Consider the following 144179-nt stretch of genomic DNA (forward strand, 5'->3'; position numbering starts at 1 on the left):
GTTAAATCCGTTATAGGTTTGATCTAGTTAGGGCGATACCATTGCCTAAGAAATTCTATATGGTTTACATGAACCCAACTTTATTATCTTGAATACATTTCTATTTGATGCGTAATTACACTTTTTACATGTAACCTATGTCTTGTTTTTTAATTGTTGTTTTTATCTATATGTCTGCTTTTATGATTTTAATTCCTAAAATCGAATAAAGCTTGGTTTTGATTTGATTTTGATTTGATAGACAGTTCACTTTTCATGGGGCCCCTTGTAAAGTGGTGCCCTGGGCAATTGCCTACTTTGTCCATACCTTAATCGTCTCTATCAGAAAGCTTTCCAAAGAAAACGTTAAAATAAAAAATTAAGGCAGCATATAGGACGAAAGAAGACAAAAAAAATCAAATGGAAAAACAAACATGCAGTAAACTGATCGACATAATATTTAGTGATACAAGTCCATATGCACAGAAAACAAAAGCCATACTTGGTGTGTCTTCATCCCTGGCAACAGACAGATGTTGTCTGGTACCTGAATTGATATCATGTTGCATATTAATCTACAGAGCTTAGTTTGAATCAACAGAAAACTAGTTTGAGGGCAGCAACCATCACTCAATGATTTTGAGTAGTACATAGTTCATGTAAACAAAGAGAGAAGGAGTATTACAATGTATACAGCAATTCAGTCGATGTAGGAAATGTCTAGTAAATTGAGTCCTTTGAAAAAAGAGTAATATACACATGATGGGTGACATGTTCTAAGAATAAATAGGTATCTGGAATGCAGAAGACATTTGCGAAAACATCTTAGTTCTGTTATGATAACAGGCAGGCAGGAGCTGGTGAAAATAGGAGGGTGGACTGACCTACAGACATTTGGAGCATGGCCAGTGAAAGATTGGTTGGAGGTATGTTTTTTTTAGAAGGATCAATTCCATTAGCAATGAATCAGGACCACTATGAGTACCAGCCAAAATCTTAATTTTCTGGGCCAGACAATGTAAATGATCACGGTACATGTGTTTGTGAACTATGCATTTAATTTTATAGGTGGATCTACCTTTGATAGGAAGACAATTTCACAGACAAAGGACTGTGATAATGTTGTCAGAAGGACCAACATAGTGGTGGAAATCTCCGCACCTGTAAGTATGCTACTTTGGGCCCGATTACAATGTAGGGTGGAAAGCCCCCGACCAGCTATTGGAGGCTTTTCACCAGACAATGTATGTTTCAGTCTGACCTCCGTACTAGGAAGGCGGCGGTCAGAATGAAACCTGCAGGAGTATCATGATGTGCTCCTTGAACCCGTCGGACAGTCGGAAGCCATCATAATCCCCTAATGACAGCGGAGTCAGGCTCGGCTCTGCCATCAGGATTATGATGGCACTTTACAATAGCCTTTTCATTTTGGCATTTCTGATTTGGAAAGGCTGTCGGAAAGTGTCTTTGGAGGCCCCTAGCAGGGCGCCCGTCCCACCTGGCTCTCAGATATGGGGCCTGGGGGACACCTATGATGCGCCCCTAAACATCCCTGCACCATGTGGCAGGCACTGCATGGTGTGTAATAACATCAATTTCCCAATGGCAGCTTGTGCTGCGGACCTTTTTTGCCTGCCACACAAGCTGCCATTGGGATTTGGATGTTTCCAACTGCCCTTAGGACAGTCGCATCCAAATCCGGCAGTCAGAACCATCTACCTATGACGAATGCAAGTCTGCCCAACATCATAATTAGGCCCAAAGTGGTAAATGTGGATAGGAGCTGGGGAGTGGTGGGAAAATAGAGAGTAATTATTTAAAAACAAGCATTTGCAATGCAATTGGTCTCGCCTTTGGGCCCCTATATGTATTTAGCTATGCAGCACATTAGCCTTGGTGCTGAAACAGCTACTGTTCTTTAACATGGAGGGAAAGTAAGCACCAAACAGCATGACATGCCAGGTATGGGAACACATGAAGAGAAAAATTGCCCTTTAGCGGGAAATGGTATAGTCCAAAGCTCTGTTTTTAACATAAAAGCAGGGCCTTCGGTGATCATATCACTGAAAATACAAGATTTGAAAAAAATATTATTGTCTAAGGGAGCTCGTGGGAGGCAATTTTTTTATGGACTGGAATCTAGAGAATGCTAAAGTGATTCTGGTATTTTACTGACCTCTGTTGGTCATTGAAAGTTAAATATAGGGAGTTGCCAGAAATAGAAAAACAAGAAAGTCGCTCAGCAGAAAGCAATTCTGGTATTTTACTGGCCTCTGCTGGTCGTTTTCTATCAAGACAGTTAAATAAAGGCAGTTGAACAGAAAATAAACTCCCTAAGCAGAAGCAGACAAGTCCTAGGGCTGATTTCCTGAGCCCACAAAGTACATATAAGTATATACTAAAGTATATATAATAAAGTATATTCTAGAGCAGGATCCCAGTTACCACCATCCAAAGAAAGGCACAACACCAGGAAACAGACTCCAAAGGCAAAGTTGAGAGTGAAATGATGATTTATTCAAGCATCAAGTGTCCAAATGACGCGTTTCGGCCGCCAGATATGCGGCCTTGATCACATAGCGCTGTACTGGTGACTGAGTGGTATTTACATATATATGTGTGAGTGGCAGTGTTTTTACTATGTTCATTGCAATGACTGAGTAGTTTTGTAGCGTGTGACTGTGGACAAGACGCAGTAAAGAACATGTGTGACATCATGTTTTACTACAGTTAGTAACTAAAGTATATACTAACGTATATACAAGAGGTCTCGAATGCTCAACCTAATTACTGGGTTTCAGGAAAATTAATGGATGGGTTTGGAAGGGATAGGCTAAAACAAAACAGACTCCCACAATAGAGCAAGACAATTACAGTACACAAACTAGCCTTCTAAAGTATTACAATATTAAAAGTGACAAAACAGGATCAAATATGCTCCTGGCCAGCCTTGGAGTAGGTCAAACATCACACATGGCCAAACCACTCGTACTTCAATGAACTTCTATAGTAGAAAAACACAGATCAGGGAATTAAAATTAATTCAATCTGTTTTATATATATATATGTGTGTGTGTGTACTTTTTAGTCATAAAACAAATATTTATAACTGTTGATTTGTTTATGCTTTTAGATGTTGTAAACTTAATTTAAACAATTTAAAAAATTACTTTTATAATTAAGTTGTAGTTCAATAATAAAATACATAACTTTTAGCCAAGTTTGCTAAAAATTAAATTAAAAGGTTAGTGAGGGGGAGTATTTTTGGGCTAAATTAATGTTTACAAATTGATATTTACAAATGTAATTCATATATATGCACATTATTCAATTATTTAGTACACATTTAATTTGATGAGGCAATGTGATTTTACATTCTACTGGTTTCAAATGAAGAATAAATATTTTGAATTCTTTTACGTTTATATTATACATTAAAATATCTGATTTTTTTGAATAAACAAACTTAACAAAATGTTCATATACTATTAACATAGGAAGATCACCATTGAGATAGAGAGCTTCACCAACAGGTGAAAAGCAATTAGTTGTAACTTTCAACTGATGGAGCGCAAAAACCCTGGTAACGGGGAAAGCAAACCCGCACCGATATCCTCCCTTTGTCACAGACCCGATGTCACACTAACTCATTCACACATGCATTCATTGGTGGGGCCCATAACACCAACACTCACACTATCCATTCACCGGTCTGCACACAGTTGGAGGGATGAGCGGTTCAAGTGCTCGAAATGTGGGGGGAAATACCTTATATCTTATGGTGAAAGAAAGGTTATTTTACAGAATATACATCAATATCCCTTCCACCTACAGATCTCAATCCTAAACATCAAGGCACTCCTCCCACGTGGCCAATGGACCAAATAGTTGGATTGGTTGATGGTGATCTAGAACCAGCTAAAACACATTTAAGATTTAGATCTTACCCTTCTAATAAATCACAAACTCATTCTTTGTTAATCAATATCTGTTTATCTAAAATTTCTTAGGAAAGTTAAAGTTGCATTTGGAGAGTTTATATCAAATTTCAATTAAATCGCAGAACATCATATTTACCTATTCTGACTATCTTTAATCCTCTAAGTCTGTCATCATTCGTCAAAGCATATTAAAGTTCAAGTTCTGTGCTCAGCACGCCACAGTCTCAAAGATCGGCCAAGACCAGAGACGTGCAAGCATCTGGCAATGCCCATAGAATTAGGAAAAGTTCGTAGTCATCAGACATTTGGGCAGCATCCGGACCATTTAGGCTTCAGGAACGCAGCAGTCACCCTAAGTAGTAGAGTTCGCGTAGCGTCACCGTCGTCGTCGTGGTCATCGATTAATAGGGTAGGAAGATTGGAAGGAAGGAAAAAGAAGGTTCCCTCTCTATTCCACCATGTACTTTTATAACAAAATCACAGTAAAAGTTACATTTTGATAATTTCGTACATTCGTGATTGGTTGGTTGAGATCGTCCGACGGGGTTTAGCACAGTTTGAGGGGTGAGGTCACAGTTCAGTCCATTTCGATTTCTTTTGTAAACGTCCTTTGTTTTGTCACTTGGCTGTTGTCCCACCGTGGCCTTGCCTTAGTACAGTGGGTTAGAGGTCATGCAGAGGCTACAGTCATCTTTGTTGCACATGTGCTGTTCGCTCCGCGCCTATTGGGACAGTGGCCCCATCGTCATGTCGCGTCGGCGGCCATTTTTATTTAGACCTAAACGCCAACTTAAGCGAGACAAACACAAAAGAGTAATTAATGCATAGAAATAATAAATCTAATGTTAACCCCTTACTAATCCCTCTATGTGCTTGTATTTATCTAGTGTATAGCAACATTTAAAGTGTTTATAATCACCCTTTACGTTGTCTTCTCGGGCAACATTACAGAGACATCACAAAAGCAACATATACCATGAAATATTCTATTTGTAACATATACTACTGTTAGTATGCGTACGGATTTCAGTCATAAAGGTTATTTAGCCATGCAAAATGCAAATCCCACGTATCTTTTGTGTATTAATAATTTTGATTAATAGAACAATCAAACTCATTTACAATATTATAGTTAAGAGATTATTCAATTAGTGATCTCATGCAGAATAGGGGGTATACAAAATGTTGTACTACCCGCTCCATCACAACAATTACAAATATTATGGCAGTAATGACTATACCCCACCACATAAGTACACTCTAGAAAGTTCAATCAACTTGGGTGCTTAGAAACCTGGACTTCCCCAAAACCTCCTTAGTTAACATAAACACAAACGTGTAACAAGGGGAATCACAGCGTGACCTTTAATTTAATTCTCACACATGATTATAGTAGAGTCCCAAAATTCCGTAGTGGTGTGGTAGCATCGTGTTGATATTCTGTCCATCAAAAAGACCCGAACGAAGTTGACTGCAAAGATATAATCAGTATTTATATACCTCATATAGGGGTGACTGCTTTGATTAGTGAATGCTGCACATAAATAGTTATGTAGGTGGGCAGGAGGGGACACAGTTGCAGTTGTGAGGGTGGTAGTTTGTTTAGTTGGCTGTAAGTGTTAATCACGAGAAATCATTCTTGAGTTGACTCACACTACTCAGTGGTAAGGTAGGGGTGATTATTGGTAGTTAGGGATAATTATATTTATTGATAAGGTGATACAGAATTGCTTAAATGTTCCAAAAGTAATAAGGTGCAAATGAAGACAACAGAGTAATTGGGAAAAGCATACATAGCATAGAGTCATTAAAGCACCATCGTTTGAGATGTTGTACCAACATACGACTCATGGGAATTTGTGATATGGGTGGATGAAAACCGGTAACTGGATGTGAGAAAGAAAGAAAAGCAATACAGGTGACGAAATTGAAGAAAGTATATTATGAAGAAATCAGTGAAACTAAAATATGTAAAACAATGTCGGGGAGAAAGGATTAAGAACCTCATTTAGAGAATGGTGGGCAGCCAGGTGGCGAAGGTTATTAAATGTGAGCACCCTTGGTGAATGGGTGCTTAGAATGTTGCATCCAGCTGTCTAATCTAAAATACTTATTTTAGATTAAAGGTAATTAAATAAGCATCTCTATATATTCCAAATAATTCTGTAAATGTATCATAAAATTGAATGCAAAATAATTAGAACCTCAACTGAGATTAAAAAGGTTTCCCATGAAACAAATTTCTTGTCACCCCAGTTCCTCTGTCATGAGTCATCTAATTTTTCGATTGGCCGTAGCAAATGATAACAGTAATTTCCTTTTGCTATTACACATTTCATGACTGTTTGTTGCTTGTGTATGTTTTTTTCTGTTAGGGGCCATCACTTTCATCTGCATGTGACAATTAATTCTATTATGTGACAGGATGTTCTTATTAGATACAATTATTTAAAAGTGGCTGTTCTGGATTGATAAGTGACAGCAAAGCAAGTGTATAAACTGTTCAATATTAGTGATCCTGCCACTTAACTCAGATATGAATTTGTTCGTGATAGAGATTATTTTTAAAATTGCAAACATGGTGTATTTCTGCAATACTGCAACACTCCAACCTTTGGCTGTCCTTATAGGTTTTAAAGCAGTGTGTAAATTGTTCGGTTTCCTAGAGTATATGGTGGTTGTGAATTGTTGCTGGCTTGCGGAAATTAGAAACAGAAGTTCTCCAATCACCCACAGAATTGGCAGTGATCATGGGCAGTGACACTGCAATCCTGCCCACACCAATGACGAACACCCAGCCTGCTGTTTAGATTTTGTAGAAAACACTTGCGCTTTCGTGGTTATTTTGGTAAGTTAAAATATTTTAGTTCTAGATTTGAAAAATAGCCATTTGATTAAATTACCTTAGTAAAGACATTAAAGGTCGACGATTTTGCCATGAATAGTTTAATCACCAAACGTGCTTCGGTTAGCAACATCTTTTTTTCAAAATTATATTTACTGAAGAATTTTGGCTGAGATTTCAATTTTTTTAGAGGAATGGGTAATTATTTTATAGATATTTTAGGTTTTTATTGGTATGAAAGTTTGAGGTCACCTCATTTAGAAACTGGCCAGGCAATCACTAAGTAGGAAATCCTATTGGTCTGCACATTGCCACACAGGCAGGCTGTGCGCATGTGCACCCCTGACCAACTTTCAGAAGTGGGCTATGGCCTTTCCACCGGAGGTGGGTTGGAAGGTCACACATGGTCGCCCACAAGTCACTCCAGAGGCACATTAAGGCCCAGGCTTGCTATCTTTTGTGGCTCGCTCTTGCTCAACGCAGAGAGTCACAAGCAGCAGAATCCATCATCTTTTTGGTGCAGACTTTCTTTGTGCTTAACAGTTAACATGAGAGCACTATAACATTGCTTTCCATTGTATCGAGACATACCTCTGTTACAGTATGCATAGAAATCGTAATCAGTAAAGAACAGCACAAAGAGGCATGGATTTTACACTATCCAGATCTCCCAATTTAGGGGCTGATTACAATGTCGGTCGTAAAGCCTCCGACCTTAGGTCAGAGGCTTTACGACCAACATCGTCGGTTTTACTTCCTACCGACTGATTACGATACAGCTGGGTAGAATTGAAACAGGCCGGTCATTCCGGCTGGCTTCCGATGCGCTCAAGGAGCCCGTCGGCCAGTCGGAACTGGCCCATAATCCATATGGGCGGTGGTTTACAGCATCCGGATTACAATGCATGGTTTACGGCAAGGTTTCCATGCCGGCCTTTCCAACATGGAAACCCTGTTGGAAAGCATGTTTGTGGACCCCTAGTGTTGGACCCGGCCTCGCAGAACGGCCCTCCGTGCACCCGCACCACCGAAACCTGGTACCTGCAGCCCCAACCACCCGGCCCAGCGGTCCTTCCTACCAGAACACCCGCACCCGGCCCGGACATCCTCGTCCATGGCCTCTCTCCTTTCGGCCACCCCGGGCCCGCATGCCCACTTCATGCGTCAAGATGGCCGCCCGGCCCCAGCGCGACCCTGGCCTAGAGGCGCCACTCCGGCTGGAGGACATCACACTTCCAGGGGATGAGAGAGGGAGGAGCAGTTTCTATCGCACCTCTGGACTCCCCTGGGACGATGGGTTTCGATCGGCCCTCCGGCCTCCCTGAGAGCTGGCTCCACGCCTGCTGGGTGTCTGGGACTCCTCCCGCCCCGGCCCTGAACGAGATCAAAAGACAATAGCAGGAAACCCCGACAAGCGACCCCCAGGTGACAAGACCCCTGCCTCCACCGACCCCGGACATCAAAGAGGGGTCGACCTATAACAAGGGGTGCTCTGGGTCGGTCCGGCAGATTCGACGCTGGAACAACGTAAGCCTGCTGAGTGACTCGCGGCTCCTGGAAGATCGTAACACCTCTGAACTTGTGCCCAAGCCTGCTGAGTGACTCGCGGCTCCTGGAAGATCGTAACACCTCTGAACTTGTGCCTAAGCCTGCTGAGTGACTCGCGGCTCCTGGAAGATCGTAACACCTCCGACTTTGCGCCTAAGCCTGCTGAGTGACTCGCGGCTCCTGGAAGATCGTAACATCTCCGAACTTGTGCCTAAGCCTGCTGAGAGACTCGCGGCTCCTTGAAGATCGTACACCTCTGAACCTGTACCTGAGCCCGCTGAGTGACTCGCGGCTCCCCCAGACTCTCACGGTCCCGCCGGACCCCGACTACGACCCCGTATCCCCCGGCTCGAGGATTGTGAGCTGTGCGCCGGATACGTCCTTGCTTGAACTTTTGCCAAAGACTGTCCCGCTACCCCCTCCCTTTCCGAGACTCTTGAGCCCGTGCACACCTTGTACATATTTGCCGTGATAACCTACTTGATAAAGATTGTTTCTGAGAATAACCGGTGTGGTTACTCTGTGTCGTGTGGTGCCAGAAGTACGATCCTAGCTGCGAGATTCCTCCCCCTGGGGAGTCTCCCGCCAGTGCCCGGCTACGATACTTCGAGGGTGGGTCTCAGGGTAGTCAGGACCCCCTTCCGGGCTCCTCTGAGGTCACCGTCTAACATTGGTGGCAAGCGACGGGATTCGGGCCCATCACCTAGAGATCGTACCGTGAACAACGGACGCACTACCGACAAGGATGGCAGAAGGAAGCGCCATGAGCCCCGCAGAAACCAACGCCAACAGGGTGTTCCAGGTGGAGCATCTAGAAGAATATACACACAAGGAGCTGAAGCAATTTTGCAAAGAACTTAAAATCGCTACCACTGGTCTCAACACGAAGGAAGATTTGCAGAAAGCACTGAAAACTTGGGTGGAGACCGGGGCCTCCCGCCCGGAAGGCACGGGGGAGCGCCCCGACGAAACCGAACCTCCCCAAAGTGAAAGCGGCAGCAATCAGGTGCGAGGAGGCGTACCAGACGGGGGCTTATCCCCAGAAGAACTCGCGGACAGAGAGAGAAGCCGCAATCATGAACTAGAGCTGGCCAAACTCAAAATTGAGGGCGAATTGAAGTTAGCGGAAAAAAAGCTAGCGGTAGAACAAATGCGTGTACAAGGCGAACTGGAGGAGAAAAAGCTCCAACGGGAGCACGAAGGAAGGAAGCTCCAGCTGGAGCACGAACGCAGCTTAAAGGAACTCGAGCTCAAGGCCCGAAACGAGGAAGGGAGGCCCCCAAGTAACCGAGAGACGGCCTCCCCAGCGGAACAGAAGGTCCACATCCCGAAGGATGTGGTCAAGGAATATTATAAAAACGATGACATTCAGCAATGGTTTCGGGCCTACGAGGTCGCCATGACCTCCCATCGGATCCCGCAGAAGGACTGGGGGGCGGGGTTGTGGGGGCGGTTTCTGAGCGAAGGAAGGGACACCCTGCTCGACCTACCCCTCTCCCTGCAGACCTCCTACAGCCACATGAAAGAGGCTCTACTCACAAGATACGGCCTCACCCCAGAAATGTACCGTCAACGGTTCCGGGACTGCAGGAAGATCCCGGGCACCACCTGGGTGGAATATGTAAACTTTTTCAGTCGGGCCTTCGATGGGTGGATCAAGGGCAGCAAGGTCACCACCCTGGCCGAACTCACTGATCTCATGTTGTGGGAACATCTAGCTGCGAACTGCTTCGTAGAACTACGTCAGCATCTGCTGGACAGTAAGCTCACAGATCCCCGGAAGCTGGCTGTGGAGGCCGACCGCTGGACCAACACCCGGGTCTCCTGGGGCATGGTAGGAGAGTACCCCCGAACCAGTCAGGGACCACCCCGCCAGAGAGGAGGAGGGAACCAGGGAGGGTCGAGAGAGTCCCAGCCTAGCCCCCCGAAGACACCACCTCCACCTTTCCCGGCGCCCCCTCCACCAGTGACCGGGCCCCCTGGGAAACGGGGACACCGGGTGACCGTCACATGTTTTCGCTGCCAGAAACCCGGGCACTACGCCAATGACCCAGAGTGCCCCATGGCCACCCAAGTCCCCCCGACGAGACAGATAGCCAACGTAGCCCTGGGGGAGGGGGTGGAGGAAGCCGAAGAGTGGGAACCCGCAGCAATGGCCCTAGTATCCCTGGGAGATAGGGAGATGATCCCTGGTAGCCTCCTCCCCTCCAACACCCAGAAGTATGGGCAGCTTGTCAAAATCAATGGCCACCAGGTAGAGGCCCTGCGAGACACCGGGGCCAGTATCACCGGTGTCCTCAGGCACCTAGTCCCCGAAGAGCAGATCCTCCCCAACGTCTTTTGCCCTGTAATATCCGCAGACAATAGAGAGAGCATGTGCCAGGTAGCCCTGGTGCCATTTGAGTGGGGAGGGGTGATAGGCAAACTCAAGGTGGCCGTAAGAACCTCCCAGCCGGTCGACTGCCTTTTAGGGAACGACCTAGAGAGTTCCCCATGGAAGCACGTAGAGCGAAAGGCCCACCTGGGAATGATGGGACTCCCCGAGTGGGTGTGCGCCACCACCCGATCTATGTCCGCCCGACTCACTCCCCAGAGGGAAGTCGAGAGCACCCCGATCGAAGAGATCAGGACAGTCCCCGCCGAGGGTCCTTCCGTCCCCCCATCAGAAGGGTCCGTCGCTAGCGATGAACCCACACCATCCGACCCTGACCCGGTCCCTGAGTTAGGCGATCTACCCGAGTTGGTCCAATGGCGCCACGAGGGCGGACCCACCCGGGAGGAGTTTTGCAGGGAGCAAGCCACTTGTCCTTCCCTGGTCGGGCTGCGGCGCCAAGCCGAGGGCCAAGCCGCAGGTGACCAGACCGGGACGCACCGAATCTATTGGGAGAATAGCATCCTGTACAGTGAGCAGAAGTCGGTGGAGCTGGGATCTGGACGGGTACTGGTGGTACCCCTCCGCTTCCGAGATTTCCTCCTGGGTTTAGCCCACGACGTCCCCCTCGCCGGTCACCTGGGACAGGACAAGACTTACAACCGTCTTGTGACCCATTTTTACTGGCCTAAGATGAGAGCAGCGGTAGAGGCCCATTGCAAGTCCTGCCCCACGTGCCAGGCTAGTGGAAAGAGTGGAGGGAAACTCAAGGCTCCCCTCCAACCCTTCCCGGTCGTCAGTACCCCCTTCGAACGAGTCGGGATCGACATCGTGGGACCACTGGACCCCCCCACCTCCCAAGGCCACCGTTTTATTTTGGTCCTAGTGGACCACGCCACCCGCTATCCGGAGGCTATCCCCCTGCGCACCATTACGGCCCCTGTGGTGGGCCGGGCCCTGATGGGGATCTTTTCCAGGGTGGGGTTTCCCCGCGAGGTCGTGAGCGATCGCGGCACTAATTTTATCTCAAGGTATATGACGTCCCTGTGGCAACAATGTGGGGTGTCCTATAAGTTCACCACCCCGTACCATCCCCAAGGAAACGGCCTAGTAGAAAGGTTTAATAGGACTTTGAAAGGGATGATCGCTGGCCTAGAAGAACCCCTCCGGCGTAAGTGGGACGTCCTGCTCCCTTGCCTATTGTTCGCGTATAGAGAGGTCCCCCAGAAGTCCCTAGGATTTAGCCCGTTTGAGTTACTCTATGGGCACCCCGTCCGAGGTCCCCTCAGTTTGGTTAAGGAAGAGTGGGAGGCGGCACCCCAGACCACCCCCCGAGATGTGTTCCAATACGTCCTGGCCCTCCGGAACCAGACCAGGAAGTTCCGAGAACTGGCCGAGGCCAACCTGGAGGCGAGTCAAGAAGAGATGAAACGCTGGTACGACCAGAATGCCACTCTGGTTGAGTTCCAGCCGGGCCAGCAGGTGTGGGTCATGGCCCCCGTGAAGCCTGGCGCCCTCCAGGACCGATGGACTGGGCCTTACAAGGTGGTTGAGCGAAAGAGTCCAGTTACGTACTTGGTGGACGTCCAGTCGCCCCGGGACCCCCTCCGGGTCCTGCATGTGAACCGACTCAAGCCTCACTTCGTGCGGACAGAACTGAGCCTCCTGCTGGCCACCGATGACGGGGCCGAAGATGAGTCGGATCCCCTCCCGGACCTCCTGTGTGTCAAGGAGCAGGATGGCTCCGTGGAGGGAGTGAACCTTTCCCCAGCCCTCACTGCCCAGCAACAAGCGGACTGCCGCCAGCTCCTAAGACAATTTGCCGACCTCTTCTCTCTGACCCCCCGGGTCACCAACTGGTGTGTTCATGACGTGGACACCGGGGACAGCCCGCCGGTGAGACACCGAGCCTACCGGGTCCCTGACCGGGTCCGGTCCTGCATTCAAGATGAAGTCTCGAAGATGCTGACCCTGGGGGTGATTGAGCCCTCTGACAGTCCCTGGGCCAGCCCCGTGGTCCTGGTCCCGAAGGCAGCGGCCCCCGGTGTCGCCCCCGAGCTCCGGTTCTGCGTGGATTACCGGGGGCTCAATGACGTTACCCGAGCCGATGCCCACCCCATTCCACGAGCCGACGAACTCATTGACCGACTAGGGGCAGCTCGGTTTCTCAGCACATTCGACCTCACCTGCGGATACTGGCAGATTGCGCTCACCGAAGGGGCCAAGGAGCGGTCCGCTTTCTCCACCCCCGACGGGCACTACCGCTTCCGCGTGATGCCCTTCGGGATGAAAAATGCCCCGGCCACTTTCCAGCGACTGGTGAATAAGGTCCTGGCCGGGTTGGAACAGTTCAGCGCGGCATATCTAGACGATATCGCCGTCTTCAGTTCAGAGTGGAGTGAGCACCTCCAGCACCTCCGGAGGGTGCTAGCCGCCCTGCGCCAGGCCGGCCTCACAGTGAAAGCCAGCAAGTGCCAGATCGGGCAAGGCTCCGTAGTCTACCTGGGGCACCGGGTCGGGAGCGGCCAGGTAGCCCCTCTACAGCCAAAGATCGACGCCATCCTGGCCTGGGAACCACCCATCACCCAGACGGAGGTCCGAGCCTTCCTGGGACTCACAGGCTACTACCGACGCTTCATTCGGGGATATGGCAGCCTGGTCGGCCCTCTCACCAAACTCACATCTAAAAAACAGCCAAAGAAGGTGCAGTGGACGGCTGCCTGCCAGGAGGCTTTCGATGCTCTAAAAAAGGCCATGTGCACTGCCCCCGTCCTCCAGGCTCCCGACTATGCCAAGGAGTTCCTAGTCCAGACCGATGCCTCCGAACATGGCATTGGGGCCGTCCTGTCCCAAGTGAATGACCAAGGCCTAGACCAGCCCGTCGCCTTCCTCAGTCGGCGGCTGCTGCCCCGAGAGCAGAGGTGGAGCACCATAGAGCGCGAAGCCTTTGCCGTGGTCTGGGCACTCAAAAAGCTACGACCCTACCTGTTCGGCACGCATTTCAGAGTCCAAACTGACCATCGGCCCTTGCGGTGGCTCATGCAGATGCGAGGGGAAAACCCCAAGCTACTGCGGTGGTCAATCTCCCTCCAGGGGATGGATTTCACCGTAGAACACCGCCCTGGTACGGACCACGCCAACGCTGACGGCCTCTCCCGGTTCTTCCGCCTCAGCGAAGAGAACCCCCCAAGATGATGGGCAGTTCTCTCCGGCTTTCAGCTGGGGGGGACGCGTGTTGGACCCGGCCTCGCAGAACGGCCCTCCGTGCACCCGCACCACCGAAACCTGGTACCTGCAGCCCCAACCACCCGGCCCAGCGGTCCTTCCTACCAGAACACCCGCACCCGGCCCGGACATCCTCGTCCATGGCCTCTCTCCTTTCGGCCACCCCGGGCCCGCATGCCCACTTCATGCGTCAAGATGGCCGCCCGGCCCCAGCGCGACCCTGGCCTAGAGGCGCCACTCCGGCTGGAGGACATCACACTTCCAGGGGATGAGAGAGGGAGGAGCAGTTTCTATCGCACCTCTGGACTCCCCTGGGACGATGGGTTTCGATCGGCCCTCCGGCCTCCCTGAGAGCTGGCTCCACGCCTGCTGGGTGTCTGGGACTCCTCCCGCCCCGGCCCTGAACGAGATCAAAAGACAATAGCAGGAAACCCCGACAAGCGACCCCCAGGTGACAAGACCCCTGCCTCCACCGACCCCGGACATCAAAGAGGGGTCGACCTATAACAAGGGGTGCTCTGGGTCGGTCCGGCAGATTCGACGCTGGAACAACGTAAGCCTGCTGAGTGACTCGCGGCTCCTGGAAGATCGTAACACCTCTGAACTTGTGCCCAAGCCTGCTGAGTGACTCGCGGCTCCTGGAAGATCGTAACACCTCTGAACTTGTGCCTAAGCCTGCTGAGTGACTCGCGGCTCCTGGAAGATCGTAACACCTCCGACTTTGCGCCTAAGCCTGCTGAGTGACTCGCGGCTCCTGGAAGATCGTAACATCTCCGAACTTGTGCCTAAGCCTGCTGAGAGACTCGCGGCTCCTTGAAGATCGTACACCTCTGAACCTGTACCTGAGCCCGCTGAGTGACTCGCGGCTCCCCCAGACTCTCACGGTCCCGCCGGACCCCGACTACGACCCCGTATCCCCCGGCTCGAGGATTGTGAGCTGTGCGCCGGATACGTCCTTGCTTGAACTTTTGCCAAAGACTGTCCCGCTACCCCCTCCCTTTCCGAGACTCTTGAGCCCGTGCACACCTTGTACATATTTGCCGTGATAACCTACTTGATAAAGATTGTTTCTGAGAATAACCGGTGTGGTTACTCTGTGTCGTGTGGTGCCAGAAGTACGATCCTAGCTGCGAGATTCCTCCCCCTGGGGAGTCTCCCGCCAGTGCCCGGCTACGATACTTCGAGGGTGGGTCTCAGGGTAGTCAGGACCCCCTTCCGGGCTCCTCTGAGGTCACCGTCTAACACCTAGCAAGGCCCCCTTTCCCTGGTGGCCTCTGGTTGGGGGCCGAAGGGGGTACCTATGGTGCCCCCTGATAATCCCTGCACCCCGTGGCAGGCACCTTGAGGTGCCTGCCACGCGGTGCAGGGATTAACACAATCTCCCATTTCTCCATGGAAGCTTGTATTACAGCTGTTTTATGGCCATAATACAAGCTTCCATAGAGAAATGGAAGAATACGACCAGACCATGTGCATTTGCATCATAAATAGGCGGATGGGACCACTAACGGGAGGTCGGTTGGTCCCGTTTCCGCCACAGTGTTGGTCGGAGGAAACTCCAACCGGCATCGTAATAGGCTCCATAGTGCTAGGTAGGTTTGCGTGAAATGCTAGCACCACATGAAAACGGATGTAATTGATGGGCAAAAGAAAATTATTGTCATTTTCCTATGGATAGTTATTACTAGGAAAGGGGACCCCCTCTAGAGATAACTAAGGTCAGGGAGAAGAGGGGAAAACGACTGAAAATATATATAAAACAAGCTCCCTCACGACCTATGTTTCTTTAACTATTTGAAAAAATCTAGTATGGGCTTACTAGATTTTTTCAAATAGTTAAAGAAATATAGGTCGTGAAGGAGCTTGTTTTATATATACTTTCCTATGGCTAGTAAAATAATTTCTGCAAAATAACCCACATTGTGTGATTTATCCATGGGCAGTTGTCTGCGTGTTGCAGTTGTCCTGTGTTGGACGAAGCACTCTCTGCAGGGCCGTTCCCAAACATTTTGCCTTACTCCTCCTATTTTTGCTAAATTAATTTTTGTTGGCTTTAGGGCTCTGCACACTTTAACACTGCTAACCAGTGCCAGAGTACTTGTGCCCTATCCTTTAAGCATGGTAAAATTGGCTTACACCCAATGTGTACATTTAATTTATTTGTTAGTCCTTAAGTGGTACTATATGTACCCAGGGCCTGTAAATGAATTGCTTCAGACGTGCAGCGCTCATTGTGCCACCCACTTAAGTAGCCCTTGAAACATATCTCAGACCTGCCATTGCAGCCTTTGTGTGCAGTTTTACACTGTGATTTTTGGCCTTGTTACATAGAAGTTACCTGTAGAGTAGGCCACACAAAGCCCATAGGATAAGGTGCAGTGTATTTACAAAGTTGGGCATACACTTTTAAATTTTACACATCCTGGTAGTGAAAAACGCTTACATTTGTCTTTCTCTACCGCAAGGCCCACCTCTCCCACAGGGTAACATTGGGTTATCTTATTACATTTATTGAGGGATACATTTCATTTGAGAGCAGGTAGGAAAGTTGAGTTTGGGCCCTAAGAATTGTAATGGTAAACATGGATTGTAAGTCACAATTTTGAAAATGTCACTTTTAGAAAGTCAGCATTTTCTTGTCCTTGTCCTAACCATTTGGTGCCTGCAGCTTTTATCCTGGGTTGCACAAGTAGATGTAGCCGGCAGTTGGTCTTTGTGTATTCCTCCCAGACAGAGAGACAAAGGGGGAATAAGTGTTGGCAGGACGGGCCATCTCTGACTTTATAGGTGGGCAGAGCTGTCATCTACCACACTTACACATCACAAAGGCTCTGCCTCAGGACACTCACAAAGGGTTTCACATTACTCTTTTGTGCCCCCAGACAAGCTGGAGTTAGGGCAGGTAGACTGTGGCCAAGCTCATTGCAGCCCTTCCTTGACGCATCTCAGCACAAGTCCTCTCAAGCCCCTTTGGCTTCTTAGACGATGATGCAGATCAACGCTGACACCGTCCCAGCATGAAGCATCTTGTCCCCTGAGCTGATGCCTCGCAAGTCTCTGCAACCCCATCGGCTTCCTCGATGAAGACGCAGGAACTCGCATCACTGCTCCTCATCAACAGTCATTGACTCCGCCTCTGCAGATGCAGCTCAATGCCATCACCTCCTCGTCAATGGTTTCTTGATGCCTGTCCGAGCAGCTCGACCCAAGGATTTCGCATCTCGACCCCCATGCCACAAGACACTTTGTCAGCGGACTGTACTCAGTCCTTGATCTGTGCCACACTCCATCATGGTCAGCCTAAACTTGTGACTTGGACCCAGTCTACTGCGATAAAATAACCACAGCTGATGCTTTATGCTTTTTAGTGCATGAATTTCACAAAACCTTTAAAATTGCATATATCCAGTTCTATAAATTGGATTTTTGTTGTTTTGATGGCAAATAATGTATTCAATTGTACTATATGTTTCTAAATTGGTGTGGGATTTTTCTTGTGCTGAGTTTTTCCTTTATTACAGTTTGAAGTGCTGCATAAATGCTTTACATATTGCCTCTAAGTAAAGCCTGATGGCTTTTGTACCAAACTACCAGAGGGTTAAGCACAGGTTAATTTAGTGACTGTTGTGGTTCAGCTTAACCAACATTGTGATTATTTGAGATGGGTTCTCACCCCCATCAATTTATAATCTGATTTCTTATACAGTCAAAACCCCGAAAGACATTAACTTCAAAATACAGAACGTTGTGTGGGCAAAGAAAAAACAACTTTTTCAAAACTCCAGGCAACCATGACCTCAGGAGTCCTGCGATGCTAAATAAGCATATAGACCACATTTCATGTCAATTATCAAAAAGTCCCTTACTTCAGAAAGCACTGGAAAGTCACTCTGATGTAGATTAAGGAGCCCACTTTGGTTATATTCTCAATATTGACAGCATTTACTGCTGTAATAAAACGGTTGCTTTAACTCCATTGCTGCCAATTCCACAAGAACCGTTGAGTAGTTGGAATACAGAAGACAAATGACTTAAGATAAACAAATACTTGGATAAAGATGCCCCAATTTGGAACAATGCAGGTGTGATAACAGGGGTCAAACAGTCCAATGGTACATATGGGGTGCAGTGGGAATTAATACAGTAGGTGACCTACTACAAAATGGAAAGATCACATATTTTGTAAACTTCCTGGCAACACATGAAACACCTTCCTCAGAGGTCTGGCACAATAGACAACAAGTAAACTGTCTTCAACGTAAACTAGAACAGAAATCCACAGATATACAACCCTTATCAATACCGTCATATGTGGTGAAATGGAGTGACTGGAAATGAGTAGTTTCAGGGTGCTACAGCCTCCTAACCAGTCACCAACACTCAAAAACAGTAGACATTAAGCTAAAGACAGGTGGCAGAAACATTTTCATGTAGAGTACACAGAGTAAGAATGGTCCTCGTTCATTAAAAACACTTGTAAAAGAACTAAGAGAAGTGCACCTTAAATATACTTACTTTAAAATACTGTAGGAATAGTACTGGACACTGAAGAAGGGCTTCCCCATTCACTCCCAGGACTCTCCCAGACAGCCAAGCTCCAGTCACAGTAGAATGAAGAAACCCTCAGATGGGAGGAGAACTCAGCTACATAGAGGAGTTTCTTAGGAGCTGAATAACTTTGGTTTCAACATCTTAAAATGCGCTCAGGGGTAATTTTACAGTGAGGCAAAGTTGAAGTGCTCCAGAAGGAGGTGGGGGACTGTGAGAAAAGAGTTAGTATAGAATGGCATAATGTATTCAAACAATGGCCAGTGCACAGGATATATCTTGCAGCTTCAGCGCCACATTCCAAGAACATTCCTGGAGCTAGAAAAACTCTATCTGAACAAGAGGGCCTTGCTGGAAGAAGTGTCCCGACACCTGCTGGGAGAAAATGATTCACACAAGGACCAAAGGACTCTTAGCTCCTGCTGGCACACAGGGACTGGAACTGCTCTCCAAGGGTCAAATGGAGACTGATGGTGACTGAGTCCAAAGGTAAAACTTGGATGTCACTAGGATGTACTGCTACTAGTGTGATGAGAAGCTACACTTTCGTACACACATACTGTACTTGTATGTAGAACTGGCAGTGGCACGAATGGGGGAGGGGCGGGAGGGGTGTATTACGGAAAGTTAGATTAGAGTTTAATTTTGCTAATGACAGAAGTGAATGTTGTGAATAAGATGTCACTTGCGGGATTAATTTCCATGGCCTTCGAATATGCTTGAGTTAGAGAGTAGGTGGGAGACACGATGTTTAGCATTGTACGCTTTAAATAATTGTAACTAGTACGTTGGTTCCAGCACTCTCTCTCGTACTGTGCATCTTGCTATGGAAATTTACATGATGTGAGCCTGTGTCAATTGAAAATCACAATAAAAATTAGTTTAAAAAAAAATAAATAAAAGTAAAACTTTGGACTGGGTCGAGGCAGTAAATCTATCTGTCCTGGAAAGCGACCTTGTTGGCTATGAAGTCTAGGTTTTTCCCATTTGGGCAAAAAATGATGGGCTGGGATGAGGCCTTGAGTAGGCAGAAGCTGAGATTAATTCAAGCATTCCACCCAACACTTTGTTGAATTCTACACTGTGATGCCCTAAGTGCAACAGGTATGCCCAAACATGGGTCCTGTCCTCACTGTACCACTGGAATCAAACTACACTCAACTGAAGTGGCACAAATAGACCAAAACCAGTCTTAGGTTGCTTGTGTTCTGGTTCAGAGAGGACCTGGATTGGTTGTTGAAGCTGGACTGTTCCTATTGGAGCAGGATCAATGCTGATTCACCTATAACGGTGTCGAATTTGAGGTGGCATAGTGGGCAAAAAATTATGTACTGAGAAGCTCCCCAAGTAATTACCAGTGGCTGCGATCAATTTACAGATTCTATCCATCACTTCCTTGTACTCATCCTAGAAGGATTTCAGGCCCTGGTTGGCCAAATGTTAGTTCTCCTGATGAATTAGAGGTGAGTGCATGAATAACTTTATGGTGCCGATACTGTGTTCTGGAAAGGGGTACCTGTAGGAAATCTGCCTTTTTTTATGGTCAACCAAATTTATTGCCTATTTCTGAACATATATTTTTGCTGACTTTAGAACATTGTGCATGTTACCCCTGCTAATGACAGGTAAAGGGCCTGTGTTCCTCCTTTAGAAATGGCAATGCACACTGTCCAATGAAGAAAATCAAGTAACTGATGGATAATGTCCTAACAAATGTCCAAAAGTTCCAAAGCATCAAAAACCAAAGAAATATCTAAATTGGCCGATTGAAAATATGTCATCCCACCCAACCCAGACAGTGTGCTGTATTGAGTTGATAGCAAGAGCTCCTTGTCAGAGACCAAATCGAGAATTCAGCAGTACAAAATATGAGGAAACCATGTATAAAAGTAGATTTTCATACATCTCGACAGACCATGAAATTCAATGGGGAAAGAGACTGCGAAATTACCAAGAAGAATTAAGTGGTAGCCCGATCATAGATCTTAGGTCAGTATTTGTTATGGGGCACTTGAGCTAATCTAAAGTGGTCTCTACCAGATTGTGCCCTACAGGAGTGGTGAAGATATATGGACGATCTGCAAATGCATCTGTTGGAACAGGAGTACAAGTCCAATCTCCAACAGGCAGGCTGAAAACAGGTGATCCCTGATCATTACAGCAAAGCAATTGCCCATTCCAAAAGATCCCTTTGTCAAGCCCAGCATGCTTATGTTATGTTAAGGTGATTTTTAAAGCGCACGATTACCCGAAGGTGTCCTGGCGCTGAAATACTTCTCTTTAGACAAGGCCAGGGCAAGCGGGATTATTTATCAAAAAGCCAGGGGCCCGATTCACAGAATTAATTTAAGACAAAATCCTAAACTTACTACTTTTGGTATTCACAGAATGCACTTACTACTTTTGGTATTCACAGAATGGATTTACAACTACTAATTTTACGTCCGCACTCGGGCTGGAAATTCCGGCCTGGAGGCGGAGCTTCCGGCCCGGAGGCGGAGCTTCTGACCCGGAGGCGGGGCTTCCGGGCCAGAGGCAGAGCTTCCAGGCCAGATGTGGAGATTTTGGCCATGGCTAAATCTCCGCCACTGGCCGGAATCCCCACCTCCGGCCCGGAAGCCCCGCCTCCGGCACAGAAGCCCCGCCTCCGGGCAGGAATTTCCGGCCCGAGTGCGGACGTAAAGTTAGTAGTCGTAAATCCATTCTGTGAATACCAAAAGTAGTAAGTGCATTCTGTGAATACCAAAAGCAGTAAGTGCATTCTGTGAATACCAAAATGGTAGTAAGTTTAGGATTTTGTCTTAAGTTAGTTCTGTGACTCGGGCCCCATGTCTTCAAGTCCTTTCTAAAACTCAACAGATTCTTTGCATTTCTCAAATGGAATGGGAGCGCATTCCAGGCCTTTGCGGCACAGAAGGTAAAGCTTCGACCACCCCAGTGGGCTTTTTTTGTTGGCGGAACAAAGATCAGTTTTGCTTCTAATGATCGAAGCGTGCGCAATGGTTTATACCATTGGAATTGGCTTTTAAGGTGGTCAGATCCCTCTCCATGCAATGCCTTGAACACCATGCATAGTGATTTGAACTGTATCCGGTTTCTAACCAGGAGCCAGTGGAGTTTTTTTATCACATTGGAGATCGAGGCAAATTTTGGGGTACCTGTACGGAGTCTGGACGCGGCATTTTGGAGCATCTGGAGCTTATGCAACAGTTTTTGCTGGATGTTTAAGTATAAACAGTCAAGCGGTAGGAGATTTAATACCTTTCTCACTGTTCCTAAAACATACCCTGTTTTAGAAACTACTGCATTGACCTGAACTCCCATAGAGAGTTTCTCATCTAGCAGGATCCCCAAATTTTGGACCTTTTTAGCTGGGATGGGGAGAGATCCCAGTGAAGACGGCCACCATGAAGGGGTCCAAAAATTGGGGTTGTTTCCAAACAACATCACCTCGGTTTTATCCGAGTTCAGCCTCAGGCAGTTACCTGCCATCCATCGCCCAACTTCTTCCATACAAGACTGGAAGCGCCTATCCAACCCGGTTTCTTTGCCAGGTAGTAGCGCTACCACAATTTGCGTATCGTCTGCATACGAGGTTATCCCAAACCCGAACGCACTAATAACTGGTGCCAAAGTTGAGACATATACATTAAAGAGAGTCGGGCTCAGGGACGACCCCTGCGGGAAACCACATGGTAGTGAGAAAGGTTTTGATTGAAATTTCCCCAATGCTACTATCTGGCTTCTGTCGGCTAGAAAAGAATTCAGCAGCTCCCAAGCTTTGCCGACTACACCGCATTGTTTTAAACGTTCCATCAACCTCCCATGATGGACAGTATCAAATGCGGCTGAAAGATCTAACAAGATCAGGGCTGCCCTGCCTCCCTGATCTACAGCTGATCTGATCTCTTCTGTGGCTTTAATCAGGGCCGACTCAGTACTGTATCCTTCTCTAAAAACCGTGTTGGGAAGAGTCCAACACTTGAGCTTTCTTCAGGAAGGTACTGAGTTGTCTATTCATCGCCTTTTCCACCATCTTCGCGGGAAGAGGAAGGCGTGAGATTGACCGAAAGTTATTGGGATCGTGAGGGTCAAGGCTGGGCTTTTTTAAAAGAGGTAAAATGGAAGTCATCTTCCAAAGTTTAGGAAACTGTCCATATTCATACATATCGTTAAAAATAGAGGCAAGACACCATGCAATAGGGACAGGAGCCAGTTTAATAATTTTCAGAGGGCATGGATCCAAAGGTGAACCAGATTTTGCACCAATTAACAGATCCAGTGTGTCCTGCACCGTCAATGGGTTAAAATCCTTATCTGCTTAATCCATCAAATACTACAGCTGCGGCAGTAAAATTGGTCAGAATGTCACATAAAAAACACAGCTTGGGAACATCAGAAGGAAAGACAGGACATAGAATGGCCCACAGTCTTTCAGTTACTGAAAGATTCCAACCAGGCTCGCTTCTGGGCCCATATAAACAAACTACAATACAACCATACAATACAACCATGGAAAACAGAGTCTCTGAAGTAGCATGGGTCTGTCATATTGTTGAGCTGTACACTGATTAATCAGGCATCACAGAAAGTGATGGTTCAATTGAAACTACAATTTGAAAACCAGTTCTTGCTGCAAACCTGGGAGCCATTGAGTCTTTACCGTATCATCAAGATGAACTTATTTATGATCAGGGGCCTTTTTGTAGGAGAGCCAATTGGTTTCAGGTAGTCTAACAAGCTCCCGGAAGTTTGCAAAAGTACTGAACAAGCTGAAATCAGACAGAGCCTAAGGCCAGAATGGCCTTCCAGCCGGCATGTTTAAAAATGCTCATACAAGTTGGGCCAGGGTGCTGCCAGAGCTTTATAATTATTCCTTTCAAAATCCCTGAGGTCTGGAAAGGATCCATTTTATGCCCCATATTCAGAAATGAAGATCGAAATTTAATTACAAACTGCAGATTGGTTGCCTAACTAGATGTTAAGGCAAACATCTATGCCTGAATTCTATTAGAAAATCTAGAAGCCTGGGTAGCTGTGGAGAACATACTGCCTTTCTTCCAACAGGTTTCAGAGCTGGGGCAACTACTATAGACCATATTCGATCACTATAAGTGCTCATGTATCGTGCCCTTCAGAAAAACAGCTTCCCTCTCCTCTACTGCTTCATAGACAATAGTGCGGCCTTCAACAGGGTGGACAGGGCCACCCTTTGGAGGAAGCTCGATGCACGGGGCATACTGCCAACTCTCTTAAGAGCCATTATTTCCTTACACACAAAGACGTGGGTACAGGTGAAAAACAGCCCATCCACGGTCATATGGAGAGTTTACACCAACTTTGGGTTAAAACAGGGCTGTGTTTAGGCCCCCATGCTCTTCAATCTGTGCACGGCTGACCAAGGGAAGGTACTGGATTCCAGTAGTTTGGTTCCTCCAAAGCTAGGCACCATCACTTGCAAACAATCTAATATGCGGATGATATTGTGGTCATGGATCACACTAAATCGGGTTTGCAAACGGTTTTGGACGCCTTGAGTAAATTGAACATGGCTAACCACTTACTGGTTAACCAGGCCAAAACTAAAGTCTTTATATTTAGGAGTTATCAGCGCAAGGAGATGGTGACATGGCGACTGGCTATAAGACAATCACCACAGCCAGCCATTACAAGTATTTGGGTATATGGTTTAGTGAAAGGGGATCAGCCGCAGCCTATAAAAATATATTTTAAAAAAAGATGTCTGCTATCACATACGGTATTGGCTAACTAAACTGTTCATTAAGCAGCGCCTCAACAGCAGCCTTCTTAAAAGTAATGAAGTCAACTTTAACTCTAGCCCTACAGTATGATCATCATGCCTCTCCTGGCGCACTGGACACCACCCTGGACCTATGCCACTGTAAAGCATATAAGACACTATTTCAGCAACCGCAATATGCTTGATGCTCCAGATTAATATTAGAGTTGGGGCTAGTAATTCAATCTCTTGAGTGTAAAGCATCTTTGCTGAAATTGTACATCAAGTCCAGGATGGCGCATAAGAACTCTATAAAAAAGCCTACTAAAAACCATCTATGAAAGCCCCTGTAACCCATGGTCTATCCAATTAAGAAAAGCAATCCTGACACTCAAGATTTAAGAATCTGCCTATTCTGTATGGAAGATAGCAATTTACAAACAAATTAAAGTAGCCTTCTGGGAACAGGATCTAACTGCAGCTGACAGTTCTGCTTTGGCTCAGCCTTTGAAAGACTCCTATCAAGTGGAGAAACCACAGTCTTATTTCATGGATCCGATTAATGCAGAAACACAGGCTCAGATCTTTAATATGAGATTACCAGCACTACGAATAAGGGATTTTAATACAGTTTGGGCAGGCTTGTGTGTCTATAGTGCCTGCAGGCTGTCATAAAAATCAAGAATCATGGGTTCTCCTCCTGTTTAGCTGCCCTGTTTTAAACCAGCAAAGGAGACTCTTGCTCAAACCAGTTTTTTGGGCTGAGGGAGTAGGTACTTGCGCACAGGCATACTTTATTTGCTTTAGCAGCAGGTCCCCTGTGGTGATGGGGAGATGTGCTACATTTGTGAACATTTTAAAACAGCTCTCTCAATCAGAGGCAACAGTACCTCATTGGGAACAAAGGCTGACTTTAATTACTTATTTCGCTTGGCAGACTGGGCCATCCATGCATCAGCTAGGGCATTTTTCCAGGACTAGTATAGTAAGTCTCTCACCTCCTGAACAGCCTGAGTGCTTTTTATCAGTTTTAAAATGTTCATATAATGATTTTTGTAGCTCCTTGTATTATGCACTTTTAATTGTTCCTCTCCTTTCCTTTTTTTGTGGTATACTATTTGTAATTGGCCTTAATAGTTAAACAATAAAGAGCTATTATTATTAATATTATTAGTCAACACAATGCACAATGTATTTTACGTGCTAAGTAAATGCATGCACTTTAAGAACGTCCAAAACTAACAACGGATTTTGTGTTACCTTGCTCATTCTTGCACACTGAATCAACTCTTAGAAGGGCCACTTATCATGTTGCCATGTAAGAAAGAAACTTGTGTGACAGTTCCAGCTAGTACAATGCACTTTATACTCCCCGTGAACTAGGCCAGCTGTACTCTGCTCATTTTGCACACTGAACCAACTCCCCTATTTTTTGCACATTGAACACTAACTTCAGATGAAATGTTTATTTGCTCCATCTTAAGAATTAAGTCTGTGTTTTCTAGCTCAGGCAGCTAGCTTCACGCGTTTTGCATTATTAAATAATGTATCCTGTATGGTCTTTTAATTATAAAAGGTACTGTATCCTGTCTATTTTTTGATAGAATTGTTATGGTTTTAATTAACTAAACAATACAATTGACCTTATCTTACCTTACATACACCTCACACTTCCTCTATAGTCCCCCCTTGCCACTGCACCTTTTAACCCATAAACATAGGCCTTGCGGAGTGCTTTGCACTTGTGGTTAAGAACTCTGGGGCAGTTTTACAAGCCCCTTGCGACACATTTACGCCGCCGTTGCGTCACTTCTGTGACGCAGCGGCGACGTAAATCATGCGCCATGTTGTGCCGTATTTACAACGTGACGCATCTAGGGAGATGCGTCACGTTGTAAACCCCTGCGCCACATGAAAACTGCGTTAGGAATCATTTGGCCGTTCTAGCGCAGGGTGGGCGTTCCCTCGCAGGTATGCCTCATAAAAGTGACGCAGTGAAATCTACAAGATTTCACTGAGTCACTTTTACGGCCATGCTGCATCAAAACCCTGCGCCTGCTTGAAGCAGGCGTAAGGATTGATGCAGCATGTTAGCCATAGGGCACCCCCGAGCCTTGCTGGAGCCGCGCCGCGCTTGCGACGCGACTCCAGCAATGCGCCGCATTTCCGCTGGGGGATGCGACACGCATCTGCCCATGCATGCGCCACTGCGCACCGCATTGTAAATGCAGCGCATCAGTGGTGGCACACGGGTGGTTTTGCGGGTCGCAAGCGTTCTGGCGCATCCCTGCTGATTTGCAGAGATGCGCCAGACCTTGTAAATCTGCCTTTCTGTGTATAAGAGGCAGGAAAGGCGTAAGGGGAGATTTCGTATATCTGAGTACTTGGGCAGTTTTTCTTCACAAACGTTGGCGAGTGCCATTACATCCTTGCCGATGCTAGTTGGCACTGAAATTGATTGTGCTGTTTTCTCAAAAGTTAACCTTAACATTGTTTTCCTTGCAACTTTGAACTTGAATGAAAGGTGGCCGTCGATTGTTTGGTGACATGAACCTAAAAGAGCACGAATCTTCTAATTCTAACATGAAACCCCCCACATAGAAATTTCTTTGTAAAGCAATGGTAGTAACCGTAGTATTTGAGAGAATTATGAGATTGTTAGGGGCGAAACTTCTCACAAAAGTGCACATTGTTAGAAGTTATTAAAAGATTTGCAGTTCACCGCATGGAATGTTAGTGATTTTCGAGTAAAGACTGTGATGTGTTTGCAGTATGTCTTCAAGTGAACATGCATGATATAATACACTGTTGCATGATGCCTTTAAAAGCTTGTTAGCGTAGCAACAGTTTTTATTATTCATCAAGTTGCCAATTTAAAGGGACATCTGAAGTATTTGGGGGCCCGGCCAATAATAATATTGGGCCCCCTGCCCGGGACAACTCTGAATTTATTATCCATTTCAGCTCATTTATATGTTACTTGAGTACAAAACACTTTACAAAAACAAGAGACAAGAGTTGTTTGGTAAAACAAGAAGTTTGTTTAATTAAAAATAGTGGCCGGGAGAGCAGTTACAGGCAAAGGGTATGAAGATTGTCTCAATTTACATTAAATTGGTCTCCTTCTTAAATACTGTTTTCAGGTTGTAAAAATTCTCCTGGCAACCTTATATGGTGAGGAATGTTAGTTGCTGCCTTAGAGTCATAAATTACTGGTCAAATGGCACTCCTGGTGGGCCTCAACCTTGCGTGGACATGGTGTGGCCTGTGGCCTGTGGTGTATGTGTCCAGATGTCTAGCATGAGGAGCGCGTGATCACTACGTTGCTAGGTCCTGATTGGCTAAGTGTTCCTAACTCCGGTAACATCTGCCTTTATGGTGTTTTTCGAAGCACGCGTACCCCCTCAGGAAATGTGTGCTTTATTTGGGGCAATATTTGCTGACCATTGTGTTGTCGCTGCACCTATCTGTAGGATCAAGTTTGTCTGCCAGCTATGCACCCTCCCATCTGTGACCAATCAATCAGTGATCCCGGCCTGGGTCTCAGAGCTTGCCTGCCTATGTATTTGCGAGTCAGGTTTGATGTGGAGTTCAAAATGGGTGATTTTGTTGATTAGGATGCGATTTTGTTCTCATACATAAATGTATTATTTTCCATATTGGCATTAACCTTTTCCATATTGACCCCAGCCCTCAGCAACTATGGTTTGATTATTGATAACACTCTTTGTTGGACCCCAAATATCTAAGGGGACCCCAGTCCTTTAAGGGGCAAAGCCTATGAATTAGGGTGACCATCTGGCATGGGTGCAAATTCAGGGCGGTGAGTGTAGAAATTCAGGACAAAGGGTCAACATTCAGGACAGGAGGTCAAAATTCAGGTCAAAACTTTGGGACGAAAGGTAAATTTTACAGACACGTCAGAGGAGAACGCAATAGTATAAAAGTAAGTAAATAGACAACCGCTTAATTACAAGTCAAAATAAGTTTATATTAGGTTGAGACAATTGTGCACTTCACAATTTTTCAGCTTCCTACCTTAGACGATTTAAAGCTCACATCTAGCTCCAGAAAGTATTAGTCACCAGACAATGGTGAACCACACCTGAGTATAAGTGAGGCCACTTTCATTGTTGATTGAAAACTACTGGATATACAAGGAACTGTGCAGTGCCAGCCCCCAGTAACAAAACTTCCCCCTCCTTTCCAGCCTCCCAGGGAAACACCAGATGCCCGGTCCGACCAATACGGCCTTGCTACCACCCTCAAATGATGCCCCTCATCTTCACATAGACCGTCTCTCACGTGTATTTAATTTCTTTTATAGTGTTACTCATCCCATGTATGTAGGGTAGGGTGTCGGAGTGCGTTACATCACACACACATTATATAGAGACAATGACTCATATAAACGTCAAAGTCAATGTATGGGAAATGTTACTTAAGATAATGGGTGCTACAAGGTGTGATCATTCTTTTATCTATCATTCAGTCTTTCACCATTCATTCTGTCCTTCTATCTGTGTGCCCATCTATATCCAAACATGTTCAACCATTTGCAAACCTATCCACCATGTTTCCTTCCATCCATCATTTCACTCATCCATCCCTCAATCCACCCTTTCACACATCCATTCATTATTCATCCATTCACCCTTTTACCCCATCCATCCGCACACTCATCCAGCCATTCTTCTACCCATCCATATATTCACGCATCCATCCAACCATTTGCCCTTTCACCCATCCAGCCATCCTTTCTCTTACTCATCCATCCACCCATTCACTCGCCCATCATCTACCCTTTCACTCATCCATCCATTCTTTCACTCACCTATCCACCCTTTTACCCATCCATCTACCCTTCCACCCATACATCTATCTATTTACCTTTTCTCTCATCCATCCTTCCACTCACACACTCATCCATCCTTTCCGTCATTATCTATCCATTCACCCTTCCATTCATCCATTCATCCATTCACTGATCCATACAGTAATTCACACATTCCTTCACTTATTTACTCACCCACCTTTTCACATTATGAGCTGAGCCATCGTCTGCAGATTTGCACACAGGAGAGGCCCATCAAGAACTTCACCTCGCTGTAGTTCCTAAAGCAAGGGGTGGGGTGTGTGTTGGGGGAGGGTTCACTATGCCCCTGCACATAGGCTATCTAAAAACTTAGAAGTCATGAGTCATCCATGATGCACAGTGCAGAACGTGAGGTGACTGTGACATGGTGTTGTTTCCAGGGCTTTAAGTGGGGTAAAAATAACTGGGGTGTCTCTTCAAAGGGGGTGTTTGATGTAATTAAGGGCGTGGCTTAAAACACCTAGGCTAAAACTTTGTGCTTAGCATAGCGTTCCACCCAACTGGTATTATGTTGTGTCTGTCATTGCATCCAGATATACAATAAGGCAAGATTCATTACACCAACAACAAGCCAGGACTATTGGCTTTCTCAATGGTTGTTAGTTGCTTAAAATAAAAAGGCAGCAACCATGGTTTTGTTGAGTATAATATTGAAAATGCGTCAGTTCTAAAATGATGAGACAGTGAAAGAACTATAACCCGTTCTTTTTAACTTGTTTCACAGGCTTCTTTATATAAATTGTATTCTCACGTTGCAGCATGGGCGTTTGACCTTTTATCCATCTAACAGAATGCCCTGCTGTACATTGAGGCAGGAGGAGGCCACCACATGCTTTAACAGCCCAGACTGCTCCATTGTCATTCTGTATGTGGCAATTAGCCGGCATACAGAATGAGAATGGGCGGGGTGGGGCCGCTATTGAGCACAGAGGAGTGCAAGGCGGCCCCATCAGGGGGCTAAGGCTTCTCGTAGGGGAGCAGTGCTGTGCCCTGTAATGGCCATATTTACGGACAAAAGGCATCTGTAAAAGTGATCCTCATGAACAATGGCCGTGAGGTCCAAATTACGGACGGTCCGTGAAATTTACGGACGGTTGGTTCACCCTACTATGAATATTTATGAGATCTTGAGTCCTGAGAACAACTTTTCATATTACGCAGAGCTCCCCATCATTTTTGGGTTATACCACTTTGTGGGGCTGTCCTGGAAGCTCAATGAAGGGACCCCTAGAATGGTGGGGGCCCTGGGCCAGAGCCCACTTTGCCCATGCCTTAATACTACAGGCACTGCCAAAGTGGGTCACTTTCTTGAATGTTTCATGAATATAAAGGAAAACTAGCCTTGGTACATAATTTTCTTGATGTTCCAGGCAACTCTAGCACGTTTGATTGAAATTGTGATAATTGCACATGCTTTGAAGTATGCTACTATTTGTATATTGTTTTAATTTGGACACTAGGCATCTTCGTGTATAAATACAACCACGTTTGTTGAATTCAGAACAACTTGATCATGCTTCAGTTGCAATTTAAAATGACATATAGCCAATCGTTTTGGCTGCTAAGCACAGGGGGAAGCAGTACATCTACCCCTACCCAGTGGTTGGACAACTAATCCAGAGTAGCTGAAGACGGAGCCAGCTGAGGATGTCAGATAGGAAGCACCACTAGCCCACCACTTGTAAAGTGACTTATCCATCCTTATTTTTTTTCGACTGGCTCACCATTGTCTAGGATTTTGATATATTTTTGCCAACAGGTGCTGAAATAATTTCAGGGACAATTTTTAAAGGTTGGTTCTGAATAATGGTGACTTAGGGCCTAATTTAAATTTTGGCGGAGGATTACTTCATCACAAATGTAACAGATATTGCAACCTCTTTATTGCAAATCTCATAAGATTTGATGCACTTGTAATAAGGTGGTTGGGATATCCGTCATGTTTCTGAAAGGAGAAACACGTCCCCAAACTCCAAATCAGGCCCTCACTCTCGCAGTATTCACAGCTTAATGCTGAATTCAGTAAGCCATAAGCACTCCTGACTTACTCTCGAGATTCAAGAGTACTACAAGAGTTAAGTCACTGCAAAATCTTTGTTAAATGGGCCTATCCTTAGTAGTAAAGTGTAGGCAATTTTCTTACGGTGGTCCCTGCTGTTGTTAGGCCAATTGATCGCACACAGATAAGGTTAGTGCCACCAAAGGCCAGAGAGTAAATGTATTGTAACAGGAAGAAGAATTACCCATGACTCTAACTAACAGTTGACTTATTGAAATGCACAAACAAAGTAAGGCCCTTGTAGGTAATCAGTCCATTAGCCAGTAGTATAGATCATATAAGTAGGTTTATTCATTTACAAGTAAGATGGTAAGAAAGTTCCCCACCGTGAGCAGCATCCTGCTGCTCAGTCCCACTCATTCCAACTCACCACTCATACAAGCATGCACTCATGAACATTCTATTACATCACATCCACACAGGCTGAGCACCAAGGAACTAGGAGACAAGAGGATACAACACAAATGATACATATATTCTTGGCAGCAGCAACATCTACATACTGTGGGTACCCAATACTAAGAAAATGTTTGGTTACTAGGCATAAAGGGGGTGAACATTGATGGGGAGTCCCCCTCTTCCTGGCGGCCTGCACCTATTAGACACTACTCGGGGGGGGCGGGTACTTCCCACACATTTCTCAACAGGCGTGGATAGTTGGCATCTTTCGATAGACAGTGATTAGTCAACCAGTGTAGGGAAGGGCCGATGTGGTGTTAGAAGTGTTAAGTTTGTCTTGTTATTTATAATTTCTCCTATCTCCTGTCCCCTCCGGATCCTTGTGGAGTTACTGGGAGGAATGTTGTGTTGCCCTCATGCATAGGATATTCCTGGCACTTTGCCTCTGTCAGACTACCTCTCCTGGGCAATTAAAGGTATACCTCACCAATTGCAAACTCTTGCATGCTCCCGCACCCACAACTTACCCTGGCTCCTCCTCAAGATACTATGTTAGAGTGGTGCCTGGGTACCTACATGATTGCCTGTAAACTAATGATGGGAATTGTGAGTGGCGGCATGAATCTTCTCTACTGTTGCTGTGATTTATTATAACTTGTGATTGCAAGTGTGAAATTCTATAGGGGTGAACATAGTTCTTTGATGTTCGAGTTCCTCTTGCCTGGTTAACATAACATATGAATCTGCTCCCACTGTCATTTGTGATTTTGCATGATGTCTCACCGCTCTACTAATATATAATTAGTGTCATCAAGTTGATGTCAAGACCATTTTGCAGATAGGTGCTTACCAGACAGTAGTCTTTTCCTGGCACTAGGTCCTAGTACTCGTCATATCAAATGGGTCATTGAGGTCTACTTACTGTGACTGATTTGTAATATAGGAGTAGCATGTCATTCATAGCTCTCTACCTGCGTTATATGTCCTTGCCATCCCAATTGTCTGCTGCAATACCTGCCATTTGCCTTACTAATGTGGTATATGAATGAAAATTATAAACTTTAATAAACAGATTTAAACAAAAAAATGATGGGTGTGAACATATGGAAGTTACCAGCAGTTTTCTTTCACGTTTAAAAAAAAGTAAACATATAGGGCCCGATTCACAGAACTAACTTAAGACAAAATCCTAAACTTACTACCATTTTGGTATTCACAGAAGGCACTTACTCATTTTGGTATTCACAGAAGGCACTTACTCATTTCGGTATTCACAGAAGTTAGGAGTCCTAACTTTAGGACTCCTAAATGCCTTCTGTGAATACCGAAAGTCTTAAAATTAGGATTTTTCTCAGTTTAGTAGTTGTAAAGTTAGGAGTCCTAACCTTAGGACTCCTAAACTGAGAAAAATCCTAATTTTAAGACTTTCGGTATTCACAGAAGGCATTTAGGAGTCCTAAAGTTAGGACTCCTAACTTCTGTGAATACCGAAATGAGTAAGTGCCTTCTGTGAATACCAAAATGAGTAAGTGCCTTCTGTGAATACCAAAATGGTAGTAAGTTTAGGATTTTGTCTTAAGTTAGTTCTGTGAATCGGGCCCATAGTCATTTTTATCAATTGAGCACCAGTACCCCAGTAAAGCATTGACTTGTTACGATATGTCTATGTATGGTATCCAATATACTCTTGTTCTCCATATTCCAGTGAAGCCATGGCTTTGAAAATGCGCCCTGCTGCCACAAACCCCTTCAAAAGTGACTTACAGCTCTAAACACATTTGTTCCTGCAATACATCTACCCACACTTCTGGACCTCTTCAAAGCCTCTCTAAATACTTAAATATTTACATAGTGGGTTTAATACAGAGGGTATTCAGACAAAATATCGAAAAGATAATATTGTGGAGCAGAAATAGCAAGTTTGAAATATTGGGGATGCACAAATATCATGTGCAAAAATATCGTTGACAAGAATATTGATTTAAAAGTAAGTTACATCGATGTTAGAAATCTCTATGATGTAAAAATCCATGTCAAAATATCTATGTTGTTAATATTGTTTGTAAAAATATTATTGTTGATAATATAAGTTTTTTAATATGTATATGTATTGGTGTATATAATTTAATTGTATATGTTATCAATTGTTTGTATAGTTATTGTTAATGTTTTTTAATATAGTTTGTACACTTTTAGTTGTTTTTTAATTTAATGTAATAGTTTATTTATATTTTTAGTGCCATAGTGGGTTGTGGGGTTTATAGGGGTACAGGGTGGGAAGTAAATAAATTATAAAAATTAAGTTAATTTTGTATTCATTTTAAATATTTCATTTTAGGTGTGGGTTGTGGGGTTTGTAGGGGCATACAGTTGGAAGTAAATTAATTATATAATTATTTAATACATTATTTGTTATGATTATTAATTATCTATTTGAATATTTATGTAAATTATGTAATTAATTAAACATGTTCTAAATATTTTTGGTGTGGTTTTTGGTTTCTGTAGGGAATTAAAATAATTAATAATCCATGGTAATTATTAATAAAATGATTTAATTGATAATGCAATACGTAAATTGTGTAATTAAGACATAATAATAATTGTTAAATTAATAATTGATTATCTAAATTGTGTAATTAAGATATTTTGTAAATTATATATTAGGTATGCACTAATACGTTTGCAGGGATAAAGATTTGGAAGTTAATTACATATAATTATTTAATTATTATTTAATTACTATTAATTGTGTAAATAATAAATAATTATGTACATTTTGTAATTATTATGCTTGTAAGAAATATTTTAGGTTTGTGTAGTCTACTTTGTAGAGGTATAGGGTAGGAAGTCATTTAAGTAATAATACACATATAAATAGTTCTTTATTGTTCATAAAATATGTTATTCATTAATTTGTGTGTTAATTGTGTTATTTTTATTAGTTGTCAATTAAATTATATTTGTTGGTTGTTATGATTGTGAAAATTTAGAGGTCCATTAGGATGGCGGGCGGAAAAGCACCCTGACCGCCATGGAAGCGGAAACAACCGCCCGCCGGCACCGTGGGAAATCCGGCAGCCAAATTAGGATCAACCGCCCCAAAAGAACGACCGCCGCGGAACGAGGCCAAGAAAAATCGCCTGTAGCGGGCGGAGATGGCCAAAAACACCAACCCGCCGCAAGTATAGCAGAGACACCGCACCGGAAATTAGGATATTGCCACCGCGGCAGATGATCCGTAAAAAATATGGCAGACGAAGCAAAAAACCCACAAGAAGGACAAAAAGTGCACACAGAAAACTAGTCATGCCCCCAAATACACAAAACACACCCCAATGACACAACCACATGGCAAAATGAAAAATGCAAATCCCAGGACAACACACCTGTCAGCAACACCCCAATTGGACACACCCACATAGCTGAGTATAAAGCCAGCCCCTTCCCTGACCACAATCCTTTTCAGTACTCCAGGAGAGAAGGGACACATACCCCAGCTGACAGGAGAGGCAAAGGACACAACATCACTAGCCACACCACACACAGAACCACCACCACCTCCACACCTGCACAACTAACCCCCGTGCACAACACACACCATACACAGCACAACCACCACTCACACTCCTGCACCCACAACCACTTTGCACACCACACACCATGGCCACACAGAAAATGCCCAAATTCACTGAGAGTGAGTTGAAGGTTATGGTAGATAAGATAGTCAGAGTGGAACCACAGCTTTTTGGTACCCTGGTCCAACAGACACCATTAGTCACAAGGACACAAATGTGGGCAAGGACTGTCCAAAGGGTCAATGCAGTAGGGACCACCCCACAATCAAAAAAGGAGATCATGAAGCGTTGGCATGATCTGAAGAGGGTGGTCAAGGAGAGGAGGAGCAAGAACCGTGAGCTGGCTGAGAGGACTGGCGGTGGCCCTCCAATTGCACCAAAACCATTCACACAATGGGAGGAGACGGTGCTTGCCATACTGCATCCAGAGAGTCTCACAGGAGTAGCTGCGGGAGTGGAGGCTGGTAAGTACAAACAAATGACTACCGCCACTCAGCTATGAACTGTCTTGCACAACTACAAAGCTACACCACCTAGGACACATACCATCCATCTGCACCACACTCTCACAAAAAATGACTCACAGATGCAACATTTACACACTCCCATTCACCCCAAACATAGCTACCAACGTAACCATGGGGGCATGTGTACAGGCAGACAGCACTACAACTCCCAACAGGCCCCCTGGCCCACAGCATCCGCAAGATGGATCCGTCCCCCCACCCCACCCAGAAGCATGTGTCAGCCATTACACAACCCACATCAAACTCACAGGTAGGGAGCTATCTTCCCTGGGAGGGTGTCTGAGGGTGGGGGGCCTGCACCACTACTCCCACCATGCCCCCTGTCCCACAGCCTAGCAAGATGGATCCCTCCCATCACCTCACCCAGAAGGATGTGTCAGCCATTACATCACCCTCATCAAACTTACAGGTAGGTAGCTGTTAGAACCGGCGGTCTCTAGTTGGCATAGGTATACACTTCTGACAAATAAGAACCCACCTCCTCTAGTCAGGGCAAGGGGATTGCACACTCAGATAACCCCTGCTCACCCCCTTGGTAGCTTGACAGAGCAGACAGGCTTATCTCAAAGGCAGTGTGTTAAGCATTTATGACCACATACAGTAATAAAGTGAATACACTACAAACGAACACAACACAGGAGTTATTATAAAAAATAAATATTTTTATATAAGGCTTAGCACAAGACCAAATAACGATAAAAATATACCACAATCTTAATAAATACTCTTTGGAAGGAAAAATAATAGTTCAGGTAAAGTTTCTTTTTAGGAAATAGTTCTTTAGCAACAAAAGTAGTAGTAAATAGCTTTATTCGATAAAAACATATCATAAAAGCATTTTTCACAAAAAAAAAAACATTTTTAACAACAATCATCAACATAAAAACATTTCATATCCGGAACAGCATGTTGGGTAGGGGGGGTCGTTCACTGGATTAACAGTTTTCTTGCAGTTCTTAGACGCCAAGCCCAACCCAAAAATTTTGCCATACAAGTGGAAAAGAAGGGTCTAGCATCTGTACGTAAAATACGCAGGGCTTCCAAGTGAGAACGAGTTCCCAGACACCTGCAAAGGGGCTTCAACCACCTACGTCTCGGGGCTACATAGACACTACATTCGAACAACATGTGGGACACAGACTCTACCCTTAGATCACAAAAGGGGCAATAGGGTACAGTTTGAGCGGGCGGTTTCCAAGTGGACATGAACTCACATAATGGAAGCACCCCCACCCTAAACTTAATGTACAGTGCTCTGTCCCATGAGCTCTGAATGGTGTCTAGATAAGGTTCCCTTAACGGTGACTCTTTGACCGACAGAAACAGAACTACAGATTTACAATGATTTGTACTTCGGGCCCTCTCATTGTCTACCCATGCCCAATAAGCCTTCTTTAGCTGTTGTTTCGGGGGTGCAGATTTATTGGCCCAAGCCTCTCCTAGGCCTAATTTGTAGAGCAGCTTTTTTACCTCCCTAAGCCAGATGATCTTATGTGAACCCGGTAATGACAAAATGTCATTCAAAGCTTCTGCGTAGCTTCTTAATTCCTGCACATTCCAGATTCTGGACCATAACAAAAGTGGGCGTAGTTTCGCTTGGTCGCAGATTGCCCGGGTACCTGCATCTAGCAGCAATGGGATTGTTGGCGTGCTGTGGGGCAAACCCATTAGGTCTTTATGGAAGTTGTTCTCAAGGTGGGCCAGAGTGTCAACTCTATGAGTGCCCCACAGCTCAGCACCGTAAAGTGCCGCGCTTACAACCCTAGCCCTATAGATATCTAGGGGAGCCCCAATAGGTTTTGATGATGAGGCTCGCTGTTCCTTGAGCAACGCACCTGCCACCCTTTTGTGAGTAAGGAAGATTTTTTGGTGGTGTGCCTTCCAGCTCATGGTGTCACTGATGCGTATACCCAGGTAGTCAAATTCTTTGACGCGATCAAGTGGGACAGAATCTAGGACCGGGGGATAGACAGGTTTTTTGGGCGGGTTAAGGACTAAAAACTTAGTTTTGCCTATGTTTATGGCCAAACCCCTTCCTTCACAGAAGGTTTGAAAGCTGGAAAGCAACGATTGGATGCCCATTGGTGATTTTGAAATTAGGAGGGTATCGTCCGCGAACAAGAGCGTTGGGATTTTCCTTCCAGCCAGGGTGGGTGCATCTGATGGTTGTTGTAGAAGATGCTCCACCACTCCGTTAATATAAAAAGAAAACAGAGTGGGGGCAAGCACACACCCCTGGCGAACGCCTCTGTCCACGGGGATACGAGATGTTTTCTCTCCCTGTGCACCCCATCTAATTTGGGCGAAATTCCTATCGTGAAATTTTACGAGCAGCGACAGCAAATAGGGAGGGAGGCCTAACCCATCGAGGACGTTCCATAGAAGCACGCGTGGTACCAGGTCGAAGGCAGTCCGCAAGTCAATGAAGACTAAATACAGACTGCCCCCTCCCAGCACCACCACTTTCCAATAGATCATTAGAAGGCGGAACGTCTGCTCGATTGTGCCTGTTCCTGTTCTGAAGCCCGCTTGAAGATCTGACAGGATGTGATTTCCATCTGCCCACTCGATGATCCTGCCCAATACCACCTTCCCTGCTACCTTTTGAGAAGAGTCCAATAAACTAATTGGACGGTAGTTCGCTGGGTCGTCCCTAGAACCTTTTTTAAAAATAGGTACGACCTCAGCACCCCTCCATGAGTCAGGAAAGACTCCACCCAACATAACTTCATTCAAAAGCGAGGCAATTAATCTACTCCAAAAGGATGGGTAATTCTTGATTAGGTCTCCTGGGATTCCGTCAGGACCCGCTGCTTTGTTCGAGACAATACATTGGATTGCTCTCTCTACTTCTAAGCTAGTGAATAGGCCATCATAGCACGGGAGGTTGATTGTAGAATTAGGCAATAAACCCGTGGGTGGGCAAGCTAGCTGGGGGGGGCCTGGAGGAGCGGAGTACAGTTGTGAAAAGTGGTCGAACCATACGCCCCCTGTAATGTTAAAAGTTAGCTGCTGGTCAATGGGCTTTTCCCTAGATCTTAATAGGTCCCAGAACCTCTTGGCGTCCTTCCTAGTGCTAGCCTCTACTAAATCTCCCCAAAAGTTGAAATCATAAACCTGTTTAGCTTCAAATATGGTTTTTTTGTAAAATTTTCTAGCAGCCCTAATAGCAACTGCGTCTTTGGACTTTAATGTCACAACAAGTTCCTTCTTAGCTTCACGACATTTTGCAGTATACCACTTGTCTGACTGTTTAGGCAAGGTTTTCGAGGGACCCCTACGAGTGGTTTGGGGAACAATAAATAAGTCACTCAGTGCCAATACAGTCTCAGTGAATAGAGGTATGATCTTGTTATCGGTTAAACTTAAAGTGTTCATCCGGGGCTCCACCTCTTCCAAAATAATCCCGGCTTGGGCCATCCTTGTGTCATCGGCTAAGACTTTTGCCCACTTTAAGCGCCTGCTACAATTTGCGGGGACTAATTCGTGGGAGGATTTCCACTTATGACTGGGTGGGCCTTGACTTCCAGCCTGCCAAGGAGATGAAATAGATAGCGATAAGGGATTGTGGTCGCTATCACCCGACACTATAACCTCCATATCTAGGTGATGTTGCCAGAGGTTGTAATTAAGCATGATATAATCAATCCTAGACGTATGGTCTTGTCTGTTATAAGTGTGAGCACCCATATGGTCAGATTTGGATCGGCCATTTGTCGGTCGCAAATTATGCTCCATACAGAGGGCATTGATCTCTATTGCGTTTTGCGACCATTTGGGAATCGGGTCAAGATTCAAAATAGGAATACCTCTCCTGGTGTCCTCCTCAAAAGTGTCCAAGATATCTTCGCTGGCCAAGGGCTCAAAACAGCAGTTGAAATCGCCTGCAAGCATTATATGGGAGTCCGCATTGCAGGCAGCCAGGTTGCGGTTTAGGGCTGTGGGAGGTATATGGGATACACCGCCTTTGGCACCCCTCAGGTAGATGTTGAAGACTTCCATACTTCTTCCCCCTTTGTGTGTTATCGTTAGCCACTGGAGATCCGATGATTGGGTGTTTCTTTCTTTTACCCTGAAGCCCAGAGCAATACTAATCCATATAATAAGGCCGCCTGACGGGCGACCTTTGGATCCTTGTTCCTGGACTGCGGGGATAAAAAAGGTGGAGAATCCCACTCGGTGTCTTGGCTCCAAACACCAGGTTTCCTGAAAGAGGCAGATGTGAAAGGGTTCCAGAAAGTCGTTCCATTCGGGGATGTCAAAGTTACGACCAAGACCAGCCACATTCCAAGATAGAATTTTTAGGACAGAGTCAGCTTTTGGAGAGACCTTAATGGGGTCAATAGACATAGGCATAGGAGAAACAGTCGCACCCACAAGTTTTGGAGACCTCACAAGTGGCTCGATTTGCTGGAGATTGGAGGTCGCATAGGGGGCAAGGCAGGTAGAATCCGACTGTTCAAGAGAAATAGATGCAGGGGGGGTCATGCAGAGCAAGTTTGACCAATCTTCCCTGCTACAATTTACTGTTATGTCCAATGACAATGTCACCCCATCAACCCTTGCATTGTTGGATCGTCCTACTCGGCTTATTACAGGCTCAGGGGCAGGACAATCAATGGAATGATGCCTTTGCGAAGTTAAGAATTCCCTTCGGGGTTGTTTGGGTGATTGCACAGGGAGTCAATCCACCTCCTCTAAGCCACCAAATCTATTATAAGTAGAGAGACCATTCCAATGTAGGAGGGTCTCCCGGTGGCACCGGGACCTATTCGGCCGTTGGTGATGTTGGACCAATGACCAATTATCCCCCTGGTTACAGATAGGTCGGGGAGGATAAAAAAAGGATAGTGGTTTGGGTTTGACTAAGGAGTCATCATTACTGGGCCAACTACAGACGTGGTGCGCCGTGTGTGGGTCTTCGAAGGTCACTACTATGCAGTCCCCCAGACTGGATTTCAGCGTTGGCCCTACCCAGGGGGTTCTGCGAACCATCAGTACGCGACTTCTTCTACCATTGGGGATTGGTCTGTTGACATTTAACCAGTGCATTATTTTATTTTTCAGCGACCAGTGATTTTCAAATTGGCCATTACCTATCATGGGAACACCCGTCAAAACAACCACATAGTCGTTTGCCTCTGGGGGAAGGTCAATATAGCCACCTCTAAAATTATCTTTGACTGGGGGAACCTGGGTTTCACTGGGAATCGATCTATTTAGTGTTTCGTGTTTGGGATATTGCAGGTTACGTGTGGGGCCTCGTGGGGGAGCCTTTGGTTTAACGCAAGCTTGCTCCATCGTAACTGTCCTTGGTTTGGGGACAGATTTTATTGTGGGTGGTACTGAAGAGGAAGCTAGATTGGTTTGGGGTGCGGTAGGTTGTGGCGTTGAGTCAGCTGCAATAATGCCCTGGTTTTCCAGACTTTTCAACCCAAGAGTGGCCAGAGCAATAATGCTCTTCTCCATTTCTAACAAGTTATTTTCTATCCTTGATAGTCTTAGGTCTAGAGGTGACAAAAGTTTTTTAAGTGTGTCCCAAACCACCTCTATAAATTCTTTATTATTATTGGTTAACCCGTCTACTTCGGGGTCCACACCTGCTGGGGTATTAAGGAGGGGAATAGATGGATTTTTTCCCTGCCCCTCACTACATGACTGAGTATTAGGGGTATTCTCTACTCCAGCGTTGGATGCTGTGATGTTGGTCATTGGCAGATCTTTTGGAACAGCAATTTTCGCTTTCTTGCGGAAATAAGCTGAGCGAGAATTGCGTTTCCTCTTCGGTTGTTTGCCACTGGGGATATTATTAGACAGGTTCGGGAGAGATACAATGGGGACAGGGATGTGCACACTAAGAGGTGTCGATGGGGTTTCCTCATCCTTACCTCCTGAGGCAAGTTGGGGAATAGCCGGGGTCGGTGAATGGTGAACATCTACCTGAGTGACTATACAATGTGGGCGGGCTGGGCGCTCAGGGGTGACAGAAGTGGCTATGTGGCCTAGGGAGGATTTCTTGGAAAGTGCAATTACTTGGGACACTCTTCTGGCGGCATCTAGTTCTAGCGAGACCCGGGATTGGAGCTTGGATATCTCTTCGTCTATGGCTATGTTGGTGCGGGTTATAAAGTCATCCATGGGGCCACTGATTTGTGACCCACGTTTAGAAGACTTGCTACGGGTTACCCTTGGATCCATAGCGCTAAAGCACTGTGACAAAGGTAGGTCTATTTCCCCTCAGTTATTGATTTAGCTTCCGAAAATATCAAGCCAAAAGGGGTGGGCCAGTCCAGTCCTCTCAGTCCTCGAACGGCCTCAAACGGCCCGCTCTTTGCCCGGTCTTAGCCCCGGACGCTCCCGCGCGCTCCCGCGCAGCGTCACTCTCCGATATTTATGGGCCAAAGACCAATGGGGTGTGTTGTAAGAAGTTGGGGGCGGGGCGTTCAGGGAGAGCGGGGCCAGGTGACTCAGCCTCCGGGACCGGGACTCCTGGGAAGGTGAGTCCCGGTTCACGCTCGCAGCCCTGAAGCCTCACACGCCCCCACAGAGCAGCCAGGCAGGAGACCACAAGCAGGCGGTGAAGGTGAGGAGATTCCGCAGCGGGACCCGCGAAGCGGGTTCCGCAAGTCGTGGGTTTAAGCAGCCCTTACACACAAGCAGCGCCGGCCAGGTCCAACAAACAGCGTCCCACGAGGAAAGGGTCCAGGTGCCTTTTAAGTTGTAAGAAGTTGGGGGCGGGGCGTTCAGGGAGAGCGGGGCCAGGTGACTCAGCCTCCGGGACCGGGACTCCTGGGAAGGTGAGTCCCGGTTCACGCTCGCAGCCCTGAAGCCTCACACGCCCCCACAGAGCAGCCAGACAGGAGACCACAAGCAGGCGGTGCAGGTGAGGAGATTCCGCAGCGGGACCCGCGAAGCGGGTTCCGCAAATCGTGGCTTTAAGCAGCCCTTACACACAAGCAGCGCTGGCCAGGTCCAACAAACAGCGTCCCCAAAAGTAAGTATTCTTCTTAAAACACAGTTCTTGGCAACAATGTGACCCCCACAGGAGTCCCACGAAGTCGAGTTTACGATATTCCCAAGTTTCGCCGTCGACCGCGAGGAGCGCTACGTCTAGCCTGGAGTTGCAACAGACCCCACAAACACAGTACCTTTAGAATGAAGAAAAACGATGATCCACAGCGTCGAGAGGTCGGCGTCGATCGAGCCTCGGAGTCGGGGCGATCCGCAGCGGCGTTGAGAGGTGTCGAGCCGGAGCAGCGCTCACGTCGTCGAGAAGGGCGCAGCGTCGATGCGATCAGCAGCGGCTTCGAGACGGGGTCACTTGGAGCTGGAGCCGAACTCACTACTCACTGGCGTCGCTACTGGCGTCGATCGGGCCTGGCGGCCGGCGTCGAAGGCTCGGAACACTGGAGCCGTACTCACGATGTCGAGCTGGATTCGGCGGCGTCCGTCGACGTCGAGATTGCAGATTTGTCCTGTGCACTGGAAACACCACGTTCCAGCAACAAGCAATTCAGCAGAGGGTGAAGTCCTTTAGCCCTGTGACTTCAACAGGAGGCTGGCACTCTTCCAGCCCTTGGAGATTTTCTTGCAAGCTTGAGAGTACACACTAAGTTCCTCTCTCCTTGTCCCTTGGCAAAAAAAAAAGAAGCAGCTTCAGGTTCTCCCCAGCAAACAGCACACTGGCAGAAGGGGGAGGCAAGTCCTTGGATCAGCAGGCTTCTTCTCCTTGGTAGAGGTTTCCTTGTCAGAAGTGATCTAAGTTCTTTGGTTCAGGGGTCCTTCTATTATACCCCTTGTTCCCTTTGTCCAAGCAGGGAAATTCCCCCCATCCCAGGTTTGTTGTGGGTGTTGCCAGGCCGAGGAACCTGGCCTATTCACTGAGCGGGGCGGTATTGTCACTGGCAGGGGCAGGGCCATCAGTCGCCCGGCAGGAGGTGGAGCCAGCATTGTGTCAGGCAGGGCAGGTTACCAGGGACTACTCTTCCCCCACTCTAAATGTAAATACCTCATTCACCCCACACTGACTCATTCAGACCTCTGGAGCCACCCAGCCCCTGACACACACACCAAACCAGCAGAGACCGGTGGATAGTTGGACAAGAAAATAGGCACTTTCTAAAAGGGCTATTTTCAAACACAGAATTTCAAAACCATCCATCCTAAAGGATGTGTTATTAAATTCTGAGTTCAGGGATACTAAACTCGAACCGCTACCATGCTCCCTGAGACAGATAAGATTATAATGGAGTTAATAATCAGTCTGCCCATTCTGGCCTATGGAAGGCAGGTAGCCCTTCAATAGTGAACAACGGAAATGGCTGTAATTCACTATTAGGTCATGCCACACACATCAGGACATGACCTACCTTTTACCAACAATGCACCCAGCCCTAGGGCCTACCATAGAGGTGTCTGAAATGTGGCAAAGGGAAGGTTTTAGAGACTGGCAAGTAGGTTTCCTTGCCAAGTCGACATGGCAGTCAGGGACTGCACACAGGCTCTGCGATGGCAGGCCTGGGACACATTTTACAAGCTGCTTCTGTGGGTGGCACAACCAGTGCTGCAAGCCCACCAGAAGCGGTTAACTTACATGCCCTTGGCACACGCAGTGCACTAGACTAGGGTCTGAACAGTAAGTCAACCAAGCCAATCATGGTAACACCAATCAATGTATCAATTTAACATAGGGAGCACTTGCACTGTGGCACTGATCAGCAGTGGCACAGTGCCCAAAGCAATATTCCAGCAAAACATCGTAAACAGAGGAGGCCAACAGAAAAAAAATGGAGGAGAGACATATGCCAGTGATGCCAGGTCTAACAGTAGCCATCTTCACAGTGAGGGTGTTTGTGGGTGGGAGTCCAGCACTACTACTCCCTCTGTGCACACAGGTAAGCTAAGGAAACTGTCACAGCTACCAAAGTGTGACACACCAATGCACAAGTAGAAGAAAGTCAGGGCAGAGTCATGCACAGCACCTAGTTGGCCATGGGGCAAGTGCAACACGGACCGTTCGAAAAATATGAAAGCACGTGTGGTGGTACAAATCAAGATATGCACATGACAGGACAAAGGGATGCAGGAGATGACAATGGCCAGTCCATGGCCAGATGTGACGTCTGCCAGGTCAGACAAATAAACAATGAGTTCTCAATTAAACACATGTTGTGCCAGGCCCTAGATGGCAACAAGTCCCTGTAACCCTTAATTGTGCACGGGTTGCATGGTATGCCTTGACTCCTCACACCATGGACAAGTAATGCCTGTACCACTGCATCATGTCAGGAAGCACAGTAGTGAACATAGTCAGCAATGTGATGATCTGTCATTTATGCAGTGCACAAAAAGTGAATGACACACAGCTAACACAAAGTTTCCCGGGTGCACTACAATGACCATTTCCCATCTAACCCACAGGTGACCAAGAACTCACTGCAGAGGACAACACCAGCAACCTGCAGAGCCAGTCTCCCCCCCGGTACATGGACTCTCAGATGTTGACTCCCAGGATTCCATGGACGATGAGCTCGAGGCTGGCCCATCTGGTGTGCCAGGGAGCAACAGGTCCCAGGACCCCATCATCTCCCCCACCACATCTGCGCCAACAACAACTTTACAGTAGAGCCCTGCTGTCACGGCCTGTGCGGCCACCACCACCACCACCAGTGCTGCCTGCAACAACCTCCCTGTCCCAGAGGTTGACCAGCACACACCACCGATGGAGGAGGGCAGGGAGAGGATGCGGGTGCCCACAGTGGTGAGGCAACAGGTCCGTGGCAGTAGGGCAGGTGAGAGGGTCAGGGTTACCCATGGACACCAGAAGGCTGGGACCCAATCACTGGAACACATCACCAGAGTCCTGGGCGCGTGCGAACTGGCCCAGGAATGAACGGTACGGTCGGACGAACTGTTGGACGAGCTCATCCTGCTGATGAGGTCCATCGACACCCGCATGGGACAAATCGTGGACCTCTTGGGCCAGCAAGTGGTGGTACTGAGGGACAGGCATGCACCACAGACAACACCTCCACCTCCCTCTGGTGGGCCACACGATAACAGTTCACCATCCTCCCCTGCGCCCACAGAGAGGGGTGAGTCCTCAGACCCCACTGGCCCTGCAGCAGGGCCCCCCGCCAAACGACGAATGGGCCGTCTGAAGAAGACCCTGGGAGCATCTGGAGGCCAAGCACCTGCCAGACGCCAGTCACGGAGCCAGCCATGATGGAAACCCTCTCCTCCACTGCATTGATGTTTGGACTGTCCTTCTCCACACTGCCTTGTGAATGGCATCTGTCTGTTGGACTGGGTCACCACAGCAATGCGGTGACTACTCGATTATCTCATCTACCACAACTGTCAACTCACTGCACCACCCCACCCCCCAATGGAAATGTACACGCCCCCTCGCATCTCACCATTGCAAATAAAATATCCTTACAACATGTTGTCATGTCTGCTCCGTCTTTATTGCAGGATGTACAGTCTTTAACATGATCACAATGTACCAGGAGCATGGGCTGTATGTAGGCAAGGAGAAGTCGAAGTCACCTAGTGAAACACAACAGAACTACTTTCACTGGTCTGGGTGTGGCATCACAGACATCACACAACCCATACCATCAGGATAACCAAACATGCACATGTCACAAGTGTTAACATACACGTCCTTTTGATGTTCCCAAATGACATGTCCCAGAAACATTTCCAACCACCACTGAGTCTACAACTGGCTGCTGCTACAATTCTCACACGCCCCTTCACGACAACAGCAATATCAGCAGACAATGGGTATGTTGCACATTGACACCCACCTTCAAGTGAAGTAGTGGGTGATGAGCTGTTCACTCAGGTCAACACCTTCCTCCTCTCCACTGTCCTCATCACTGGACACGGCTTGGTTTGCAGGCTGGGGCCTTGGGTCCTCACCATCATCCAGGAGCACGGGAATCTCCTTGCGAATGGCTAGGTTGTGGAGCATGCAGCATGCCACTAGAATCTGACACACCTTCATGTATGCCAGTGCACCTCCGGTATTGTCCAGGCAGCGGAAACGTGACTTGAGCAGACCAAAAGTACGCTCCACCACACAACATGTCCTCCCATGGGCCTCATTGTAGTAGACTTCAGCCGGGGACCTGGGATTCTGCAGTGGGCTCAGCAACCAGGGATGGTTGGGATATGCAGAGTCACCTAGGCAGGACAAACACAAATAGACATTGCAATGTCGCAGAGGCTGAGGGCAGCAGGTCACATACCCAGCACGCCACAGGACTAGGCATACTCACCCACAATCAATGCACGCTCTGGAAGAAGATTAGCCAGCAATTGGGGCACAATGCTGTTCCGCAGGATGTAGGTGTCATGGGGCAAGCCTGGGAATTTGGCACACACGTGCGAGATGGTCATATCTGCCAGGCACACCACCTACACATTGATGGAGTGGTAATGCTTGCGATTGCGGTAAATGTGCTCACTTGCCTGTGGTGGCACAAGCCCGACATGGGTGCAATCAATGGCCCCAACAACATTGGGGATGTATCCAAGGGGATAGAAGTCTCCCTTCACAGCTGGCAATTCAGCACCCCTGGGGAAATGGAAGTATCTGTCCTTGTATAGCATCATGGGGGATAGTACATCACGCAGCACCATGCTGAACATCGGTTGTGACATCCCACCAGCGCTGGCCACTGTCTCTTGGAATGATCCAGTGGCAAAAAAAATGCAGGGCTACCATCACCTTATAAGTAGTGGTGAAAGCTGTTGGATATGTCCTGCGGGGTTGCAGGTGGGGTTTCCAACAGATCACAAAGGGTTTTCAGGGTGGCTCTGTCCAGACGGCATTTCCGCATGACTGCAACATCCTCCATGTCCTCCAGCACCGTCAAGTGACGAATCAAATTTGGCCTCCACCTAGTGGAGATGATAGTGAACACATGTCAATGCAAAACATCATGAGATGTGCACAACACATCACGTTCAGGATGACACAATGACAACAATGACTGACATCAACCTTGACTAACAGACAAACCTTGATGGATGAGTATAGCATCCATCAAATGTGTAACTAATCTAACCCACTGTCTCATACATTGCTGCTGTACCTGTCACACCTCAATGCGTCATTACAACCTGGCACACTTCCACCACACAATGACCACAGTCTGCACTGGAATGACGAATTTGTGCATGAGCAGACATGAGTCCACAACAGCACTGTCCTGCCTACACCAACATCACATCCATAAGTGACATGTGAGTGGGTACAGGTCAATCTACGAAACACACACACAAACATGGCATGTGTAGCCATCAGTGGAGTAAATGGGAGAATGGCCTCGTGTGCACGGTGATGTTCCATTGACCATCTTGGCACTGTGCCCTGTTGATGTTTGCCAGATGGGCATTGCGATTGTATGGCACCCTTATCATGGTAGCTACCTCCTAGCTCCGGCGGTGTGTCACCAGCACCCCCATTCACATTAGTGCTGTAGTCATAGGCATGGAGACATGGGCAAATGGTGGTTGGCATGCTCCGCCACCCATTTCGTGGTATCTACCACCTGGCCCTGGCGGTGTGTCACCAGCACCCCCATTCACACAAGTGCGGTAGTCATAGGCATGAAGACATGCCCATATGGCGGTGGGCATGCTCCGCCACCCAAATCGCAGTGCCTTGTGTCAATGCATGGCTCCCATATCGCGGTAGCTACCTCCTGGCCCCGGCGGTGTGTCACCAGCACCCCCCATTCCCACAAGTGCGGTAGTCATAGGCATGGAGACATGGGGAAATGGCAGTTGGCATGCTCTGCCACACATATCGCGGTAGCTACTGCCTGGCCCCGGCGGTGTGTCACCAGCACCCCCATTCACACAATTGCAGTAATCATAGGCATGGAGACATGGGGAAATGGTGGTTGGCATGCTCTGCCACTAAAATCGCGGTAGCGCACACAGGGCCCCTGCGGTGTGTCACCGCCATGGAGCTTACCCTAGAGCCAATGCGAAGCTCGATAGCGGTGGCATGATGCAATTTTGAAGATCGCGGTAGGTGTGCTCCGCCACCGCGGAGGCAGACATTGGCTGCATTTGAAAGATGCACAAATGCGGTAGCGCACCCCGGGCCCCAGCGTTGTATCACCGCCATGGAGCATGCCCTTACAACCAATGGGAGCCATGATTATGGTGACATGATGCAATTTTGGAGATCGTGGTAGGCATGCTCCGCCACCGCGGAGGCGGTCATTGGATGCATTTGAAAGAGGCAGACCAATTGCTGCAGCTTTGCACCTTTGAAACGACCCCAGGGGGCTTTATATGTGTGGGAGTGAGCCTCACATTGCCACTGCTCCCAGAGCCTGCTGCCTGAGACCCCTGACCTGCTGCTGCCTCCAGGGACTGCTGCCTGAGACCCCTCACCTGCTGCTGCCTCCAGGGACAGCTGCCTGAGACCCCTCACCTGCTGCTGCCTTCAGGGACTGCTGCCTGAGAACCCTCACCACCCAAATCCACTGCTGTTGTCTCATGTCCAGAGTGATGGCAAGGACAGAGAAGATCCGTGCCAGTCCCTTCATGAGGGAGGAGCTGGAGGTCCTGGTGGACGAGGTGCTCACACAGTGCCCAAGGCTATATGGTGCCCCAAATGTCGTGGTAGGTAGGGCAAGGGGGCCACACATGTAGTTGGACTGATGCTGTATGTGCCTGGGAGTGTGGGGTAGTGTCATGCACTGTCTGACATGCTGTCTCCAGTGGGAGGGTGTGTGTACCCAATGCCACAGCTTTCCCTCCCTGCACATGTATGTATGAGTGACCTGTGTTGTGTTGTCAGCCATACAGTGACACAGCAGGTTGTTCATGCTGTAGTCAGGACATTGATTGCTTGGCTGGATGTCTGTGTGTGCCCCTGTAGTCCATCTCAGTGTGAGCCCAGCTGGCCTGCACAGTCCCCGCCTACAAATACAAGGACAACTCACTTAACTTACATATATGTATGACATCAGTCTTTTCACATTGCACTCCAGCTATGGTCCATCTCAGCACTGAGGTTTGAACTGAGGTTTGCACACAACTGCCCTTGTGAATGGCATTTTGTATTTGTGAGCTCATGTCCCTCTATGTGAACACCATGACACATTCATCTATTCACAGGACAGGGACATTGATGGCTGTGCAGTCTTGGACCCAGTGAGTCCACCCCCAAACACAGGTTGACATGTGATGTATGTGTTGCTCAAGCCAACAATGGACTGGAGATGTTGGCAGGCTATATGGGTGTATCAGTGCTGGAATCCTGCATGTGCGTGAGATGAGCAGGGACTGTGTTCCCCCCCACACCTGCATGCTTTAACATCAGCTTTTCCCATGCAGGTGTCCCATGTGAGCTGTACTGTAGTCTCTGATTGACGTATCATTGGATAGGTGATGATTTTGTATCTTGCTGCTATACTGATAGATGTCGGTACATGACACTGTGTCCCTGATCATTTCCCCCTCTTGTCTCCCATGCCTGCTGCTCAAGGTACACCAGCGTAAGGCCATGTGGAGGGCCATTGCAGCAAAGGTTCGAACTCTGGGGGTCTCAAACCGACGGCGCACCCACTGCCACAAGAGATAGGACGACATCAGCCGTGTTAGACCGGGCCCTCGTAACATAGTCAGACCTGACCCCTGCACCTCACACCAGCCCCGAGCCCCTGGCCTAGCCGATCCTTCCCACCAGAACACACACACCCGACCCGGACTTCCCCCATCCGTGGCTGTCCTCCTTCGGCCACCCCGGGCCCGCGTGCCCACTTCATGCACCAAGATGGCCGCCCGGCCCCAGCGCAACCCTAGCCTACAGGCGCCACTCCGGCTGGAGGACATCGCGCTCCCCTTGGGATGAGAAAGGGAGGAGCAGTTTCCATCACACCTCTGCGCTTCCCTGGGAAGGTGGGTTTCGATCGACCCGCCGGCCTCCCCGAGGGCTGGCTCCACGCCTGCTGGGTGTCTGGGGCTCCTCCCGACCCGACCCTGAAAGGATCAAAGGACCATGGCAGGAAACCCCCAGCAAGCGACCCCCAGGTGACAAGACCCCTGCCTGCACAGACTCCGGACATCAAAGAGGAGTCGCCCTATAACAAGGGGTGCTCTGGGTCTGTCCGGCAGATTCGCCTTTGGAAACACCTGAGCCCTGCTGAGTGACTCGCGGCTCCCTGAAGATCGTCAGACCTCCGAACTTGTGCTTGAGCCCTGCTGAGGGACTCGCGGCTCCCTGAAGATCGTAAGACCTCCGAACTTGTGCTTGAGCCCTGCTGAGTGACTCGCGGCTCCCTGAAGATCGTAAGACCTCCGAACTTGTGCTTGAGCCCTGCTGAGTGACTCGCGGCTCCCCGAAGATCGTAAGACCTCCGAACTTGTACTCATGCCTGCTGAGTATCTCGCAGCGCCCACAGACTCCCTAGGTCCCGCCGGACCCCACGACGACAAGCGTATCCCCCAGCTCGAGGATTGTGAGCTGTGCGCCGGGTACGCTCCTGCATTTGATCCATACCCCCAAAGACTGTCCCGCTACCTCCTAACCCCCCTCCAAGACTTTGTGAGCCCGCACTCTACTTGTATATATTCTGCCTTGCTGATCATAAAGATCCTACTACTCCGATCTGATAAAGATTTGCTCTTAAGAACTCTTCGTGTGGTGTCTCTCTGTCGTGCGGTGCCGAGTGTGCGATCCTAGATACGAGGTTCCTCCCCTGAGGAGTCTCCCGCCAGTGCCCGGCTACGATACCTCGAGGGTGGGTCTCAGGGCAGTCAAGGCCCCCTCCGGGCCCCTCTGAGGTCACCTTCTAACATTGGTGGCAGTGGTGGGATTCGGGCCCATAATCTAGAGATCGTACCGTGAACGGCTGACGCACTACCGACAAAGATGGCAGAAGGAAACGCCGTGGTTCTCGTAGAAGACGACGCCAGTACCGTGTTCCAGGTGGAACAGCTGGAAGAGTACACTCACAGAGAACTAAAGCAATTCTGTAAAGAACTCAGAATCGCTACCACTGGTCTCAACACCAAAGAAGATATGCAAAAGGCACTGAAAGCTTGGGTGGATTCTGGAGCCGTTTGAAGATAGAGAGAGACCCCTTGTAGAATTCTGGAGCCTCCCGCCCAGAAGGAGCGGTGGAGCCCCACGACGAAGCTGGACCCTCCCAAGGAGAACGCAGCAGCAACCAGGTGCGAGGCTTCGTACCAGACAGGGGCCTATCCCGGGAGGAACTCGCAGACAGAGAAAAAAGTCGCCATCACGAGCTCGAATTAGCCAAACTCAAAATTGAGGGCGAGTTGAAATTAGCCGAGAAGAAGCTAGCAGTAGAACAGTTGCGAGTACAAGGAGAACTAGAAGAGAAGAAACTCCAACGAGAACACGAGGGAAGGAGACTTCAACTAGAACATGAACGCAGCTTGAAGGAAATAGAACTGAAAGCAAGAAGCGAAGAAGCGCGGCCCCCGGGGAACCGGGATGCGGCCGCCCCGACGGAGCAGAAGGTCCACATCCCCAAGGATGTGGTCAAGGAATATTACAAAAATGATGACATTCAGCAGTGGTTTCGGGCCTACGAGGTCGCCATGACCTCCCATCGGGTCCCGCAGAAGGATTGGGGGGCTGGGTTATGGGGACGGTTCCTGAGCGAAGGAAGAGACACCCTGCTCGACCTACCCACCTCCATGCAGACCTCCTATGAACACATGAAAGCGGCCCTCCTCACAAGGTACGGCCTCACCCCGGAGATGTACCGCCAGCGGTTCCAGGACTGCAGGAAGATCCCGGGTACCACCTGGGTGGAATATGTGAATTTCTTCAGCCGCGCCTTCGATGGGTGGATCAAGGGCAGCAAGGTAACAACCCTGGAAGAACTAACCGACCTTATGTTATGGGAACACCTGGCTGCCAACTGCTTTGTGGAACTACGCCAGCATCTGCTCGACAGCAAGCTCACGGACCCGAGAAAGCTGGCTGTCGAGGCGGATCGCTGGACCAACACCCGGGTCTCCTGGGGCCCTGTAGGGGAGTACCCCCGAGCCAGTCAGGGACCACCCCGCCAGAGAGGGGGGGGGAAACCAGGGGGGGCAGAGAGAGCCCCAGGCTAGTCCCCCAAAGTCCCAACCTCCGCCTTTCCCGGCACCCCCACCAGCTGTATCCGGCCCCCCCCTGAGACGGGGGCACCGGGTAACCATCACTTGTTTCCGTTGCCAGAAGCCCGGGCATTACGCCAACGACCCCGAATGACCCATGGCCCCACGCACCACTCAGGCAGCACCCCCTGCTAGACAGATAGCCAATGTAGCCCTGGGGGAGGAGGTTGAGGAGGCCGAGGAGTGGGAACCCGCCGCTATGGCCCTAGTGTCCTTAGGAGATAGAGAGATGGTCCCTGGGAGCCTCCTGCCCTCTAACACAAAGAAATATGGGCAGCTCGTCACGATCAATGGCCACCAAGTAGAAGCCCTCCGTGACACCGGGGCCAGCATCACCGGTGTCCTCAGCCATTTAGTCCACGAGGACCAGGTCCTCCCCAACGTATTTTGCCCTGTCATTTCAGCCGACAACACAGAAAGCCTATGCAAGGTAGCCCTGGTGCCCTTCGAGTGGGGAGGGGTGGTCGGTAAACTGAAGGTCGCAGTGAGAACATCCCAGCCCGTCGACTGTCTCCTGGGGAACGACCTGGAAAGTTCCCCCTGGGGGCAAGTTGAGCGCAAGACCCACCTAGGGATGATGGGCCTCCCTGAGTGGGTGTGCGCCACCACTCGATCCATGGCGGCTCGACTGACCCCCCTGAGGGACGTCGACGACGCCCCGACCCCTGAAGATGGGATGGTCCCGACCGAGGGCCCCCACATCCCCACACCAGAAGAGTCGATCGCCAGTGACGAACCCCCGCCTTCCGACTCCACCCCAGACACCGAGTTAGGCGATCTGCCCGAATTAGCCCAGTGGCGCCACGAGGGGGGCCCCTCCCGAGAGGAGTTCTGCCGAGAGCAGGCTACCTGCCCCTCCCTGGTCAGGCCCCGGCAACAGGCAGAGGCCCAGGCCGCAGGCGACCAGACGGGGACGCACCGGGTCTATTGGGAGAATGACCTTTTGTACAGCAAACAGAAGTCGGTGGAGCTAGGGTCCGGCCGGGTGCTGGTGGTACCCCTACGCTTCCGAAACCTCCTCCTGGGCTTGGACCACGACGTTCCCCTCGCAGGCCACTTGGGTCAGGACAAAACATACAGTCGCCTCGTGACTCACTTCTACTGGCCCAGAATGAAAGCGGATGTAGAAGCCCACTGCAAGTCCTGTCCCACGTGCCAGGCCAGTGGGAAGAGTGGAGGGAAGCGCAAGGCTCCCCTCCAGCCCTTCCCTGTCGTCAGTACCCCTTTTGAGCGGGTCGGGATCGACATTGTAGGACCTCTGGACCCCCCAACTTCCCAGGGACACCGGTTCATCCTCGTCCTGGTGGACCATGCCACTCGTTACCCTGAGGCCATCCCCCTGCGCACCGTCACGGCCCCCGTGGTGGGCCGGGCGCTGATGGGGATCTTCTCCCGCATGGGTTTTCCCCGCGAGGTCGTGAGCGATCGCGGTACCAACTTTATCTCCCGATACATGAGGTCCTTATGGCAACAGTGCGGGGTGTCCTACAAATTCACCACCTCGTACCACCCCCAAGGAAACGGCCTGGTAGAGGGGTTTAACCGGACTCTGAAGGGGATGATCGCGGGCCTGGAAGAGCCCCTCCGGCGTAAGTGGGACCTCCTGCTCCCCTGCCTCCTATTCGCATACCGAGAAGTTCCCCAGAAATCCTTGGGTTTCAGCCCCTTCGAGTTACTCTACGGACACCCCGTCAGGGGGCCCCTCAGCCTGGTCAAGGAAGAGTGGGAGGCGGCGCCCCGAGGCACCCCCCGAGACGTGTTCCGTTACGTCCTGACCCTCGGCAATCAGACTAGGAGGTTCCGGGAAATGGCAGAGGCCAATCTGGAGGCGAGTCAGGAGGAGATGAAGCGCTGGTACGACCAGAACGCCGCGCTAGTCGAGTTTCAGCCGGGCCAGCTGGTGTGGGTCATGGCCCCCGTGAAACCCTGCGCTCTCCAGGATAAATGGACCGGGCCCTTCAAAGTAGTTGAGCGGAAGAGCCCGGTCACGTACTTGGTAGACGTCCAGTCACCCCGGGACCCCCTCCGGGTCCTCCACGTGAACCGCCTCAAGCCCCACTTTGTGCGGACAGAGCTGAGCCTCCTGCTGGCCACTGACGACGGGTCCGAAGAAGAGTCAGATCCACTCCCTGATCTTCTGTGCACCAAGGAGAAGGACGGCTCCGTAGCAACGTGAGGATTGCCGCCAGCTCCTAGGGCAGTTTCCAGACCTTTTCTCCCTGGTCCCCAAGGTCACCGACTGGCGTGTCCATGATGTGGATACCGGGGACAGCCCGCCAGTAAGACACCGAGCCTACCGAGTTCCTGATCGGGTCCGGTCCTGTATCCAAGCCGAAGTCTCGAAAATGTTGACCCTAGGCGTTATCGAACCCTCAGACAGCCCCTGGGCCAGCCCCGTGGTCCTGGTCCCAAAAGCAGCTGCCCCCGGGGTCGCCCCGGAACTCCGCTTTTGCGTCTACCGGGGACTCAATGAGGTCACCCGAGCCGATGCCCACCCCATTCCCCGAGCCGACGAGCTCATTGACCGGCTCGGAGCTGCTTGGTTCCTCAGCACCTTCGATCTCACCTGCGGCTACTGGCAAATTGCGCTCACAGAGGGAGCCAAGGAGCGGTCCGCCTTCTCCACCCCGGATGGGCAGTATCGCTTTCGCGTGATGCCCTTCGGGATGAAAAATGCCTCGGCCACCTTCCAGCGACTGGTAAATAGAGTCCTGGCCGGGCTGGAAAAATTCAGCACTGCATATCTCGACGATATCGCAGTGTTTAGTTCCGAGTGGAGTGAGCACCTCCAGCACCTCCGGCAGGCCTCACAGTGAAAGCCAGCAAATGCCAGATTGGGCAAAGTTCGGTCACCTACCAGGTCGCCCCTCTACAGCCCAAAATCGACGCCATCCTAGCCTGGGAACCCCCCACTACCCAAACAGAGGTCCGAGCCTTTCTGGGTCTCACGGGCTACTATCGGAGATTCATCCGGAATTACGGCAGCCTGGTCGGTCCCCTCACGGGACTCACGTCCAAGAAGCAGCCCAAGAAGGTACAGTGGTCCCCTGCCTGCCAAGAGGCGTTCAATGCCCTGAAAACGGCCATGTGTACGGCCCCCGTCCTCCAGGCCCCCGACTACTCCAAAGAGTTTGTGGTACAAACTGATGCCTCCGAGCATGGCATCGGGGCCGTCCTCTCCCAAGTAAATGACCAGGGTCTAGACCAGCCCGTGGCCTTCCTCAGCCGAAGGCTGTTGCCCCGGGAACAGAGATGGAGTACCATCGAGCGCGAGGCGTTCGCTGTAGTCTGGGCCCTCAAGAAACTACGCCCTTACCTGTTCGGCACCCATTTCAGGGTCCAGACCGACCATCGCTCCTTGCGATGGCTCATGCAGATGCGAGGAGAAAACCCCAAGCTTCTGCGGTGGTCAATCTCCCTCCAGGGGATGGATTTCACCGTGGAACATCGCCCTGGTACGGACCACGCCAACGCCGATGGCCTCTCCCGATTCTTCCGCCTCAGCGAAGAGAACCCCCAAGAAGATGGGTAGTTCTCTCCGGCTTTCAGCTGGGGGGACGCGTGTTAGACCGGGCCCTCGTAACATAGTCAGACCTGACCCCTGCACCTCACACCAGCCCCGAGCCCCTGGCCTAGCCGATCCTTCCCACCAGAACACACACACCCGACCCGGACTTCCCCCGTCTGTGGCCGTCCTCCTTCGGCCACCCCGGGCCTGCGTGCCCACTTCATGCACCAAGATGGCCACCCGGTGACAAGACCCCTGCCTGCACAGACTCCGGACATCAAAGAGGAGTCGCCCTATAACAAGGGGTGCTCTGGGTCTGTCCGGCAGATTCGCCTTTGGAAACACCTGAGCCCTGCTGAGTGACTCGCGGCTCCCTGAAGATCGTCAGACCTCCGAACTTGTGCTTGAGCCCTGCTGAGTGACTCGCGGCTCCCTGAAGATCGTAAGACCTCCGAACTTGTGCTTGAGCCCTGCTGAGTGACTCGCGGCTCCCTGAAGATCGTAAGACCTCCGAACTTGTGCTTGAGCCCTGCTGAGTGACTCGCGGCTCCCCGAAGATCGTAAGACCTCCGAACTTGTACTCGAGCCTGCTGAGTATCTCGCAGCGCCCACAGACTCCCTAGGTCCCGCCGGACCCCACGACGACAAGCGTATCCCCCAGCTCGAGGATTGTGAGCTGTGCGCCGGGTACGCTCCTGCATTTGATCCATACCTCCAAAGACTGTCCCGCTACCTCCTAACCCCCCTCCAAGACTTTGTGAGCCCGCGCTCTACTTGTATATATTCTGCCTTGCTGATCATAAAGATCCTACCACTCCGATCTGATAAAGATTTGCTCTTAAGAACTCTTCGTGTGGTGTCTCTCTGTCGTGCGGTGCCGAGTGTGCGATCCTAGATACGAGGTTCCTCCCATGAGGAGTCTCCCGCCAGTGCCCGGCTACGATACCTCGAGGGTGGGTCTCAGGGCAGTCAGGGCCCCCTCCGGGCCCCTCTGAGGTCACCTTCTAACAAGCCGGCTGGCAAAGAATGTGGCGGAGATAACCTTGGGGCTGCTTCCTCGCACTGGGCGTCTGGCACGGCGCAGCATGACACCACTAATGGGGCGCATCTTGGCGGTGACACAGCCTGAGCTGGATGCACGTTTGAAGGAGCATCAGCAGCAAGCCAGGGGTGAGCATTTGGGGAGTCTGACTTTGGCTGGGAGTGGCTGCATGTGCACAGAGCCTGTGCCAGCGCTGGCCTATGTGATGTTGGTATTGTGATGCTGTGGCATGTAAGTGGCTGCTGGCCTGGGTGCCGGTTGCATGCATTTGCCCTACCTGTACTTACAAAGGTGATTTAGATGCTTTGCCTTCACATTACATTCTGAGTTGTGCTCTTCAGGTTTCTTATGCATTGGGGTAGTCTTGGGAATCCCATGGGAGGGAACGGCAGTGTGCCCGATCTGACTGTGCGTACATCAATGCGTCCATTGCATGCACCCATATTGGGGAGGCCTACACATCCTACAGCAATGTGCAGCATTATATTGTTCCCAAGGTGATATTGTGGGGGGGTATGATCAGGGTATCACCAGCACCCTGTCATTTGACGAGGAATCCCGGACTGATATATCTCTCGAGCACTTTCAACCCCTTACTGAAGAGCTCTTTAACAACATCGCCCCGGAGGTATCCTCTGGATCACCCCTTGACCCTCTTCCTCACAAGATCTGGAAGGAGTATGGTCCTGACCTGTTCCCATGGTTGCGACAAATATGCTGCCAATCCTTGAGTGAAGGAGTAGTCCCTGAGGGTTGGAAGCAGGCAGTGGTAACCCCCCTGCTGAAGAAGCCATCCCTGGACCCAGGAATACCAGCCAACTTTCGACCCATATTCCTCCTGCCGTTCCCCATTAAGATCTTAGAAAAGATGGTTAGCAAGTCCCTGTCATGTTATCTTGAAGAAAACCATCTATTGGACAGGGACCAGTTTGGATTTCGGCCCGGTCATGGAATGGAAATCGCTTTGACAACTGTGTTGGACAAATTACGAATGCGAGCCGACAACGGTGACTCCTCGGTGTTTGTGTTACTGGACATGTCGGCCGCATTCGACACAGTTCGCCATGCGGTACTGATAGCAAGGCTGGAGAGACTGGGGGTGAAGGGCTGTGTCCTGAAATTGTTGCAATCCTATTTGTCAAATAGACAACAGGTGGTGACCATGGCGCCATTCGCCTCCCTCAAGTCTCCGGTCCGCTATGGAGTGCCTCAGGGCTCGGCAATAAGTCCAATCCTCTTTAATGTCTATCTACGCCCTCTGATCCCCATTATAAAATCTTATGGGATTGACCTGGTCAATTATGCTGACGACACCCAACTGGTGTTTTCCCTGGAAGGGAAGCACGCGGTGTCTATGGACACTTTTCAGGAGTGTATGTGCCAGGTCTCGGATTGGCTGAAGGCTAACTCCTTGCAGTTCAATGGGGGAAGACAGAGCTGCTGTACTACTCTGCAGCAAGAATGTCTAAACCCCTATCGTGTGAGTTCAGGTTTAGGCCGGAGGACGATCCCCTTGTGGCAACAAAAACGGTTCGCAACCTGGGTGTTATGGTGGAAGAGTACCTTCAGATGCAATCTCAGGCCAATAAAACAATCAGTATCTGCTTCGTCCTGCTAAGAGCTCTTCAGCAGATTCTACCTCTTCTACCCAGCGAGGCTAGACCCCTGGTGGTTAGAAGCATAATCCTGAGTAGCATGGACTATTGCAATTCCCTGTATTTGGGTGCCCCGCAGTACATCTTGCAGGGGCTGCAAAGAGTCCAGTCCATGGCAGCCAAACTAGCTCTTAATAGACAGCGTAGCTCTTCTGCTACCCTGGCCCTGAGGGACCTCCACTGGCTGCCCATCAGAGACCGAATCAGTTTCAAGTCTCTATGGATGGTATATAGAGCACTACATAACATAGGCCCGATAGCCGTGCAAGAGAGATTCTCCTGGTACAAGCCCAAAAGAATTCTTTGATCTACTAGTCAAAGCCTGGTATCTATTGCCAGAGTCAAGTTGGCCAGGATGGGAGGTAGGGCCTTTGGTACAGCAGCATCATGTCTCTGGAATGAGTTACCTCAAAACATTAGACAAGCAGACTCCCTGATGGGTTTCAGGAAGAGTCTCAAGACCTGGCTATTTGCCAGGAATAAGAAGTAATACACCTGATTAATAGTTCAGCCAGTTCGTTCTCGTTGACCTAATCCATCATGGTCTCTAAGCGCCAGGATACCCGTTGGGTGACAGCTGCGCTATACAAGAATCTTATACAATACAATACAATATAATGGGCTAATGTCCATTGTGGACTGTCATGTTGTAGTCTGGGTCTGTGTTGTCCCCTCCTGTTCCATTCAGTTCTGTCATTGGCAACAAGTAGTGTGCACCCATCATGTCCCTAGGTGTGCTCAGACCTAGTTGTGTGTCTGTTTGAACTGAACCACAAGCAGGGTGTTGTGCTGTGTGGTTATCACATGCCTCACTCATGCCTGAGTTTCCAGTTTCCACGCACTGCTTGAGTCTATATAGTGAGTTGGCACGATGTGATTGCACAGGGTGGTATGCAACATGTAGATTTGGTCAACTTTTGTCATGCATTGCTTGCATATGTTTGTTCTGTTACTGCCACTGACCTGACCCTACACTTCTCTCTCTCATGCAGCATCACCTGTGGTCACGGAGGGACAGGAGACGGACACCAGTGGGGGTGAAACTAGCACAACAGCTGCCCAGGAGCCCACTGACACAGATGTCACCAGCGCCTCAGAGGGGGACAGGAGTCTGCTGGAGGAATCCCAGCCTGAGACGCAAAGCACCACATCATCCGATACCAGTGGGGATGCATCCATGTTGGAGGGCACAGGGAACGGGGACTCTGCATCGAATTCCACCACACAGCGGCCATTGCCCACCCTCCCAGACACTTCCTCTGGTGCTGCCTGTGTCCACCTCAGTAAGAGAGGAAGAGTATCCTTCACCCCTGGCACCGCTGCCCCTGTCCCCCCTGCTCCCTTCAGTGCTGAGTCTGTGGACCTTTTGCGCCAGCTGTGTGTAGGCCAGACAGCTCTCCTCAATGCCTTCATAGACCACGACAAGAAATTGGCCCAGGTGGTTGCTTTCATGGAGGGCATACATTCCGACGTGGGTGGGCTGCACTGGACAGTCCAGGCTTTGTCATCAACAGTGACGTCTGCCCTGCAACAGTCACATACTCACAGTCCAGCTCCGGTCCCTTTGTCCACCCCCCTGGCAGTGGGCACATCTGACAATAGTGACCACGGTCCACACACGTCCAAGTCACGATACAGTACACGAAGCACACAGCAGCAGCAACCCAAGCGGTCCCGGGCGCAGACCCCATCCCCACAGAAGACCAAAGGCACCCCAGAGCGCAGGGAGAAAAGCCCGTCAGGTGACACCAGTGGACAAAAAGCAAATCAGCAGACCTCAGGCACACATGCCTCAGTGGCATCCCCATCCAAGGACTCTCCTGCCCCTAAAGCTTCTTGCAAAGAGAAGCATACAGTGTCCGTGCCCACCAAGGAGGTGATGCATGCCAAGGGTACACCTAGGAAGGGCTCCAAGGCAGAATCACCAACCACCTCAACTCCCATTCCAACCCCAGTGAAGCAGGGCTGGACGGCACTGTAAGGGTAACACCTAGTAAACAGGGGAGGCAGAGGCAGAGCCAGGGAAAGTGCACCTGCAGCAGCTGTGGTTGTGCCTGTTGTGCCCACACCACTTCCCATTGATCCACAGTCAGTCAAGCCATTTAGGATCCCCAAGAAGTGGAAGGGCAGCCCTCCACAATCTCCCAGTCACACCGTGTCTCCAGTCTGCATGGCTCCACCTCCACGTGCCACTACACCACCTGGTCCAAACAGCCCTCCAGCTTGCCAAGCCACTGATAGCTCTTCCTCAGCTGTTCTTCTCTCTCCCCGATCAAGTGCCCCGACAGTCCCAGAGACACAGCCCGCTCCCAGTCCACCTGACAGCCAAGTCTGAGTGGTAGTCACCCTCACACACCTGTCTCTCACACAGGTGGGCCTGTACTGCACATTGTTGCCCCCTGACTGTGTTGCTGACCATGGAAAGGTACAGTCGCACACATTCCCTGTGCAGCTTCTCATGGACATACTCTGCACCCTGAACTGGCCACTGCCCTTGTTGCTCTTTGCTATGTTGAACTATTCCCTGTGCAGCTTCTCGTGGACATGCTCTGCACTTTGTCCTGCCCACTGGCCTTGTCGTTCACTGCTGTGTGCCCCCTGCCTGTGCAGCTTCTCATGGACTCAGTCTGCACTTTGTCCTGCCCACTGGCCTTGTCGTTCACTGCTGTGTGCCCCCTGCCTGTGCAGCTTCTCATGGACTCAGTCTACACTTTGTCCTGCCCACTGGCTTTGTCGTTCACTGCTGTGTGCCCCTGCCTGTGCAGCTTCTCATGGACTCGTCTGCACTTTGTCCTGCCCACTGGCCTTGTCGTTCACTGGTGTGTGCACCCTGCCTGTGCAGCTTCTCATGGACATACTCTGAACCCTGAACTGGCCACTGGCTTTGTTGCTCTTTGCTGTGTTGAACTCTTCCCTGTGCAGCTTCTCATGGACATACTCTACACCCTGAACTGGCCACTGGCCTTGTGTTTTGCCCCCTGCCTGTGCAGCTTCTCATAGACTCAGTCTGCACTTTTTCCTGCCCACTGGCCTTGTCGTTCACTGCTGTTTTGCCTTTGCCTGTGCAGCTTCTCATGGACATGCTCTGCATCTTTTGCCTTGCTCTTCTCTTCTCATGGTACCTATCTCTGCAATATGTGATTAAAGACAGTTGCTCTTGTTGTCTATTTTGTCAGTGTCCTTACTGAATAAAGTTCTTTTGCTGTGTGTAAATGGTTTACTGTGCCACATGGTCTGTATGGCACTTCAACATAGACAATGTTTGGGCTCACTTACTCTATTTTTTTCAGGGGTGACAGGGTCTTCAGTTCTTCTTGACCCAGATACTTGTGGTGGCAATGGCGTCAATTTCGAATGGTTAGCAGTAGTCATTTACTTGAGTAGTTCATGTTGACTATATTGTACACGTCAGGTTGGGGGGCACTGCCAGCACAGAGTGGGTTTCTGCACACAGTATTGCAGGCAGGCTATCCAGGGTCATCATGTGTGTGTGTTCTTCCTTTATGTGTGCCCAGTGGTATATGTGTGTGGTCATCTTGTAATGGCCAGTCATCCTAGTCCCATGGCTTACTTTCCATTTGTGCTCTTGGATGGCCAGGTAATGTGCAGTGTGAAGGGGGTGAGTTTGTGGGGAGTGTTGATGTGTACATGCCTCTGAAATGTCAACTACACATGTGTCACCCAGGAGTTGTGTGTCTGTTGTTTTGATTGTTCATCCCTGTGGATGTGGTTGTATGCCCATTTGTGAGTTGTATGTTGTGCACTGTGCAGTGTGTTGGTGTGTCCTTGCGTTCTGTCTGACTCCTACTTGTGGTTTTTGTCACTTGTGAGTATGCATAGAGTGTTGCTGGCAAGTCAGTGTTGTGTTTTGTTGCACATCCATGTGTCTGGTGGCTGTTTGTGGGGACTGTGCAGACCTGCTGCTCCACACTGCCATTGTGGTTGTGTTTTCTCATGCCTTGCTGTCACATGGTGCCTTCTTGCCTCCAGTCTGGCATGTTGTGTGTGTTGTCATGCCATCCCCTATCTGTGCTTCAGCTGCCTACCCATTGTGGGTCTGCACTCCCTCTCTTCGTGTATGGTACACTCCTGCCATGTCCCCTACTGACATGCAGTACACTTCCCTTTGGTGTGAGCTGTCCCCTTGGCTTGTATGTGTGTGTGCCTTCCCATGACTTCATTTGTGACACTGTGCTTTGTGGTGCAGTTCTTTGGCCAGGGTCAATGTGTCACTCAGGGCATTTCCCCAATGGGTCATGTGTGATGTTCTGGTGCTGTTTTCCAGTCATGGTTGCTCCTATGCAGTTCAACCGTGTGTGCTGCCCAGTCCTGTGGTCAAGTTGTTTCCACCTTTGTGTCCCAGACTTGTGCATCTATTGGGTGTTGTGTTGGATGTATGTGTGTTGTTTGTGTTTTTGCTTCACTTTCTGGGTGTGCTGTTGTCTTTGTGCTGTTCTGTATGGTGTTATGTGGGTTGCTGTTCTGTCACTGATGTCTGTGTGTGCCTGGTATGCTTGGTGTGCACACACAGCTTGTTGTGCATGCAGTGCTGTGTGTGTATGTTGCCTTGTGATTGTCTGGTGTGCATCCCCTGATGTCCTGCTGTGTGTTGCATCTGTTGTTTGTTTGCTGTGGCTGTGTTGTTCTGTGATGGTGAACTTCTTGTGTGTGTTTTGGTATTTTGTCTGTGCATTGTTCCTGAGTAATGAGGTTGTGCACTCCTGTTGTGTCTGTGCTCCCATTGCCTTTCCCCAGTTTAGCTGCACAGAGCATGTCTGTTGTTGTGGCTCTGTGTGTGTTTCTGTTGGGTTATGTGTTTGTCTGTTGTATTTGTTTCCACATTGGTGGCGGTATCCCTGTGTGTGTGTGTGATGTTTGTGGCTGAGCCCAGGGTGTGTGGTTGCTTGTGTGTATATTGACTGTCAAGTATTGCCAGCCTTCAGTGTGTTTGCTGCTGGTGTGAGGGGGGTGGGGGGGTATGTGTTTAGATTCTTACTGGCGTTTGTCAGTCCTGAGGTGTGTAGATGGGCCCTGTGTGTAGTGCTACTGGTGTACTCCTGTGAAGTAGTTGTATGGATTTGTGGCTGTTCACAGTTTGACTTCAGTGCCTTCCTTGCATCCTTGTGCCTATACGTGGTTTGCCTTGCTGTCTCCCTGTGTTGTTGCACTGAGCTGTCTGTGGTTTGAGTTCACTGACTGTGCCAGCCATGTGAGCTTTGATGGTGTGAGGGTGTTGTGCTCTGTTCCTTTTGTTGATGTGAAGTACACATACTTGTGTGTCTCCATTGACTTCCATTTGTGTGCAGCCCACCTTGGTTTCCATATTTGTTGTGCTCCATTGCTGTTGGCATGTGGGGTGTGTATGTGTGCGTGTCAGTCTGTGGTATGTATGTGTTACTGTGCAGGCTGTGTGTCCATTTGGATGTTAATTCCTTGTATGTGTTCATTTGTTGCTTGTCCTCATTTATATTTCCCTGAGTGTGGTGGTGTGGTGGGGTGTGTGTTTCCCTGACCCTGGGCTACTGTGCTATGTGTTGTGTGTTTCTGTGCAGCCACTCCTGCAGTGTATGTCTCCATGATTGTTTGTTGTGTGGTGCAGGGTATGTATTGACCTGGCTTGTTGTTGTGCATGGGGTGCACAGGAGGGGCACATGGCATGTGCCTTCATGGGATGTGCTAGTGTGTGGTGGGAGGGGATGTGGCCCTGTGGTCTTTGTGCCCTGCCCATGCCTGGCACTGGCCCTGCCTTCTGCATTGTGTGCATGTATTTGCTTGTGTTCGCCGCTGCGGTGATGTGACCGAGACATTGCTGCAGGGTGGCGGTAACTGTGTGTCCAGGATGCAGTGGGGTGACTTTGTGACAGGTGGGTGATGTGTGGGTGCCCTTGTGGATGTGTCCCTGTCCCCCCTACGGTGTCTAATGTGGATTTGGACCCTGTGTCAGCCCGTGTGTTGTGTGTTGTGTTTGTGTTGTTGCGTACCTGCGGCGGCATCCATAGCAGTCCATGAGTTCCTGGTGATGTAGCAGGTACAGCACCGGAAAGACGTGTAGAGCTGGGTCCATGGCGGTCATGACCGGGACTCTGGTTTCGCGCTCCGCTGTCGAGCTTCTGCTGTCTCTGGTTGGGCGGTGTCTCTGATGCGGTGCGTCTGCTTGCTTGAGTCCTCCTAATTTGTGGAGCGGGGCGGACGTCATTCTGCATGGCGGTTTGTCTCCATTGGCTTCCACCGCCGCGGTGGCGGGTGCACTTTGATGGCGGTGCGCGTCGCACCGCGGGGGTCGGAAATGTTCTATGTTTGGCCATACTAATATGGCGGGCGTGAGGACCGCTGCTCGCTGGCGGAAAAAGGCATTTTTCCACACCGCCAGCACCGCGGTGGCGCCTAACGGGCCCCATAGTGTGGTATTTTAATTATATTAATATTATTTGTTTTGATTTAAAATATTTATGAAACATTGTAATACATATGTAATTTTGTTCATTTGAAATATATATACATATCTTATATATAAATATTTATATTTGTTGTTATTTTATGTACTTGTAAAAATATTTTATTTGCTTGAAGTGAAATACTCTCTCTCTACTGTTGCACAGACTGGAATGGAAATAGCTAATATTACCCCTCTGCTATCCAACGCTTTCTCTACTGTTGAACAGACTCGAGTGGGAACAGTAATTTTACCCTCCTAAGTCCAACACTTTCCCTACTGTTGCACCAACTAGAGTGGGAATAGTAAATTATGACCCCTCCTGAGTCCAACCCTTTCCTTTGGAGTGGGAATAGTCAATTTTACCCCTCCTGAGTCCAACCCTTTCCTTTGGAGTGGGAATAGTCAATTTTACCTCTCCGCAATCCAACATTTTCCCTACTGTTGCACAGAGTGGAGTTGCAATAGTAAATTTTATCCCTCCGCAATCCAACACTTTCCCTACTGTTGCAGCGGCTGGAGTGGGAATTGTCAATTGTAGCCTTCCGCAATTTAACACATTCTCTACTGTTGCACAGACTGGAGTGGGAATATTACATTTTACCCCTCCTAAGTCCAACGCTTTCCCTACTGTTGCACCTACTGGAGTAGGAATAGTAAATTGTACCCCTCTGCAATCCAGCACTTTTCCTACTGTTGCACAGATTGGAGTGGAAGTAGTAAGTTGTACCCCTACTGAGCCCAACTCTTTCCCTACTGTTACACCGATTGGAATTGGAATAATACATTTTACCCTTCTGCAATCCAACACTATCCTTACTGTTGCACAGACAGGGGCGGAAATAGTAAATGTTACAACTCCTGAGTCCAACTCTTTCCCCGCTGTTGCAGAGATTGGAGTGGGAATAGGGTATATATTGTTCCTAAACATTTATAGTTTTGTTTATATTATTTACATTTATATCATTATGCTGTTTTGTGTATTTAATATTATATTTTTATTTATTATTTTTTTAATATCTAATATATTGTTTGTAAAATTGATTTTTATATTGTTTACTTTTAATTTGTAATTAAATTGGTATTTTTATTTTATTTTTTCCAGTTTATATGTTAGAGTTTTAAATGTAGTTTTTTATACATCTATATATATTTATTTGTTATATTTTAAAATTTACAGAAATTTGTAAATTAGAATATAAATTATAATCATTATTTTAATAATAGTTTTAAATTATATATGTTTAAATAAACATACAGTTAAAAAAAAAAACACAGGATGTTATCTGTAAACCTAGCTGAGACCTGGGTGTATTGTGTTATAGTATACAACAATGTCTCAACAGGTGATATTCAAAGGTAATTATAAAAAATATGCACAGTATTCGCAGACAGGAAGAAACAAGGAGACATCAATGGTTTTAAGAAAATGTTATAGAGCGGTCTCTATTCTGGAAGAATGAATACAAATAAAGTATCAGCACTTTTTACATAATGGTGCCGATCACGATCCGGTAAAAACCGGGTACGAACCGTCGGACGGAGCATATTCTCCGTCCAACGCGTACCCGATCTTAAAAATATACAAACATGGAATTACGATTCGCACGGAAACACCATTTCCGTACGAATCGTATAAAACCCCGACCGACGAAAATAAACATACAAATGTGATCCGGGAAAGCGCAGACGTGACGCCGGGATGCACGCAGCCTGCCATTCACGAACCAGGAATCACGATTCGCACCGACGTCATCCCGCACGGTGAATATTTTCCGGCAGCCAAAAACTGCCGGAAATCAGGACGACGCGAACAAGGAGTACCTATACGCGATGGACAGACATGGACCCGAACCTACGTGTCATCCCGGCCCTCATAGCAGTCGACCTCCTCCACAGGTTACGACGCAGACGCCGCAGAAGGTCAGAACAACAAAGGGAGGGGAGAAAGGGGGGGGTGCAGGACCAGGGGTAGGCCACAAAACCCCCACCAAAGTCACACAGCACACATGCCCTGCACATACCTGACCCCCAGGCCCTGGTCACTACGAGGGGGTGGGGGCGTGTCCAGCAAAGCCAGCATCCGCCACAACGGAAGTGCTTGACGACGCGAACCGGCAACACAACAATACAGGTACGTCCCGTACCCACGCCTTAAGAGCGTGGGTACGAGTCGTACCACGCCCACACCTACGTCATCCCAACAATGGCGGGACGGCTGTACCCAGTATGCATGGAGCGTACCCCCAACCGCAACAGTGTAAGTACGACCCGTACCCCCACCCCAACATTGTATGTATGACCCGTACCCTCACCCGCGTACGTATGGAGCATACCCCCACCCCAACAGTGTATGAACGACCCGTACCCTCACCCGCAGACGTATGGAGCGTACCCCCACCCCAACAGTGTAAGTACGACCTGTACCCTCACCCGCGGACGTATGGAGCGTACCCCAACCCCAACAGTGTATGTACGGCCCGTACCCCCACCCCAACCGTGTATGTACGGCCCGTACCCACACCGCGTATGTATGGAGCGTACCCCCACCCCAACAGTGTAAGTACGACCCGTACCCTCACCCGTGTACGTATGGAGCGTACCCCCACCCCAACAGTGTAAGTACGACCCGTACCCTCACCCGCGGACGTATGGAGCGTACCCCCACCCCAACAGTGTAAGTACGGACCCTACCCCCACCCCAACCGTGTATGTACGGCCCGTACCCACACCCGCGTATGTATGGAGCGTACCCCCACCCCAACAGTGTAAGTACGACCCGTACCCTCACCCGCGGACGTATGGAGCGTACCCCCACCCCAACAGTGTATGTACGGACCCTACCCCCACCTCGTATGCATGGAGCGAACCCACACCCGTGTATGTTCTAAGCGTACATATCCTGAAATAGGAGGGGTGGGTGCAGAGTCCTCCCAGCAGTGCCCAGACACAGGAGGGGTGGGTGCAGAGTCCTAGTCCTCCCAGCAGTGCCCAGAGACAGGAGGGGTGGGTGCAGAGTCCTCCCAGCAGTGCCCAGACACAGGAGGGGTGGGTGCCTATCACTCCCAGAAGTGCCCAGAGACAGGAGGGGTGGGTGCAGAGTCCTCCCAGCAGTGCCCAGACACAGGAGGGGTGTGTGCCTATCACTCCTAGCAGTGCCCAGAGACAGGAGGGGTGGGTGCAGAGTCCTCCCAGCAGTGCCCAGACACAGGAGGGGTGTGTGCAGAGTCCTCCCAGCAGTGCCCAGACACAGGAGGGGTGGGTGCCTAACACTCCCAGCAGTGCCCAGTCACAGGAGGGGTGTGTGCAGAGTCCTCCCAGCAGTGCCCATACACAGGAGGGGTGGGTGCAGAGTCCTCCCAGCAGTGCCCAAACACAGGAGGGGTGGGTGCAGAGTCCTCCCAGCAGTGCCCAGACGCAGGAGGGGTGTGTGCAGAGTCCTCCCAGCAGTGCCCAGACGCAGGAGGGGTGTGTGCAGAGTCCTCCCAGCAGTGCCCAGACACAGGAGGGGTGGGTGCAGAGTCCTCCCAGCAGTGCCCAGAGACAGGAGGGGTGGGTGCAGAGTCCTCCCAGAAGTGCCCAGACACAGGAGGGGTGTGTGCCTATCACTCCCAGCAGTGCCCAGAGACAGGAGGGGTGGGTGCAGAGTCCTCCCAGCAGTGCCCAGACACAGGAGGGGTGTGTGCAGAGTCCTCCCAGCAGTGCCCAGACACAGGAGGGGTGGGTGTCTAACACTCCCAGCAGTGCCCAGTCACAGGAGGGGTGTGTGCAGAGTCCTCCCAGCAGTGCCCATACACAGGAGGGGTGGGTGCAGAGTCCTCCCAGCAGTGCCCAGACACAGGAGGGGTGGGTGCAGAGTCCTCCCAGCAGTGCCCAGACGCAGGAGGGGTGCGTGCAGAGTCCTCCCAGCAGTGCCCAGATGCAGGAGGGGTGTGTGCAGAGTCCTCCCAGCAGTGCCCAGACACAGGAGGGGTGGGTGCAGAGTCCTCCCAGCAGTGCCCAGAGACAGGAGGGGTGGGTGCAGAGTCCTCCCAGCAGTGCCCAGACACAGGAGGGGTGTGTGCCTATCACTCCCAGCAGTGCCCAGAGACAGGAGGGTTGGGTGCAGAGTCCTCCCCGCAGTGCCCAGACACAGGAGGGGTGGGTGCAGAGTCCTCCCAGCAGTGCCCAGACGCAGGAGGGGTGTGTGCAGAGTCCTCCCAGCAGTGCGCAGACGCAGGAGGGATGTGTGCAGAGTCCTCCCAGCAGTGCCCAGAGACAGGAGGGGTGGGTGCAGAGTCCTCCCAGCATTGCCCAGAGACAGGAGGGGTGGGTGCAGAGTCCTCCCAGCAGTGCCCCGACACAGGAGGGGTGTGTGCCTATCACTCCCAGCAGTGCCCAGAGACAGGAGGGGTGGGTGCAGAGTCCTCCCAGCAGTGCCCAGAGACAGGAGGGGTGGGTGCAGAGTCCTCCCAGCAGTGCCCAGACACAGGAGGGGTGGGTGCAGAGTCCTCCCAGCAGTGCCCAGACACAGGAGGGGTGGGTGCCTAACACTCCCAGCAGTGCCCAGACACAGGAGGGGTGGGTGGCTATCACTCCCAGCAGTGCCCAGAATCAGGAGGGGTGGGTGCAGAGTCCTCCCAGCAGTGCCCAGACACAGATGGGATGGGTGCCTATCACTCCCAGCAGTGCCCAGAGACAGGAGGGGTGGGTGCAGAGTCCTCCCAGCAGTGCCCAGAGACAGGAGGGGTGGGTGCAGAGTCCTCCCAGCAGTGCCCAGACACAGGAGGGGTGGGTGCAGAGTCCTCCCAGCAGTGCCCAGAGACAGGAGGGGTGGGTGCAGAGTCCTCCCAGCAGTGCCCAGACGCAGGAGGGGTGTGTGCAGAGTCCTCCCAGCAGTGCCCAGACGCAGGAGGGGTGTGTGCAGAGTCCTCCCAGCAGTGCCCAGACACAGGAGGGGTGGGTGCAGAGTCCTCCCAGCAGTGCCCAGAGACAGGAGGGGTGGGTGCAGAGTCCTCCCAGCAGTGCCCAGACACAGGAGGGGTGTGTGCAGACTCCTCCCAGCAGTGCCCATGGAAAAAAAAAGGGTGGAGTACCCACAGATCCAATTGCCACAATTGTCAGTCAGGTGCACAAAGACCCTGCAGTACATGTAACACATGTGTGCGAGGCTGGGAGTACACACATGCATACAGCCTAAAAGGGAACATGTCCACATGAAGTCATCTCAACAGACTACATACACAAGTACAGTGATCACCAAGGATGCCACGAATGATGCAGGTGGAGACATCAGATAGGGAACGTACACAGGCCCTCTGAGCGAAAGTACGGTGCCTTTCACACATCACAGTGGTGACAGGCAGCACACAGGAAGGAATAGGGCTGACATACTTGTCCATGGATGGACATCGAGGCATTGTCTGGGCATTGTCTGGGCAGTACTACATTTGTGGGGCACAGGTGTGAAAGGCTGTGATGTGGCACCAGATGTATGATGAGATGTGTACAGATGTTATGTGTGACGGTGCAATGTGTGCCAGGCATGCCCTTAACTCCTTTGACATGTGTGCATGTCGTACTGCACACTTGGGATGAGCGTCACTGGCATGGCACAGTCAACAACACACGCAAGTGTCCCCTGATGCCCGCTACTGGGGTTACCACACCAGAAATGTGACTACCCACGGTGCACGATGTGACTATGTCATGTATGTGTGGGGGGTGGCCATTTGCTTGATGTTGGAGCTCCCTTAAAAGCATCAGCTGTTGCAGCAACCAACATGTGTCTGTGTGTAGATGGACATGGCACACTGTTACGCACACCAGGCCACATGTGGTATCGGATGTGAGGTGCGTATGTATGCATGGGACACAGAGAAGCGTAACAAGGACATGTCTGCATCCTCTCTATGAATGTGTGGTGAGTCATTACATGTACACCTTATTGGCAAGGTGTGTGGGCTGTCCTAGTGTAATGTCATGTGACCTGTGGCTCCGGTGTTCCTCTACCAGTCTCTGCAATCGACATCCTACTTCTGCTGATGTGTTGATGTATGTCACTCCTGTGTTGCGTCTGGCTGTTCACTTACACTGGGACACAGCTAATCCCATGCCATGGCATGTGGAGGTTCACAATCTCCGTGTGTAGCTGGGTCTTGGTAGGAGTGTCACCTGGCAGCCATACGTGTCCAGGGCATGTGGCACATACCTCACTCGGTATGTCGCATATGTGTATTGACAGATTAACATCTGCTCAGCACCCAAAAATTGTTGTAGTAGTGCACTCACTCTTCCTTGTCACTTCCAAATTACTGCAGAGCGCCGCCTCTTCCCCGAGCAATTCCGGACTTGGCTGACATGCGGGAGAATGACTGTATCCGGTGCTACCGCTTCCCCCAACCGTTGATTCTGGAGTTGACGGCGAGGCTGGCACCACACCTGCAACCGCTGCACAGGTATCCTACGGCACTGACACCCAAGCTGAAGGTAATGGCAGCCCTACATTTTCTTGCCACGGGTACCTTTCAAAATACCATTGCTCATGTTGGTGGCATGTCCCAGAGCATGTTCTGCCGTGTGCTGCATGATTTCTTAGAGGCCATGTTGCTTCACCTGGATGAGTTCATCCATTTCCCAACCCCTGAAATGTTGACTGGTGTCAAGCGTGGATTCTATGCCCTGGGAGGGATGCCCCATGTCATTGGGTCCATAGATGGGACACATGTGGCTTTGGTACCACCACAGGCACAGGAGGTAGCGTACAGGAATCGCAAACACTACCACTCCATCAATGCCCTTGTGGTGTGTCTGTCCAACATGGTGATTTCACATGTCTGTGCTCGTTTTCCAGGATCAGCTCACGATGCCTACATCATGAGGCGTAGCAGGGTGCCTGAAATGATGACGCAGCTGCGCAACGAACGTGCATGTGTGGTTGGTGGGTACACTCTGTCTGTCCTGTATTTTGCGTAGACTTCCAGCACGACCGCTTCTCCTGTCCTACTTATGTCCATGTGCTTTCCATGTAGGGGACGCTGGCTATCCCAACATGCCATGGCTGATCCCACCTCTCCGCAACCCCATCACACCGGCCCAGCTCCGCTACAACACCGCCCATGGCCGGACAAGGCGAGTGATAGAGAGGACATTTGGCCTCCTGAAGAGCCGATTCCGATGCCTCCACAAGACCGGCGGCGCCCTCCCATATGCCCCGGCGAAGGTCTGCAAAATCTTCATGGTCTGTTGCATGCAGCACAACATGGCAGTTGAGAAAGCTGTGCCACTCACCCTGGATCAAGATGATCAGGACCATCCACCCGTGGAGGACGAAGGTCTTGGCAATGGGGCTAGTGATGTGGAGGATGTGGTTCCGCAAGAGGACATCCGGACTCGGCTCATACGCGACTTCTTTGCTTAGTGGTGAGTACCAATGTCTGTGTGTGCACGCATTGGTCCCCGTGTGGCATGTGTTGCGATGTGTGTGTCCATCTGCATGTATGCCACGTGAGTCAGAGGTGTGTGTGGATGTGTCACTGGAGTGATGGTGCCAGTGATGTGTATTTCCCCAGTCATAATTGTGACCTAGCATGTTGTCATCCTTACATGTGTCGAGTACATGCACATGCAAGTGGCTGTGCTTTTTGTGGCTGACTTCTTGTGTGTCTCTCTTCCCCAGGTACTTGCGCATGCCGTCTGCTGCTTGCATTGTTGTGGCACTGCTATTCCTCATGGACACGTCATCGTGTGCTGACTCAGCGTTACACGCACGGACAAGTTTGGAAGTCTCCTTAGGGTAAGGGATGCATCAGGGGTGTATTGGGTGTGGCAGTTGTTTACGATGTATGCACACTGCCCCTGTCGATGTTTGGTTCCTCTGCAGACATGTCGCATCACCATGGTACACATGACATGCAGCTGGGTACACCTGAATAGATGGTCAGACTTGTTGACAGTCATCAGTGTGTGATTGTGGAATGTGATGATGGCATCAATGTGTGTTACACTGCCCTCGGACACATACGGTTTGCATTGGCTTGACATGGTGTGGGACTTCCACATCAGCGGATCAATGGTGTATGGCAGTCTCTCCATGAGCAGCAGGGGGTGTTTAGCTGTTAGCCGACACTTGTGTGCCAGTTCCATGGCTATCACGCATTTGTGCTGCAGAAGGGGGGTTCCAGTGTTGGACCCACATGTTACTCCACATGACCCGTTCATGTGTACTCCGAGTTGCCTCTGCAATCCCGAATACATGACTAATAAAGGTATCCCTATGCCTCCAAGGTGCCTCTTCTCAGTCAATGCTGGTGTGTTGCCACGGTGCATCCGGCATGTCTGGCATGGTTTTCCGTGATAGTGGCTATGTGTCTATGTGTAGAGTGGCAAGATGCAAGCTGTTTGTGTGGGATTAGACTGTGTATTGTGCATGATGTCCATGACTGTGTGGTTATTGTGACATGTGCCATCCCCATGCATCCAACGTTGGCCAGGCCACCATTCTCTGCATCCACCTGACTCAAGCTTGCAGGACATGGTTCTGCCACCTGGCCACACATACCTGGGTGCCCCCCAGGACACTCCACACGATCCCTGACCTCTGCGCATGGCTGTCGCTGTACTCAAAATGTCTGTCGGCACGGTTGTGCGGCCACCCCCTCAGCTGGTTAGGCCCATCACGGGTGTGTATGGTGCTCCATGTCTGTCTTGCCTAATACAATGTGACCCATGTGTGTCCTGTGCCAGACTCAGGCCCCAGGGTGTGGATGGTTGAAGTCAAATGAGAACTCAGGCATGGTTAGACTTTACAAGACACATGTAAGGTAATAATGCAAAAGGTAGGCATCTTCTCTTTATGGTGTAACTTTTTATTTTGGTTGGGGTACCGGGGGGGGTGGGTATGACATGAGGGGCTTTCCGGGTGTGTGGAATCCAAAGTTCACTAGGGGAGTTGGTGTCCTTGCCATTTGAAATCATCAGAGTCCATGCCACAGTCTTTGTCAACATTTGTCAGACAGTGACCAGCAAGTCCATATGGCAGAGAATGTCTTTTGCTGCTGTGCTGCTGTTGCTCCAGTGGGCCAGGTGCCAGGCCAGGTGTCCTGGGAGATGGTGCTGTTGCGCCGACCCTCACGGTCTTCTCCGTGGACGACCCGCCCTCCTGCGGGGACCCTCAGAAGCAGGCCGTGACGATGTTTGGGATGCTCCGTCGGATGTCTCCTCCTCCTCCTCATCCCTCCCTGTGGGTGGTGATGTTCTACGCCTGCTGGCACAGGGAGGGTTGCCCATGTTGTTGGCTATCCGACGGAGTGTACTGTGAATTCCCGTGAACACCGTCACGAGCTCAGCCTGTCTGTCCTCCATCCGCCGTTGGCGTCGCAGTAGACAGGCATGTTGCTCCGCATGTTGCTGGGCCTGCTGGGTCTTGAACTCCTCGAGGATGGACACAACCTGGGCCATGCCCGTGGTGTCCTGCCGGTATGTGTCCAGGATGTTTCGGACATGGGAATATACCGGTTCCCCAGCCAACAGGTCAGGCTCGCGCCTCCGCCGTCCTCCACTCCCACCACCCCTGCCCACTTGCACCTGGCCTGCCCTTGTGGGCACATCGGGTCTCCGGGACCCCTGAGGGGTGGCATTGGCGTTGTCGACTGCCTCCTCCTGGGTGCCCGGTACACCGTGTCCCTCCTGGCCAGCCTGGCTGCATTGTGGTGGTGGGGCAGGGATCCTGGGTGTCTCCTGGGATGTGGCAGGAGTGGGGGTGGTGGTTGGCCCAGTTGTACCTGACGCAGGTGCTGCAGGTCGTTGGACACCAGAGGGGCCAGGTTGGTCAGGGTCGGGTTCGTCCACAGAGTGGTGAGAGTCGTCGCTGCCGGTGGCTCCGTCATCCCGCCGAGCCGGGTCCTGTGAGTCTTCCCCCCCAGTGTTGGGGGGTGATCCACGACGCTGACCTGTGTGTGAGAGAGACAATGTTAATTTTGTTCCATGCAACATCCATGTTTCATTGGTTTCTAAGTTGGCACATTTCCTCTGGGAATTTGGATATGTCTTTCATTCCACTCACAGTGCACTTGTGCATGGGTATGTCCCTTGGCCACAGCTTTTGCGACTTTACCTATGTGTGGCACAGTCTTACTTGCTGCGTCAATTGTGACTGCAGTCAGCAGTGGAGTGGGCAGGTGTGGCGAGCCATGCATTGGCGCCTTCCGTGTTGCACTGTACGTGGGCACATGGAGTGGTTCCACACACTTAGATAATGCAGGTAGCTGTCGTTGTGCTCATGCACAGGTTGTGACATGGCCCTGTGTTTTGCCATGGAGAAGAGGGGGGGTCCTGGCACTGGCCACCCTTGTCTACATGCACGCAGTCCACCTGCTGACGAGCAGACATTTCCACACCCCACAAGGCTGATTTGCTCTCCCTGTGTGTCCCTTTCTCGCTCCCTCTCTGTCCCCCTCTCCCTCCCTCTGTGTGTCAGCCTCCTCCCTCTGTCCGTCTCCCTGTGTCTCCCTCCCTCTCTGTCCCCCTCTCCCTCCCTCTGTGTGTCACCCTCTGTCACCTCAGCCCATCTTCCTGGGCACACACTGTTAGCAGATCTTTGAATGGCCCTTGGATTGTTGATGTGAGTTTGTTTGTGATCTCCAGGCACCCATTGGGTGTAGTGTCTGTGTCTGCGCTGCTGCTGTGGTGGTGTGTGCTGCCACTCTTTCACAGTGTTGGCTGTTCATTAGCTGCTGTCATGTGCAAGAACGTGCCGTCACCCCCATGTGTTAATTCAAGGCGTCCGCCATTTGCTGGCAAGTCTTTCCTGTGTGGGGACACACTGTTTGTCTGGCTGTGACCTAGGCCATATTGGCAGGGGGCATTGTTGTCTGCTTCTGAGTTGCACTATGTGATTTTTGGGGCCCACACTCCCGCCATCCGGCTTACCGTGTCTTGTGTTGGTGTTTTCTGTGGCCTGTGACTTGGCATTGTCCAGCTGGGTGCATGGGGCATGGTGGCGCCAGTGGCATGTGCGTGTTCATGGAGTGTGGTTGAGTCATGCGATAGCTTGGGGTGGTTGCGTGCCTGTTTGTGAGTTTGGTTGTGGATGACGTTCCCCCCATGTGAGGTGAGTTGTTTGTGTACTCACCCGGGTCTCGGAGTCCTTCTAATCCGTCCACTGCCACCACCGGCAGTATGGCCATCACCCTCTCCTCCCAGGGATGGTAGTGTACGGGTCTGCGGGGCGGCCCTCCTCCAGTGACGTTGGCCTGGTTGTGGTCGTCGGTCATTTTGGCTCGGACCCTCCTCCGCAGATCGTACCACCTGGCTTGGCATTCATGCCTGGTCCTTCTGGTGTCCGCAACAGCATTCACAGCATCGACAATCGTCTGCCACATGGCTGTTTTTTCAGAAATGCTGGTCTGTCTGACCAATGTTCCAAAGAGGTGTGGCTCGACTCTGAGGATTTCATCGACAAGGACCTCCAACTCTCGGCTAGTGAACTTTGGATTCTTGTTAGTGGGCATGGTGAGGGGTGTGGGTGTGGATGGTGGGGGGGGTGTGTGTGGATGGTTGTGGGTGTGTGGGTGTGGTTGTGCAGGTGTGTGTGTGAATGTGATGAGGGGGTGTTTGTGAAGGTGGTTGTGTGAAGGTGTGCAAGTGTAAGGTGTAGTAAAGGTTCTAGTATGGTGCTGTAGGTTGTCTGTGGGGTCTGGCAGCAGTGAGTCTGTTGCAAAGGCTCATGGTTTGTGTGTGTGTGCCCTTTTTATTGGTCCATTGATGGGTGTGGCTGTGTTTGAAGTTTGGGTGGGTGTGTTATAAGGAGTGGTTGTGTTTTGGGCCTCTGTTTGGGATTTTGGCAGTTGCAGGTCAATGAATGTGTTGTTTTTGTGCTTGTTGGACATGTTTTGTGGCTTTGTGCCATTCGAATGGTGTATTCTTGTGTTGTTTTGCTTTGTCCTGGTTGTGAACGTGCGTTTTTAACGTGTGTACGGTGTGTACTTCGGGCATTTTGTTGTACAGTGCTGTCCTTGTGTCTGGCTTGGTACGACTCGTACATGCGCGATGTTGTATGAAGGTGCTGGTGTTGGGGCCTGGGGTGCGCTCCGTACTTAGAACGTTGGGGTGGGGGTACGCTCCATACGTACGCGGGTGAGGGTACGGGTCGTACATACACGGTTGGGGTGGGGGTACGGTCCGTACATACACGGTTGGGGTGGGGGTACACTCCATACGTACGCGGGTGAGGGTACGGGTCGTACATACACGGTTGGGGTGGGGGTACGCTCCATACGTATGCGGGTGAGGGTACGGGTCGTACATACACGGTTGGGGTGGGGGGACCGGTCGTACATACACGGTTGGGGTGGGGGTACGCTCCATATGTACGCGGGTGAGGGTACGGGTCGTACATACACGGTTGGGGTGGGGGGACCGGTCGTACATACACGGTTGGGGTGGGGGTACGCTCCATACGTACGCGGGTGAGGGTACGGGTCGTACATACACGGTTGGGGTGGGGGTACGGTCCGTACATACACGGTTGGGGTGGGGGTACGCTCCATACGTACGCGGGTGAGGGTACGGGTCGTACATACACGGTTGGGGTTGGGGTACGCTCCATACGTACGCGGGTGAGGGTACGGGTCATACATACACGGTTGGGGTGGGGGGACCGGTCGTACATACACGGTTGGGGTGGGGGTACGCTCCATATGTACGCGGGTGAGGGTACAGGTTGTACATACACGGTTGGGGTGGGGGACCGGTCGTACATACACGGTTGGGGTGGGGGTACGCTCCATACGTACGCGGGTGAGGGTACGGGTCGTACTTACACTGTTGGGGTGGGGGTACGCTCCATACGTCCGCGGTGAGGGTACGGGTCGTACTTACACTGTTGGGGTGGGGGTACGCTCCATACGTACGCAGGTGAGGGTACGGGTCGTACTTACACTGTTGGGGTGGGGGGTACGCTCCATACGTACACGGGTGAGGGTACGGGTCGTACATACACGGTTGGGGTGGGGGTAGGGTCCGTACATACACTGTTGGGGTGGGGGTACGCTCCATACGTACGCGGGTGAGGGTACGAGTCGTACATACACGGTTGGGGTGGGGGTACGCTCCATGCATACGCGGGTGAGGGTACGGGTCGTACATACACGGTTGGGGTGGGGGTACGCTCCATGCATACGTGGGTGAGGGTACGGGTCGTACATACACGGTTGGGGTGGGGGTACGCTCCATACATTCACGGGTGGGGGTACGTCTCGTACATACACGGGTGTACATACACGGGTGGGGATTCGACTCGTACATAGGAGGGCTGGGGGGGTGTTGGGCGCGTATGCGGGCACATGTCTCCATGGTTGCTATGGGAGTTCTGTGCGGACGGTGATTTTTCTATACGGTTGTAACATCGGACGCACGGGATGGATCGTGATTCCGCGGTCGGACTTCACTTTTCACATTTGTACGGTAAATCGTCCGAGGACGTGTCGGACACATTTTCCGACCCGAGGACGTGTGGGGAATAATTCCCAATGCGGTTCGTATGGACTTTTTACCATGCGAATCGTGTGTACGGTGTGTACTTCGGGCATTTTGTTGTACAGTGCTGTCCTTGTGTCTGGCTTGGTACGACTCGTACATGCGCGATGTTGTATGAAGGTGCTGGTGTTGGGGCCTGGGGTGCGCTCCGTACTTAGAACGTTGGGGTGGGGGTACGCTCCATACGTACGCGGGTGAGGGTACGGGTCGTACATACACGGTTGGGGTGGGGGTACGGTCCGTACATACACGGTTGGGGTGGGGGTACACTCCATACGTACGCGGGTGAGGGTACGGGTCGTACATACACGGTTGGGGTGGGGGTACGCTCCATACGTATGCGGGTGAGGGTACGGGTCGTACATACACGGTTGGGGTGGGGGGACCGGTCGTACATACACGGTTGGGGTGGGGGTACGCTCCATATGTACGCGGGTGAGGGTACGGGTCGTACATACACGGTTGGGGTGGGGGGACCGGTCGTACATACACGGTTGGGGTGGGGGTACGCTCCATACGTACGCGGGTGAGGGTACGGGTCGTACATACACGGTTGGGGTGGGGGTACGGTCCGTACATACACGGTTGGGGTGGGGGTACGCTCCATACGTACGCGGGTGAGGGTACGGGTCGTACATACACGGTTGGGGTTGGGGTACGCTCCATACGTACGCGGGTGAGGGTACGGGTCATACATACACGGTTGGGGTGGGGGGACCGGTCGTACATACACGGTTGGGGTGGGGGTACGCTCCATATGTACGCGGGTGAGGGTACAGGTTGTACATACACGGTTGGGGTGGGGGACCGGTCGTACATACACGGTTGGGGTGGGGGTACGCTCCATACGTACGCGGGTGAGGGTACGGGTCGTACTTACACTGTTGGGGTGGGGGTACGCTCCATACGTCCGCGGTGAGGGTACGGGTCGTACTTACACTGTTGGGGTGGGGGTACGCTCCATACGTACGCAGGTGAGGGTACGGGTCGTACTTACACTGTTGGGGTGGGGGGTACGCTCCATACGTACACGGGTGAGGGTACGGGTCGTACATACACGGTTGGGGTGGGGGTAGGGTCCGTACATACACTGTTGGGGTGGGGGTACGCTCCATACGTACGCGGGTGAGGGTACGAGTCGTACATACACGGTTGGGGTGGGGGTACGCTCCATGCATACGCGGGTGAGGGTACGGGTCGTACATACACGGTTGGGGTGGGGGTACGCTCCATGCATACGTGGGTGAGGGTACGGGTCGTACATACACGGTTGGGGTGGGGGTACGCTCCATACATTCACGGGTGGGGGTACGTCTCGTACATACACGGGTGTACATACACGGGTGGGGATTCGACTCGTACATAGGAGGGCTGGGGGGGTGTTGGGCGCGTATGCGGGCACATGTCTCCATGGTTGCTATGGGAGTTCTGTGCGGACGGTGATTTTTCTATACGGTTGTAACATCGGACGCACGGGATGGATCGTGATTCCGCGGTCGGACTTCACTTTTCACATTTGTACGGTAAATCGTCCGAGGACGTGTCGGACACATTTTCCGACCCGAGGACGTGTGGGGAATAATTCCCAATGCGGTTCGTATGGACTTTTTACCATGCGAATCGTGATTGGCAGTTTGTACGGCACTTGTACGATTCGTACGGTAAAAAGACCGGATACGAGTCGTACGGGGAATTTTTTTACCGGATCGTGATCGGCACCCAAATGTGGGTGTAACCCTTACTATCTTGTGCACAACCGTGAGACAAAGGAAATAGTGAGAAAGCTAATACTTTATTTGTATTCATTCTTCTCAAATAGAGAACCTCTATAGAATTTTCTGAAAATCATTGATGTCTCTGTGTTTTTTTTTCTGCAATTACTGTGCATGTTTTATAGAATTGCTCATGAAAATAACATGTTGAGTTGTTGTTAAATAAACATACACACACATATGAGTTTTTCTTTAAATAAGTATAAAATTTGTATATAATTTTAAATCTTTAAATATATTAAATTGTCATTATATTGCTTTTAAATGTTAATATATTTAATATTTACTATGTTTAATTATGTTTATATTAAAAATACTATATTTTTGTTGTCCACATTAGTGTATAACAATACTTTTTTCAATATTTTTGGGATCGATATTTTTGTCACAATATTTATGTCCCACGATATTTGCAGTTTCAATATTTTGTCAGTGAACCGGAATATTGGTGTTCAGCTAATTATTCGAGCATTACATTTCAGTGAAACAGCACAACAGATCACCCCTTGTGAAGATCTCTTCTACTCATTCACTTGTCACCTCATCCATGTCGGATAACGCCTCACTTTTCTCTGGATAGCTGCAGTGGTGGCAGGCTCTGCTGTGCTACTAGTGGAGCTAAATCAAACATGGAAGCATTCATCATTTACAATACTGGCATCATCATTCTTAGCTATGTGGTTCCATCAGGTTCAAAATCCGTCCCAAGATAAATAGGTCACTTTACCGTGTGATAATGGCATGGGTGTTTCTTGTGGCCAAATCCATTCCGATACTGTGCAGAACCAGTCATATAGACATGTATTATTGCATTGTATTGCATTTCGCACACTGCTTTGTCCACATAAAGTCCAGTAGGTAGTTGTAGACAAAAACAGCCCTGTGGAAGTGCAATTTGTGCAATACTTTGAATTTGAAAGTTCAAACAAACACCAGTGAGCCCAAGTTCAAGTTTAATGCAGCTCTTGGAATGAAGCCATTCGTGTCTCAAGAGTGACAGACTCAGCAACACACCCAGATGGCAATGTTAATCTGTAAAATGTTGGCCGCTGGAACAAGGAAGTGATTAACAGGTCACAAGTTTGAGTGCCTCCGACCCATCCTCCTGCTGGTAGGTAAATTCTGTCCAAAAATTGGGTAATAGTAACTTCTGATATTTGCAGCACCTAGAAACGGCATAAGTACAGTGTGAAGCGCTATATAAAAAACAAGATATGATCAGCCGCAGCCGCTGCAGGTAAGAACGGTGGGGCCGGCTGGTGGGGATTTCGAGAGACGACCACAACGGAAAATTAATTATTTATTTAACTTTCTCTCGTAGCCATCCTTCGAAATACCCACCTGCCGCCCCAGCCGGCTCCACCACTCCACCACTCTTACCTGCACTAGCCTCGTCTGGGTATGATGTCATGAAGAATCTGCATCATTTATATTCGTGAAGTCTGCTAAGTAGGTTCATCACCACAAAGTTTATCAGCCTCGCTCAGTATATGGTAAGTCAGTGACCCTAAACACTAGCAAGTGGATAACATGATCACTTACATTTCACCATATGCTTTACCCAGCTTTAGCCCAGCTTCTTTCCTGCATCGGAAACAGCCTTTACAACGACGTAAATACGAGGCACGAAAAAAAATTGAGGCAAAGGCATGCAGTGCATTTACCAGCGTTGTACCATCGTACAACCTTCCTGCATATATGTATCAGATAGATTTGGTATTGGACATAGAAAGTGCATTGCAGGCTTGTACAGACACGCAGACCAATAAATCATATGTACATCTGAGGTCTGACAGTAAATGAAAAAGGTGTGGACTGGAGCATAGCACATAAAAATGACATTTATGGAAAGATGCTTGTCTAGGTGTCGACACATTTCTCTGGTGTTAAGTGATATACTCAGATCAATCCCCTGAACTGTGAAGCCTTTACGTCGTGGCATAATAAAATACTTTACTGATCCTGATCAAACATGATTGCAAGAGTCAGGTGCTGATGGGATTCCAGCTGTAGTTCAGTAGAAAGAACTACCCATGAGGGTGCAGAGCAGGAATATCGACGGAGAAATATCGTGGGACATAAATATGGCCGCAAAAATATCTTGGGGAAGAAATTTCGACAACAAAAATATAGTTGACAAGAATATCGACTGACAGGTAAGTAATATCGATTACAAAAATATCGTTGTAATAAATATCGTTTACAAAAATATAGTTTACAAAAATATCGATTTATTAACAATGTTATGTATTTTAGTGTTTTTAATGAGCATTGTTTGTCATTTTATTATATGTTTTACGATTTTATTAGTTATTCATTTATTTTAAGTTTAATTCTGCGTTATACGTTCCGTAGCGGGTTGTGGTTTATAGGGGAATAGGGTGGGAAGTAATTTAATTATATAGATTTATATAATAATTTATAGTAGTTAATTTTGTTTTTTTTAATTAGAATTTTGCGTTTTTAATTCCGAAGCGGGTTGTGGTTTTATAGGGGAATAGGGTGGGAAGTAATTTAATTATATAAAATGTATTGAATAATTAATGTGTTAATTGATTAATTAATAATAGTTTAATAATTAGTTGTTAATTAATTTTAATCAGTCAATTAATAATTAATTATGTTAATTGTTTAATTAATTTTAGGTGTGTGTTGTGGTTTTTATATGTGTAAATGGTGTGATGGGTGGTAAGTAATTAATTTTGTATTTAATAATTATTATTTTTTTAAATTAATTACCATTAATTAGTAATTATTAATTACAATTGTGTAATTAATTTTAGGCTTGTGTTGTGGTGTTTATATGTGTAAATGGCGTGAAAGGTGATAAGAAAATATTTTTGTATTGATTAATTAATAAATAAAAATAAATTAATTTTCATTAATTAATTAGTAATTATTACATTTAGCGGTCGATTCCGATCTGGGTCGGACAGCTCTCCGAGAGCTGTTCGTAGCCTTACCTTGCAACCGACACGTACCCGTTGCCGATCTGTCCTGTTGATGAAGTACGATGCGCATAACTGCCAAAAACCCGACCGACATGTAGGCTATGATTCAAGCTCCATTCTCCGTCCGAGCTGTAACTCCTAACGCCGAACCGAATCGCCCGGAAGCAGTATCCATAGCAGTTTCCGCCACGACAAGTACGATGCGTACTTCCTACGCACCGGACGGGTCGCCACGTACGGCACGTCACAGTATCCGGAAAAGAAGCATATCAGCTACGATTCGCGCCACAACTCAATCTACAGCTACGAGACGGACCAGCTTGCAACGGGTACAAGACGGAGCAACAAGCAGCGTGTATGAGACAAACACATCATGAATCCCATCGCGCAGGTCATACCAGTACTCTACATCTATGACCGGATCAGGAACAGACGCGGACAGCGCAGACGGTAAGTAAGACACCCACCACACAAACAAATGACACGTACCCCGCAAAATGTCACACACAGGGGATCCATATCCTGGCCACTAACAACAGGCCACCAGAGGGGTTTTAATGGCCAGCACCACTACCACCCCCACCCATAGGGCTTATGTTGCCCATCACCCCTGCCACCCCCACTCATAGGGGACCTGTTGCCCATCGCCCCGCCACCCCCACTCATAGGCGACCTGTTGCTCATCACTACTGCCACACCCACCCATAGGGGACCTGTTGCCCATCACTACTGCCACCCCCACCCACAGGGCTTATGTTGCCCATCACCCCTGCCACCCCCACTCATAGGGGAGCTGTTGCCCATTACTACTGCCACCCCCACCCATAGGGCTTATGTTGCCCATCACCCCTGCCACCCCGACTCATAGGGGTCCTGTTGCCCATCACTACTGCCACCCCCACCCATAGGGGACCTGTTGCCCATCACTACTGCCACCCTCACCCATAGGGGACCTGTTGCCCATCACTCCTGCCACCCCATCTCATAGGGGACCTGTTGTCCATCACCCCTGCCATCCCCACCCATAGGGGACCTGTTGCCCATCACCCCTGCCACCCCCACTCATAGAGCTTATGCTGCCCATCACCCCTGCCAACCCCACTCATAGGGCTTATGTTGCACATAACCCCTGCCACCCCTACTCATAGGGCTTATGTTGCCCATCACTCCTGCCACTCCCACTCATAGGGCTTATGTTGCACATCACCCCTGCCACCCCCACTCATAGGGCTTATGTTGCCCATCACCCCTGCCACCCCCACTCATAGGGGACCTGTTGCCCATCACCCCTGCCACCCCCACTCATAGGGCTTACGTTGTCCATTACCCCTGCCACCCCAACTCATAGGGCGTATGTTGCACATCACCCCTGCCACCCCCACTGATAGGGGACCTGTTGCCCATCACCCCTGCCACCCCCACTCATAGGGGACCTGTTGTCCATCACTACTGCCACCCCCACCCATAGGGCTTATGTTGCCCATCACCCCTGCCACCCCCACTCATAGGGGACCTGTTGCCCATCACCCCGGCCACCCCCACTCATAGGGCTTTTGTTGCCCATCACCCCTGCCACCCCCACTCGTAGGGCTTATGTTGCCCATCACCCCTGCCACCCCCACTAATAGGGGACCTGTTGCCTATCACCCCTGCCACCCCCACTCATAGGGGACCTGTTGCCCATCACCCCTGCCACCCCCACCCACAGGGGACCTGTTGCCCATCACCCTTGCCACCCCCACCCATAGGATGGGTGATGCGCCACACATCCATCATACTCCACTATTAGGTATGTCAGCACAATACATCCCCCCCTAACATCAGGACAACAGTGTGTAGTCTGTGACAAATGCCCACAACAGTATTTATGACTTTGAACATACAATGTAACTACCAGCACATGTGTGACCAAAAAATGAGTGTGGCCTACACAAGGCAAGCATGACTATAGCACTGTGTCAATGTAAAAATAACACCCCCTCACTGTGTAGAACAAAAGTTAAGTGTGGGGTTCCAAACTGCAGCAAATGTCGAGCATTGTGGTGATGGGGTCTAAACACCCCCTCATCACAGTGACCAAAAGGTAAGTGTCGTCATGGTCAAAGCTGCAAATGCCAAACAGCATGTATGATTCCCGGTCCCAACACATTAAACACTTTTGGGGAAAACTAGTGGTTGTGTCCCATACCCGCAGAGATGTGGTGAGGCTAACAGTGCTGTGAAAACAAAACATACTCTCGGCCATGTGCAGACAAGCACCACACATTGGGGCTGACAATGCATACAGTATACAATGACACAAGAGCAGAAGTGACCATCACAAAGCATACACACATCTCGAAAATAGACACACTAATCAAAGCAACCTGTGTAGACTGTAGGTGTCAGGTCACAAACTCCCATTCCATGCCAGCAATGGAACGTAACAACCAGGATGAATGTGCAGAATGATGTGATATGACTCACAGGGACAGCAGGGCAAATCACAGAAACAGCATCCAGACAATGGCCCACAACAGCAATACCAATGCACTGATGCAGATGCACAAACACAAACAGGCAACCTCACACTGCACATCTGACACAACATGTGTGTGTGTGTGTGTCTCAGTATCCCCAGGCAACTACACAACACATGAGGGGGGCTGAACCACAGTGACACAGATGTGGACACAGTGCCATACAAAAGTAAACCATCATTGGGACCCCCTTAGTGGGCAATCAGGCATTGTGAGATGAGAGGGAGCACAAAAGGCACATGTGACACAAGCTGGAATGAACACAAACTAACACAGCAAGAGACTGACACACAACAGCACTACCCCCAGGGACCAGACATTGGGGTGACACAGGCATGCATAACACCTCCACTGTGATGACAAAGGTAGATGTCTTACAAACTGTGAAAACCAGACATGTGTCCTGTGCCAAAAACGTACATCACATCTACACAAACACAAATCACTCAGCATGGCCCGTCATCCATGGACAAACGGGAGCTAGGGGCCCATCCATGCAAACATTTACATCAGTCCACCCTCAACACCACACACCCTGAACTGCAACAATGTGCATCTGTGAAGCCCACATGGACAGGTGACATTGCACATGCACCCATGACAAACACAGGAATGTTGGGAGGAACTAAGGTGCACAGACTCATCACACAAGGACAGTTTATAACCCTCGTGAATGGCAGACATACTGCACAGCATGCGGTACCTGGCCATGATGTCAAAGCTCACGTAACCTTCAGAATACCTCCCACAGTCCCAGGACAATGTAGAAGCCAAGGAGAACCACAAGGCACACATGCTGACATCTGCGAACATTGCAGCCCTGAACCTGACAAGTGGGAGCAGTCACAAAAACATACACGTCTCAATCACTGAAAGGTATCACCTAGGGGTAACTACATGATATTGCAAACTTACAAGTGCCTTGAGGACCCCTGACTGTGCTCCATCTGCGTCTGACAACATCATTACAACTCAGAACTGACAAATCCCAATGATGAAACACCAATTAACAGTAGTGTGTCATGCACCCACACATTTGGTAGCCCATGGCAAAGTTGTGGGATGAACAAAGTACCACTCAACAAGCATAAACAACAGGAACATATCAAGGTAACACTGCCTGTGTATGGAAAGGGATGTGGACACACACACATATGCTCACACAACACACACCATGGGCCCAGGCTATGTCACGGAACAACACACTTCCTTGAGGGGACCCAACTCCTGTGGAAGCCCAGCTGTGCCAAACATATTCACAGCACGTCTCACTCATGTCAGCAGAACACTCGGTCAGTCAGCCATCAGTTACCACACAATGAAGGCTCTGGTCACAACAGCCTGGGTATGTGAGTCTCCCCTAAGTCATCTGCACATACTCAACACGCATGTACAGCAAGTTGCACAGAGGACCCAGTTGCTCCTATACCAATGATGCCACACCTGTAGTTCCAGTGGTGATGCACACAAAGTCAGGGAAATAGACAAATTGGACAATGGGAAGCACATCATATGTGCATGGGTGCAAGCCACAGATGTGACCATGCAAATGAAATGTTCACAGAGATGTCCACAAATTGTTGATGTTGACACACCCAGTTAGCTGCAAAGGATGACATGGATACCGACCAGAATAGGATACATATCTCATGGACCACATGGAGTACCTCACATCAACACCTCAGTATTCAACATTGGAAACCAAGCATTACAGGTGCAAGGGCATGCTAAACATCATCAACCTAATGTACAGCTAAATCAAATTCACAAGGATAAAGAAAAAAGCTTTATTCAGCATATGAAAATGTAAACGTCCGTTCAAACAAAAGGCCAATAGCCAGTCTGTTATCAAATGAAAAGGAGTGAAGTTGAGTGACAACTGTCACACGTTGCTTGCCTGCACTGGTAAGGACAGGGGACATCCCCTCGGAGGGGCATACATGGGGGCAGGCCAGGCACTGCAGGGACAGGATCAGGGTGCAGCAGAGGGAGGCAGTGAAGGGGTGGTGGATGCAGGAGAGTCACTTGCAACTGCAGTGGAGCTGACTGAAGTGGTGGGTGCAGTCACATCTTTGGGGCACAAGTCAGATGGGGTGGGTGCCGGCACAACTTCAGTGAGCAGGTCAGATGGAGTGGATTGGGTCCCCACAGTAGAGCCCAAGTCAGACAGGGTGGTTGTGGACTCCACTGCAGTGCCTAAATCCATGTGTGCGGAATGGGGGGCAGGTGAGGTCTGCAGGACAGAGGGGGGGGACACGGTCCCCACATCAGTGGCTTTAAGCATCTGACCGGGTGTGGAGGAGCAAGTGGTAGGGGAGTGGGCCTCAGCATTTTGGGGATGGTGTATCTGTGGGTGGGGGAACCCAGAGCAGGGTGTGGCGGGGGAACCTGTGGAGTGGTGGCTTGGGGGATGAAGCACGGAGACTTCGCCTTGGGACTGCGTGGCGGCGGTGGGGTCTTGCTCTTACGGTTCTGGGGGGACTTGCGGGTGGGGGCCTCAGTCTGACTGCGCCTGGGGGAGGGTGTCTGGGTGTGAGGAGCACTCCCCTCTGTGTGTGGGGACTTTCTCTTACCCTTGTAATCTGGATCTGCTGGGTCGGTGGGGAAGAGGCCAAGGTCACAGAGGAAGAGCTTCTGTGGAGATGGGGTTGCAGGTGAGGCAAGGGAAGGGGGCTGGGAGGGAGAGGTTTTGGAGGACTGCAGCATGGTTGTGGATGACTGTGTGTCTGCCAACCATCCCCTGTGAGTGTGGTATCAGTCCCCTGCGCTTGCTTGTGGGCACGTCTAGCCCTTGGTTTGGGTGTTTGTGTGCTGCCCGTGTCTGTGGCTTTGTGAGAATGTGCAGGTGTGTGTGTGCTTGGGACAGGTAGGCTGCTAGGAATCGTGGGTGGTGCAGGGGTGAAAGGGGTGCGGGACTGTTGGAGGAGGGAAATAGCTGCCGTCAGGGAGGAGGCCATGGACTGATTGGTCCTCTGTAGGGCAGACATGGTTGATGAAATGCCTTCCATGAACGACACCAGTTGCGTCAACAGACTGGTGTGTGCATGGAGGACACTCAGCATCGATGTCTGCTCTACATGGATCTGTCTAAGTAAGTCCACAGACTCCTCACTCAGGGTAGCAGTGGACACAGGGGCAGGGGGTGCAGTGCCTGGCACAAAGGAGACATGCTCCCGAACACGGGAGCCTCCACGGACCTCTGGGATGGGAGCCGATGGGAGGGTGGTGATGGTGGTGGTGGGGGCGGTGGCGGTGGTGGGGAAAGCCTCACTAGCTGGGGTTTGGTGGCTGCTGACACCTGCCTCCACAAGGGAGTCATCCTCAGAGCTGCTGTGGCCCTCAGCTGGGGTGGATGGTGCTGACGACTCCTCTGTGTGGCTCCACTCACCCTCCGTTCCACTGGGTCCCCCAACTCCTCTCCTTCTGTCCCTGTCAGGCTCTCTGGCTCCTCCTGGTCCATGGAGCTGTCCCCTCCTGTGGCCGTGGATGTATCTGGATTGGAATAGGAAGAAAGAGAACAACATCAGTCACCTGCACTGACTTCACACACCACAGTGAGTACATCACATCACAGGGCAAGCCCTGGAATCATCAGCTGAACACTACTCAAAGTGCCAACACTGTTCAGAATAAGCCAATTGTCATTCTCAACATCAACCATGGCACACATATCCCTCCTTGACTTACATCCATATATCTGTTGCATGTTGGATGCTAATACCCCAATGTCCCGACATGCATCACCCACACATTAGTTGGACATGCAAGTGAACATGTAGGAGTATGTCACTATACATACAGCACATCTCTTGCCACTGACTCAGTGCAGGTGTCCGGATGAAGAGATGGGCAAAAACTCATTTCACATGCTTGTGATGCATGCCAGCAACACACACTATGATGTTCTCATATCCTGATAGTCAATGCCACAATGGGGTGCATGGTGCACACTTGAACACAATGCAGGATCACTCATAGCAAGTTAAATGCCATGGCACTGGCATGCCTGGACAGTCAGTCAACACTGTCTCCTGTCACAGGGGCAGGGCATCCAGACAACAACAGTATGCACTGTGTCACAATCATAGCTCAGGGGTAAAGCAAACTCTTCAGATGACAAGTGCACTTGCCCATCCCCTGCAAACAACATATCCAGGACCCAGAAGACCCCACTTCATGCAAATCAGACATATGAGTCTCTTCGAACACAACTCCCTGTTCATTAGCACATCACAGTCTGCCGTGCATGTAACCCAGCTGCCTGAAGTACACAGTTGCATACACCATTGTGCGCTGTCAGATGATCACACACCTATATGTCACACAGGTCTTGTCTCTCACAGTCACATCTCAGATGTCCTGCTGACCCTCAAAATCATGGACACCCCAGTTGTACATAACAGGAAGCCACACCATAATGACACAGAGGTAGACACCTGAAGGCACATGTCACTAAGCACAATCTGTAAGTTGATACATAGGAGTAGGATTACAGAGTGTTTCTAAATGCCCTTGAGGAGGCATGACTGCCCAGGTCTACGTGAAACAGTGTTTGGCCCTGGACAGTAGTCAGGTGGCTAAGCAAGTGGGACATACTTTATATACATACTCCTGAGGCCCACAAATTGGAGTCCCCTGCTTAATGGGTTTGTTTGAAATACCCAAGCCACATGTGACGAGTCAGACCAGAAATTGGAACACATATCAAGGGCACACACAGATCACATGTCAGATCCCAGGCAGTGGGTTAACAATTGACCCACCTATGAAACACACAACAGAGTCACAGGAACAGATGCTATCCGGAAGCTGAAGCACAGCTGACTGCAGGGACACAGTGCCCTAGTGACACAAGCAACAGACTGTAAGGGCCACACCTGTGGAACAGATGAGGAGGGTGCATCACACAATTGAGGGACCTGAGTATTGGACTACAAGACCTACATAATGTGGAAGTGTGACCAGGCCAAAAGACTGCAATTAGCATGTCAGACATAGTACACAGATTAGGCATGGACTTACCCCCTCGTTGCTGCTGTCTGGTCTTTAGCTGCCTATCCAGGTCCGGGAAGACCACCGCCAGGATGCGGAGCGTGTGGGGGGTCAGGGTCCGGTGTCTGCCCCTCCTGCGAGGAGGTGACAGCTTCAGATGGACTCTTGCGATCCTCCGGGTCCAGCCCCGAAGGTCCTGCCACCTCTTCTGGCAGTTGTGGATCCGGCGCATGTAGACCCCTACCGAAAGAACTGCCCGGGCGATTGTCAGTCATATCTCCTGCTTCTGGTGGGCATCAACCTGTGAGGATGACAAAGTTAAAAGTACATTAACACACATGTCCCATATTTGTGCTGCACACATTTGGATATACATGTCATCATCACAAAGGAAAATGAGTTACACAAGTAGTGCAACCATGGAAAAGAACAAATAACCTGCATGTCTGACATGTTAACAATGCTTGGGAAGTTTAAGCTTGCACAAATGCACTTTAGCAGCAGAACACCTGTTCATTACATGTACCTACACACTTTAAGGAATGAAAGTACTCAGTGAGAATGCTTGCCACTGGTGTGCACACTGCTAGTACTGCTAGTCAGACAACATGCATAATTAGGAAAGCAGTGGACTGCACACTCACCAGCTCCCCTGCTTTCCCACACAGCTTGCTGTACTGTGGAAGGAGCCCGTCCAGCAGTGCCTGGTTCTCCTCCTCAGTGAAGGCTGGGGCCCTCTCCAGAGTACGTGCCATAGCAGGAGCCAGAGGATGCAGAGACAGCAGCAATGGTAGCAGGGATGTGGTCCAGTAGCATGTAGTGCAGGCAAGTGAGCTCCCTGGGGGCCATCCAGCCTTATATCTGTGCTGCAGAGGCAGTCTCTGTGCCATGTGTCCCCAGTGATAGGTCCAACACGGTTGCATTCTATGAATCTGGCCAATCCATGGAAATGTACGACTCGTACACGTCTTCCGCATCGTTCAAATGTTCACCTTCATAAAACCCTAGGAATTGCAACATTGTTGTAGGCATCCAACTGAATTTCCAGCGCACACGTCGTACAAGTTTTGAATCTGTAATCCGTATCCGTCTCCATGACAGTCCAGAGCCAATGGGTCGGCTCGGTCAACTGACTGTACAATGCGTATTTTGAAAATACACATGCACCCTTCTCCATACGATTCAATGGCCAAGGCTCGGACCATGCCTGCCTGATGCGCATGCATGATAGTCACCCCCCCTCGGACCTCATTGCAGTCAATGGCAAAGCGTACGCACGGCTCGGTCATGAACTGTGCAATGCGTACGCATTGTCACCCGCGTCGGACCTCATTGCAGTCAATGGTAAAGCGCACACACGGCTCGGTCATGAACCGTGCAAAGCGTACGCATTGTCACCTGCGTCGGACCTCATTGCAGTCAATGGCAAAGCGTACGCACGGCTTGGTCATGAACCGTGCAATGCGTACGCATTGTCACCCGCGTCGGACCTTTATTGCAGTCAATGGTAAAGCGTACGCACGGCTCGGTCATGAACTGTGCAATGCGTACGCATTGTCACCCGCGTCGGACCTCATTGCAGTCAATGGCAAAGCGTATGCACGGCTCGGTCATGAACCGTTCAATGTGTACGCATCGACCCCTGCATCGGACCTCATTGGTGTGACTATTTGACAGCTTCAACACACAATTACTTGCCAGGGAAACATGTGTACACCTACCACACTACAGCACTGGTCACACAGCTTTCCATGGCACGTAAGGCTGCATTCCCTGTGTGTTGGGGGGGCAACATTTGGTTTGTTGTATGTCACTTTTGTTCAGCCACTCCCAGGCTGTGCACGTGTTCATGGGGGCAGAATCCTTTGTGTGTTGTGCACATTACCACTGTGATGTGCAAATGTACAGTAATGGGCATGAGTCACGGACACAGTTGCAGGTTGGATATGTTTAGGACATGTCACATACACCCTGAGTCCTGGGTGTTATGGCATGTACGTCACAGTGAGACCTGTAGCCACAATTCAGATGTCACCCACAGTCTGTGTGCATGTTGTGTCTCAGATGTGGATGATCAAATGCGCCCAATGGGAGACAGTCTCCACATCCAGGTGGTATATGCAGCAACCTTGATGGTGTGTGTGTGTCTAAGAGATGTACATGTAGGGCCTGCAGGGACAACAGTGGCCACTACCTGTGGGACTCACGCTTGCCTTGTGGTGTGTACGTGATATGCCATGCCCATGCCAGTGTCGATGTGGCAATACAGGGACCCTGGGTATCTGCATGGCAAAGATCTGTGATGCATGGGAGACATCAGGCCTCACTTGTCACTGTGGTGTGTGTTTGTAACGTCACAGCAGTACATAGGTCGGGTGACACCGCCCAATGATTGGCCATTGCACTACATGGGACTTATGTGGACATGTGGAATTAAGATGTGAGGTGATGGTCATGTAGGTGACATTTGTGTCCATGCCCAACAGCACACACATCAGTACATTGTGTAATGTCATGATGTATCATGTGATAGTGAGCCTGGTCATGGCCACATGGGTGGATGAACCGACAATCTTCCTTTTTTCATCTCTGTTCTGCAGGGCACCAGCTGTCCATCGACCGTTCCCAGATCTTGAAACCATGCAGGAATGCGACTGCATTCGATGGTACCGCTTCACCAGGCCACTGATTGAGGAGTTGGCGGAGCAGTTGGCAACACATCTGCTACCTGGCCGAACATACCCTACAGCACTGACCCCAGAGGTGAAGGTGATGGCAGCCCTGCACTTCTTTGCTACTGGTACCTTCCAGTACACTGTGGCTACAGCAGGTGGAATGTCGCAAACTATGTTTAGTCGTGTGCTACGCGATGTCTTGGAGGGGATGTTGCATTTCCTTGACCTGTACATCAAGTTCCCTAGCCCAGCTGAACTCCCTGAAATAAAGGATGCCTTTTATACACTGGGGAGGATGCCGAACGTCATCGGATCTATTGATGGTACACATGTGGCCCTGATACCACCTCAGGCACATGAGCAGGCATACCGGAACAGGAAACATTTCCACTCCATCAATGCTCTGGTAGTATGTCTTGCAGACATGTGTATCACATGTGTGTGCATGGTTCCCTGGTTCAGTGCACGAGGCCTACATAATGAGGAGAAGTCGCATTGCAACGCTGATGTCACAAATGCCAGATCAGTGTGCCTGGCTTGTCGGTGTGTACTGACTATTTATCATTGTGTTTGTTTGGCAATGTTGTATTCCGCACTCCTACAAAACTCAGCTACTTGTTAATTTTTTTGTGTGTAGGTGACTCCGGATACCCCAACATGCCGTGTTTGCTGACACCCCTCAGGAACCCTGTGACACCAGCCGAGATGCGCTACAATGAGGCACATGGTCGGAGCAGGAGGGTGATTGAACGGACATTTGGCCTCCTGAAAAGTCGCTTTCACTGCCTGGACAAGACTGGAGGGGCCCTCCCATATGAGCCTGCAAAGGTGTGCAAAATGATCCTTGTATGCTGCATGCTACACAACATGGCAGTGCGGAAGAAGGTGCCTCTCATCCAGGATGACGATGACCAACCTCCGCCACCTGTGGAGGATCCCGGCCTGGGCCACGATGCCAGTGATGATGAGGATGAGGGTGACGTCCGCTCACAGCTCAACAACAACTTCCTCACCTGAATGTGAGTTTACAGGGTTATTATGTCAATGTATGGGGTTAGCCTGGAATGTGTTGTGGCTGCTCAGTTGCTGTCTGAGTGTGTCTGTGTGCCACTTGACTGGATGCGTGCAGTGATGTGTCCATTCAGGTGGCGTGTACTCCACAATAGGGTAGTACTGCTAACTTGTTTCTGTGTAGGTGTCTTGTGACATGTTTTGTGCATGTGTATTGCATTTCTCTCCTGTTCTGCTGTGCTTTTGACTGTGCCTTGTGTCTGTCCTTCCCAGGGTAATTTGCCTGTTGTTTGGTCAACACTGACCCCCAACACCCAGAATCCGACAGCAGTGTGGGAGTAGTGATTTGCCATCAAGTGATGTGCCACACACCCCTGGACTACAATTCTCAGACACTCTGTGACCGTGTGTCGACCGTAACGTACAATTGCCTTGCAACTATTTTAGAATAAACCTGTGCTATGCTTTGTTAGGTGCGTTGTCTGTCTTCCCACATCTGAGTGACATTCGTTTACCTCACCTGTGGACTTGTTACCACTGACTGTGGATAGGTGTTGTGTCTGTGCATACCTATGTGTTTCATGCCAACATCATTGTGTGGGATGAGTAACATGGCCATGTTGAGTATGTGTTGTGTTGCCATAGTGGTGTGTCTCCCTCACATGTGTCACATCACCATGACTCACCTAACGTTGGTCACATTGTTGCAGTATTTGGCATGCACTGTGTTGTTTAGCAGATCGACATCTCCATGACACATGACAAGATGGAATCACAACAGAGGCAAGTATGGTGTACTGGTGAGTTTATTTTCGAAAATGTGTGGGGAAAGTGCACAGGATGGTGGGTGCTGTACATTGGATTGGAATCCAAAGTTCACATTAGAGTTGGAAGTGCTGGTAGATGAAATGTCCACAGTAAAGTCCACAGTCATCTGCTACATTAGACCAACGTGAACCCTCCATGTCATGTGGGTGAGTTGTGATGAACAAGGTGAACGGGTTGGGCACAAAGAACATTGTCCAGAACAGGTATAGAGGCCCACTCACCCTGCACTATCAAGGGGATATTTTTCAATCAACACTTACTTGACAAACCCTGTACTCACACCACTCAGTCACCCAGCACTTACACAGGCACAAATCACAAAAAAAGTTGCACTATACAACAGACATGAACGTGCACATATATCTACAAATACATCCACAGAATATCTGCTCTTCTTATAGTATTAGATGCCTATTTAGTTTCATCTGCAACTAGACTAAGAGGGAAGAGTGTACTGAGGCTGTGAGATGGTACAGGAAGGGAGTTTGGGCTGAGGCTGTGGGGGCTGGTGTGGGAGGCGAGATCAGCCTCAGACAAGCACAACAGTCTCTGTGGAGCTCCGCATAGCTCCGCTCTGCTACCTCCCCTTAAAATGCTTGAAAAATATTAAAAAGAAGGCACTTACCTGTGTTTCTGCCACCTCCCCTGCCTGGCCGCCCTCCTTCCTGCACCTCGCCGCCTCGCATCCTTCTTCATTGAAAAAAACACTACGTTGTATGTCTTGCTCATGCGCACACACAAGACGTACAACGTAGTGGTTTTTTTAATGAAAAAGGACGCGAGTGGAGCAGAAAGTAGAGCGGCCAGGCAGGGGAGGCGGCGGAAACACAGGTAAGTGCACATTAGTTCATTCTTGATAGTCTACAAGTACTACAAAATGCAGCAGCAAGACTCCTGCTAAAGATACCGAAACATCAATCCGTAGCCATAGCCATAAAAAATCTGCACTGACTCCCTATCAGAAAAAGGAGCACTTTTAAAGTACTCTGCATTGCCTACAAGACACTCCATGGCCTAGGTCACACTTATCTTCAACAAAGTCTTAACTTGTACATCCCAGCTACAACTCTACGATCTGCGCTGCGAAACATTGTTGTACCCAGATTTAAACTATTCACCTGCAGTGACAGGGGCTTTTTTCTAGGCACGTCTAAAGCTTGGAACGTCTTACCATTACACATCCAAAATGCGCCCTACCTGCTGAGCTTTAGGAAACAGCTGAAGACCTGGCTCTTCAGCATTTGCTGGTTAATACGTATCTGTTTAATCTCTCTCCATTATTAAAGCCAGCGCCAAGACACCTTCTGGTAATCGAGCGCTTTAGAAGACTTATTAACATAACATATCATAACATAAATTTAGTTGTTGACCCTATCCCCGATCCCTGTTAGCCAGCATAAGAGCTGCTGTTAAGGAATGAGGTGGTGGGGATCACCTGCGGTCCAGACCTGTTTTTTCTGGACTCCATGACGGTAGCGCGCTGCAGGGGCTGCTATTTAAAGGGAGAGTGAACAGAGGATCTTGGAGTTGGTGCGAGAGAGGGGAGCTGGTTGATTAGGAGCTGGTGCAGTTGGGAAGAGTGAATGGAGGCTGTGGGTTGGTGCAGGAGGAGGTATCCTCAGAAGAATCTTGGAGCATTGAACCATAAGCTATGACTGCAGAATCCACTACATCTGATAAAGGGTCAGGAAGGGTGGGAGTGTGTTCTGCACATCACAAATGCAAGTGGGGAAGAAAAACGTATACAGGCCTGGACACCACTGTGTCATTACACTGGACCCCGCAGCTTTTTTGGATGAGGGAAACACCTTTATTGGCAAGTTCTATTCACTATTTCTTCACCTAGCCATAGTGATGCTAGCTAATGGAGCACTACTCTTAGCCAATACAATCACATCGTGATGGAAGAGGTCTTCCTTTTGCACATTGCCAGGTCATTACATTTCAATGGGGCAGCCATGTTACGTATTGGAACACCCCTCAGGAGTGCAACAAGCAATCTTTCTTGGCAGCAGCACACACAACTTCTACCCTGTCAAGTGCTGTATTCAAGGTAAAAAAACATTGGCAGAACTAACATGCTCTCAGTTTTACTCCTAAAAGCTCTTTTTCTGTTGATCATGCAAACTCTGGCTACAGTTGTGCTGTCAAACCAGATCTAAAAAGTAAGTATCAGAAGTATTGAAACACACCCAAGAAGGTGTGCTCAAAAAATCTTTGAAACCCTGTACTTATACATCAACTCTACAAGAATATTGTCATGTTCTGGAGTAATGCTGACTATCCAGAATCAGTTAAGTGGTTTTTAGAACGCTGTTTTTTCAAAATCACTCTGTGTTCATTGCTTTGCTTCAATGCCTTTAGTGTCAAGGATCTTTCACAAGTCCTATCTGCCCCCATTTAAAAATTAGTATTAAGTGAATGGCAGTATATATTGTATATTTACCGGTTGAATGCATAAACCGAAACGCGTAGGCATCCTGTGTTGGGTGTCGAGGCATGTTATGATATAACTAAAAAACGAAATTAAGTATACAAACTAACCAGAGTCTCCCATGCTGTAGATGTGGGAAAAGTGCTGCTGAACTGTCGGAGAGAGGCAGTTGTTGTGGAACAATATATATATTCCCTTGTAGCTCAAACAAACACAGCCGACTTTCAATAAAGAAAGCATAATGGAACTGACAAAATACAGCATGGAGTAAAGGAATGAATTGTGAGAACTAAAAACATATCTCACCTAAGTCCAACGGAAATAAAAGGTTACAATTGTGTGACATTGTGCCTCATTGTGAATATTTTCAAGCATGTTTAAGCATATATTGTGATTCAAGAGTGAAGCATTAAAAACAGCCCTATTAATAAATTGAGTACAATTTTCTGACATAGAGTAATAAAGGTTAGAAACGCCCATTGTAAAGAAATGGAGTAGAGACAAGCCAAGTGGAAATTAGCTGCAGAACGCAACTTCCTGGATGATACAAGCCCTGGAGGCTCAGAAAATGCTGAAAATGGAAGGAATAGAACGGCAACTCGACTCGTGAGGGACCTGGAGAGTGCAAGACATGCAGAGGCTAAACAATGGTGGGAAATGACATCTCTCGCCAAATATTTGGAATGCAAGAGAATACCAAAGGGTCTCAGGATAATGTTATTGCCAACCTATGAGCATGTGGAGGAGGATTTAATCAATGAATGGTGCGAAAATACAGTGGAATGCTCACTGAGATTGACAAAGACACTCATTGAACATGCAAGAAGAAAAAGGAAGTTACAGTCAGAGAAAATCAATAAAGAATTGGAGAAATATAAGGAGGATGGCACCCTAAAGGATCAACTTAGGATGCAGAAGTCCTTACAGAAAGATGATGGGGAAATAATGGAAAGAAAAGCCAAAAATTCACAAGAGACAGGCTAGATTACCAGTATGGCCGAGTTTACACATTTGCCAAAAAGTTTGACAGTTTGAGAGCAAAAGACAGATCTGCTCCTATCATAAGACCAGTACAAAGTGAAAGCAAAGTAAACTCAGACGCTGGATCGAGCGCAGATGAAACACCAAGGGATTTTCAAAAGGAACTAAGATTACTCCGCATGACAATGCGACAAGGAGGAAGGGGCTGCACACACAGGGACAACCAAAAGAAGATATAGAACAAGAAGGAGGAAGAGGCAGAGGAAGGAACCGGAATCGGAAATGAATGGAAAAACAACGGATGTGAACTTGAAACCCCTGGTAATGAACACCTCATCGATAACACTGTATAATAACCAAATGCACATGCTCAATCTAGGCTTAACATTCTGCCCAATATCTCGTCCAGACTTCGTAGATACAAGAATAGAAATTTACAAACATGTAAGGAAACTAAAATTACATAAATTCTATCAAATCAGGCTTAAAACAAGAACGCGAGAAACAACGGTAACCAGCAGACGCTCCTCATTCCAGATTGCAGATGTCCCTGATTTATTAAATATTCAAGAGTTGGATCAGATCAATAATGTACAGGATTTACCAGTAGGGGAATCCAACATTAACCAATCAATTGAGAAACTTCAGAACATGGGCCTCACAACAAATGAACATGTGAGTAGTGGACCTGGAAGTAAATTCTGCCCACAGCTTCCACCAGGGAACCGCTTAGATCTCTTTCATGAATTTATGGTCGATGATTTGAATAACATTCAAAAAGATTGGAAGATGGACCACACTAAACGTAATTTTTCACCTAGGGATTGGAAAGACATCAATGAGTTAAAAAATAATCCTGCACTCATCATCAAGCCCTCTGATAAAGGGGGAAACATTGTCTTTATGGACCAAACCACATATGTAAAGGAAGCACAAAGACAATTGAACAATCTATAGCACTACACCTGTCTAAAAATGAACCCTACAACTAAATTGGAAGTAGAATACCATCAGAAATTGAAGAATTGGTTTGAGAGAAGCTTACTGGACTGGGAGGAATTGAAATATCTTCACACAGAGAATGCAAGAATGGCAACTTTTTATCTAGTGCCCAAAATCCATAAAAATACAGTGAATCCACCCGGAAGGCCAATAGTAAGCTCCATTGGATCCTTATTAGAGAACAGCTCCAGATTTCTTGACCTATTCCTACAGGAATATGTGATCAAGCTCCCCTCTTACGTAAAGGACAGCACTGATTTTTTGAAAAAATTAGACGACCTCCCTTGGAAAAAGAAGTACATCATGGTAACAATGGATGTCGTTTCATTGTATACTTCAATCAGGCATGAAACGGGAATACAGGCCTGTACAAGTTTCATGAAAGATTGGTCAGTGGAGTGGTTAGAACGCACACAGATGCTATTGGACATGCTGGAATACTGGCTTACACACAACGTATTCATATTTGACAGAACATTTTATCTGCAAGAACAAGGAAAGGCAATGGGCACCTCCTTCGCCCCCACCTACACGAATCTCTTCATGGGGTGGTGGGACAACGAGGCTGCCTGTGCCACGGAGAATAAGATGTTTCTAAAACAGGTGGTTTTATGTACTAGGTTTATCGACTACCTGTTCATTCCTTGGGAGGGCAGTGAGAAAGATCTGGAGCTGTTCATGAACAAATTGAATACTAATCAGTGTAATCTACAGTTCACTTGTACTTGGAGCCGACAGCAATGTACCTTCCTGGATATATAATTGGAAGTCAAAGAGGAGATCTTAACCACCAGGATCCACAGAAAACCCACTGCAGCTAATTCAATTTTGCACGCTAACAGCAATCATCCTGGTGCATTGAAAAGGAGCATCCCGTACAGTCAGATGTTAAGAGCAAGAAGAATCTGCTCCACTGAAACGTCATACAATGAAGAGGTGGATAGGCTGTCTGAAATGTTTAGACAGAGGGAATACCCAAGAAATGTTCTTGAAGATGCAAAACGTAGATCTCAGGAAAAGTCAAGAAAGGAGTCCCTTCGACCTAAGCAGTCCCAGGAAGAAGAAAGGGGTGACACTAAAAGCATCTTTCTTGAATATAATCTGGCACAATCTATTGTTACGTCAATCCTCAAAAAACATTGGTGTGTGCTGAGAAACGATAAACATTTAACGAATATCTTTGTATAGGATCCCCAAATTACATCAAAGAAGGTACGCTCCCTGGGGGATATCTTAACCTCGAGTCACTTTATCCCCAGAAAGAATCAGCAAGAAATGGGCAAAAACAACAGTTGATGGACAAAATGCAGAACAATGTCATACATTCACCCCAGTACAGTGATCTGGGCCTAAATCCATTGTTTCTTTGCTTACCGTGCCATTCCAGTTTCAACCCAGCCGTATGCAAATCAGTCTTGACCCTGTGCCTCATGGGAACAGTCCAGCCCGAACTGCCAAGCCAGTTCCTCCCTGGACTGGAAACAAGCATCCTAGGAGCGGTTTCAGGTTTCATCGCTCTTCAGCCAGGATAGCTTGATTCCAGTGGCATGGAGAGCACGGGACCCACGTCTGAGCATACCCGTCCCACTCGTGGTGACAAATGCAAAAACAACAGTTGATGGACAGAATGCAGAACAATGTCATACATTCACCCCAGTACAGCGATCTGGGCCTAAATCCATTGTTTCTTTGCTCATCATGCCATTCCAGTTTGGATCCAGCCATATGCAAATCAGCCTTGACCCTGTGCCTCATGGGAACAGTCCAGCCCGAACTGCCAAGCCAGGTCCTCCCTGGACTGGAAACAAGTATCCTAGGACCAGTTTCGGGGTTTCACCCCTCTTCAGCCAGGATAGCTTGATTCTAGTGGCATGGAGAGCACGGGACCCACGTCTGAGCATACCCGTCCCACTCGAGGTGACAAATGCAAAAACAACAGTTGATGGATAGAATGCAAAACAATGTCATACATTCACCCCAGTACAGCGATCTGGGCCTACATCCAACATTTTTTTGCTTTCCATGCCATTCCAGTTTGGACCTAGCCATATGCAAATCAGTCTTGACCCTGTGCCTCATGGGAACCGTCCAGCCGGAACTGCCAAGCCAGGTCCTCCCTGGACTGGAAACAAGCATCCTAGGACCGGTTTCGGGGATTCACCCCTCTTCAGCCAGGATAGCTTGATTCCAGTGGCATGGAGAGCACGGGGCCCATGTCTGAGCATACCCATCCCACTCGGGGTGACAAATGCAGAAACAACAGTTGCTGGACAGATTGCAGAATAATGTCATACATTCAGCCCAGTACAGCGATCTGGGCCTAAATCCATGTCTGAACTGGGGTGGTGGAGTGAGCTAAAGAATGATAATGGATTAAACCAGATCAGTTGACTGGGGTGAGTGTTTGATTTGCTCAAACGCTCCATCCATCATCCCCTTTGGTATTGCTTTGTTCGCCCAAAGTTGGCAGGGTATGCCCAGACGTGGGTCCCTTGCTCACTTTGCCACTGGATTCAAGATAGCCTGGCTGATGAGGGTTATGAACCCAAAACCGGTCCCAGGATGCTTGTTTCCGGTCCAGGGAAGACATGACTTGGCAGTTCGGGCTGTATTGTTCTCATGAGGCACAGGGTCAGACTGATTTGCATATGGCCAGGGCCTCCATAGACTGGAAACAAGCATCCTAGGACCGGTTTCAGGGTTTCACCCCTCTTCAGCCAGGATAGCTTGATTCCAGTGGCATGGAGAACACAGGACCCACGTCTGAGCATACCCGTCCCACTCAGAGTGACAAATGCAAAAACAACAGTTGATGGACAGAATGCAAAACAATGTCATACATTCACCCCAGTACAGCGATCTGGGCCTAAATCCATCGTTTTTTTGCTCATCATGCCATTACAGTTTAGACCCAGCCATATGCAAATCAGTCTTGACCCTGTGCCTCATGGGAACAGTCCAGCCCGAAGTGCTAAGCCAGGTCCTCCCTGGACTGGAAACAAGCATCCTAGTATTGGTTCCGGGGTTTCACCCCTCTTCAGCCAGGATAGCTTGATTCCAGTGGCATGGAGAGCACGGGACCCACGTCTAAGCATACCCGTCTCACTCGGGGTGACAAATGCAAAAACAACAGTTGATGGACAGATTGCAGTACAATGTCATACATTCACCCCAGTACAGCGATCTGGGCCTAAATCCATTTCTGAACTGGGGTGGTGGAGTGAGCTAAAGAATGATGATGGATTAAACCCAGAACAGTTGACTGGGGGTGAGTGTTTGATTTGCTCAAATGCTCCGTCCATCATCCCCTTTGGTATCGCTTTGTTCGCCCTAAGTTGGCAGGGTATGCCCAGACGTAGGTCCCTTGCTCACTTTGCCACTGGATTCAAGATAGCCTGGCTGATGAGGGTTATGAACCCGAAACCCGTCCCAGGATGCTTGTTTCCGGTCCAGGGAAGACATGGCTCGGCAGTTCGGGCTGGACTGTTCCCATGAGGCACAGGGTCAGACTGATTTGCATATGGCCATGTCTGAACTGGGGTGGTGGGGTGAGCTAAAGAATGATGATGGATTAAACCCAGATCAGTTGACTGGGGGTGAGTGTTTGATTTGCTCAAACGCTCCGTCCATCATCCCCTTTGACCTCGCTTTCAGCAAGAAATGGGTACATGGTTATCAAAGAACCAAGAAGGCTTTGTGAAGTGCACCTCATGTATGGCTTGTGAGTATGGAACTAACAGTAAGAACTACCACACGATGGACGGCCACACTATAGCAATAAGTGAAAGAATAACTTGCAATGCGGATTTTGTGATTTATGTATTAAAATTTGGCTGTAACAAATTATATGTAGGTAGTAGAAAGAACAAGCTGAAATTAAGGATTTTACAGCATATAAGAGCGATTCGAAATGGGGACAAGACGTACCCAGTAGCCTGCCACTTCGATCAGATGCACATTCGATCTTTGTCTACTTTCTCTTATTGGGGCATTAAGCACATCAAAGCCCATCCGAAAGGGGAAAATCGAGAAAGTGAGCTCCGGAAACTGGAATCACAACTGATACTATTGATGGGAACAGAGGGACCTTGGGGCCATAACAGGGATGCAGAGTTATTTGTGCACTTATAAAAAAACTATGGACATGTGAACTATGTTATGATGGAGTGATATCAGACTGTGAGAATTCAAATGTGCAGGATCACTTTTCTCTAATTATTCAATTATTAAGACATTGAGATGTTTTTAATATTAATGAGTGAGAAATAATCACACCAATTTTTTTTATATTTACGTTTTAACTGAAACAGAGAAAAAGTGAATTACTAGAGAACAAGGGCTATTCTTTATTGATAATACAACATCATAGATAACCTTTTCTTTAGGAATAATATTCCCTTATAAAAAGAAATATTGCACTAGCACTTTATTTAAACACTTTGCACTTTAAGATGATCAAATGAGATGGGACTCTCAAAAACAACACAAAGAGAGACTGAGTTTAAATATACCATATGGGAACATCATATTCTAGAAGACAGAAACACCATGACCTTCAAAAAGAGGGGGTGAATGACAGCATTTTTTGCACTCATAAGCGAGCACTCAATTGAGCACATGTCACTTTTAGGGAATCCCGGAGTAGAGCCAATTAATTGCATTTTTTTTAGAACCCCTGGTAGTAGGGAATTACCATTGAGAAACACCTGGCACTTTAAAAAAATATATTTTAATAATTATTTTTCTCTTGAGTCTCTTTGTGCTCTCTTTTTAGGAATTTGTCTTTTTAAGCATTATTTATTAATAAATTTATACTCAGATTAGATTTTGTATTTGATCAGACATTGGTGTTCAATTGTAAACAATGGTAAGTGCAAGGGAGAAACGTTGTTGAATTGTGCAATAGTTGATTTGCTATTTAAGATCTCTTAATCATTTATCGCCCTAGTACGGTGATAAAATGTGGTTTAAAAACATATGTGCTGTTGGTAAAAAATAAGAATTTATCACATAAAATGAATAAGGAATGAATACAAAGAAAAGGTTAAAAAGTAACAAAGAGCAAAAAGAAAAATGAAATAAAGTTTGGTAAATTGTTTAGAAACATCATGATAACTTAAATGTCAAGATTTCCTTTCAGAATGTGATGAAGTGAATCACAAATGGCAGGGGACCTTTAGCCATAGGAATACTAAGAAAGGTGTCGCTCTAGTTGCAATGAGGGGTTGTGGACATGAAGAAGGACATGTAATATAATGTGTGTAATGTCAAACCTATAGTGACCCAGTGGAAGGCAACTCGCCGAAATGCAGAAGTCCGGATTTGTATAGCAAAGGACCATTCTATTACCTAATGTTTAAGCCTTAAATAATTAATACATTTTTGTAAAACTGACCTAGAAGTCATAGTTCCAATTGGTGATTGTTTGATGTGCGCAGCCGTAGGAACGGGTGTCCAGGAGAAAAAACAGCCAACGGATATTTATAGATGGATAGATAGATCGATAGATAGATAGATAGATAGATAGATAGAGATAGATAGATAGATAGATAGATAGATAGATAGATAGATAGATAGATAGATAGATAGATAGATAGATAGATAGATAGATAGATAGATAGATAGATAGATAGATAGATAGATAGATAGATAGATAGATAGATAGATAGATAGATAGATAGATAGATAGATAGATATACATAGATATATAGATATATATAATTATATAATTACTGCAAACACCACAAGGGAGGAAACCACATTCAAAAGAGAAGGAAAAATCTGTTTATTCACAGAGACTGAGCAGACGCAATTCGGTTTTCAATTTTTTCAACGTTCAGTTGTGCTTGCTGTTCAAAACAATACGTAGCATTTCATTGGCCTGGCAAAACATGTTATCATGATCCATTGACTTTAAAGATGTCACTTATTAGGAACCAAAATCAAAGTTTTCAAGGATAGACCTACAGTCATAAACAAATTCTTGACATGTAGATCAGAGTTCGCCGTGTATGTGCTGGAGTGCTCTTGTGGACTGCGGTATGTGGGAAGCACAAAACTGCAGGTCCACAAGAGGATACTCCAGCACATGCGGGCCATCACTAACAAATGATCAGTGATGTCATGAGTGATGTCATTTGAGATGTCATCAGTGATGTCATGAGTGATGTCACTGACCATGTCATGAGTGATGTAATATGTGATGTCATCAGCAGTGCATTGCGGGCTTGCGAGTTATAGTTAGCTGAACTAGTTATAGTGGGGGAATTTCAATGGTTTTGTATGAGTGAAAAGTCCAGCTGACTAGAACGCCCCTGAAACCTATGGTTTTTTCAGTCAATTTCTAAGGTTTTTTAAAAGCTAATTCCTAACTATAACTTGCCTGAAACCTATGGTTTTTTCAGTGAATTTCAAAGGTTTTTTAAATGCTAATTTCTAACTATGCCTACAGAGATAGAACATGTGAAGAAAGAAGAAGAAACGCGCAGAAAGAAAAAAAATAAATGTAGAAAGAAGCAACAGAAGTCCTCAATGACGAAGAAAAGTGCAGAAAGAAGGATAACGAGCAGAAAGAACAAACAGAAGAGCAGAAAGAAGCCTTATTGCAAAATCATACTGTACCCTCAACTTTTTCAGATGGATGCTAGTGGTAACTGAGTCTGACTAACCAGTCCTAGAGCGAGTGCTATGTAAGAATACAGTGAAAACAACTACATACACTAGGGAAAACTATACGTTGGGCTCCCCCTGTGATTAGCATGACCTCCTCTGTAAGCTCCTAGTATATAATAGGGCAGCGGGATTAAAACTACCTCTTAAAATGCGCCACAGGGCGTGTTTGCACACGTCACCACAAGCCCCGACCCCTCCCTTCCCCACTGTGTAAACATGCCCTGTGGCCGTTTTAAGTTGGGAGATTAAGTCCCCTTGAATCTTGAGGGTCCCTAGGGTCCAACTATCCCACTAGGTACCTCCAGTAAGCGCCACAGAGCTGTGTTGCAGAGATATGTAAAAAGGGGCACAGCCTAGACCACCTCTCTGCAACGCAGTGCAGTGGTGCTTACTGGAAGCACCTGGTGGGCTAGTTGGCCCCAAGGGTCCCTCAGGATTGAAGGTGAATTATTTCCCCAACTTAAAACGTGCCACAGGGCGTATTTGCACACGTCACCTCAGGCCATGTCCCTTCCCTTCACCACTGTGTAAACATGCCCTGTGGCCGTTTTAAGTTGGAAGATTAAGTCCCCTTGAATCCTGAGGGTCCCTAGGGTCCAACTAGCCCACTAGGTACCTCCAGTAAGCGCCACAGAGCTGCGTTGCAGAGAGATGTAAAAAGGGGCACAGCCTAGACCACCTCTCTGCAACGCAGTGCAGTGGTGCTTACTGGAAGCACCTGGTGGGCTAGTTGGCCCCAAGGGTCCCTCAGGATTGAAGGTGAATTATTTCCCCAACTTAAAACGTGCCACAGGGCGTATTTGCACACGTCACCTCAGGCCACGTCCCTTCCCTTCACCACTGTGTAAACACGCCCAGTGGTCATTTTTAGTTGGGAGATTAAATTCATTTGAAGCCTGAGGGTCCCTAGGGTCCAACTAGCCCACTAGGTACTTCCAGTAAGCGCCACAGAGCTGCGTTGCAGAGAGGTGTAAAAAGGGGCACGGCCTGCACCATCTCTCTGCAACGCAGCGCAGTGGTGCATACTCGAAGCACCTGGTGGGCTAGTTGGCCCCCAGGGTCCCTCAGGATTGAAAGGGAATTATTTCCCCAGCTTAAAACGTGCCACAGGGCGTGTTTGCACACGTCACCTCAGGCCCCGTCCCCTCCGTTCACCACTATGTAAACGCGCCCTGTGACCGTTCTAAGTTGAGAGAATAAGTCCCCTTGAATCCTAAGGGTCTCTAGGGTCAAACTACCCTACTAGGTACCTCCAATAAGTGCCACAGAGCTGCGTTGCAGAGAGGCCTCAGACCACCTGTCGGCAACGCAGCTTCCTGGCACATACTGGAGATACCTGTTGGGCTAGTTGGCCCTCAGGGACCCTCAGTATTGAAGGGGAATTAATTTCCCAACTTACAACTCGCCAGGGGGTGCGTTTGCAGAGTGCTGCAAGGAGGGGGTGTGGCCTCCGGCGTGATGCCGGCCTTTTATTATTTTTTTTTTTTTAAGAAGGAGCGCTGTGTGGCCCCCCCCTTCTTTTTCTAAATTATTGGCCCTGGTCCCCATTCCCCAGGGCCTGCCCCCTAATTTTATTTTTAGAAAAAAAGAAATTTGGAAGGGGGCTGCGTGACCCCCCTCCCGAGGCCTTAATCGGCCACGGGGACCCCAACCACCGGGGCATGGCCTTTTTTTAAAAATTCCTTAGGAGGGGGGCTGCGTTGCCCCCCTCCTCAGGCCACTTATGGCCCCGGCGACCCACCCCCGGGGCCGGCCTTTGTTTTTTATTATTTAAAAAATATATATTTATAAAAACACCTAGGACATGCTGGACAAACCGTACGTACCTATCACCATGACGATTTGCGTGATATTCATTAAAAGGTGACTATGCATACAATGAATCCACGTGGAATGTATTTACACCACTAGTGAAGCTCTGACGTGTCTGACGCCCTACCGCGCCTAATCCCGGTGCCCCCACCGGTGGGTACTCTCCTAGTAGACACCCTTTTCGTTTATTTATACAAACATGGGTCGCTATTGACGGGCACATTTAATACACACGCACACCAAGCCATTCAAGGGGGTTCGACAAAAATTTGACCAAAACTATGCAAGAAACCCCCCTCACGGTTAATAAAACACACATCCACCGCCGGATGTGTAATACATTTTATTTTACTCTCTGGAAAGGAGACAAACCTCACTTGAGAGTCACAGCGCGCTCCTGTCTGAGCTCAATGCTGTGTTACACCCACCAGTGCCCGCTGAGTGCCACACACCTCCGTGTTGTATTCCACCAGCTAGTGCGTATGCTATGACACTCTCTAGCCCATGTGCACTGTAAGTACCACCCCGTGAATATGTCATGCCACACTTGCCTTCGCACGGGTTATATTGCCCCATCTAACGTGCCTTCCTCAATACCTATGTTATAACGCACAGCGCTATGCCATACATATTACAATCTGGGATCCATATCTTTGTCACAGTGCATATGCAACGTTACACTCCCCAGCACATATTTTATATTACAACTTTAGAGACTAGTTAGGTTACACAACACTGCCCTGTGCATATTACACTCCAAGGTGCATATCGCATAGCACGCGCTAGTGCCTGTGCTATCTCGCGCTCTCCAATGAATCTGTAATTGCGCTCAATGTATTGCATATTATATTTCACGCCCCAGTTCATCTTATATCACACTTTTTGGTGCATAGTTTATACCATATACTATGTCTAGTTTTCATTTTCAATGGTGCTCTCAGGACTATATTCTATATAACACTGCGTTCACCTACCCTTTTCACGGACATTACATTTTGCGATGGGGGATGGAGGGTCAGGGGGTGTTTCTGCCAAGTGAGCCCGGAGTCACAGTCACAAACGTCCTCTTCTTCCTGAATAAAAGTGAGATTATGCTGCATACTTGTTCATATTTTAAGTAGTTCGCACAGACACACATTTAAAAACAATAAAGTTCCTAATACCCGCCTTCTCTGAACAGTTAGCTTGCTGCCCCATCCACCTCCTCCCTATCCTCTGTTGTCTGAATCCATGAACAAGCCTCCTCCCTCTTGCCACGCATGGTCTGATGTGCTGCCACTGCCCTCCATTTAGCAAGATGTACCAGTTCACTCCTCCTGCCCTCCATTGCCCAATTCTATGCCCCATCATTGACCTCCTGCTTAGCCTCTGTGCTTAGCTTGCTGCGCCTATTCTCCTTCCCCCTGCCCTCCGATGTCTTTGTGCATGCCCCTGCTCCATCCTTTTTGCCCACCATGTTCCATGGACCTGCCACTCCTATCTACTCTGAGTGTTCTGTTGGGCTGCCACTCCCCTCCCACCTGCCTAGTATTGTCAGATGACTGTAACCTGTCCCTGCCACCTCTATCCTGCCTGTCCACATTCCATGCCCCTATCCCCTTCCTCCTGTCCTCCATGGTCCATTTTACTGCCACACCCTTCTGCCCTCCCTGGTCTGTTGTGCTGCAACTGGTCCTCCTGCCTGCCCCATGTGGTCTGTTGTGAGGCCCCTTCCCCTGAACTCTCTTGTCTCTACCCAGGTCCTGACCCTCCCTTCTATCCCCCATGGTCCTTTGTGCATGCACCTGAACCCTCCTTCTTGCCCATCATAGCCATTGTGCTGCCACTAACCCTCCCACTTGCCATGCATGGTCTTCTGTGCTGCCACGGCCCCTCCCACCTTCCCTGTGTGGTCAGCTAGCTGCCCCAGACCCACTCCCACCTTCCCTCCATGGTCTGTGTGTATGCCATCGTAGTCTCACTGTTGCTCTCCATGGTGTGTCTTGCTTCTAGTGCCTATCCTGCCTGACCTCCATGGTCATCTTGATGCTCCTGCCCTGCCCCCTTGCCCCCAGCCCTCTGTTTCCATGTGCAGACCCCTATTCCCTCCCTCCTGGCTTTTCTGTTCCATTGTAATGCCCCTGATCCGTCCCTCCTGCCCTTTATGGTCTGTTATGTTGCAGCTTTCTCTCCTGTCTGTCCATTATGGTCAGCTAGCTACCATTGCCTCTTTCCCCTCTGTTCTCTGTTGTCCATGTGCATGGTCCTATCCCCTCCCTATTGCTTTCTATGGATTGTTGTGCTGCACTCCCGTCCGCATGCCCTGTGTGGTGTATTGTGCTGCTGCAAACCCTGATGCCTGCCCTGTAGGGTCAGTTTGGTGCACCTCTCCATGTCCCTCCTGTCCTCTGTTATCCGAGTTCATGTCCCTACCCCAATTCCTCCTGCCTTCCATGATCCAATGTTCCATACTTGTGAACATTTTGAACTTGGTAAGAGGGAGATTTTGAAAAAAAACTGGGGTATTGATTTTAGACAGATTGTAGACAGGAATAAAGCCCATTTGAGCTTAAAAACATTGGACGTTTCCTGGCTGAATCGGGTCTTTTGGCATGTATGGTTGTATTACCACTGCCTCTTCCTTCTGCCCACAATGGTCTATTATATTGCCACAGCCTCTCTTGCCAGTCCTGTATTCTTGGTTTGTTGCCCCTGCCTCTCTTTCCACTGCCCTCCATAGTCTGTTGTGCTGCCACTGCCCTTCCTGCCTTCCCAGTGTGGTCAAATTGTTGCCTCTGCACCCTCCTACCTGCCTTCAATGTTCAGAGTCTGTGCCCCTGGCCTCTGCCTCTCAACAGTATCCTAATGAACAACTAGATTGCTAACATTCTATATTTATTACAAAAGTGTGGAACGCCTGATGTCATCTTGATGTAATCAAAACTGTAATACCTAGATCATTTCCTTTAGAAATTACATATATGAGAGGGTCTTATTTGCATCATAATTATGGTTAGTGCTCTAAAATACAAAAATGAGGAAATTTTTTCTCAGTTTTCAAATAGCGACAAAGCACTTTTAAATTATTTGTTATCTTTATTTTTTTTATCCAGTTGACCACTTGATTAAATGTTGCACTTAGGGGAGAGGCTGTGGTGTTACTTCCAGAGCTGCAGACTTTGCAACTTGGGAACCAGGTTGGAGTTTCTGCTTCAGCTCGACATTCTGTGATTCTGGTTAAATCACTTAATCTCCCTAGGTCTACAACCAAAATGAATTTGTTCGTGTGTGATGTAACCAATGCTCAAGTAAAGCACTCCAATACCTGACAAGTCTGCACTATATAAAACTGCAAAAACACAAAAAATAAAAAGTGTTTTGCACACTTCTGTCATTGGGCTACATGTAGGCTACATCTGGGTTATTTGTGTGCTGCATTTGGGCTCTTTTGTCTCTGGTGGCCATCTTGGGAGATTTATTTGTTATGAAGTTTCCTAATTTCCTCATTTACTGCAGTCTCCTCAGTAGAAAATGCTTTCAGTTTTTTACTTTGATTCCATCAAGAAGGTATTCAGATATGTCACACATTTGCCATAAATTCTGAATGTTAGCACTCTAGTTGCTCATTAGATCACTGTAGTAAAGCTACTGCTCACCAGGGAAGTCTGCTGCTGGTATTGAAAGTGCATGTTTCAGTCTGCATGTCAGAATTTGTTTATGAAATAGAAGAGGATTTGAGAAGTCAAAATGTGCCCTATTTTTTCTTTCTGCAGCACTAATCATAATTTCTATGACAAAATGAACCCCCTCATTTTGTTCCTTTGTAAATTAAATGTTTTAAGTGTGACCACTTTATTCCAATCACGATGGCTTCAGGTGAGCCATACTTTTGTCATAAGTAAGACTGTTAGCGCTCTAGTTGTTCTTTAGAACACTCTGGTACATTCTGTCATTGGGATATACTTGGGCTACATCTGGGTGATATTTGTGCTACATTTGGGCTCTTTTGTCTCTGGTGGCCATCTTGGGAGACTTTTTTGTTATGAAGTTTCCTAATTTCCTCATTTACTACAATCTCCTCAGTAGGAAATACTTTCATTTTTTTACTTTGATTCCATTAACCTCTTCAGTGCCCATGACGAGATAGTCTCGTCATGGAGCACGGTTGCGCTGTGCCCATGACGAGACTATCTCGTCGTGAACCCCACCCACTAGTGCAACGCCCGGCACAGGAGGGGGAAAGGGCGTGGCACTGAAGGGGTTAAGAAGGCATTCAGATGTGTCACACATTTGCCATAAATTCTGAATGTTAGCACTCTAGTTGCTCATTAGATCACTGTAGTAAAGCTACTGCTCACCAGGGAAGTCTGCTGCTGGTATTGAAAGTGCATGTTTCAGTCTGCATGTCAGAATTTGTTTATGAAATAGAAGAGGATTTGAGAAGTCACTCAAAATGTGCCCTAATTTTTCTTTCTGCAGCAATAATCATACCTTCTATGGCAAAATGAACCCCCTCATTTTGTTCCTTTTTAAATTAAATGTTTTAAGAGTTACCATTTTATTCCAATCAAGATGGCTTCAGATGTGCAATACGTTTGTCATAAGTAGGATCGTTAGCGCTCTAGTTGTTCTTTAGAACACTCTGGGAAGCTGCAGTAGAACACAAAGGAATCAACTAACAGTCTCTGACCTTGTTGGATGTACATGTTTTACTGAGAATGTCAGACTTCATTCTCACATGACTGAGAAAGATAATGTGAATTTACAGAAAATATGCTCTCAGTTTAGCTTATAGATCACCTTCCAAACCTCTGTGGGAAGAGCATGAGAAAATAGTTTTCTCTCAAACATGATTCATGATATCCCAGCAGAAGGCTTTTTCACATGGTAAAATCACCTTAGAACACACCACAATTCCTAAAATGAGTATGGTACCATCAACAAATGATTTATAATGTAACTAAAGTCTTAAAACCTTCTATTAACTGCAATGCTTTTTAATGAAGTGCTATCATGTATATTGGTCCCAAGATGGCTGCCAACACTTCTTGGATGAAGTGCTGACAGCCAATCAGATCTCACGATGAGATGTGTGGTTAGGCTCCGCCCAGATATATATGTGATTTTACTTTTGATTTTCTCAGGAACTACTGAACGGATTTACACCATTTAACCAAAAGGCACGACTCTGAACCAACGTCTACCTTTTTGCCAAATTAAGTGTAATTCCATTCAGCAGTTCGGGCTGTAGCTGCGATTAAAGGTTCCTATGGAAAATTGCTTGGGGAAAACATGTTTTGAGACCCCCTTTTTTCTCGGCCCCTGCTTGACGAATCACCCCGAGCCTTTCAGGATAGGAGCGGACCGGAGCGCCCCACCAGTTTTGAAAATGTCACGAAGATTCGTCAACCGGCGCCAAAGTTATTCCAAATAGAATGTGCAGATTTCCTATGGCTAATAGGTCCTAACTATAACTACCCACTGGTGACCGACAGTAGGTAATATATATATATATATATATATATATATATATATATATATATATATATATATATATCACGCTCCAAGTCCACCTTGGCGTACTGCACTCTTGAGACGGGTGCAAGATAAGTGGAGGTGGATCCACTTAATTATGAAAGGCTCAGGTGTAAAAACACAATGCACTCACGGGAAGTTCAATCCTTTATTTTCAAAGCACACATCGCGAGGACGCGTTTCGACGTTCCTGCCTTCTTCCAGCTCGCATGTGCTGAACATTACGTGGGTGCGTCCGTTCTTTAAATTGAGAGAGCAGGATGCTCATTGGATGCGGTAGTTGGTTGGGAGGGAGGGATAGGTCGATCAATATCCAATGTTTTATACCCCTTCAGTTTGTGCATCTCCCATTACCGCTAACTCTGGCACCTCTCCACGTTGTATGAACATCCAAGGAAATCCCTCGTCTGCCACCAGGTTTCAGGATACATAGCGCTGGGTTCGGCATATTTCCGATGTCCCTCCAGTCTGTATGGCTGGCGCTTCTGCGACGCTAATGCTTCTGCGTCCGGTGGCGGTGCAGACGTAATATTCACCACGCTCCAAGTCCACCTTGGCGTACTGCACTCTTGAGACGGGTGCAAGATAAGTGGAGGTGGATCCACTTAATTATGAAAGGCTCAGGTGTAAAAACACAATGCACTCACGGGAAGTTCAATCCTTTATTTTCAAAGCACACATCGCGAGGACGCGTTTCGGCGTTCCTGCCTTCTTCCAGCTCGCATGTGCTGAACATTACGTGGGTGCATCCATTCTTTAAATTGAGAGAGCAGGATGCTCATTGGATGCGGTAGTTGGTAGGGAGGGAGGGATAGGTCGATCAATATCCAATGTTTTATACCCCTTCAGTTTGTGCATCTCCCATTACCGCTAACTCTGGCACCTCTCCACGTTGTATGAACATCCAAGGAAATCCCTCGTCTGCCACCAGGTTTCAGGATACATAGCGCTGGGGTCGGCATATTTCCGATGTCCCTCCAGTCTGTATGACTGGCGCTTCTGCGACGCTAATGTATGAGTGTCTGAGTGTCTTCATGGTGCGGTGGGGGGTATTACGTAGTGCATAGATGCATGAATGAGTGACTCACTGTTTGTATGTGTTGAAGACAGCATGTGTGCAGGACTGTATGGGTGGATGAGTGTGTGCATGGGTGTGTTAGTGAGTGAATGACTGTCTCAATAGTGTCTTCATAAGTAACTACATATGTTTTAAACTAGTATATGTGACTATTGGTGTTTATAAGTGAGTATATGTGAGAGTGAGAGATTGGTAGAGTTCCTGTATGAATAAGTATGTGTTTCTATAAGTGATTGTTTAAAAGACTAAGTATGTGTAAGTTTCTGTAAAAGTAAGTGTGGTGGTGTGTGTATAACTGTATATGCAAGTAAATGGATGTTTGATTCTTTATTAGCATGAGTGACTATGTGTGTGAGTAAGTCTATGGATGAGTGGCATTGTGTTACAGGATGTTTAGGTGTATGAGTACATATGATGTGTGAGTACATGTATGAGTGACTGTATAGGACTGTTGGTGGATGACTGGATGTGTATGTGGATCTTACAATTACTGAATAGGTTGTTGTAACTGGTATTGGTATGTCCATTTTTTTGAAAATTTCAGTCTCTATTTTTGAATGTTTGTATCAAAGGTTATATTAGGGTGAGAGGAGGTCTACCACTCTGTCACAAGGATAATGTCATCAGTGATGTCATTTGAGATGTCATCAGTGATGTCATGAGTGATGTCACTGACCATGTCATGAGTGATGTAATATGTGACGTCATCAGTAGTGGATTGCGGGCGCGCGAGTTATAGTTAGCTGAACTAACTATAACGGGGGAATTTCAATGGTTTTTTACGAGAGAAATGTCCAGCTAACTATAACATGTGTGAAACCTTTGGTTTTTTTCATTGAATTTCTAAGGTTTTTTAAATGCTAATTCCTAACTATAACGTGTGTGAAACCCATGGTTTTTTCAGTGAATTTGCAAGGTTTTTTAAATGCTAATTCCTAACTATAACGTGAGTGAAACCCATGGTTTTTTCAGTGAATTTGCAAGGTTTTTTAAATGCTAATTTTTTTTTTTTTCTTCTTTTTTTTTTACATATTTTTATTTTAATTGTCTATCCTTTTTTAAAGACTATGGTTAAATTTTAAAAGTTCACCAATATGTTTTTATTTTACAATTTTTTTAAAATAAACAGGTAAAATTTATTAGCAATACATATTTTTTTTTCCTTTTTTTTTTTTTTTTAGTGCGCGTACGGTAAGCGTACGGTTTACGCAATGTCCGTAATTTATCTACGCTGTTTGCGTATAGTTACGCAATTTGCGTAGCCGCGCGTACTACGCGTGGGGCGCGTACGCGTGTACGCTACACGCGCACGTTACGCGGAAGTGTTGGGGAGTGACTGTTATGCGCATGCGCGCGAGCGCGTGTCTTTTTTACGCGCATGCGTACTTTTGCCGTAAGCGCACCGTAAGCGTACGGTTGGTCATGTGATCATGAAACACAACTTTTGATTGGTTGAAACTACTTTCAGTTCTAGAACTCTCCTACACCACACCCATTCCCCTCATTTCTGCTTGTGATCCCTTAGGAGAAGGAGCTGGGTTGTCTTTGTGATACGATGGCAGAACAGCAGAGCCCTTCTGAGAGTGAGGCTAGCAGCACTACCTTGAGGCAGAGAGCGAGGAAACAAAAGACCTCTTACATATGGGAGTATTTTTCTTTTCCAGAGGGCCAGCAAAAGGTAAATGCACCCTTAGTGACTTGTAAGCTGTGTGGCCGTGTACTTTCAAGAGGGAATCCCGACAGGAAGTATTCCTTTGGGAATCACACCATGATGAGACACCTTAAGGATGTACACAGAAGGACACATGCTTGACTTACTGAAGGTAACCCTTCAGTAAATCAACCAAGCACATCCACAGCAGCTCAGCCTGGACCATCATCTGCAGTGCCGAGTCCTTCTTCTGCAGGTCAGGTGAGCCCTTCATCTGTGGGGGGAGCATCTCCTTTTTCTGGTCCTCTGGAAACTAACCCTCGGTTTCTGAGGGTTGAAATACGGTGCGCCACTTGTCATGATCTAATTTGTTATAGGGAGACCAGTATTTCCCTAGTGAACAATTTAATAGATCAGCACACTTGTCGTACCGTCTAATATTCCCATTCTTTCTTTCCTCTGTCCTTGCATGAACACAACGGCTCTTTTAAGAGCCAACCTTACCTTTCATCTATTTTTTATATATGTTTTTAAAAACTTTTTTTAATTTTTTTTTTACCGTACGCGTACGGTACGCGTAATTTTTTTTTTTTTTTTTTAAAAACACTAAAAATCAATTATCACATTACAAGGTCCTTGAGAGACTACAATGAAAAACTGAAAATGTGATTGTAGAGAAGTGGAAAAAAGGGACCATGATATTTTTGACTTACCATACCCACTCAAAAAAATATTTATTCATTTAAATTTTTTTTAAATTGCTTTAAAAATGGTTCTAGTTTTCGAAAATTTTCTATCTCAATCTGAAAAAAAAGAAAAAAGTATTAATATTTAATAAAACATTTTATAATACAGTACACATATTTACATATTTTTCCCCAAAACATTTTTGCCTTTTTTTTGCTGTTTTCAGAATATATTGCATTTCACTATAAATTGTGAAAGCAATTGCATTCATCATTTAACAGCGGGCAAAAAAAAAATTAACAATCTCAAAGATTGTTTTAAAAAAGCCCACAATCTCTTTTTGCATAAACATAACTTTATAGAAATGCATAATATTCTTAAAAAATATCATCTAATATCAATACTTATTTCTTTAAAATACCGTCTGACATTTTTGTTTCAGAAGTATAATCACAAAAATATATCTCAAATAACTCCACAATACATCTGGTTCCATTTCCTTTAGGCCAAATAGTAATTTTAAAATTCTTTTTTGATTAAATTTCCAATGGTAATCCAATAAAAATCTAAAGTTTAAATTGTACAGATCTCACCGATTCTCTGTAACATTTTGGTTTCCGAAAGATTTATTAATAATTAAATAAGTCCACAATAGAATTGTTTACCTTTCCGCATGGCCAAATAGTAATTTTAAAAATCTTTTTTGAATAAATTTCCAATGGCAATCCAATAACATTCCAAAATTTAAATTGTGCAGATGTTACCGATTTTTTCTAAATTTTTGGTTTTCCAAAGTTTCATTAAAAATTGAAAAAGTCCACATTACAATTGGTTACCTTTCCATTAGGCCAAATGACTGAAACCTCAAACCCCACTCGGTTGTAAATACTGTGCATGATTCCACAGGATAAGCAGCTGGCTGTGTGCTAAGAGTCTGCTTCTGCATACAAAAAAATGGCTCCCCCTTTCCATATAATGCAACTGTGAAATCACCAGAGCAATACGCAATAAATCTCTGCCTGTAATTCCTATTTGCACACAGAGTCATGTTTTCACATTAGTCACAAAACGAAATTTCTTTGCCAATTTGAAAGCACACTTACTACTCTTGTTTTTGGCAAGTGATAAACACTTTTACAGACTGACACATTATGAATCCACTTTTTAGATTCTTAAAAAAGCACATGTCCAAACTGCTTTTTCAGACCAGCATCATGTGTAACCTGGGTAACTGACTACACTCCAGCAAGGGCAACCAGCCTTAGTGATGCTGAATGTATTTGCATTACTGACTGAAACCTCAAACCCCACTCGCTTGTGAATACTGTGCATGATTCCACATGGTAAGCAGCTGGGTGTGTGCTAAGAGTCTGCTTCTGCACCAAAAAATGGCTCCCCCTTTCCATCTAATGCAACTGTGAAATCACCAGAGCAATACGCAATAAATCTCTGCCTGTAATTCCTATTTGCACAGAGTCATGTTTTCACATTAGTCACAAAACGAAATTTCTTTGCCAATTTGAAAGCACACTTACTACTCTTTTTTTTGGCAAGTGATAATCACTTTTACAGACTGACACATTATGAATCCACTTTTCAGATTTTTTAAAAAGCACATGTCCAAACTGCTTTTTCAGACCAGCAACATTTGTAACCTGGGTGACTGCCTACACTCCAGCAAGGGCAACCAGCCTTAGTGATGCTGAATGTATTTGCATTACTGACTGAAACCTCAAACCCCACTTGCTTCTGAATACTGTGCATGATTCCACATGGTAAGCAGCTGGGTGTGTGCTAAGAGTCTGCTTCTGCACCAAAAAATTGCTCCCCCTTTCCATCTAATGCAACTGTGAAATCACCAGAGCAATACGCAATAAATCTCTGCCTGTAATTCCTATTTGCACACAGAGTCATGTTTTCACATTAGTCACAAAACGAAATTTCTTTGCCAATTTGAAAGCACACTTACTACTCTTTTTTTTGGCAAGTGATAAACACTTTTACAGACTGACACATTATGAATCCACTTTTCAGATTCTTAAAAAAGCACATGTCCAAACTGCTTTTTCAGACCAGCACCATTTGTAACCTGGGTGACTGCCTACACTCCAGCAAGGGCAACCAGCCTTAGTGATGCTGTATGTATTTGCATTACTGACTGAAACCTCAAACCCCACTCGCTTGTGAATACTGTGCATGATTCCACATGGTAAGCAGCTGGGTGTGTGCTAAGAGTCTGCTTCTGCACCAAAAAATGGCTCCCCCTTTCCATCTAATGCAACTGTGAAATCACCAGAGCAATACGCAATAAATCTCTGCCTGTAATTCCTATTTGCACACAGAGTCATGTTTTCACATTAGTCACAAAACGAAATTTCTTTGCCAATTTGAAAGCACACTTACTACTCTTTTTTTTGGCAAGTGATAATCACTTTTACAGACTGACACATTATGAATCCACTTTTCAGATTCTTAAAAAAGCACATGTCCAAACTGCTTTTTCAGACCAGCACCATTTGTAACCTGGGTGACTGCCTACACTCCAGCAAGGGCAACCAGCCTTAGTGATGCTGAATGTATTTGCATTACTGACTGAAACCTCAAACCCCACTCGCTTGTGAATACTGTACATGATTCCACATGGTAAGCAGCTGGGTGTGTGCTAAGAGTCTGCTTCTGCACCAAAAAATGGCTCCCCCTTTCCATCTAATGCAACTGTGAAATCACCAGAGCAATACGCAATAAATCTCTGCCTGTAATTCCTATTTGCACACAGAGTCATGTTTTCACATTAGTCACAAAACGAAATTTCTTTGCCAATTTGAAAGCACACTTACTACTCTTTTTGTTGGCAAGTGATAATCACTTTTACAGACTGACACATTGTGAATCCACTTTTCAGATTCTTAAAAAAGCACATGTCCAAACTGCTTTTTCAGACCAGCACCATTTGTAAACTGGGTGACTGCCTACACTCCAGCAAGGGCAACCAGCCTTAGTGATGCTGTATGTATTTGCATTACTGAGTCCAACCTCAAACCCTTAAACTATTCTTTTTTTATACCAGTACACCTTAATTTATCGTGAAAACATAGTCCATATTATTTTACATGTTCCTCACATTTAAATTTCTCCCAAAACAGAAAATAATAAACACAACTTCAACAAAAGGAATCCCATTTCTATTATTCATTTCTTAATTTACCATATACATCCCCTCTCAAACTCTAAACTCACCTTTAAAATTAGTTAGTTGTGATTGAAATGTGGCACTCAAACAGCAGATTATCAGAGCCAGGATCTCTGTTCTTTACACCTCTCTCCTCTCAGCAGAACCAGATAATGGCAAACTTTCCCTCTCTTTTTCCACACATATACATGTTAGTTTCAAATCTCAGTGCTTCCCCCTTTTTTTCAAATGTAATCACACATTTCTATTGGTTGAAAACCAACCCTTTTCCAAAAGTACCCTTCCCCCAACTTGACTTCTGCCTAGTACCCTTCCCCCAACTTGACTTCTGCCTGCTACCATAGCAACAGCTCATGGAACACTGCTGTGTGGAGTTAGGTCAGAAGTTCACCAAACAATGTTTCAATTCCACAGAGCAAGAGTGCTTGACTTTTCAAACCTAACAGCAAATCCATAGTACTGTTCTTTGGTAATACATTTTTCTGTACCAATACAAAACATGCTTCTATTAATTTACACATACAGCCTAGTTTTTATTCTAGAATGGTATGAAACAGCCAATCAGTTCTTTTTTTTATGAAAAAAATATGTATGCCTCCATTTCCAAACTGTCTTTCTTTTCATATTGCCATTCTACTGAAAGACACCTCCTGAGTGCATCCAGTTCTCCTTTGAAGATGTTCACAGTGTGGATTGTAGGGCACAGCTATGTCTTCTGGAGTGAAAAGTATGCAGAGAAAACAGATATGGTGAGAGACCTTGCTTTGCCAAATGTAGACATTAAATGGATTGGTCAGAGAGGGTTAAAGTGGCACCAATTGATGCCATTGGTGAAACCCTTCATGCACATCCAACACCCTGACCTCATAATAGTGCACTGTGGTGGCAATGACCTAGGCACTTTGACTGGGGTAGGTCTGGAAATGCTTATGAAGGACACCTTTGCACAACTGTTTTCACTTTTCCCTAAAACTGCCTTTGTGTTTTATAACATATGCCAAAGGCAAAAATGGAACTGGTCCAATCATTTCTGTCCGCAGATTGACAAAGCAAGAAAGCACGTCAACAAATCTGTTTCTGCTTTCCTCCGTGACTATGGTATGGGTTCCATTTACCACAACAACTTGCGTTACGGCATGCAAGACATTTATAGAGGAGATGGTGTGCACTTCAATGATGAAGGGAACAGAGTCTTCCTCTTGAACCTTAGACTCTGCATCGGTACTTACTTGTAGGTACCACTAAAAAATCACTTCATAAACACAACGGCTCTTTTTAGAGCCCCCTAATATCTAAACACTTAAATCTGCATTTCATTTCTTTTTTTTTTTTTTTTTTTTACCGTACGCTTACGGTGAGCTTACCGTACGCGTACCCCGCGATTTTTTTTAAAATCAATAAATGTTTTCTTTGTACTTTTCTGTCCTTCATTGACCCCCTTGCAAATGTTAGGGGGTCTGTAACTCTCCTCCTTGCCCCCTTTTCTTGTTATCACTCTTTTTTTTCTGAGTGAAACACACGAAATGGCGGCCGCCGCTTCCTGGTTTCGACCGATTCGAATGTTTACTAAGATCTAAGAGCCAATCAGAATCGCGCACGCCACCGTATGCGTACGGTAAGCGTACCGTAAGCGCACCGTAAGCTGGCTCAGATATATATATTGATTTAAAGGCTATTTTCTCAGAATCTACTGAACAGATTTACACCAAACCAACAAAAGGCACTTCCTTGACCTGAGGACTACCTCTCTGCCAAATTTCAAGTAATTCTGTTCAGCCGTTCGGGCTGTAGCCCTGTCTAAAGGTCCTATGGAAAAATGCATGGGAAAAACGTGTTTTGGGACCCCCCTTTTATCTCAGCCCCCGCTTGACGAATCCCCCCGAGACTTTCAGGGTAGGAGCGGAGCGTAGCGCCCCACCTATTTTGAAAAATTCGCGAGGATTCGTCGACCGGCGCCAAAGTTATTCAAAATAGAATGTTGCGGATTTCCTATGGAAACGTGGTCCTAACTATAACTACCTACTGGCGACCGCCAGTAGGTAATATATATATATATATATATATATATATATATATATATATATATATATATATATATATATATATATAAAGTGCGAGAACTCCCACAACCTCCGAACAGACGGCGAAGAAGGAGAGACGAACCACAGGAAAGAGTGTTTATTCGACCATTACGACCATTTCTCAGCAACACATGACGCGTTTCGGGCTCAAAAGCCCTTGTTCACATGCGGAGACAGATTGCACTGAATGATTTTTATACGCTGCAAAGTGTACACCCTCTTCCTGGTCACATGATACTAGACCTGGAAAACAGACTTCGTATAGTACTCTAAAAGACATGGAATTCACATTGCAGGATAGTTCTGAAAACATAACACCATTTACAATAAATATTGTTGATATTGGCTGCAATGTGAAATACGGAAATATAATGATAGGTACTAGCATAGGCAGCTAGCATAGAGCTAATACACATGACTGAGCTTGTATGTGAATAAGTGTTGGTATCACAGGATAAATCCTTAAAAACACCCAGCTAACAACAAGGTCAAACAATGCCATGTATATACATATACCGTATAATTGCCAACAAGTAAAGAAACTCAAAATCTGTACAAGTGCAAAGAGGTGCGTAGCAGCATTATCAATGATTGTGCGAAACCGTGCGAAAGTGCAATATAATAAGGAATATGTGCAAATATCGCATAACAGTAAGATTAAAATAAGAATGAATAAATATTGGTAACAATAAAAACTGCAATCCTGATAATTATTGTTAAAATCATATAAAATTCATTTCTAAAATTTCATCATCTTACTGAAGAGTGCTATTTAGTCATAAATAAATGTGTGTTATATATATGACAAAAGAGGTATAGGGAAGAATATGCGCTGGTTAAATAAAATAACATAACCAAATTCTTAAAGTGCATAGTGTGTAAAAAAATATATATATAGTCATTCATACGGATCTGAATTATACAAAGCAAGAAGTAAATATACAAATATATGTACAAATGGATAGAATGATCTAATGAATGCAAGAAGCTCAAGATGAATAAGATGGAACATAACATATATATGTAGAAATATGCATATAAATTCTTTTAAATGTTATGTCAACAGATCAAGACATGATTAAACAAAGTTATGCATATCCTCCGTGTTGTTAAGGCCGTTCGGCCATTTGCTATCAAACTCTAAGATCTTACGAGTTTCCAATTGCCTTAATAAGAGTTCCCTATTACCGCCCCGTCGGGGTTTGGGAATGGATGCTATTACATAATATTTAAGGCAGTTGACATCGTTATTATGAATAGATTTGAAATGGTGTGCCACCGGATAGGCAGGATCATTGTGTAAGATGGCTCTGAGATGTTGTAGGATCCTAACATGCACCTGCAGTTTCGTACTGCCAATGTAATTAAGGCCGCAGGTGCATGTCAGGACGTACACAGCAAAATCCGTTCTACAAGAGAGACTCCCTATGATAGCTACTTATTTGGTGCTAAAGGGGGTAAGATAGTGAGTTTTGTTTATGCCGAACTTACAAGCCCTGCAAGAAGAGCATTTACGAAACCCAGGAGCAGATTTTAACCACATAGCGTTCTGTCTGATTTCAGGGCTACTTTTATCCAGACAGGTTCCCATACATTTAGCTCTCCTAAAGGTGACCATAGGAGTAGCCGGTACTCTAGTACGGAGTACAGCATCGGTAAGAATAATGGGCCAGTGCCTTTTGACAATAGATCTTATTTTTCTTTCATCTCTACTGAAAGTGGTAATCAATCTGGGTCCTGACTCATTCTCTGGTGGATTCTGTGAAACTGTCTCAGTTAATAAAGTTGGACTCTGAATAGATTTAAATAGACTCAATCTGGGTCGTGCACTGGCCTTGGCCAATGCATTATTATATATATATATGTAACCTTTCCACCTCCTTAGAAGTTGCCGGGACACTCCGCAGTGGTGCAATTCAGGGTCCAAGGTTGTCCTTGTCTTTAAATAAAGTTCCACCATACAAGAAAGTACTCATGCACTCCTTCCGAACATAATCAGCACTATCACGGGGCTTTGGAAAAGTTTATTGCAAGGAGTCCAAGCCGCAAAATACCCAACGCGTTTCGGCTAAATCGCCTTGATCACGGGACCAAGGCGATTGGGTATTTTGCGGCTTGGATTCCTTGCAATAAACTTTTCCAAAGCCCTGTGATTGTGCTGATTATGTGCGGAAGGAGTGCATGAGTACTTTCTTGTACGGTGGAACTTTTTATATATATATATATATATGTAGAGAGATAGTTAGGAGGTGCACAGTACATAGTAGGTCCGTTTGAATAGTCATCCTTTCTACTTGAGGACATGTCAAACCCTGTTGAGGGGGCTGTTGGCAGGCATGGACAGCTGGACTTCAGCCTTGGAGGCGGTTGATGTTTGCCTCTGAAATACAGGAATCCATCCTACTGTGGCTCTCCAAACTGGGCAAGATACCACCCCTTCAGCACTTGAGTCTCACTGGTAGCGATGGCAAGCAGTCACAGGCTTTTTAGGGAAGTGAAGTGAGGGTGCACAAATTCATAACTCAGCCAGTCAGCAGAACAAATTCAGTTTTCCCAGTACAGTGTTTTACTTAGATTAGAAGAGTACTTTAATATCCACACTTAAAATCGAGTACCAGTTTAGGTAATGGTAGCAGGTACCATAATATTCATTGGCACTTGGGCTACTGCACTCCTCTTGTGAGTCGAGATAGGTGTCCATTAAGTTAGAGAGTTTTTTGCAACATGAATTGAGTCACAGGCATAGTTCCCCAGCTTAATAATTCCTGCAATCAGTTCAATGCAGTCCCCTGGATGCAGTCTCACCACAACGTAGGTCTCCATTTTCTTTCAACAGCACACGTCATCAGTTTCTTCCACATCTGGAAGGAGACATGGTGGTTGCAGAAGCAGCACTCAATCTAAGGAGTCTGGAGCACAATGGGCAGCCAGAGCAGCAGCCTGAAGTCCTTTGTCAAATGCAATTTCTGGCATTGGGAACCACAGCAGTTATCGGACCCACTTCTTGGTCATTTGGTGATGAGTAGCAGATGGGCCGACACGTTGACAGAGACACAGCAGCCTGCTGGCAGCCACAGGGAGCACTTTGTAAATGCAGCGGTGATGACCAGCAAAGGTTTTAGCTTTGATGGCTACAACTATTATAGGCACAGATTTTCGGTTTGATGGCGTGGTCAGCAACAATTATTATTATCTTTCTTATTTCACTGAGGTTAGCCGCTGAACAGTGATTCCCACATAACACCAGAAATTTGAAGAGACTGAGCTCATTCTTTCAGTCTTGTCAGTGACTCTTTGCAGTCTCACTTCTCCTGGTTGACCCTCAGCACCAGGGCCTTGCTGTTTCTGGCACTCCCTGACAGTCACACCTCCTATAGGGTTGACAGGATCTTTACGGATCCCAACAGGCAAGCAGGTTGGCTTCCAGGTGCTTCAGGACAGACGCCACTCTTCCAACAAGTCACGACTTCGGGTGAAATCCCATCATCTAAGAAGCTGGCTGTCAGACAGACTCCAGCTCTGGGTGCACAGCAGACCTCAGCGGACACTGCAGAACACTTCCTTCCTTGGTCAAAGAGGACTTTGAACTGGAACAGTAAGGAGGTCAATGCCTCTCACTTTTATACAGTTAAAGCAGACCAGGGGTTTTAATTTTCAATCTGCAATCCCAGAATGGGGTTTAGGGTAGTTCTTTCAAGTGTCCACTATAGTCTGTTCTCCAGACACAGCCTTTGTCTATATTGATACGCCTCATAGTATGGTAGTTTCCAGCCTGGTGTACCCACAACAGAGCCACAAAGAGGCATAAGCTTTCTATACCTGGTTTCTCAACAGACACACTGAACAGTCACCAGAGTGAATACAAATGGCCGGCCTCACCTAAAAGATCCTTTCCACCCTGAACAACAGAGACTTCAATACCATCCTTCACCCCCACCATCTTCCAAATGGCAGCGCTACAGAAAGACTAATGAGAAGCTTCTCTCAGCAAAAGGGCTTAGGTGAATTTCTAAAGCAGTCTTGTCTCCTCCCTTCCCACTTCATTGTCTACGTCTCCTGCCTACAGCTTCATGAATGTCAACAAAACACCTCCACTGTCTGGAAAACAATCTCATCTCCATTTTGTGCAATGGAGCAGACTAGGGACTTCCAAATTGAAACCCGCAGGCCTCGGTTACGCTGGCACACTCATGCACTTGTGTAGTGCACATACACAAGCGCATTGAAGCAGATGTTTTTTCGACTGAAATTGATTCAACTGAGCCTTCACGATGGATCTGCAGCCCCCCTCCTCCGTCAGCGCCTTGAGACCCTCGCGGGTGAGTAGTCATGCTTTAAAAAACCCTGATTGATTGATTGAACTTTACACCATTGGAGCCTATACTCCAGTGACACAGATAAAAAGATCTGGTGATAAATATGGATTCACAAAACACAGACCACCGATCTACATGCTAAACGTGTGACAAAGTCGGTAGTCCACCGTGAGCAAAATGAGGACATACCAGATACTAACAGTCTGGCACTCAGGACAGGGCAACGTGACTGTACACCTTAGCAGAGCCATTTCCACTCCAACAGTATGTTCAGGCAATATTATGTTTTCCTAAATTAACATACCCTCTCTTATGGTTTTTGCACTCTGTACATGTTTATTGGATGCCTGTAAATCTGATGTTTTGTGGATAACGGTAATGAACCCCAAGACCTGATGTCTGCCTTGCTTCAAGGAGACTTACCCTATGTCCTACAGAGCTGAGCTGCAGCCTTAATAGCTGACAGTGACAAAGAGCCCGTAACATAGAAAAGCTGTATATGGAGAGCAGTTGCGGGGCCTGGAGAGGGGCCTCAAGATAAGAAAAGGGTCAATCAACCATAATACATGGAATGGTAGTACCTTAGGACATCTTGGTTTCTTGGCAAGACAGCAAAAGGTCTCCCTCCTTACCACTGACCCTTGCTGTTTGCAAGACACACCTGAATTACTTCCCACACACCAGTTTCAGTCTCCCTCTTTGCCTTTCCAGTTCTCAATTGCAATTAAAGCAGCACAGCACAGTTCACCAGATATCAAAAAGGAAACAACTTAAACCACCTTTAGCCTCTTGACCACAGAAGACCTAATCAAAGCTGCAAACACTTTTAGACCAGCAGAATCACCAGCAGACCAATGTCCCTCCTCTTGAATCGCTCAATGGCTAAATTAGTTGAATTGTTAACACCAGCTTGACTACAGGTATATTCTTATAGGAAATCTAAATGTCTTACATACAACCCTCTCTAAATCAAACATGCTTTGAACCAAGAGATCCTTCCAATGTCTTGCCAATAACATACTGTGTTAGTAAAAAAAGGTAGAAAGATTGAAAGATCTGCTTTAAGGCAAATATCGACATTGGAGTACTATCATGCATATATTGTTAACGCCCTTGCCTTTGAAATTGCTCGTCATCCCAAGCTTCTACAGAGACTTGACAAAATCAGAATGCAGGGAGCGTACTGTAGCAGATTGTATGTTTTTTATTAGGTATATCATCTCACTTTATCCTTTCAAGTCGCTCTTTTCAATTCACAACTAATGCACCTAAGAGTTCCACCACCTCTTTACCATTTGTCTTGTCTCTCTTTCGGACCGAATCTCCTGCAATCTCAACTGTTACTGTTATTCAGATAATACACAAATCAAATTTAAGTATAGAAGACCATCTGACTTTGACTCTTACTTAAATGAGCATTGCCTCAAGTGGTCAAGTAAAGAATGACCTCTAACTGAAGCAAAAACAACAGGTCACAAACTAAAATATTAATATGCAGCAAATGGATCAAGCACTACCCATCAACAATATGGCCTCAGCAACCAGGCGTGCCACCAAACAACTGAGCCCAAGTGAGGAATCTAGGGTAACAATGGACTCCAATCTTTCAATCATAATCCAATTGGGGCTGTCCAATATTTTTCAACTCCATAGTTTGTCATGTATTTCCTTCCTACTGGCTATACAAATTGCTTAAAATGCTTGACTCGCATCACTTGCTCAAAGTGTTAGCTCTCCCTCACCCGAAAGTCAGGTCTAGTTGAGCTCCTGCACAAACATGAATGTTTTTTCAATGTGAAAAGGAGAAACACCTTTTTCAAGACTTGCCCCAGACTATTGTCCTGTCAGAGTCTTGATGGTTCATCTAAAAACCCACTAAGCCATCATGAAAAATGTTGAGTCATAGGGCATTATCCTTGTGCCCTCAATATTGAGAACCATAAATACCATCTTTTATTCTGTAAAAAGAGCAGAGAATCTATGTAATATCAAATGGGGCTCCACTGTTAGAGTTGTTTTTGGAGCAGAGGGACCAGAATAACACTGAAAAAATGACCTTATTTCAGCCCCATTATGGAAAGCATTAATTACTCAACAACAGAGAACAAGTCCACTGACATAGTTTATATATTCCTTGAAGTCCCCAGTACGTACAGTTTTAGGTCAACTGTTGTTACTTTATGGATGTTAAGGATACCTCTAAAGTTAGCTGTGAGTACCCATGTAATAAAAGATATATTGTCTCTCCTTTCTAAAGGTAGCCATAAAACAAGAATATTGAGCATAGATTTGGGCAGGCTTCTGATCCTAGGGTTTTATGTTTTCCGTGTAACTGAAAGGTTGCATGCAAATGACCCTCCTTGGTAACTCTTAAACCCCACAGAATTCCAATCGTCCCTGAGTACCTGAGATCATCCTCATTCCATGTTTTGGGGAGCTAGGATTCCACCACAGCTAAAGAACTAATGTTGCTGTTGCAAAACACAAGCAATACATGTGAATCATATCAGATATACATGATTACTTTACCCCAAATGCACTCAGAGGAGTACTGGGAGTATAAAACTTTATTTTGAGGACCCCATCCGAAACCCTGCTTAATCCAACTGTCAACATAAATTGAGGGACTTTCCTACATTTGCATGAGTGCATTGTTACGCTTAGGCTTCTCCACTGTGCCAAGTGGAAATAAAAAGAGAACGGTTTGCTATTGCTTGAAAGTTTATTCTTTCGTTTTGCCAAAAGCAGCTTATTTATATATCAACAAGAAAAGCATCAGGGGGTGTAAGCAGTGAATTCCCATCTGTGGTTAAGAGTGTTGCTTTCTGCAGCATGTGGGAGTGGGAAATATTGGTTCCGCTTGTAGCTAGACTGTGACATAAAAATATGATTGTGTTACTCACAGTTTGACCCTTGCAGCTTGAATCAGAGTAGGAGAGCAAAAGTATATGTAATGATAGAACAGTGGCACGTGCAGAGATGTGGAATGTGGTTAGGAGCAAACAACAAATCAGAAGCTTGAGCAAAAGATGAGCAAAAGTTCAGGTTTGTGTTTGGAACAATAGTTTTAAAAAATAGGGAAGAAAGGGGCCTGGAGCCATGTTACATAAAATGCCCCGGAGGTGCAACGGGCCTTTGCGTCCGCTTTGCGTGCCCCCTGGGCACTTTGGATTTACAGAAGAGACCGCACATGCTTGTGTGGCCACTTCTGTAATACCGATAGCGCTGGTGCACATAAAGCACCAGCACTATCTTCAGGGGCCTTCCCTCATTTGCATGGGGGGTGCCCCATTCAAACGAGGGAATCCCTTTGCCTCTGCGCATGGGTCGTATTACAGACGCGGTCGCAAAGGCAAAGAAGCTCTCAGGGGTGCCCCCTGAGATCAACCCTCTGGAGTGAGGAAAAGGCAGTCCTATGGATCCCCCAGACATCCCCTTGCAGGCAGGGGCAGTCACTGACTGCACTTGTCTGCAAGGGGATCCCTAATCACCTGTAAAGTGCAGGCGGGTTGCCACCTGCACAGAGAGCGCTGCTTTAAAGCAGCTCCGTATTTTTTCTTGAATGCATTGCCCCTAGGGCAGCATGAGTTCACAGCTACCCTGGGTGCAGCGCATTCTATGTAATAGGGCGCACTTTCTCTGTTTGCCCCGGCACACCTGTTTTAAGGTGCGCCAGGGCGCAAACAGAGAAAGTGCACCCTATACATAACTGGGCCCCGGGTGGTTAAACAGGAATGGCCTTTCCGAGAAAGCAAGCTGTGGTCTAAATTATAGGCTCAGATAAGCCTGACTACAACTTTGTCTGAAGGGTGACACGCCCATAACGTACACATTGATACCCAAATATGGAAAGGATGTGGTGTTGCCCTGCTGATGTAAACTGCATCACTCTGTGCTTCAATAATCAATAAGATGCTTTCTTAATTGGTGAAAAGTGTTACCGTAAAAACACTGAGATATTTGTATTGCAAACTACAGCTGCGGAAATACAGCTCATTGGTTGTGTAAAGAGCACGTGTATTCCATTGAGAATGTACACGAATACAGCCACTTGTGTAATAGGCAGAACGTGTGGAACCTTTGATGCTGATTGCCCTCTAATGGCCTTGCTGTTCTTCATTAAAAGTGTTATGCTGATACCAGAAGCTTCCTGAAATATTCAGAAAAGATCATGCTTTCTCCCACAAGCACATGCTCGTAAAAACTAAGCATTGCAAATGCAAAAACCAACACAGGTACTCAGGTCTGCTCCCTGGCGGCATTGCTGGTAGCCAGTGGCACTAGGCTTGCACCACATCAATTAATCTCAATGTACATACAGCATGCACTCATAATCTGCTCACCCATTCAACTTCTGACCGAAGGTTAGCCACTTCAGTGGGTTACACATAGGAGTCTGAACGTTTGTTTTGCGGTCTTCATGAAGGTTATTCATGCGTTGCCACTTATGTGTGAAACTGCAGCATTTGTACCAATTAATGTTTCACAGATCCTGATTTAGTACTAACAAAATGGTTCTTTGTGAAAATGTGTACTTGTGTGTGAAATTATACCTTGTGTAACAATTAATGTTTCACAGATCTTCCTTTAGTACTAACAAAATGGTTCTTCTTGAAACTGCAGATTCCCCAAACATATTTCTTGAAGTTTTTCTTGGTGAAATTTCGACAAAATAAAAATCCGGATCAATGAAAAATTTGTGCAGGACCAATAAAGTCAAATTAGGTGCAAAAGGCACTTTATGCCTAATTCGGAATTACAGGACTAAATGTAATCAAGGCATACAATAGTGTTCTTTTCCTCTGCAATGTACTAGTCACCCCGAGTGGAAAGGGTATGCCCAGACATGGGTCCCGTGCTCTCCATACCACTGGAGTCAAGCTATCCTGGCTGAAGAGGGGTGAAACCCCGAAACCGGTCCTAGGATGCTTGTTTCCAGTCCAGGGAGGACTTGGCCTGGGAGTTCAGGCTGGACTGTTCCCATGAGGCACAGAGTCAAGACTGATTTGCATATGGCTGGGTTCAAACTGGAACGGCATGGTGAGCAAAAAAATGATGGATTTAGGCCCAGATCTCTGTACTGGGGTGAATGTATGACATTGGTCTGCATTCTGTCCATCAATTGTTCTTTTTGCAATGTACTTATGCAGCCAAAAACCCTACAAACATTTGTCATTATGCGTAGAAACGTTTCTAAGAAGAGAAACCTGCAGAGAAATACTCTGCACACATTTTTCAATTACCTTGGTTTCTCATAGAGTGAAAATTATCTTGCTTTGAATGAAGATAGTATCAAAATGCACAAAATAATTCACTTGGATTAAGGTAAATCGTGGAATGTGCCAATCGTCGAGAAGCACAAAAGTAGGAAGCGTTGCTGGTGTAATAAAATCTTTACACGTCCGTATTTAGATATACATTTATGTAACTCTATAATTCACATTGCTATGTATATCTGTACCTATAAATTAGGAGGGTCCAAGATTTCTTTATGTGTTGTGGTACAGTGCATCACTCAGTATAATCCAGTATTAGCAGAGGGGCTGCCCATGTGATCATCTAGTTTGGAGAAAAATCGTTCCAGCCATGACACACTCTTACCTTTCTGTCCCCATGTAAATGTCATCCAGAACGCCGCTAATTGCTTCTGCAAAATTTCCAGCTGCGTGAGCCAGAACGAGCTGCACTTAAACTCAGCCAAAACTGAGTGAGTCGTGACAGAGAGCAGAAATAACGGATTCGCCTCGCCTGAAATCAGTGGTATGAGGTCGCTGCATGCTACAGGAGCGGGAAGGAACAGCCCCTAACATTCCAAACACAACTGAAACATGAGAGTGGAGCCCAGCATTTCTATCTCAAATCATTTGCACTCGTCGTTATATATATATATATTTCTTATTCATGGTCATATCACTATGCAGTATATTCACAGGAATGCACAACTTAAGTAACAAACATGCAAGGTTTATAGCCCACAAACTACCTAACACCTGCAGGATGTAGCTGCAGGCATTCGGCTAATATATTATTGCCACTTATGGAATGACTGGTATGGAATGGAGAGCTCGAGCTGTATTACCGTGAATATTGGAAATTAAGCACGTGCGCAGAGATACTCTTACACAAGAGTCGATTCTAGCGCGGTATAAACTTATAAATAAATAAATAAATGTTAAAGGTAGAGTTACTGTATACGAAAAGGGTTTTGATACTGACAGGAAAATCACATAAGAGAGGGGGGCACAAACATAAGTATAATAAAAACATGCAGTCCAGCATATAAAATAAATAAATGAAAGTAGACTGCAGTGAAGGTGAGAGGCTTGTCTTTACCACTTCTCAGGTATCAATCAACTAATAATAAATGGTTGGGCAACTATCCACTGTTTTCTGGTCGCACTAAGAATACACAAAATTATCTGAAGTCTTGTAATTTTGTCCTATCTCTAACCTTCAGTGCTCGGAAAAACATCTTGAGGTGGGGGGAGGGGGGGGGGGGTGGAGTCATTCAGCAGCTTCGGAGCTGCATCAATCTGGATCAGCGCAATGTGGCAGGAGTTGTGCTGGGTATGGGGCTGGAGTCTGTTCTTAATGCAGCGACAAAGAACTCCCTGAGATAACTGATGACAATAGTGTCAGTGCAGACATCATGAGTAAGGCTCCCTGCTTTCAGATTTTACGGATTTTTACAGATAAATACAGACAGAAAACAATGTGTTTTCTTTCTTCATTTATTTTGAAAAGTGGATAAATACAGAAAATTGTGTTGCTTTAAAGTGACTCTCTGTGCTGTCTTTTATGAATTATAGCCTAACAGCTGAGCAGATGGACAGCATGGGAAACTAAAAAACAGGATGAAATGTCTTTAAATAACAGCATGTCATAAACATTTGTGGTATAATCCTATGATTTACCAGTGGATGTATTGTTCCGTGATATTTGGCAGCTTAAATAGCTAAAACACGACAGACATCAAAGTATGAGTGCGTGTCTATCAGTTACATAAATATGGAAACTAGAGTTTTACAGCTTCATTTATACGCAAAACTCAAAATAAATATGGATAAATACAGATAAAATGGCCCAAAAATAAATATGGATAAATACAGAGGGAAATGTTAAAAAAATAAATACCATAAAACCGGGAGCCATAATCATGAGCTATCTCTCAGCATCCTTTCACACTGTTGATCACGACATCCTCTGTCAATTCATGGGTTCGAGAGTCCAGGTTGTTGTGCAGATGACATTGCTGATGTCCCCTGCTGACCAGCTGCCTGGTTACTCTGTCTGTGGTTGAAAGCTGGCTTCCTAATCCAACCTGACTGCGGGAAGATGAGGATGAGGAATCAAGGCCTAGCTCAAAGGAGGTGATGTGGGGTTGACTCAGAGTTCAATCGGCCACAATTATCACATCTACAATAAAGATGTGAATGCACAGCCAGGAGTGTGATGTTTTTATAAATGAGGTTTAATAGTATTTCAATTATATTTATAGTAGAAAGAGAAATCAAATGGTAAATCACACAATGTACAATACACAATATCGAACAACACACAATAAAATGTTAAGGCCATTTAGTGAAAAAACAGGTCACTGGCAATAAATACTTTGTATCGTTTGAGATCATTAAAAAAGCATGGACACCACAACATTCATGGAAAGGAGAAAACAAAAGATATTCACTTAATGTAACAATGGAATTGCAAGCAGTATGCACATTTACCTTCCATAGTCCTGATTATAAACAAAACACTAAAATGGATTATATTGTTCCTCCTCCCAAAGTTGAATTACTTTGCTATGGTTCATATGATATACCAACAACAATGCGTCTAACTGCAAACACTAAAAACAGGCTAAAACAAAGATAGACACAAAGGCATTTTGAACACAATGAAACTTTTCAGTGAGGGTTTGAGCATATACTCCTCTTTAAATAATAAAAGTAATTTTAAACATGCAGAAGGTTTACTTTTTTAGTTCTTATGTTCTTATGTCTGAATAACCAATCCCAGCTGAACTGGCTCCAATAGGCCGCCAAAACAGGAGTCCAACTCAAGAGTCCATGGTCTCTCATATAATGAGGATTGCATCCCGATTACCTGAACATCTGCCAGATGGTGACTCTCTCGACTGAAATCAGCGTTTATTGTATTCTGCTTTGAGGACCTATGTTTTGTACTGTAAGAGAATTGTTCTCTGTTCTTCAGAATAATCACTAAGCCTTGAGAAAGCCCTGGTCTCACTGACCACCTAGGGCGAAACGCGTGTCGGCTGTTGCACCTCCAGAGCACAAACAAAAAAAATCTCTTCTGGAATAACAAGGATGTAACTAATAAAGAAGTCTTTAAAGACAACACACGGCATTGGTTTTCTCAAAAAATAAGAACTAAAAAAGTAAACCTTCTGCATGTTTGAAATGACTTTTATTATTTAAAGAGGAGCATATGCTCAAACCCTCACGGCACAGTCACGGATACGAGGCTGGAAAGGTCCAGCACCTCGAGCCAAGTTCCTCTAACAATCATTAACTGATGAAGGCGATCTCATCCAGTCCCAGGATCCCTGGACCTTTCTCACACCTTTAAATACAATGAAACTTTTACCTGCAAGTGAAAAGGTAAGTGTCTTGAAGTTCAGGAATGAAAGCTACAGTGTTTGGAAATATAGGTATATTTCCCAGTGTACGGTAGGTGGTACTGGTCCCTTAAAATTGGATGTCTCATTACGTCGGAGCCCCAGAGGGGTGAGATCAATGGCTCTTCAATCAGGCATGGGCACCTTGATGATCAAAGGGGAGGCCCAAAACCTGATCAACACTAAAGGGATGCAAGTTGGGATGCACAAGGGGCTCATAATGGATCACAAAGGTCCTTCTCAATTTAGCTAGCATGTCATTCGACTTGGTGCTGGACGTATACACAAAGAACAGGGTTAAACGAGGAACAAAACAAAAAGTAGAGCTGGGGTGGATTGGGTTTGGCAGGAAACTTCATAACTCAGTTCATCTACACTTGCAGAAATTATTTTTTGATGCAGTCCTTCTCCTAGGTTTCAAGGTGCTTGTCTATGTCTCTTAACTCCTTGGGCTAGCTGGAGGTTTTCACACAAGCAAAGTTGCCAGTTGTAACAAGGTAGGGCAGTAGAACTTCAAAAAGGCATTCAAGCATCTTCCCAGCTAGAAGGAAATGGGCAACACCCAGTTCAGTTTTTTTGGAAACAAACAACACAGATCTATTTCAAAGAAGATGTTTGATAAACTGGACTGAACTTCAACTTAAATTTCCAACTACTATCCGATAGGCAGTAGCTCAATGCCAATCAGTGTCCCTTCATGCTTCACAGGTGAATAATAAAACCAACACGGTCAGAGCACGGTTCACAGCCGCGGCCCGTGGAGGGAGATCCGTGGGGCGGTAAGGTGGGGCGGGGGAGGGGCAGGGTGGGGGGTTCTAAAAACCGGAATATGGATAATTGCAGGTAAGTAAACAATTAAATAAATAAAATGAATTTCGTAGCGCACGCTGCATCGCAAAATGCGATGCAGCGCGCTCTACGAAATTCGTAATTATCCATATTCCGGTTTTTAGAACCCCCCACCCTGCCCCTCCCCCGCCCCGCCTTACCGCCCCACGGAACTCCCTCCACGGGCCGCGGCTGACGGTTCACCACCCTAAATAGGTTTCATTAAATGGCCCCTCCATGCTTTCTTCCCAGAAACTTTGTGGTGGTCACCGCCTAGATATATATGGCCAGGTACAACCTCCAGGGCCTGCTCTGGTAGGCAACTTGTGTATTCTCCATATGCCGCACACAATGAAACCGGGCAAGAACAAGAAGTGGGGTATTGTTTTACCCATGTTGCAATCTGTCAGCAGCATCTTTCCTCTATCTTTCAAATGTCTTGTTTAGCAAAGGGTAACCCTAAAGGCAACTTCCTTGTGTAATGTACAACGTAAAGTGACCCTTATAAGCACAACAAGAAAACATGCCTAATATATAAAGATCGGCACATTACATATTTGAAATAGGTGCATCATAGGCAAAAAATCCCTAAATCTATTTTCATTGTGAAGGAATAGGCTAAATTGTTTATAGAAAGGCATAAGTGTGAATAAAATATTTATTTCAAATCTTCGGACACTGTTAGAAAAATAACTCAAAGTTAGTTTCCCACTTAGTCTCAAAATGTGAATTATTGGCAAAGTCTGATATTTTGTAGCATTAGAGAAAAGTAACTTTATAAAAATGTGATTGGGACTGTCTGAGGCAGAATGAGCTTAAAACCAGTTTAGCCACTCATCGCTCTTCAAGAGGCCAATACATCCGTGGTGGGAGTTAACACCCTTGCTTGACAGAAGACAACAGCCTGGCATCTTGACACTGAAAATCAGGGGAGTTGTCAACAACTGTTTACTCAGCACTGATTAGCTGTCTTTGAAGAGACAGGAATAGATGGCAGAACAAAGGACAGCCTTGACACTACCTTTTTTGCCTTAAGAACGCCAAAAAGTCCTGCTCACATTCATTCTGACTTATCGCCTAGACCCCTGGGCTCAAACCCCAGCTGGAGGGAGAACCAGTTTGGGACCTAACAAACTGAAGGACACCTCATCTAAATAGAGGAGTGGGTTTGAGAGAGTTATATTGTCTTCCCCAGCCCAGGAGCATGTCACAGACCATGCAACACATGAAGCTGTGGTTTGCTAGTCTTTACTCTTCAGCACGCAATAGTTAACTTAACACACTGTGTTACAAACTTTCCAAGCTAAACAAGGTCTCAGCCATCTACAAAAACTTTGAACCACAACCCTCCGCCGTCAACAGTATCAACCAACTCACACCCGCAAACACAAACTTTGAACAAATCCGCACCCACTAGAACCTCCTCACCATGCAAGACACATCTCCATCATGAACTCTGTGCACTCAGGGGCATCCATGGGCCCCTACCCCCATCACATTTGCAACTTTTGAAGCAAGACAATTGACGACAAACTCAGGAAAGTCCATCACACCTCCATTACTTTGGCCTCCTTCCCCGAGGACTGGAAACACTCTGAAGAGAGACCCCTCCTGAAAAAAACATCAGCTGACCCTGCTGAACCGAAGAAGAACCTGACCATCTTTCTGCTCCCATTTCCAGGAAAGGTTCTTTAGAAAGCGATCAACCGGCAACTCATCTCTCTCCTGGACCACACCCAATCTGGATTTCAAGCCAACCACAGCACTGAGACAGCCCTGACTGCAGCCACCGACGACATCAGGGCCCTCCTGGACAGTGGTGAAATGGCAGCCCTCATCCTCCTGGACCTGCCAGCCACATTTGACACCATCTCCCATCACACCCTGATCAACATACTCTACCACATTGGAATCCAGGGGCACTCCCTCAAATGGATCATGTCATTCCTCTCTGGAGGAACCCAGAGGATCCGTCTCCCACCATTCACATTGGAGCCCAAGATGATCATCTGCGGAGTTCTCCAAGGATCGTCCCTCTGTCCCAGCCCTGCACATACTGTTGAATCCCATGGACTCAACATCATCTCCTATGCCGACGACCCCCAGCTCACAGTCTTGCTGGTCAAAAACACCTCCACCATCAGAGTCACCTACCACACTTGCATGCTGAACGTTGCCAAATGGATGAAAAACAACTGTCTCAAACTCAACATGGACAAGATGGAAGCCCTCATCTTTGGAAACACCTGGAGCGACGCATATTGGCCCGCTGAACTCGGCCCACCCCAGACCCCAATAGACCATGCTGCAACCTCTGCATCATCCTGGACAGCAAGCTTTTAATGAAAATTCAGGTCAACGCAGTCTCTTTCCCCTGCTTCCACACCCACCGAATGATCTTCAGGTGGCTCCCAGTCAACACTAGAAGGACAGTCACGTGGCTCTCGTCCACAGCAGGCTGCACTACGGAACCACACTCTACTTAGGAATCACTGCATGCCTCCTGAAGAGACTTCAGACAATACAAAACACAGCAACAAGACTTATCCTTGACCTCCCCAAAAGGACCCACATCAGTCTCCATCTCAGGAAACTACAACGGCTCTTGATACAGAAGAGATGCCAGTTCAAGATGCTGCCCCACGCCTACAAAGCCCAACACCACGAAGGAGCAGCATACCACAACAAACATCTGAACTACCACCAACCGACCTGACACCTCCAATCTGCTTTCCTCTTCCTCGTAGACACCCCCTGGATCTGCCAAACCAACACCAGAGGGCACTATTTTTCGCACCTGCTAGCCAGGATGTGGAACAACCTTGCTCTGCACCTCAGGACCACCCCATCGCTTTAGCAGTTCAGGAAAGAACTCGAGACCTGATTGTTCAAATGAAAACCACCACGGTGCTGCCAACATAACCAGTGCCTCGAGACCCTCACAGATGATTTGCCGCACCCTATAAATGTCTGATTGATTGATTAACCACACCCAGACACATCCACCAGATTATGAAAGACCATTAGAGGCCTCATACACATAAATACAGGACACAACAAGAGCAAGATGCACTTCTAGTGAAAGAAGGGTTCAGCCATCTTGGACTGAGGATTTCTAAGAATTCTTTAAGAAACTCCTCCAGTCACTGGCTGGTGATCAGGATAAGACTGGTACCTTACACTGCCTCCTCAGAACATTCCCAGACATGGGAAGACAGCATCTGAAGAAAAAGGCACTGCTGAAAGAAACATTTTTCCTAAATTCTGCCTAGTACTGAGGGACTGCAACTACTCTTCAAAGGGGAGGAAGCTGAACTTATGTTTGCCTGCTCCTGGAGTACAAAGCAGAAGGACTCCAGACTCTAAGCAGGCCCAGCAGGCCACAGAGGGCTAGCCCCTGAAGGTGCCCTGCTGGCAGTAAGACTAGGTACCTAGGAGCCTGCCTCTGGGACTCCAAAAGGAACTTTTCCAGCAGTTAAATAAAAGTGGGAGTTAGGAAGGTTTTGACCTAAGGAGTACCTCAACAAGGTACCAAGGCAAGCCCAGGGAGGTCGCACTCAAGATGAGAAAGAAACCCTGCTCACAAAGTTTGTTGTACAGGGGCGTGGCTTGATGCCAAGCGAGGATGGCCGCTTGCTAAGGGAGCTCCGTGCGGCTTGGAGGGAGCAGCAGTTTTCCCTGCGGACTACTGCTGCTTTGCCGCTTCTCGATGCCACACTTCATGGAGTAAAGGACCCCGGATGCCTTTTCCTCACCATTTCCAGTTGCTGGTGAGCGCTTCTGGCATTTAATTGAAGCGGTTGCATTTCCCTTATTGGACTTGCGTCCGCCATTTTGTCTTTGAAGTAACGAGCTCACAATACGTATGAAATAAAAAACTGAATTTTCTTAGAGCAATTACATTCCTTTCTGCCACTTTTGGTGCCTAACTGCATTTTGAAGCCCAATACCCTTAATATTAGTAGAAATTCTTTACAGTCTGTGGAGAATTTTGAAGTACGGAACAGGCATTAGTATTTAATGAAATCTTCTGCTCAGTCAGCCCTTTTTTGCCTTTAATTTATACAGAGCTATGGCAAATGATGTATGATGGCATGTTCTCTTCAGAGAGTCTCTGGTTTCGTCTTAGCAAATAGTCGCGACCAGTATTATTGGTTCGGAAGAGGCCAATTTGTTGCTGACGGTGCACCCTTTACTCACATGGATTTTGTCTTTTATCATTATGTTCTGTCAGGGTCTCATGTCATGCTGGACTGGGTTATATCTAACTGGAGTTCATCATGGATAATGAGTATGGTCTAATCTATTAGTATTCACCTTTCATTTTCAAAGGAGTTCTGGCTGTTATTTCAACAACGATCGTCTTTTGGCTGCTAAGATACATCACCTTTGTGCGCTGTCTTGCTACTTTCCGTGTTTTTCAAATTTTTTATAGGGAGAACAAAATCTACTCGTGTTTCTGGTTCTTCATTGCCATTCTCATCCTTGGCGGATCACAATCCTTATTCTGTCCTTTCAGTAGCTATGGAGAGCTCTGACACCAATTCATCATCTTCCATAAGGACACATCGGTGGTTGCATCTAATATCTGACTCCCTACCAACAAACGTACTCCGAAATTGACCTCTTCAGCTGTATTGTCTTCTGGAAAATGCATTAAAAAGGACCCTCCTTCACCTACTGCGTCCCCTCCTCCAAGTACTATGGATGTGCTTCTTGAGGAGATACGAGCTCTTCAGCCTTACAAGGAAGAAACAAATAAAAGGCTCCAAGCCTTGGACGACAAGTGGTCTACTATGGAGACTAGGGTTGTGCAGTTTGAGCAACAAGTCGACTCTATTCAGGTTGTGGTGAACCAGGTTCCTTCAATGAAGTCGGAAATTTGACTGCTCAAAAAACATTAGGAAAATTTGGAAAACCGTAACAGACGTAAAACTGACGCATTTATGGTCTGGTAGAAGGCTTGGAAAGATCAGATGCCATCTTGTTTCTTCCACAGGTCTTGGTGTAATTATATACTTCTTAGAATACACAGATTTAATGAAGATTCTTCAAGCGGCTAAACTCAAAGGTCATATTTCATGGCAAGGCTCTATCTCTTTTTTGCGCAGGAATATGCCAAAGAAACAGCGAATCAAAGAAAGAAATTTCTAGATATGAGGCCGGCACTTCGTACTGTTAATGTCAGATTTAGTCTCTTTCATCCCTGTCTTTTCAAAGTAACATATAAGAATAGAACTACAACCTCTAAAGATCCTGCTTTACTACAACGATTCTTGGAACATTGCAGAGAAGAAGATATGGATGTGTCCAGACACGCTACTGTTTAATCTTGTGCTGTTATTGTTTCTATTGTGCTCTGTTGTTCAGACTATGTTGTCCTTGTTCTCGTTCACTTAAGTTTCTCAGTTTCCCTATGTTCTACTTACCTTGCCATGTTTTTTCTTTTTTCTACTAGTTGCGGTATTTCCTTCATACATATTTTCCTTTACCCATGGTCTGCTTGGATTGTGTCCTCCCTCCCCGATCTGCCCTAGGTTACCTGGTTAGTTGTGCCATTTTCCTCATGTGGCTTCACCACCCTCATCTTGTTTATGTATTCTTTGTAGTCGCATATTATGTTCTTGAAGTCTATGGTATATGTTTTTTGTTTACTGTTTTTGTCTCTTCTTCTTTTTTCCATTTTCTCTGTCCTGTTTCAAACATCTCTCTCTCTTTACTAATGGTTTTTCCCTTTATTTCTTCTTTCTTTACATCCCCTCCTTCCTCCCTGCTCATCTCTGTTTCTTTTCTTACTCTTTTGTTCTTCATAACCACTCTTTTTCTCATTTATACTATTCATCTTGGTTAGTACGGTTTTTGCAATTTTTTTGCTAAAATATCATTACTTATACTATTGTTAATTTTTTGCTGATTTAATTATTATTACACACCTTTTGTTTTTTATTGATTAACCTACATGGCTTTGAAGGTTGTCTCATGGAATGTTAAGGGTTTGGGCTCTCCTATAAAACATCAACAAGTACTCTCTCACTTATCTAATTTGAAATGTGACATTGCTTTATTACAAGAGATTCATGTTTTAGAAAAAGAGGTTTCTAAACTTTAACGACAATGGGTTGGTCATGTTTTTGCCTCTCCTGGAACAGGTAACCGTAATGGTGTAGCCAATTTTGTGTCATAAATGCCTTGACTTACATATTGTTTCACATGATACTGATGATGTGGGTAGATGGGTTTCTGTTTCACTATTATTGAATAATGTCCCCTTGACCATTTTTTATCTGTATGCACCTACTGCCTCAGATGTTACTTTTTGGTCTTCAATATTATCTAAACTAATGTCCCTTCAAGATGAATATTAGTTAGTTGGTAGAGATTGTAATTTGGTTATGGACCCTATTATTTACCGTAATTCTCAATCCAAATTCAGCCCTTCTCCTATGCACTCTCAATTTACATCCGCTATTCATCAAAGATCACTAGTAGATGCCTGGCGGCTATGCAATCCCACACTTCGAGAATATTCTTTCTTTTCACCAGTACATTCTTCCCAATTTCACTTAGATTATTTATTCACTTCAAAAGCTCTTCCACAACATATCATTCACTCTGACATTGGTTCTATATTAATTTCTGATCATGCCCCTGTTAGTTTAGATCTGCTTCCTCCTGGTCAGGGTAAACGAAGATGGAGATTCAACAATTCTCTTCACTTAGATTCCAAATGTACCCAACAATTTTAAACCTTTCTTCCTTGAAAATGAAACTCCACCCCTGTCTCCACGGATTATTTGGGATGCCTCTAAACAACCTCTAGAGATTTTATTATTTCCTTTGTGTCCCAATGAAAGAAGTCCTCCCTACGAACCATCCAATCACTTACAGCACGCATTAAGCAACTGGAACTTTCCTTTTTCCATTCCAAATCTAAATCCTGCCTGGATGAGCTAGTCGGACCCAAAGTCAAATTCAACAAACACTCTTCTGAAAATGCTAACTCTGTTTTGCTCAAAGCCTCAGCCAAACATTATGGGGGTCAAAATAAAGCAGGGAAGCTTTTAAAGTTAAAAAATAACTCACCAAAATGAGCTCTATTCTTTCCCTAACAATCACATGATTTAAAGAAATGAAGATATTCTATTTGAATTCACCCAATTTTTCAAACTATATTTTTTCAAACCTAATTTTTTATACTCCAGATTCCTTGGTACATAAGGATACTATACTTCAATACTTATCCTCTATTAACCCTCCTTCATCTTCTGAGCTAGACTTTTCAGTATTAGAGGATGATATCCGAGAGCTAGATATCCTTTCTGCTATTCGCTCTATTAAGCGTGGGAAAGCCCCAGGTCCTGATTATTTTACAATTGAATTTTATTCTTATTTTTCTCGAATTCTTATTCCTAAAATACATAAATTTCATTTCTTTATATCTTCCAAAAAGTCCAGTGGCTCTTTTCAAGAAGCTTTGATATGCCTTATTTCCAAGGAGGGTAAAGATCACACTTTATGTAAAAGTTTTAGAGCCATTTCTTTAATTAATTTGGACTATAATATTTTCGCAAAAATTCTAGCTTTGC

The sequence above is a fragment of the Triturus cristatus genome, chromosome 2_2 (assembly GCF_964204655.1).
Source record: "Triturus cristatus chromosome 2_2, aTriCri1.1, whole genome shotgun sequence".
In the NCBI taxonomy this organism is placed as follows: Eukaryota; Metazoa; Chordata; class Amphibia; order Caudata; family Salamandridae; genus Triturus; species Triturus cristatus.